General features: G+C 34.3%; 7 protein-coding genes across 14 annotated transcripts; 3 read left to right on the top strand and 4 right to left on the bottom strand.

The window, feature by feature from the left end:
• Positions 1 to 18,066: 18,066 nt before the first annotated feature.
• LOC112023846 (E3 ubiquitin-protein ligase At3g02290) lies at positions 18,067 to 24,130 on the top strand. Of its 2 annotated transcripts, XM_065764402.1 has the most exons (6): positions 18,067 to 18,379; positions 19,065 to 19,446; positions 20,128 to 20,557; positions 21,566 to 21,675; positions 21,989 to 22,064; positions 23,811 to 24,130. In XM_065764402.1, exons 2-5 carry the CDS (start codon positions 19,327 to 19,329, stop codon positions 22,046 to 22,048), a joined length of 720 nt encoding a protein of 239 aa, XP_065620474.1. In that variant the 5' UTR covers positions 18,067 to 18,379; positions 19,065 to 19,326; the 3' UTR covers positions 22,049 to 22,064; positions 23,811 to 24,130. The 2 variants fall into 2 exon arrangements, with proteins under 2 accessions (XP_065620474.1, XP_023912241.1); XM_024056473.2 differs by lacking the exon at positions 21,989 to 22,064 and having other exon boundaries at positions 18,079 to 18,379.
• A 2,758-nt stretch (positions 24,131 to 26,888) lies between these two features.
• On the bottom strand, positions 26,889 to 30,606 carry LOC112023844 (uncharacterized). Its single transcript, XM_024056468.2, has 8 exons — positions 30,473 to 30,606; positions 29,003 to 29,176; positions 28,774 to 28,893; positions 28,613 to 28,656; positions 28,376 to 28,501; positions 27,646 to 27,730; positions 27,244 to 27,300; positions 26,889 to 27,153 (listed from the first exon to the last, which is right to left on the bottom strand). Exons 1-8 carry the CDS (start codon positions 30,548 to 30,550, stop codon positions 27,082 to 27,084), a joined length of 756 nt encoding a protein of 251 aa, XP_023912236.1. The 5' UTR covers positions 30,551 to 30,606; the 3' UTR covers positions 26,889 to 27,081.
• Positions 30,607 to 32,693: 2,087 nt separating this feature from the next.
• LOC112023855 (uncharacterized) lies at positions 32,694 to 41,128 on the top strand. Its single transcript, XM_065764411.1, has 9 exons — positions 32,694 to 32,837; positions 33,118 to 33,417; positions 34,144 to 34,337; positions 34,457 to 34,504; positions 36,176 to 36,248; positions 36,484 to 36,655; positions 38,034 to 38,465; positions 38,547 to 38,738; positions 40,779 to 41,128. Exons 2-9 carry the CDS (start codon positions 33,159 to 33,161, stop codon positions 40,843 to 40,845), a joined length of 1,437 nt encoding a protein of 478 aa, XP_065620483.1. The 5' UTR covers positions 32,694 to 32,837; positions 33,118 to 33,158; the 3' UTR covers positions 40,846 to 41,128.
• A 691-nt stretch (positions 41,129 to 41,819) lies between these two features.
• LOC112023852 (agamous-like MADS-box protein FUL-L) lies at positions 41,820 to 60,960 on the bottom strand. The gene is made up of 8 exons (XM_065764406.1): positions 60,532 to 60,960; positions 46,916 to 46,994; positions 44,097 to 44,161; positions 43,535 to 43,634; positions 43,352 to 43,393; positions 42,859 to 42,900; positions 42,611 to 42,732; positions 41,820 to 42,077 (listed from the first exon to the last, which is right to left on the bottom strand). Exons 1-8 carry the CDS (start codon positions 60,714 to 60,716, stop codon positions 41,981 to 41,983), a joined length of 732 nt encoding a protein of 243 aa, XP_065620478.1. The 5' UTR covers positions 60,717 to 60,960; the 3' UTR covers positions 41,820 to 41,980.
• A 15,092-nt stretch (positions 60,961 to 76,052) lies between these two features.
• Positions 76,053 to 94,546, top strand: LOC112035245 (transcription factor EGL1). Of its 5 annotated transcripts, XM_024068069.2 has the most exons (11): positions 76,053 to 76,318; positions 77,577 to 77,638; positions 78,895 to 78,942; positions 90,720 to 91,038; positions 91,587 to 91,841; positions 91,959 to 92,055; positions 92,190 to 92,204; positions 92,474 to 92,530; positions 92,644 to 93,498; positions 93,584 to 94,027; positions 94,237 to 94,546. In XM_024068069.2, exons 4-11 carry the CDS (start codon positions 90,932 to 90,934, stop codon positions 94,306 to 94,308), a joined length of 1,902 nt encoding a protein of 633 aa, XP_023923837.2. In that variant the 5' UTR covers positions 76,053 to 76,318; positions 77,577 to 77,638; positions 78,895 to 78,942; positions 90,720 to 90,931; the 3' UTR covers positions 94,309 to 94,546. The 5 variants fall into 5 exon arrangements, with proteins under 5 accessions (XP_023923837.2, XP_065620499.1, XP_065620500.1 ...); XM_065764427.1 differs by lacking the exons at positions 76,053 to 76,318; positions 77,577 to 77,638; positions 78,895 to 78,942 and adding an exon at positions 89,569 to 89,775; XM_065764428.1 differs by lacking the exons at positions 76,053 to 76,318; positions 77,577 to 77,638; positions 78,895 to 78,942 and adding an exon at positions 89,781 to 89,888.
• Positions 94,547 to 99,382: 4,836 nt separating this feature from the next.
• LOC112035249 (uncharacterized) lies at positions 99,383 to 104,010 on the bottom strand. Its single transcript, XM_024068075.2, has 6 exons — positions 103,362 to 104,010; positions 101,846 to 102,096; positions 101,265 to 101,640; positions 101,035 to 101,166; positions 100,769 to 100,944; positions 99,383 to 99,818 (listed from the first exon to the last, which is right to left on the bottom strand). The coding sequence occupies exons 1-6, from the start codon at positions 103,905 to 103,907 to the stop codon at positions 99,695 to 99,697; spliced, it is 1,605 nt and encodes a 534-aa protein (XP_023923843.1). The 5' UTR covers positions 103,908 to 104,010; the 3' UTR covers positions 99,383 to 99,694.
• Positions 104,011 to 110,745: 6,735 nt separating this feature from the next.
• On the bottom strand, positions 110,746 to 116,086 carry LOC112035248 (uncharacterized). 3 transcript variants are annotated; one of them, XM_024068073.2, is made up of 8 exons: positions 115,587 to 116,086; positions 115,040 to 115,070; positions 114,608 to 114,854; positions 114,111 to 114,178; positions 112,150 to 113,818; positions 111,949 to 112,070; positions 111,638 to 111,812; positions 110,746 to 111,555 (listed from the first exon to the last, which is right to left on the bottom strand). In XM_024068073.2, the coding sequence occupies exons 3-8, from the start codon at positions 114,789 to 114,791 to the stop codon at positions 110,963 to 110,965; spliced, it is 2,811 nt and encodes a 936-aa protein (XP_023923841.1). In that variant the 5' UTR covers positions 114,792 to 114,854; positions 115,040 to 115,070; positions 115,587 to 116,086; the 3' UTR covers positions 110,746 to 110,962. The 3 variants fall into 3 exon arrangements, with proteins under 3 accessions (XP_023923841.1, XP_065620522.1, XP_065620513.1); XM_065764450.1 differs by lacking the exon at positions 115,040 to 115,070; XM_065764441.1 differs by lacking the exons at positions 115,040 to 115,070; positions 115,587 to 116,086 and having other exon boundaries at positions 114,608 to 115,010.
• Between the last annotated feature and the right edge of the window lie 12,504 nt (positions 116,087 to 128,590).

Consider the following 128,590-nt stretch of genomic DNA (forward strand, 5'->3'; position numbering starts at 1 on the left):
CAAAAACGAAAACACCAACAGAAAAAGTAACACAGTTAAAACATTAACTACCAATATTGGGAAAAGGCCTATGCAATTCAATTTATGGTAATTCATACTAATGCTGCTTATCTTCTTTCTTTTATTGATAAGTTATACACATTATACCCAATGGGTCTTGCAATCAAAATCCTCACCCTCCACCCCATTATTATCAGAGCAGGAAGTGCCAGTTGAGCTATCGCTCATTGGCATCCTCCATCTACTTCAACAAACTCAGCGCACTTTCTCTTTGCTTACAATAAGTGGGTTGTGGAGATTTGAATTCAAATTCTCTACATGGGAGAAACCCAGTAAAGCCACTAAACTACAAGGCTCTTAGCACTCTATCCACTTTCCAACGACCAAGAATGTGTTCAAAAATATTAAGTCAATATAACTATGTAAGTACTAACACAAACTACGCAATGTGTAGAACTACAACCCTACATAATACACTCATTCCATTCCCCAATCTGTTCAACAAGCAAAAAATACATACGGTAAATGACACATTTTATAAAAAGTGAACAAACAAACCTGTAATTGGTGCGCTCATCAAGCATTCTCTTCCGCTCGGCCTCTTCTCTCGAAACCTCCAACATCTTAGCCCTCAAATCTTTTCTCTGTCTCCTCACAATATTCCTCAACCTCTCGACTTCCTTCGCCGCCGCCTCCCTCTCCTGCAAGGCCGCCTCCCTCGCCTCAGCCGCGCCCAATCCCTCATCCACCGCCACCGCCACCGCCTTCTCCTTCCTCCTCCCACCTCCTCTACTCCTACCCTCCTCTTTCCCCAAATTCACCGAACTGCCACCTCCACCACCACCGCCACCGTGAACCGTGATGTTGCGGCGGATATTCTCGACGGTCTTCTCGGACTTGACGCGGGTGAGGAGGAAATTCCAGACGGGAATCATGTTACCGCGGCAAATCTTGCGGAGCGAGTCAATGGAGGGTAACTGTGACTTGTTGCTCGACCCGGTGTACGGACCTAATGGTCTGTAATTCATCTCCTTCTGAAGCCATTCCAGTATGGCCTCCGGTTGCGCCGACGACGACAACGAGCTGGTCGAGCCCTGATGCTGCATTGTTGTTGTGAGTGAATCAACCAAAACCCTAGGGCTTGCTTCGATCGGCGACTAAATCGGCATTAGGGTAAAATTTGAGACAAATCTATCGAAAGAGAAAGCGGAGCTGTTCGCATTTCGTGGAATTCGAGTTAGATCCGATTCAAATTGGTACTACGACTTGTAATTCCCAATTTTGAAAATGCTAATGTATAGTAGTATATAATAGAGAGAGAGTGGCCGGCGAAGGAAAGAAGTGAGTGTGCCTGTGTCTGTGTCTGTGTCTGTGTCCGTGTCTGTGTACTGTTTGTCCTTCAAGGCTGAAGAAGAGATCAGAATCAGATTTTTTTTTAAAAATTGCTAAAAATATATATAATTTAACCGTATGTTATTCCCGCTCTTGTATTTGTATGTACAGACAGACTACAGTCATTGGGGTAATTTTAATTTTATTACTTAAATTTCAAATGTTTTAATTTGGTCCTAATGTTATCTTATCTACTGTCATTTTAATTGGAGACATTCAATCCATAATATCTGTTACTTTGCTCCTAAGGTCATTTGCTTAGGAAATACTTTTATAGACTTTCTATGAAAAAAATAATTTTAATTTATTATTTTAATAATTTTTTATATTTTCTATAAAAAGTTGTATCAAAATATATCTAAATTAGTTCATTAAAAAATATCTTAAGAGCATTGGTTAACCTGACCAAAAAATAAAGATATAAATTAACATAACTTTGTTTTTGGATATCCTCTTAGTATATTGAGATAAACAATTTTACAAGATCAATAATTTATTGCAATCATCAACACAAACACTCCAAAAAAAAAAAGGAAGAAGAAGCATTGGATGACTTGTAAAATTAGTTAAAAGGTAAAAACTAAAAAGAGGTTGTTGAGACTTTGGTTAGAATGACCAGGTTGATGCCACAAATCGATGTATATAGCAGTTGGATCTCATAACATAAATTATGATTTATCTTGATGTAAACCTTATTAAACTAGTATGGAAACTCTTTTTTTTTTTTTTTTTTGGATAAGAACTAGTATGGAAACTTGAGTTAAGAAAATATAGATGTGCGGTTTCAAGAAGGGCTATTTGATGAAGATGGAATTTAGCAAAGAGTATGATAGAGTTGTGGAGGGTGTGGTGCTTAAATATTATTCTGACTTGCGCAAGTCTTCTTGCCCATCAGATTTTGCTGAATTATTGGAAGCCATTGTTCCAAAGGTCTCTACAGATATGAATGAAAGACTTACAGGTGATTTTCAAGGAATAGAGGTTGATAAAGCTCCTAAACAAATGTATCCTCTTAAATCTCCGGGTCCAGACGGTATGCCCCCTTATTCTTCCAACATTTTTGGCCTGCTATTGGGAGTGTGGTTACTAGAACTGTTTTGGATTTCCTTAATCTTGGTACTATTTCACCAAAATTTAATGAAACTCATATTGTTTTAGTACCAAAAAATAAAGATCCAAAGCATATTACTGATTATCGTCCTATTAGTCTTTGTAATGTGATTTATAAATTGGAGACTTAAAAAAGTTTTACCAAAAATTATTAGTACTACCCAAAGCGCTTTTGTGCATGGAAGGTTAATTACTAAAAATGTTTTGGTAGCTTTTGAAACTATGCATCACATCAATTCTAAGAGGGGGAAAATTGGAGAGATGACTTTAAAGCTGGATATGGTTAAGGCATATGATCGAGTGAAGGGGATTTGCTTGGATAAAATTATGGAAAAATTGGGTTTCAATTCTAGGTGGAGGTGTTTGACGATGCAATGTATCTCGTCTATTTCCTAATCTGTACGTATTAATGGTAAACCTAGAGGTAATATTATTCCCTCAAGAGGTTTACAGCGAGGGGACCCTTTGTCTCCTTATCTTTTTTAATATGTGCAGAGGGTCTTTGTGCTTTGATTAAAAAATCTATATAGGAAGTTAAGATGGAAGGGGTGGCTATTTGTCATGGTGCTCCTATTCTTTTACACTTATTTTTTGCAAATGATAATCTTGTTTTTTGTAAGGCTAGCTTGGAGGAGTGTGATTCTTTGCAGCGTGTCTTAAAAGTTTATGAAGATGCTTCTGGCCAACAATTGAATAGGGCTAAAAACTCTTTGTTTTTCTCAACCAATACAGATCAGCAACTTCAAGAAGAAATTAAGACAAGGTTTGGAGCTCAGATTATAAGACAACACGAAAAATACCTTGATCTTCCATCTTTAGTTGGGAGGAATAAAGGAAATATTTTTAAAAATCTGACAGAAAAATTGGCAAAAACATTAGCTAGAGGGAAGTAGAAGTTGCTTTCTAAAGCCAGGAAAGAAATTTTGATCAAGGTAGTTGCTCAAGTTATCCCAACATACACCATGAGTTGCTTCAAAATCCTTGATTCCCTTTGTGATGATCTGACTCGTATGATTATAAATTTTTGGTGGGCACAAAAATAGGATGAAAGAAAGATGGCGTGGTTGAGTTGGGAGAAGTTGTGTGTGCCTAAATCATGTGGTGGGATGGGTTTCAAACTACTTAAGCCTTTTAATCTGGCTCTTTTGGCTAAACAGGGCTGGAGACTTCAAATGGCTAATAATATTCTTGTTTATAGAGTTTTTAAGGCATGTTATTTTAAGGATTGTGATTTTGTTCATGCCTCTTTGGGAAATAGACCTTCATATGTATGGAGAAGTATTTATGCAAGCCAAGAAATTGTTAAAAAATGGATGAGGTGGAATGTTGGCAATGGTCAAAAAATCCGAATATGGGAGGATAAGTGGATTCCTATCTCTCCTTCATTTAAGGTTATCTTCCTTAGAGTTCTTTATCCACAAATCTCTATGGTTAGTGATCTGATTGATGTTGGAGATAAGGGGTGGAATTTTGGTTTACTTAAAGGTATTTTCCTTCCCTCTGAGGCATAAATTATAGAAGGTATTCCACTGAGTACCCGGCTTGTTAAAGATAAACAAATCTGGGCAGAGACTTCAAATGGTTTATTTTCAGTTAGGAGTGCCTATAAAGTTGTTATGGATTTGAGTAAGCCTATTGAATCTGCTTCAAGCTCGAATGGTGATAGCATGAGGCAGTTTTGGAAAAAGCTCTAGAAGATCCAAGTTCCTCATAAGATTCGACTCTTTATTTGGAGGGCAACCCGTGATATTCTCCCAACAAAGGCGAATCTAGTACATAGACATGTTATATTAGAGGGTGGTTGTGAGGAATGTGGTGATAATTTGGAATCCTTGCTGCATCTTTGTTGGGAATGTCCTAAGGCACGTGAAACATGGATGTTATTTCAAAATTTCAATGACTTTGCCTTTGTGCAATTTAGGTGTTTTATGGATTTCCTATGGTTTATCTTGATGAAGGCAGATTGGTTGTGTGAAGATCAGGTTGTTGCAATCACAATTTTATGGGCACTTTGGACAAATAGGAATGAAGTTCAGCATGATGGATTAAGGAAGAATGGGAGGCAACTGATTCTATGGTGTACTCACTACCTGGAGGAGTATTAGGCGGCTATGGAAGTCCCACTGAAGCTTTCTCAAGCAAGGTTTTCAGATCCGGACCGTTCATTGAACTGTAAAAGGAGAGATTCAAGGTTTTTGAGGTCGAACCGAGGTCAAACCGAAGTCGAACAGTGATGACGTCATAATTAATTTAATAATTATTTTAAATATATATAAAAACATTAAATTAAAAAAAAAATAACTAAAATAGTCCAAAACAAATATAGATAGTATTTTTTCTAACATAACTTTCATAATACAAATAAAAATTATTAAATTCTAAAAAAACAATAGTTGTTGAGTTTCTAAATTATTTTTAAGTCATGACAAAGTACACTTTAGTACCCAATAATTTTTATTTTATGAAACCCAATAAAATAATTAAGAGACAAATAAGTTTATTTGCTCATGGCCAAGCACATCTGACTGCCGATCTTTTTTTTTCCCAAGCCCATTTAAATAGTCAATGTTCACCGCTATATGTACTAAAGCATTATACGTGGAGAGCATTATATGTACTAAAGCATATTCAAATACTAAAGGAAGTACTTGACAGCAAGCAAGCACTATGTACTAAAGCATTATACGTGGAGAGCTCTTCTTTTATTCAAATTTAAAAGCTTTCAATATTTCCAATGCCCAGCAACTAGTGTCAGTGTACTGTAGACACGTGGAGAGCTTAGGAAGCTTTCTATATTTCCAATGCTAGGCAGCTAGTGTCAGTCAGAGTAGTCATAACAAATACAAAGAAAGAAAAAGTGAGAAACCAGACCACATACATAACAAAGTTCAACAAAAAAAAAAAAAAAAAGAGAGAGGGAGACGAACAGAGAAGAAGAAGAAAAAAAGAAAGAAGAAGAAGAAGAAGAAGAAGCAGTAGTTGCTTCATGGCGCCACCCCTACTTCGTCGTTGTCTTCTTCTTCGTTTTCTCCTTTTCTGTTTTTTTTTTTTTTTTTTTAAGGTTCAGATTCAAAACCATGAGAAGCGGTCTAATCACGATTCTCAGAACTGTGAGATCCAATCGCGGTTTTTATGAGTCCCTGCTTTTTTCCCATAGAGCGGTTCTTGAGGCTAAAAGAACCATAAAATTGAACAGTTCGAGGTTTTTCCGGTCGGACCGTACGGTCCGGTCTGGGTTTCAAAACCTTGTTTTCAAGTTCATGTTTCAAAATGGGAGCCTCCAACTTTTCCTTTTTATAAGGTTAACGTAGATGGTGTCGTTTTTAAGGAACAAAAAGAAGTTGGAGTGGGAGTTGTAATTCAAGACCATGTTGGAAATTTTATTGCAGGTCTTAGCAAGAAGTTTCGGTGTCCTCTAGGAGCTATTGAAGTTGAGGCAAAGGCCTTTGAATCTGGTTTGGAATTTGCTAAGGATATGGGTATTCAGGACTTTGTTCTAGAAGGAAATTCACTTAATATTGGTCATGCTCTTAGTGGAAATTCTCATACTGCTTCAACAATTACTGCTCTAATTTATGGGATGCAGGTTACTTCTTTTGAGTTTCAGAATGTCTTATTTTCTCATGTTCATAGGAACGGCAATATAACTGCTTACCAGTTAGCTAAACATGCTTTAAGCATCTTGGACTTTTCTGTTTGGATTGAAGAAAGTCCCTGTTTTCTTGTACAAGCTCTTTTCCATAATGTATCTACTTCTTTTAATTATTAATAAAGTTTATGTGTTTTCTATCCAAAAAAAAAATGTCTATTAGTTTTCTCATCCAAAAAAAAATCCATTAGTTTTTTTTCCCCTTGCATATAGTGATAAACATATCTTTTTTGTTTTTTGTTTTTTTTTGTTTTTAATAGGAACGTGTCTTTTTTGTTAATATTTATTAAACTCAATTTCTACCATCCTAAACGGACAGAATTTACAACTTGATTTTTTATTACACTTTCTATTAAGTGACTCGCTATATTATTATTGATTTGTTGCTTTCAAAAATAATAGTAAGTTGTTTGGTTGATAAAAAAATATTTTTACTTACGCTAGTCTAAAACCATGATTTTAAAAATTGGACTAGGGCAGAACCGGATTTGCCTCTAGTTCCCGAATTTTACCAATTTTTTATCGGTTTTGGGTATTTTAATTGACGAACTGGTACTCAGTCTCAACCAATCTAGTCTAGTTTTTAAAACCATGCCTAAAACACATCTCCTATCCTCCAAAGTTGAAAGAGGTTTGTCCCATTTTTTTAAAAAAAAAAAAAAGGTTTGTTGTGGATGACATGAACAGTATGGTCATGCAAGACTTTAAGGCAGATGAAGTAACCAAAGTACTCTAGCTCATATATATATATATATATACATACATATATATATATAGACCTAATAACAGCAACAAAAAGCCTTAGCTCAAAATAAGGATTACATGCTGTTGGAGTATGTGTGTTTCAAACACTTAAACTATGCTTATGTCCCACATTGGTTAGAGATGAGTTTTCATATATGTTTATAAACCATAGCACCACTTAAGTGTTAGCTTGAAAGATAATGGGCTAAGGGTTAGAGTTGGGCTTGGGTTGGGTTTAGGCTTGTCTCTATCTCTCTTATTCCTCGTTCCTTTTCTATTTGTTTTGCTTTTAGCCCATTTTGGTTCTGCCTGTTGGGCATTAAACAAGTAGCCCACTGGGGCATTTAATGTGCTGGCCGTTGGCTTGCACAATGACCGTTGCATGCAGCCTATCAGCCCTCACACTAGTTGGTTTATAAAACCCTCATTTCCCCTCTTTATTCTCTTCAGTTTTTTAGCTACACAGCCACCTCTTCCCTCTATTTTGCTCTGTTTTTTTTTTTTTTTTTGCTCATCTCCACTAAAAATTTCAGCATCAATTTTTAGTTTTAAGGAAAGGCAAATTAAGGTTGTTCTTAGTTCTTCTTACTTAAGTATGTGATCAACTTGAAGAAATCACTATAGTCTAATCTTGGGGGATTATTTGGTCAAGAGAGCCATTCACACAAAGTTCTACTCCAAGTGGCACGAATCAACCTTCAAAGACAACGCATTTTGTGTGATTCTATAGTTTGTAAGATCTTTCTAACTCTATCTATTTATTTTTGTCATTGCTAATTTTTTAGGGATTGTATTGTTGAATCAAACTTGTTCATTTAGCCTTATTTTCCTACAATTTTAAAGGTTGATTAGTGTGTTTTAAAAATGAAGAAAAAAGTTTTTGATTTTCTTAAGGTCATTTCAGAAATTACAAAGCTTGAGGCTTTTGATGAAAATAATTTTAAGCATTGGAAAGAAAGGGTTTTGCCCAATTTGGAACTTACTAAAATTGTCTGGGTTCTTTATGAGCCTAAACCCGAAGATGATCCTAAAAATATAGCAAAGTGGGAAAAAATAAATAACTTATGTGTTCATACTATTAAGTGTGGTTTATCTAACAAGTTGTTTGATAATTATTGTTATTTTACTTGTGCTAAAGATTTATGGAATGAACTTAATGGTCGTTATGGGTATAAGGATGAGGGTGCTAAAAAGTTTGCTACGGCTAAATTTATGTCTTTTCAAATGGTTGAGGAAAAAAGTGTTTCTAGCCAAATTGAAGATTTTCAAAAATTAGTATCCAACCTAGGTAAAGAGGGTGATGTTTTACCCCAGAGGTTTGTGGCTCATGGCCTTGTGTTTAAGTTGCCGAACTCTTGGAAAGAATATAAACACCGGTATAGCCACCATAGAACCAATTTGAATATTCAACAAACTATCGTTGATATTCAAATTGAAGAAGCAAATAGGATATTGGAAAAGGTTTCTAGAGCTAAGAAATTTACTTCCAAGGCTAATGTCATAGAGGGAGGACCCTCTAGACCTCCACAACATAATAAGAAACATGATTTCAAGGGAAAAAAAAATTCATAATAAAAATGGCCCAAATCCTCATATCCAAAAGAAAAAGGGTAATTGTTTTATTTGTGGCAAAGTAGGTCATTATGCGGCAACATGTAGGGCAAGAGGCAACTTCAACAACAATAAGAACAACAACAAAGGCTCTACATCAAATAAGGCAAATGTGGAGAAAACCGAAGAGATTATTGCAGCGGTGGTGTGTGAGGCAAACTTGGTGACAAAAGTGAAGGAATGGGTAGTTGACTCGGCTTGCACAAGACACATTGGTGCATTCAAAGATGAGTTTATTTCCTACACTCCTATAGCAGAAGGCATCGAATGTGTCTATGTTGGGGACAATAGGCCCGTGCCGGTGAGTGGTAAAGGGAAGGTACTCTTAAAGCTAACTTTCGGTAAAACTCTTTTACTCAATAATGTCCTTCATGTACCTCGCTTTCGACACAATCTCATTTCGGTACATTTGCATGGTAATGCTGGTATTAAAGTTTTATTTGATAGTGGCATAGTTACTTTAACTAAGAATGAAGTCTTTGTTTGTAAGGACTATGATGATGAAGGTCTCTTTGTACTTAATGTTGATTAAGTTATTAATGAAAAACGTTCATCTTCTTGTGCTTACTTAGTTGATTCCATTGATGTTTGGCATGGTAGACTTGGACATGTTAATATTGGTTATATAAAGAAAATGAAAGAATGTGGAATTATTAACTCACTAAGTGAAGCTAATATGGATAAATGTGAAATTTGCACTGAAACTAAAATCATCAAAAAACCTTGTAAATCCATAACAAGAGAAACCGAGCTTCTTGGATTGGTACATAGTGACTTGGGTGATTTAAAATACATCATGACTAGAGGTGGTAAAAGATTTTATATGATCTTTGTTGATGACCACTCTAAATTCACTAAACTTTATTTACTAAAAACCAACGATGAAGCTTTGGAAATGTTTATAAAGTATAAAAGTGAAGTTAGGTACCAAAAGAAGGATTAAAAGACTTAGAACCGATAGAGGTGGTGAATATAAGTCTAATCCTTTTAAGGAATTTTGTGAACAAAATGGCATAATACATGAGGTAACTCCACCTTATTCATTGGAATCTAATGGAATAGCCAAAAGAAAAAATAGAACTCTTAAAGAGATGATGAATGCTATGCTTGTTAGTTCTAAGCTATTTTCCAACATGTGGGGGGAGGTCATTCTTTCAGCTTGTCATATTCAAAATAAGGTAACTCATAAGAAAACTGGTAGAACTTCTTATGAACTTTGAAAATGGCGTAAGCCTAGCTTGGAAAACCTCAAAGTGTGGGGGTGCTTGGCTAAGGTCATACTACCCGAGCCTAAAAGGAAAAAGCTTGGTTCTAGAACATGTGATTGTGTGTTTATTGGTTATGCTTACAATAGTTCATGCTATAGATTTATTGTCATCAAAAGTGATATATTAGAATCATACACTATTATTGAATCTGAAAATGCCATATTCTTTGAGCATATGTTTCCTTTGAAAAATAAGGAAGAAGTATTGCATTATTCTATTGAAATTTCTAATGACTTTGTTGATGATGTACAAGAAATAAGAAGGAGCAAGTAAGCTATGAAGGAAAAGGATTACGATAACGATTTCTTTGCCTATGTTGTTGAAGATGAACCTGTAAGTTGCTATGATGCAATTAAATTCGTAGATGCACCTTTTTTATTGGAAGTAATTAATAATGAATTAGAATCTATTATGTCTAATCATACTTGGGAATTAGTTAAACTTTCACCCAAGGTTAAACCTATTAGTTGCAAATAGGTGTTTAAAAGGAAATTAAAACCAGATAATATAATTGATAAGTTTATAACTCGCTTAGTAACCAAGGGCTATAAGCAAAAACATAATGTGGATTATTTTGATACTTATTCTCTGGTTACTAGAATTGCATCTATTAGAATTTTATTTACCATTGCTTCTATTTTCAAACTTGTAGTACATCAAATGGATGTTAAAACTGCTTTTCTAAATGATGATTTAGAAGAAGAAATTTATATAGAGCAACTCGAGAGTTATGTAGTTCTTGGACAAGAACATAAAGTTTGTAAGTTGGTTAAATATTTATATGGTTTAAAACAAGCACCTAAACAATGACATGAAAAATTTGATAATGTTATGCTTACACATGGGTATGCATATATAACAAGTTTATTAATAATGAAGGTGTTATTATATGTTTATATGTTGATGACTTACTTATATTTGGAACTAGCCTTGATGTTGTGCATGATGCTAAACACTTTCTTGCCTCTAATTTTGATATGAAAGATTTGGGTGAGACAAATATAATCTTGGGCTTCAAGATCCTTAGGGATAATGATTACATTACACTATCACAATCTCACTATGTAGAGAAAATTCTTAAAAAGTTTAAACTCTTTGATATGTCACTTATGTCTACTCCTTTTGACTCAAAGGTGCACTTGTTTAAAAATCGTGGTGATAGTATTTCACAAGATAAATATATACAAAGCACTGGTAGTTTGATGTTTTTGACAAATTGTACTCGCGCTGATATTGCATATGTTGTTAGTAGATCGAGTAGATATACTCGTAATCCTAGTATTGAATATTAGGATGCAATATCTAGATTGTTGAGATATTTAAAGGGTAGTTTTGATTATGGTTTGTCATATTGTGGTTATCCTGCTATATTAGAAGGATATTGCGATGCTAATTAGATCTCTGATACAGATGAGGTAAAGTCCACTAGTGGATATGTGTTCACACTAGCTAGAGGGGCTATCTCTTGGAAATCATCCAAGCAGACTTGTATAGTGAGATCCACCATGGAATCAAAGTTAGTAGCCTTAGAAAAGGCTATGTCCGAAGCCGAGTGGCTTAGGAGTTTGTTAATTGATATTCAATTATATACTAATTCTATTGCCTCTATTTGCATGTATTGTGATTGCCAGACTGTCATAGCACGTGCTAAGAACAAAATCTATAATGGGAAAAGTCGACATATTCGATGGAGGCACAATATTGTGAGGCAACTTATTAATATTGGTGTAATGTCATTGGACTTTGTAAGGTCAAAAAGGAATTTGGCCGATCCTTTGACCAAACCACTAGCAAGAAGGCTGGTGAGTGAGACATCGAGGGGGATAGGATTGATACCCAAATTGTGACACTATGGCCAATGCCCAACCTCTATGATGGGTGATTCCACGCAAGGGGTTAAATGGGTAGAGGTCATTTGTGGTCCATATAGGCACTATCAGTTATTATGTATTCTGCTATCTCGGAGGAGATCAGTGATGAGTGCATCCCTATGATGTGAGATAGTGCTAAGTTGCAGATTGTTGGAGGTTGAGCTCTAGCTCTAAATAGATCTATAGTCCCTACCTGTTGGGATGGGGTGTACTACACACACTCTTGATGGATGTCACTTATGTAGGAGTGGAAGTTGTGCCGCTTCCTATGAGACTTTGGTAAGTCTCTAGAGCTTTCATTAAACCCAATGGCGGATGGCCTGTATAAGGCGCCAACCCGCTTATGGAACAACCTTAGTAAAGAAATGTATGTGGGTGGTAGGTTTGATTATCTAATAGCTTGGTTAAAAGAGTCTAACTCTATCATTGTCTACTAGTTCCTACTTATTTACCTTAAGTATGGTTAAAACCTTAGGGTACCATATTGATGCAATCTTTCTTGAGTTTATTGCCTTTCCTAATTTAGTGTTTGTAACATGTGGGGGATTGTTGGAGTATGTGTATTTCAAACACATAAACCATGCTTCTGTCCCAAATTGGTTAGAGATAAGTTTTCATATATGTTTATAGACCATAGCACCACTTAAGTGTTAGCTTGAAAGATAATGGGCTAAGGGTTAGAGTTGGGCTAGGGTTGGATTTAGGTTTGTCTCTATCTCTCTTGTTCCTCATTCCTTTTCTATTTCTTTTCCTTTTAGCCCTTTTGGTTCTACCCGTTGGGCATTAAACAAGCAGTCCGTTGGGGCATTTAATGTGCTGCCCATTGGCTTGCACAATGACCGTTGCATGCAACCCATTAGCCTTCACACTAATTGGTTTATAAAACCCTCATTTCCCCTCTTTATTCTCTTCAGTTTTTCAACTACACCACTGCCTCTTCCCTCTGTTTTGCTCTGTTTTTTTTTTTTTTTTTTTGCTCATCTCCACTCAAAATTTCAGCATCAATTTTTAGTTTTAAGGAAAGGTAAATTAAGGTTGTTCTTAGTTCTTCTTACTTAAGTGTGTGATCAACTTGAAGAAATCATTATACTCTAATCTTGGGGGGTTGTTCGGTCAAGAGAGCCATTCATACTGAGTTCTGCTCCAGGTGGCATGAATCAACCTTTAAAGACAACGCATTTTGCGTGATTCTATAGTTTGTGAGATCTTTCTAACTCCATTTATTTATTTTTATCATTGCTAATTTTTTAGGGTTTGTATTGTTGAATCAAACTTGTTCATTTAGCCTTATTTTCCTACACATGCACTTTTGATGGAAGATGAGGATATTATAATCCTAATGTCTCACATGAATTAAGTGTAAGTTTAATCATATATGTATATAAGTTCTTGGACACCTTCCCTTTGTAAGCCGATTTTAAAGAGTGAGTTATACCGATGGGTTTGTATTAGAGGAGGAAAGACAACTACTTAGGATCGTAATGAACATACAAGGATCAAAACTTAATAAACAAAGAGAATACCACACTCTTTTGAAGCCAAAATATTCGAGCACATACAAGAAAAAATAAGGACAATGCTAGGAATGTTTACAATAAGCAATACTAGAAATACTTAGTAATGTTATCATCGATTGGAAGAGCCAAAAGGCAAGTCTTCACAAAATTAAAGGAGCGAGTTTGGAATAGATTATAGGGATGGAAGGAAAATGTTCTCTCTCAAGTAGCAAGAGAGATCATAATCAAAGTAAGGTCATTGAAGTTTTATTGCGTAAATGAAGGAGGAGTTAATTTTTAGTCAAAAACTACTTGGGTGAAAGTTTCGTTATGAAAATAAGGTTGAGAATAGTTCTTGTTGTGCAGATTCTTCAAGCGGGGCCTCGAGTGCAAAAACGAATGCCACCAAAGTTTCAAAGTGAAAACTGAAAACTATCGAGGAGTTTTAGCCCAAGAGGACTAAAAGTTTTTGGTGTGAAAATAAAGATAATAATGAATTGGTGCAAAGATTCTTTGGGCCAAGCCTTGCATGTGAAAATGAATGATGTCAAAGTTTCGATGCGAAAACAAGCAAGAAGTTACCTTTCGAGCCAAACAACTTTGATGAAACTTTTAGTGCGATAATAAGTCAAGAATAGCTCATGGTGTGTAGACTCTTTGGGTTGGGCCTTGGTGAGAAAATGAATGACGTCGAAGTTTTGTTACAAAAACGAGCGAGTAGTTACCTTTCAACCCAACATGACTCAAGTGAAAGTTTCGATGTGAAAATAAAATCAAAAATAGTTCTTGGTGTGAAATCTTTAAGTTGGGACTCTATAACAAAAATTAAAATTAATGATGTTGAAGTTTCAATGAAAAAACGAGTGAGGAGGTACTTTTTAGGTCAAAATAACTCAAGTTAGCTTCAATTGTGGAAAATAAAAGAAGTTGAAGTTTTGGTGCAAAAGCAAGTGAGGAGTCACTTTTCAAGCCAAAATGACTCAAGTGAAAGTTTTGGTGTGAAAATAAAGTCGTGAATAACTCTTAGTGTGAAGATTCATCAGGATGAGCCTTAATTGCGAAAATGAATGACATCAAAGTTTTAAAGTGAAAATTAGTGAGGAGTTACTTTTCGACCTAAAATGATTCAAGTTAAAGTTTCAATATGAATAAAGTCAAGAATAGTTTTCAATGCAAAAATTCTTCAAGTTAGGCCTTGCATGCAAAAATGAATGACGTCGAAGTTTCAAATTCCCCAGTTGAGATAGAATAAAAAATAAGGACGTAACTTGAGATGATAATTTTCCCTATGGATTTTGAGACAATGACATCTTCCCATTGAGGTCCATATGTGTAACCTCATCTCCTCCATTCTCATATGCCAATCTTCCTCTCTAAGACCATACATATATGATCTCACCTTCTCCAAGCTCATGTAGCAAACTCCCCCGCATGGTTCATGTTGACGCCAAATCTTGGCGCTTACCACTCTTTTAAGAGTTCTTGGCGATGTGTGTATAAAATGGGTGACTTATGTAGACATTTGAATGATGTGTGTGCATTAATGAGTCATTTTGTTTATTTTTCTATTTTTAGGAGTCGATGCCAATTATGAGTTTTTTAAGTATGATTGGTCACCTATGTTTAATTTATTTTATTTCTGAATTAACTAAGGGAATCATAAGGATTCTTAAGCTAAAAAGGGAGAAAAGTGTCTTTTATTAGAATTATGGTTAAGTGATTAAACTCACAATTTCTTAATAGCTTAAACTTTTGGGATAATCGGTAATTTAACATGGTATCAGAGCAGAAAATCTTGAATTCGATCCCTATCTTTAGGGGTGGCAATTCGTGTTCGCGTGTCGGGTTGGTGTCGTGTCGAATCATGAGTATTAGACTATATGGGTCAACCCTAACTTGACATGTTTATTAAACGGGTCAAGATTCCTCAACCCTAAGACAACACATTTATTAAACGGGTCAGTCGTGTGGACCCGTTTATCAGATTTTATCAAAACGAAAATAATAATAATAATTTTAGTATTAAACAAATTGATATGAATTATGAAAACCCAAACAAATAAATATTTTTATATAAAAATTAGAACTAATAAATAACTGCATTACAAATAATAACTTAAAATTAAAGCATATTTCAATATCATATATAATCAATCATAATATGTCAAAGAAAATAAATCACAACAATTAAGAAGTTTATATACCTAGGGTTTGAAGGGTATATTGGTAAAATGTCATTTAATTAAACGGGTCAAATAGGTCAAATGGATTTCATGTGATGGACACTAACCCAACCCATTTATTAAACGGGTTAGTCGTGTCAACCTGGATATGACACGAATTCATTAAGTCTCAACCCATAATCTACTAATTTCGTATCGTCTCGTGTCGGGTTCACGGGTCGTGTCCAATTTTGCCACCCCTACCTGTCTTCTCTCTACCTCTTATTTAAAATGTTAAATTCTCACTTGTTGGGCCCCCACTTATTAGGAGAAGTTTAGGCCTACAAGTGAGGGAGGGTATTAAAATTATGGTTAATTGATTAAACTTACAGTTTCTTAATAGTTTAATCTTTTGAGATAATCGGTAATTTAACACCTTCAACCAAAAATATTAACCTAAAAGTTTTATTACACGTGAATAAGGTGTTAGATACCCTACAATGTCTATCCTAAAATATTTGTCAATAAATTGGAACTTTGCCATCACTTTTTAGTTTTTGTTGGCATGTAGCATTAAGGGTACACTACCATTTTTTTTTTAATGGAGTATCAATTGAAACTGATCGTCAATGAAATCATGTCACTAACATGTCAAAATGAACTCAAATAATTAGCTTTCATAGAATATCAATTCAAACTCATCGTAAATGAAACCATGTCACACCATGTCCAAAGCGATAAAAAAGAAAACCATATTAAAGTCATAGATGCATGTTAATCGCTAAACAAAAACTATATATATTCCTATATTAAATATATATATATATATAACCCCACACACATACGTATATATATATATATATATGCACAATATTCATATACCATTTGTTTTGTAAGATATTTTAATGATTCTTTCTCATTTGAACATGTCATAACATGAAACAAAACCTATAGATACTCGAAGCTAAAAATACCTATGGATACTTTTTTTTTTCTTTGATAGGTCTAAGTATCCTATGAACACTTCTTTATTAGAACCTATATACCAAGTATTGTCTTTTTTAAGTATGCTCTACTTCATATTTAAGTATCCTACGAATAATTTTTTACTAGAACCTATAACTATGAATACTTTTTTTTTTCCTTTGATAGGTCTAATTATGAATTTTTTAAGTATGATTAGTCACCTATGTTTAATTTATTTTATTTCTGAATTAATTAAGGGAATCATAAGGATTATTAAGCTAAAAAGGGAGACACATGCCTTCAACCAAAAATATTAAACTGAAAGTTTTATTATGTGTGAATAAGGTATTAGACACCTTACAATGTCCATCTTAAAATATTTGTCAATAAATTGTAACTTTGCCATCACTCTTTGGTTTTTGTTGGGATGTAGCATTAAGGATATGCTACCATTTTTTTTTAATGGATTATCAATTGAAACTCATAGTCAATGAAATCATGTCACTAATTTTTTTTTTTTTAAATGTCACTAACATGTCAAAATGAACTCAAATAATTTAACTTCCATAGAATATCAATTCAAACTCATTGTAAATGAAACTATGTCACACCATTTTTTTTCCTTTTAGCCCAAAGCGATAAAAAAGAAAACCATATTAAAGTTATAGGCGCATGTTAATAGCTAAACAAAAACTATATATATTCCTGTATATAAAAAAAAAAAAAAAAAAACCACACACACATATATATATGCACAATATTCATATACCATTTGTTTTGTAAGATATTTTAATGATTCTTTCTCATTTTAACATGTCATAACATGAAACAAGACCTATAGATAGTCGAAGCTAAAAATACCTATGTATACTACTTTTCTTTTTCCCTTTGATAGGTCTAAGTATCCTATGAATACTTCTTTATTAGAACCTATACACCTAGTATTGTCTTTTTTAAGCATGCTCTACTTCATATTTAACACTAATATTTTTTTAACAAGTAGACAAAGTAATGAATCCTTAATTAATTGAGCCACTAAAAAAATGGTACAATAATAATGTTCAAATTTATCTATACCCCTCTCTCAAAAAAAAAATTATCTATACCCCAACAATATACAATACTTTCATGTTAAAAAAAAAAAAAAAAAGTTAATTCTAATCATTAATGAATAAAGTTGGATTAGATTCCTCCACCCACCTGCACAGAGAGACAAAAGTGAGAGAGAGAGGGTTGGCTTTAATTGCGCGCTTTCATAGGCTTTTCTTTTTTCCTCAAAAGAAAGAAAAAAAAAAAAAAATATATATATGCACAATATTCATATACCATTTGTTTTGTAAGATATTTTAATGATTCTTTCTCATTTTAACATGTCATAACATGAAACAAGACCTATAGATAGTCGAAGCTAAAAATACCTATGTATACTACTTTTCTTTTTCCCTTTGATAGGTCTAAGTATCCTATGAATACTTCTTTATTAGAACCTATACACCTAGTATTGTCTTTTTTAAGCATGCTCTACTTCATATTTAACACTAATATTTTTTTAACAAGTAGACAAAGTAATGAATCCTTAATTAATTGAGCCACTAAAAAAATGGTACAATAATAATGTTCAAATTTATCTATACCCCTCTCTCAAAAAAAAAATTATCTATACCCCAACAATATACAATACTTTCATGTTAAAAAAAAAAAAAAAAAGTTAATTCTAATCATTAATGAATAAAGTTGGATTAGATTCCTCCACCCACCTGCACAGAGAGACAAAAGTGAGAGAGAGAGGGTTGGCTTTAATTGCGCGCTTTCATAGGCTTTTCTTTTTTCCTCAAAAGAAAGAAAAAAAAAAAAAATCCAGGCACACGCACAAACCCATTTATAGTATTTGATTTCCAAAGCATATGGTAAGTTCAGAAACAATCTAATCTGATCCGACCACCCAAATTTCGGAGTTTCAGGTTTCTCTGTCTTTGACTCCTTGTCCTTGTCTTTCCCACAAAACCCATTAATAATAATAAATAAATAAAACGCGAAAAAAAAAAATTATAATAACACGACTAGAATCTCTCTTTCTTCCTCCCTCTCAAGTCCTCAGCTCTTCCTAAAGGTACTTCTCGGTCTCTCTCTCATCGATTATCTCAAATGGGTCTCTCTTATTTTGTTGATTCTATGTGTTTTCTCTTGGTTGATCGTCCGAAATTGATAGAATCTTTCCTGGGTTTTCAATGCTATTTGAAATTTATTTGTTTTTCTTTTCAATTCTGTGTCTTTTTATGGAATGGATGTGTTTGGCTCAATTATATGTTCCATAATTATGATTTTCATCTTTGTTTGTGGGTGGATTTTTGCTGTTGTTTGATGTGATACTATGACCATTCCTTGCTGCTAAAAGAAAGAACCCTTTTCCTAAATTTGAGGAACTGTAAAAATTTTGACAGGAAAATTAAAATTTTACTTTTTGTTGAATTTTCTGGTAATTGCTTACCAATTTTGACAGTTTTTCCCCTTTTGATTTTTTAAACTTTGTATGGATAATTGGCTTGTAGCATTGCAGCAGTGATTGAGCACCCAAAGATTATTATTATTATTATTTAAAAGATTAAGATGGGGATAACTGGATTATTCTAAGAATTGTGAGCTCTGATTACGTTATTAGAGAGTAGCTTCTGGGTTCTGTAAATGGACATTGCTTATTTTGATTCATCAATTTGCTTTGAGGACACCTTTTTCACCTCCTTTTGATTTCTGTTATTCACATAATTGTTTAACTTAGTTATTTTCGTTTGCTACAGGTGAAGAAATATAGCCATAAGTTAGTAGTATCAAGAAATTTGTGATCTGTAAACAGAAGAGAGAGGGTTTGCGGAGGCTGTGGGACTTCTGCGAGCTGAGCGTCCTCTCTTATTTGTTGTTTCTTATTTATCAAAGTAGATTTATTGCGACAGGAGCTGTTTCTTCTTGAGACATATGCATACCACAATTGATTTCTGTCGATGAGATTGGAGAGTTTCTTTGGAGGGTTTTAAGTGGAAGAAAAAGATTACTGCTGGCAAAATGGGTGCTGTCTGTTGTTGTTTGAATAATGATGACTTAGAAGAGTATGTGAATCCAACTAGTGCTGTATATAGGAACTGTACATGTCTCAGTTGCTTTGTTCAGAACCTTCTTAATGTGGTATGTATCTAACTCCTATTACTCTTTTTTTCGTTTTTTGGGAGAGGGGAGGGGGATCTGTCTTCTTTGTGGGCGATATCTGTTTGAATTACAAATTTTACATTCAATACCTGCAGTTATGATACTGTTACTTAATCCAGCATTTCCCTTCTATTGCTATATTTTACCGTTGGAGTCTTTAAGTTTGTTCTCTTATTATCAAGCCTAAGAATTTTATGTGCAAGCACGTGCATCTTCAATTGTTTTCTTTTTACAAACATTTCTGCATTGTAATATACAGAAGATTATATCCAATTTTGACACTACATGGGGAAAGTGTTGCTTTTACTGCATTAGTCGTAGGTATACTATTTATTGTTTTAAGCCCTGCCCTCTGCTGTGGTTTTGTATTGAAAGCTGATGTATTACTTGCTTATTTCTTTGAAGAACTGTATACAAAGGTTGTTGAAAGAAATGGAAACATGTTAAAATATTATTTTATATTTCTCAGTTTAGGAATGTTCAGCAGCATTTGTTATTCTGAATTTGTAGGACAAGCTTATGTTGATACAAGTTCATTATGAAGCACATATTAGTCTAAAATTATTTATGAAGATATTAATGTTAATGATGAGACCATTACCTTTAGTATGAAAACATATATTTTTCTTTTGACTTTTGGGTTCTTTTCATATTTTGTAGTATACATCACTATTTAGAAGAGGGGAAGTGAATTCCATCCCTTCGTCTATTCAGGGGGCAGCATCTATGACTTCTACAGCATCACTGGACAACTCTCTATCTGGCATGTATCGTTCTCCTCCAAGGCCCTTGCCTTATGATGCTGACCCCAGATATTTCCGCTTGCAGCGGGATGGACTTGTCTCTAGACGTGAGAAGGGATCAAGTCATTCACATGAGGAGACAGAGCCTCTAAGAAGTGATGTTGATACAGATCCGGAATCTTTAAATTCAGGAGACAAATGGAATGAATCTGCTTGTGAAGATGGATCAAAAGAATACCGTTCTAAGTCCTCACTTAAGATCTCATCGGCAAAAACTACTATAACTGGAGTTGGAAACTTTTATACATCATCAGAAGATGAGGATGTCTGTCCTACATGTCTTGAAGGTAAAATTTTTTAATTCTTCTTTTAATATTCACTTTTGCATTTTGGAGAACATATAATTGTAGCAACTTTTCTGTTACTTTCTAATATGTTGGAAGGTAATTAACACAGACATGACTTGACAAGTGCTAGGACTAGATTGGGAATCTAATAAGTATTTTTGTTTATTTTCTTTTGACACCTCTCTGAAGAACTACATTTAAAAAGAACAACTCTACCGCTTAGTTAAAAGGGTCCATTTGATTCCATTCATGAATTAGTCCACTTTGAGTGTGATCCACCAAGCGTTTAACAAGTCTTGTTTTAAGTTTATTTATATATTTGAGCATTTCATTATTCAGTTATCGTGTATTAGAAAAATGTTTAGTTTTCCAAATTTAAGAGTTTGTGATGCATGTAACTGTTTTATCTTAAGAAAGGATGAAGGATGCTGAAAAACTGGATCTTCGTGCTCAAGAATGCCAGAGAGCATTGTTAATATTACAGGCCGAAAAAAAAACCCCAAAAAAGATAACCTTATTGGAAGCTATTAAACTTTTGAAAATCACAGTACAGATCTTAAAAATTTTCTTCTATTTCTAATTTAGAAAATTTTTAACCCTTAAAATTTTTTAGTATTCATGTCCTTCCAAACCTCCTATGAAAGGGCAATAGCAGATTTTCCCCAACAGCCTGATCTATAAGGGTAATTTCTGTGGAAGCTGAAAGCTAAAATGTGGTGAATCAATGGTGAATGTTTCACACAGTTCACTTATATCTCCATATTTCTTGGCCTTTTGCTAAATTGGGCTCAAAGGTGGGAGGCATAGACCTGTTGATTGTGCATTGATCAGAGTGCTATCTTAGTAAGGACAGAGGGCATATAGTCCAATCTGTTAATTCGGAGCCACATTTTGTGGATTTGTGATATGTGTTGCAATTGATACCTTATCTTTGAAAATGTACTTTTATGGAGTACATCTTTTGTTGTGTAAATTCTCACAGCTTTGAAACTTACATTTGATGTGCAGAATATACTACAGAGAACCCCAAGATAATGACCAAATGCTCTCATCATTTTCACCTGGGTTGCATTTATGAGTGGATGGAGAGAAGTGAAAGTTGTCCAGTTTGTGGCAAGGTAACTTTTTTTTTTTTTTTTTTTTTAATAGGTAAAATTTTCTTTTATGCATATTTGTTCATTGTATATACACACACAACACCATATTCGTATATGTTTGTAGGTATGTAATGTATGTATGTATCTATGCATGTGTCTACATGGGGCCACATGTATGTATGTATATTTATTTATTTGTTTGAAAGCAAGGTATGGCATCATCATTATAATTTTAAAGGAACTTGTGATGAAGGTTTGTTTCCCTACCATCCTCAAATTTCCTTAGTTTCTTTTTAGTATGTGCATATTCATTTTTCTTTTCTGATCATGATAGTATTATTCTACTAGTGGAAGAAAGATCATTGCTCCTGATCTGCATCAGATGGAAAATTAGCTCTAGAAGCATATATGTAGGTATCTTGTCACATTAGTTCTCTTTCTTTGTTAGCATAGGATGTAGAATTTTTGTTTACAAGACCCATGCCATTGGCTATATTATTAATATACGCGGGTTTTTTGGATAGACAAGTGTTTTTACCGCTTGCATAAAATTTTTGGCCGCTGATCTCATTCCATCACTTCAAGGCACAATTAAAAATTGTTGTTATCTGATTGAAAAGTCCAAACAAGTCCCTTGAAATATATTTTCAAATACCTGAAAAGGTAATTGACTATTCAGAAAAGGCCATTTATTTAAAGTTTTAATCCATGAAATCATTTTTTCCCCTCTTACTAAGTTAGATCTTCTCTTTAAAAAAAAAACGCATGTTCTTATGAGATCTCAAAATGCATTTATACTGAACAAACACTCTACATGCCCTGTGTACTGAACAAACACTCTACATGCCCTGTGTACTGAACAAACATTCTTCGTGCCCTGTGTGCATATTTTTGAGGACCAAGGTCTGCCATTTGGAAAACCCACTTAGAGATTTGATTTACAACCAATACTAGAAGTGCATTTTTTTTGTCAGTTATTGGTTTAAGAATTCAATGGTTTAAATCCATGATATCACCATCCATTCTTCTTTTGTAAGGGAAAACGATGGGTCCTTGAAATTTGATATTTCTTATTAACTGCGAGGGTAGCACAATCAACTGAGGACTATACCTCATGAAGCAGAGTTCACTACTTTGAATCTTCCCATCCCCCTCTGTTTTGGGCCAAAGCTTACTTATCAGAACCCAATATATATATAAACAGAGTTCGAATAAATATTGGTTTATCAGATGAACAGATATTTTGTAGGTTGTTTGGAAGGAATAGAATATGTGAGGAGCATTTTGTAAATTTATTGGGAAAGGGGTGGAGGATAAGAAAACTTGCAGAACACCTGAGAACCAGAGTATGTGCACGATGTGTTAGGATGCAATAGACAAAATAATTAAGGAATGGGAAGGATGTTAAGTTGCATGCAGGGGAAACTAAGGGAACAACTCCTTAAGATCGCTCTAGGAAAACTCAGTTCTAAACTGAATGGTTTGTAAAATTCACTCAAAGACCCCTTTACGAATGCCTAGAATTTGCTTTTATAGATGCAAAGTTGTGTGGCTCAGGCTAAACTACTTTATGACTACTTGTTGATAATTCTTGGCTAATCTTTAACTAAGTAATTCTTGGCCTGCCAATTACAATTTGTTACAAGAAGGAAGTAATTGTTACAAAAAGAAAGCACAAGCTGTTACAAGAGTGTATGCAATTGCTTTAATGCACTGCATCACAACAGCTAGCATCTTGAGGTATTGCTCTTCGTGTGCAGTGAAGAGATAATCAGTTTGCTGAGCTTTTGCAGCTTAATTGTAGGTGTCCTACGTGTTTTATGTATTTAACAACTGGTTTTTCAAGCAAAGCAATTAAGGTTTCATGCTTAGGTGACCTTACATTTTATTGATATGTGAAGTTTCATCATCATTTTATGAGTAACCCAAGTTGGATTGGGTAGTTCTGCAGAAATGGTGACATTATAGGTGCATCACTCATTCCTGATGATGCTTTGTAAGTTGTAGAAATTGGATGGCTTATTATTGGACCCAAAAAAAAAAAAAAAAAACATGAATTTCTAAAAGTTATATTTCTAAATTTTAGTTAACAAATTATGTTGTTTCCTTAATCTTTACTTATTCTGACTCAGTATTTTCTTGGTTGGCTTCTATAGGTGATGGTATTCGATGAAACAACATAATCTTGATTGAAAGGTTTTCGTTGTAGAGGAAGCCAGCAACATGGAGAGGAGAAAGAAAACCAAAATGTAGTCATTGTGAATATCAGAGGTTAAAGTGTTTGTTATATATAGTAAATATTAAAAATTGTTCCTCATATCGATTGTTGTGAGTACGTGTTCCAAATGTCCTTAATTCCTTCACTGTTTCTAATTGAAACAAGCTTGCAATTTTATTTGAAATACGGCTATGGTTTCTTCTGTATGGCATTATACAGAGTGTCATGAATGGACTGAGGAGAAGCATTTGAAGTCCCTCTAGGTGTAACTGTATAGCTTTGGGTTTTTCTTTTTATATTTTGGTGTTATTATTTGCATTGTTGGCTATACATCTGGTAGATGACGAGTCAAGCTTGAACAGGGCTTTCACTTTGATTATTAAAGAAAGATGCACAAGAGGCAGTCACATTTGTTTGTGCATCAGTGATCAGGGTGTTTGTGTTTGTGTGTGTGTGTGTGTGTGAGAGAGAGAGAGAGAGAGAGAGGGGACTTGAGGTCATAGCACTGATAGCAGGCCACATATATAAAAAGAATATAGGGTATAAATAAAATATTAGACAGTTTTTAAATCTTTTATAATTGAGCCCACTAAATAAATTTTATGGGGTTCAATCATATGGCATGTATTATTTTTCTTGTTTACATCAAATATTAAAATAATTAAGGTTTTTCCTCTTATAATTTACTTAGTTTATTTTAAAATATTAATTTATTCCAATGAAATTGAAATTGATTACTATAGGGCTATTATTTATTATTTTTAAATAATGACTTTCTTACTTTAACGAGTCTAGTTAAACTCTTTATTAGTTACTATAATTAATGTTAGGTTATTAAGTTTATAATTAAATTGTTGAAGATGAATAATATTTTGGACAAAGTTTAGCTACCTTATTCAATATTTTTTTTTATTGAAGGTGAATTTTGACAAATCTATCATTGGATTATATTTTCTTCTTATATTTTCCATGCATGCAAAGTTAAAAAAAAATTAAAGATCAATAGATATGTTATCAATAAATTGTTTAAATTGCAAGTTTTTGTAGTTTAAAATTATGCATAAAATATGAGTTTATAGATCATATAGTGAATAATATTCAATTGACCCAAAATTTGACACATGTATTAATAGTGTAAAGAACTTGCAATTTAACGGTTAGATTTTCAAAATATATTGTAATGTTTATTTTATTAAGATGGTAGCATTAGGCTACAATTAATTTTGTAACTAAATTTTGTTTTAATATTTTTCACAAAAATTATGGATCCATTTCTCTGGAGAAAACCAAGCATTCACAGAGATTATGTAATTTACTTGTAAAGTTTGCCTTGACTTTAAGAAGATTAAAAATAGACATGGATAGGAAATAACCGTAATTTTTTTCATTCATTCTACCCTACCAAACAAGAACAAAATATATTAATCTGCTATTTTCTGTCTCCTTGCTTTTACATCAAACCAAATGCATTAACTTTTAGAGCATTCTCATTCGATCCTCTAAAATCCATTAAAAGCCAAATAAGATGATATTGTTCACAAGATTACAAAAAACGCTATATATTTGGTTCTTTATTATTGTCAAACTTTGCAAAATGATATAATTCTCCTTTAAATTTGAAGCACCGTAGCATTTGTATTTATTACTTTTTCTTTTTTATTCAAACTTTCTCTCCTAAGAAACCTAAAAAAGACTCTTTAGCCTCTTTCTCACTCTTGGCATTGAGGCTGAGTTCCCCATCTTCAAGGTGGTGTTGGCATGGTGATCCTCACGAACACGTTGAAGTAAACCAAATGTGTGGTGGTTCTCATGGTGGTTATCACGAATGTGCTGAAGTAAACTAGTTGCAGCATTGAGGGTTGCTTAGTTGCAGTTTGTGTTTTTAATTGGGTTGGTCTTGTAGACCAATCACTCCTCGAAAGACGACTAAGAATAGACAGAGGAAGGAAGAGGGATTTCAAAAAAAAGATCTCAAGTTCAATTGCCAAATCAAACAATCATTTAAATTCTAAAAACTCAAATAATAGGGGAATTGCGGGAAAAAAGGGTAGAAATCAAGGTCCTATACCTTGTATTAGTTCTATTCGGCCTTTTTTTTATTTATTTTTTTTACATTTACATTTACTTTTTAATATAAATATTGTTTTATCTTTGAGATATTTAGAAGGCAAAATGTTGGGTGTGGGTTGCAGGTTGTTGGCCATGGTTGTTGGGTTGCAGACATGCAGTGGCGCTGGGTTTTGCATTGACAGGTTGTGGTGGCGTTGGGTTGCCAGAGGCAAGATGGTTGGGTAATTTGAGATGTTTTGATCAGGTTTTGTGATAGGTAGCTGTGGTTGAGTGATTTGGGTTGTGTTGATCCTATTTGTGAGAGAAAAAAAAAAAATAATAATAAATGCATTACAAAATATAGAATGAGATGTGGGGTATATTCTTTAAGTGGTACTTTAGAGAAAGTAGCGTTTTTGGTGGTTTATTTAGAAAAATTGAATATAAATATAAGAATATGCGAATGCTCTTTAGTAGTAAAAACACTATTTCTCAAGGAAAAAAAATTTGTCAACTTGGAGGTGTGATTCCATCCAGATTTGAAGAGGTGTGATTCTTATCTTTATATTCCCAGATTAATTTTTGAGCCTGACAGCTCTTCAAATCTCAATTTTTTTTTAAAAAAAAAAAAAAACTCTTTTGAAGTCTACAACCTTTTTCATTTCACAGTCAGCAATGTAAAAATTGTCAACTTGGAGACTTCTCATCATAATTTAAATAGGATTTTACTAATGTGTGCCCTTAGGGCACATAATAGTAAACCAATTTTGGAAAAAATTTATTGAAAATTGAACAAGTTTTGACAACTTTTTTAATTCTCAATAAAACTTTTCTAAAAATAGATTTGTTAATGTGTGCCATAACCAGACCCAAATAGGATTTTCTAAAAATAGATTTGTTAACGTGTGCCCTAAGGGCACACATTAACCAGACCCATTTAAATAATTGAAAATGTTCTTGCAAAGCATTATTAAATGAAGCCAATCTTATTCACACCATTTTACTATAAGATATACATGTCACTGTAACTGTAAACACAAGGCATAATACAGGGACCAATAAGTATCTCAACCACACATATCATAATATTAAAGCAGGCAAAGATATGCTGCCTTCTTATTAACAACTGAAATAGAGGCTTTAATCGGTAAGGTTCTCAATTAGACTACTTGGAAAGCTCTTAGAAAGACCTCTGGGGGTTGGGCACCACTCAATTTCTGGCTTCCATTAATCTGTCAAGAAAAACCAATAGTATGAATGGACCTGCTTGGGAAATTATACCGAAAAATAAAGTTCACAAATTGGGAATTTTTATCACCCACCACAAAATATGGGACGCCTGTAATACTTGCTGAGTACTTCTCAAGCTCCTCATTAACCTTAGCAGACAAAAGGAGTAAGGTTAGTTCTATCAAAAACATCAAAAGAGAACTTGTGGCGTGGTCTATTATGGAGAATACAATTCAAAAATAAAATGATTTTCACAAACATTGAGACAGGTATGCATTTGCAGAATTATAAGTTTTTACTTTCTCAGTAACCAAAAGGAGCACAGAAGAAAAAATTTACATGACACTCCAGTTGATTGCCCACATTACCGAAGAAAAAATATCTAAAACTTAAAAGTTCAACCCCAAAATGCTATAATAAGTCAGATTTTATTTTCTCCTATTATATCATCTTTGGCAACCAATTGCAGCATAAGAATTAGCAAAGAAAAAGACCTCCTTTAACCCATTGTTGGGGTCTCGAAGAAACTCTTCTGCCCCCTCTATCCCAACCTCTTTAGCAGATTCCAGAAGAAATTCCCTGCGAATATTAGTGTTTGTTAAAATCTGAGGTAAGATGTGCAAAGATAATCAACTCTACCCTGATAATAAACAAAATAAGCCTGCTGCACAGGAGGATCTTATATCCTTATTGGGTTACCCTGGCGAGGAACATTTCACGCCAAACAACTCAAGTTAAATAATAGCAAGACTAATGGTGTTTCCCAAGTTGTTTTTTAACTTTCAAATACCGGCCTCTAGACTATCATTGTTCTCATAATGGACTTTATTTCCAGGAGAGAACCAACTGGGGACCAGCAGTTTTAGTTGATTGCCAGTGCCATGTCAAACTAAAGTAGAATGGTCAATAATTGCTGAAATTTTGGTTCTAGAAAGCAATAAATTTTCTACAATTTTATTTTGATGAGTGAGTTGAACATGTGGAGCTAAAGTCAGAATGAGGATCTGTCCAGTTGTTTAGTCTCTGATAACTCATGATCTTTGAAAGAATTTATTTTTATTTTTTGGAGGTGGAGGGGTGCATTCTACATGGTATTCATGTTAAACAAAACATCAATCTATAAGAAAATTAATATTAAGCATTGTTTACAGGAAAATAAAATTTATTCAAACAGCCTAAACATTTAGAAAATATAAAGATCAAACGTTCCATAGCCAAACTTACTGGTCACCAATAAATTTTGCCTGAGTGAAGTAGCCAAGAGAGAGCACCTCCATAAGATTATGTTGCTTATCAAGACCCTGTTGCCCAGCGAAATGCATAAGCCTGTGGCTGTCTAGAGTATTTCCGCTGTGTGCATTTAAGACAATGTTAGTGGAATCTCCAATAGATTAAGGTCGCTTCATAGCTTCCTCACCTATATAAAGTTATCCATATATTTAAAACTGTTTTTATGCTTACGTGAGTCCTGAAAGGTTATATTCCAATCCATGGCCCCTAAAAACCTGAAAATTTGCAAAGCAGTCATAATTATTTATTGCGTACAATGACCAGCCAAATCAAACTTAATGCAAACAAATCAATGATATGTTTATAAGTGATTCAGAGAATTTTTGGAAAACCTCTGACATCCGAGCTTCTATCCTCTCAGTTTGAGATCCAAACTTATTCCTGTAATATTCTTTCTTATTGATGCCTTCTTTTGGGGCAGAAGGATTAAGTTGAAATGGATGCCATCTAATCTGCAAATGTAGTTGATAAAAGATAAGAGTGGGAACACAAACATGCGTGCATGTGCACGCACAAACACAGAGAGAGAGAGAGAGAGAGAGAGAGAGAGAGAGAGCAAACCTCAAAGTCATAGTGATCCTTAGATGCAGCTATAGCTTTGTCAAGATTTTTTTTGCCCACAAAGCACCATGGACACACAGTGTCTGAACTGATATCTATTTTTATAAGCTTTTTCTGAGTGTTGTTTCCTACTGACTCGGACGCAGACATGATGCCCTTGTATCTGCAAGCTTTCTGAAATATATTGATTCAGTTTTGAATGCAGTGAAGTACAGTAGTTTTTCTTCTTCACATGTTATAACTCAAGATAACATTTTCTACCAAAGAATTATTAACTGAACAAATTACAAACACATGTACTCTTGAATCGGAACCCCTGGATCAAAATGAAGCCAGGTGCATAACCCATGACTACTTGAAAAGCTGTATTATTCAAAGCACAAAATTTTTATTCAACACAAATCCTAATTTTAAGCAGTTGAAATATGTCAATAAATCCTGCCCTTCAGTCCAAGCAAGGGCCTTCTTTTCTGTGAGACTCTGCTTGATGTTTACATCTATGTAAATTATTACTACCTCCAGTAGTACTTCTGCCCTAAATTCACTAACTTTTAAGCAACCTGAGAGCTACCTGAAGAACAGGACTTAAAGTCTAGTCATGACAAAGAAGAAGGAAACCGCATGCTATTCAAATGACCACCCAAGGACTCTCCTCCATAATGCCTCATATTCAATTACTAATTTTACAAAGGAGCAGAGAAAACAAAAGGAATCATTTTTATTTATTTATTTATTTTTAAAATTTTATAAAAAGAGCCTTATAGCTCAATTGACACCTCTTAGTATTTTCAACAAAGACGTTTAAGGTTCAAATCCTTCCTTGCCCAATTATTGAATTATAAAAAAAAAAAAATCTTTCATTATCAGAGAGGTACCCTTTTGTCTTACTCATTAATCTAGCCCTATATTTATTTATTTATTTTTAATTTAAAATTTAAAATACCCTTTCTTTGTGAAAATTAAGAATGAAATCTTCCAACAACCCTTATCTAATCTAGCCATTTTAATCAGATTTCGCAACACAGTAAAAGGAAAAGAAAAAGGTCATCAAAATGATCTCATTTTAAGAATTAGCACCAACAAAGACAATTAAAAGCTACCCCACAACATCAATTAGGAGATTTTCTTTCTTTCGATTATTACACATATCAGAAAGAAAGAAATTAGAAAATAAACATGACAAATGGACATGAGTTTGCTACACACAACTATTCCAAGAATTTCACTTCCCATGACACACCCCCCAAAAAAATAATTCATATTTTAAGCATAGAAGATGAAGACTGATTTTTTTTTTCCTTCTTATATGCAGAATTTCAGCCAAAGCATCATATAGTGGCAGAAGAATACTATATAAAGTATTGGAAATTAATTCTCAAAAAAAAAAAAATTTATGGAATAAAAAAAATGAAAAATGAGAAGAATTGAAAAAGTGGGTATTGGAAATGGTAAGGAATAGAGAAATGTTACCTGAAAGAGAAGAGAAGAGAATAGAAGAGAAGGTGAGACTTTGTGGAGGAGATTGGATTTGACACACACCGAACGCATTGCCAGTTCAATAAATACTTTTTGAGGTTTGATCTTCTCAAATGAAAGGGGCGACCGTTTTCATTTTCACACGTCACCTTTTACCAACTACCCCCGTTTAGGGGTTTTTTTTTTTTTTTAATAAATTTTTTAAATTCATTTGTATTTTTTTAAATGTTATTTTTTTTATGAATTTAAAAATGTTATTGGTAATCTGAAAATGATTAATCACATTTTTGCAATGCCCAAAATATTTTTGTAATTATTTAAATAATCGCCTTAAAAAAAAAAAAATACACTTCTAGGAAAGGGTATGATTTTTTTGTGTAGGCAAAGTTGGAAACTTTCAACTTTGCTAAATTACTATTTTTATATACGTATATATGAAGAGGATTAAAAAAGTTAGTTATTATTTTTTTTTTGTCAAAAATATCCCTAAATTAATTAACCAACAACTTAAAAATGAGGTTAAAATAGTAAATTGGACAAAGAAAGTTAGTTATTATTTTTTTACTGTTAAAAATACCTCTACCTAAAACTTAAAAATGAGGTTAAAATAATAAATTGACAAAAATAATAAATTCCTACTTCTACATTGAAATGCATTCCTGTATTTAATAAACTCCTAATTTTACATTGATTTAAATTCCTAATTCTACTCACTGACTCCCTACAAAATATAATCACTATTTTGTTAGTTTTAAAACTCCTCAAATTCACAAAACTCACCCCACGTATTCATATATATATATATGAATATATGTATATATATTTTTTTTACTTCTTGATGATGTAAAGTAATCTTTACCAAAAAAATAGAAGAGCCTTTGAGCAAGCGCTCATGGGTGTGCTCAGAGGCTAGTATTTTTTAAAGTAGTGTTTAGTAAAATTATCACTTGAAACAATATTAATCTTATTTTATCCTATATTTTGTATGCAAAAATATTTATCATATTTTTTATTGGTATGTTACCATATTTATTTTAGTTTAAAAATACAAATGGTACATTCTAAGTTACAATGAAATTCATTTTAATCCTCTAATTTTATTTTTTATTTTCTTTCAATTGAGTTTTCTAAATTTTAAATTTATTCAATTCAGGTTTTTTGTTCAATTCCATTAAAAAATTGTTGTCAAATATAGAATTAATTAATGAAAAATTTTAATATAAAAAATTTATATTAATTTTATACGAGAAAAATATATTTTTAATGACAAATTTTTAATAACAAATATAGAATTAATTAATGAAAAATTTTAATATAAAAAATTTATATTAATTTTATACGAGAAAAATATATTTTTAATGACAAATTTTTAATAAAATTGACAAAATGCTAGAATTGGATAAATTTAAAACTTAGTGAAGTCAAATAAACGAGAATAAAGTTAAATTATTGAAATTCATTTCAGTACTTAAATGGGTGGTGGCAATTTATGTTTGTGTATCGGATTTGTATTGTGTTAAGTCATGAGTATTTGACTATATAGGTCAACCCTAACCCAATATATTTATTAAAAAGATCATGATTCTTCAACTGTAATATAACCCTATTAAACGGGTCAGTATTGTCGACTTATTTATCAGATTTTATCAAAATGAAAAAAATAAAAAACTAATTTTAGTATTACTTAAATTGATATGAATTATGAAAAACCAAACAAATAAATATTTTTAATATAAAATTTAGAACTAACGAGTAACTGCATCACAAATAATCATTTAAAACTAAAACATATCTCAATATCACAAATAATCAATTATAATATGTCAAAAAAAATAAACCACAACAACTAATAGGTTTATATACATAAGATTTGAAGGATATATTGGTAAAATATCATTTAATTAATCGGGTTAAATAGATCAAATGAGTTCTATATGATGGACATTAATTCAACCCGTTTATTAAACGGGTCAGTCGTATCAATCCAAATATAATATGAACCTATTAAATCTTAGTCCATAATCTACTAATTTCATATTTGGATTATTTTTGTCCAATTTTTACAACCCCTACCAACTTAAACGGCAACTTGGATTTTAACCTCTATTTTATTTTTTGGAAAAATCTTACTATATTTATAAGAAAGTGAATTTCGTAAACGTGTCAGACCGGTTATTTCTCTAGAAGATTCTTTAGGCCTTAATCCAAAAAAAAAAAAAAAAAGAAAAAGAAAAAGAAAGAGAAAGATTCTTTACGCCATACTGTGCATTGACCATCGAACCGTGCCTTCAATTCACACAAACTCAAGTTTTTAGTTTTCCAAATTCCGATTTCCAGGAATTCACACACCCAGATTCAGGTACGTGCTGTTTTCACAAATTCATTTTCACCATCGAATTTCTAATTCCCCGGAAAATTTTTTTGTTTTTGTTTTTGCATTCTGTTATCACATGACAACACGTGGCAGCTAAACTCTGTTTGGTCGCCGGAACAGACTTTCCCGTTTCTTAATTCATTTCCTGCAAAATCACAACACCACATTACATTTCTAATTTCAGAAACAATTTATGTTTGTTTGTTTTTTTCTTCCGTGCTTTTTCAAAAATCATTTGATGTGATTGATTTTTAAATATATTCAGGCTCTCTCTAATTTTTGTGTATATAATTTAAAAAAAAAAAAATGGATGAAATATTTGGGGCAAGAAGAGCAACAAGCGAAGCAACAACAAAGAAGAGTGCAATATATGTGTGGGGTTACAATGAGTCCGGACAGACTGGCAGGAAAGGCAAGCAGTGGCAATTGAGGATCCCTAGGCAGCTTCCTCCTCAGCTTTTCGGGTGTCCGGCCGCCACGGGACCCAATTCGCGGTGGTTTGATATTGCTTGTGGTCGTGAGCATACCGCGGCTGTCGCCTCTGATGGGTCGCTTTTCACTTGGGGTATAATCTATTTCTTCATTGCATTGCATACCCTTTTGTGTTTGTTCATTGCTTATCATGATGAGATGATTATAATGTTATGGCTCTTTTTTATTGGGTACAATGTATTTAGCACGTTGCCATTTGAAATAGATCCATTTCAAGCTGTATAGAATGCCCCATTATTTAAAAATTAAACGATGTGGCAATTTATGCACCGTTAGTTTCCGTGAAGCGGGTGAAATGGAGAGGATTTTGTTCCAAGTGGTAGACTAAAGCTAGTTGGAGAAGCTTAAGATGATAGGAAATGGTGAATTTAATCTCGTAGCCATTCTTTTAATGCGTGGATTAGATAGGTAAAATTTCTCTAAGTACAAATTTACATATCACTAGGCTAGGAGGCTATTGGTGGCATTCTGGCCTTTTGATATCTAGCGAATTACGTGGAACAACGTGCTTAACAATTGTGTATTAGTAATAGTTTGGTTGAAGGCCATTTTGTTTGTGGCAACATGTTCTTCTTGGTTATAGTTGGTTTTATTTGTGGTTGTAGCTAAATTTTTTTTATGGGGTAGTAATATTTTTATTTTATTTTTGCAGAAATGGGGTTTTTTGTTTTATTTTTGGTTGTAATATTATTATCACTAAGATAGCATCGTGTCCTTTTACTGCATATATCATCATGTTGTTTACTGATTATACAACATAAGTGGCGAAGAATCTTTATAAATGTATTCCATTGTCTAGGGGCCAATGACTTTGGTCAATTGGGAGATGGAACTGAGGAGCGAAGCAAGCACCCTAGAAAAGTGAAACAATTGCAGACAGAATTTGTGAAATCTGTGTCTTGTGGAGCACACTGTACTGCTTGTATTGCAGAACCTCGTGAAAATGATGGAACCATCTCAACAAGTAGGCTCTGGGTTTGGGGCCAAAATCAGGTAGTATCTGTAATTCTTTTGCATCCTCCACACCACCCCGTTCCCTCCCCCCCCTACTAAATGTTCTTTGGCAGATAATATTTTATAGCATTATTTATTTTGTTCTACTTCTCATACAGGGATCAAATTTTCCTCGCTTATATTGGGGGGCCTTTTCTCCTAACACGGTATTTTATATATTTCTTGTTAAGTTTGATTTTATTATTTATGCGAGTTTTTGTTTTTGTTTTTTTTGGTAGGGGAGGTCCAAATTGTTGACTTTTGGTTGTGGATACTATAAAAAAATATCTACTTAAATTATTTCTCAGGAAAAAGAAAGGACCGTATATGTGAAGCAAATTATAGAGTTCATTAAAAGTAGCTTGAAATAGAAGACAATCCGTCCTCAATTTCTCAATATGGCATTCTGGCCTTTTGATATCTAGCGAATTACGTGGAACAACGTGCTTAACAATTGTGTATTAGTAATAGTTTGGTTGAAGGCCATTTTGTTTGTGGCAACATGTTCTTCTTGGTTATAGTTGGTTTTATTTGTGGTTGTAGCTAAATTTTTTTTATGGGGTAGTAATATTTTTATTTTATTTTTGCAGAAATGGGGTTTTTTGTTTTATTTTTGGTTGTAATATTATTATCACTAAGATAGCATCGTGTCCTTTTACTGCATATATCATCATGTTGTTTACTGATTATACAACATAAGTGGCGAAGAATCTTTATAAATGTATTCCATTGTCTAGGGGCCAATGACTTTGGTCAATTGGGAGATGGAACTGAGGAGCGAAGCAAGCACCCTAGAAAAGTGAAACAATTGCAGACAGAATTTGTGAAATCTGTGTCTTGTGGAGCACATTGTACTGCTTGTATTGCAGAACCTCGTGAAAATGATGGAACCATCTCAACAAGTAGGCTCTGGGTTTGGGGCCAAAATCAGGTAGTATCTGTAATTCTTTTGCATCCTCCACACCACCCCGTTCCCTCCCCCCCCTACTAAATGTTCTTTGGCAGATAATATTTTATAGCTTTATTTATTTTGTTCTACTTCTCATACAGGGATCAAATTTTCCTCGCTTATATTGGGGGGCCTTTTCTCCTAACACGGTATTTTATATATTTTTCTTGTTAAGTTTGATTTTATTATTTATGCGAGTTTTTGTTTTTGTTTTTTTTGGTAGGGGAGGTCCAAATTGTTGACTTTTGGTTGTGGATACTATAAAGAAATATCTACTTAAATTATTTCTCAGGAAAAAGAAAGGACCGTATATGTGAAGCAAATTATAGAGTTCATTAAAAGTAGCTTGAAATAGAAGACAATCCGTCCTCAATTTCTCAATCAAGAGCAATAATTTTTAGCTATTATGGTTGGATGTGTCCTTTTGATATTTATATGGATTAGTTTTGAGGCACCATTGCTTCTTGTCAGTTACAAGAAAAATAGGTATTAAAAAAATATAAAAAAGTTTCCTTCTAAACGTTTACTTTTTTATTTATTTGTTCTTTCCCAGAATCAAGGGAAGGGTTACAGTCATCTATTTCGTAGAATGTATATGCTGGGGATACCTTTCACTTGAACATATATCTAAGAGTCATATTCATGACTTCACATGTTAGGTTTTCCCAATTTTGAAAAATTATATTCACAATTGGCATTACTGAAACTGTTTAGTTCATGAACAGAGGAAGTTTTTATCATGGGTTTTGTTCCATCAAATCTTTTAAATTTGCTGATCATCATTTTAATGGACAATTAAATTGTAATTTCTTGTCAAGTGTCAGCCTCTGTTTACATTTTTCTTGGTTAGTTGTCCCTTAAACCTGATTGTATAGTACATTTATTGCAGATTATCCGTCAAGTGTCCTGTGGGGCAGTGCATGTGGTGGCTTTATCGGAGGATGGCCTGCTACAAGCGTGGGGTAAAGTGTCTTTTAAAATCATGAGTTACCATTGTTTTAATTAAAGTAATTGTAAACTTTGTAATTATTTTAGCACTGGCAGTTCTATGCTTAACTCTTTGTTCTTATGATGTTTATGCTTGTGCATTCTTTTGGTAATAGATGGGTCATACGATATAGGAAAGGAAACTTGTGTTTGTACTCTAGTTTCCTGATACATATTAATCAGAATTTTATCATTGTTCTGAAAAACCAGGCTACAATGAATATGGTCAGCTTGGCAGAGGTGTTACCTGTGAAGGACTACAGGGAGCTCGTGTAATAAATGCTTATGCGAAGTTCCTTGACGAAGCTCCTGAGCTTGTGAAGATTACCCAAGTGTCATGCGGGGAGTACCACACTGCAGCAATATCTGAAATAGGCGAGGTGTAAGTGATCTGTAGGACTTTTTAGGTGGAGATAAGTTCTACATATAAGCATGAAAATTGTGGTTATCCGCATGGCACATGTAAATCAGAAGGTTTGACAAAATCTTCTTATGGGAATCTCACGCGTAGTCAGGAGAACGGATGCCATGGAATTGGGATGCATTTTTGATATGCAAGTCTGCTGTCCTGCTAACTTGGTTATACCATTGAAAGCTTAATTTCATTCCAGCTATATAGCTGTTTCTGCCACTAACTCATAATCATGCTAAAGTACTCTTATGCTTGAATTTTATCCTGAGCTATAGGTGTGCTGCCAAAAATAGAAAGAAAAAAAAATTCTGTAGGGCCAGAGTGGTTTGTATTATAAGGCTAAATTACAAATTACTAATTTTGCCAAAATTCAATTCAGTTTTGTAACTTCTGATTTATTCATGTCAGTCGGTCCAATAATTTTTACTTTTATTCAATGTTGTCCTTTTGTCTAATTTCATCATATTGTGTCAATAGGTGTCCTAAAATGATATCATTTTGGAAATTCATAAATAACAAAAACTGCATCGTTTTGGGACACATTGAAAAATGAATGGAATTTATAGGACTAAAATGAATAAATTAGAAGTTACAAGACTGAATTGAATTTTGGACAAAATTAGAGGTAACACACATGTTATTGCAGTTCTCCTCAATTGTTCTTCTTGATAACCCAAGTTGGCTAAAACTCGCAAGTTGAAAATCTCACCATCTTTGATGAATTGATTTGGTTATTATTACATCACAGAATGCTAGAAAGATAGTAAATATGTGATTTTGTGTGTGCGTGTGTGCATTTGTATATGCGCATCCATTTGTGAGATGCACTAATATCCCTTCTCTGAAATGGGACCATCTTCATAAATATGTGATATAAAAATGAACTCTTAAGACAAACATTAATAATGGATAATAATTACCATAGATAATAAGTGATTCTTTTTGGCTGGGATGCAGACACACGTGTGTGCCTGTGTGCGCACCTATGCTTGCGTGTCCTGATTTGTTTTTCAGTGACCCCTACATTTATTATCGTGATTTTTTTTTTTTTTTTGATTGGTAAGTTACACACACATCCAATGGGTCTTGAATCCACGACCTCACCCTCCACTAGCACTTTTAAGGGGAGGAGGTGCCAGTGAGCTAGGGCTCATTGGCTTATTATCATGAATTTTGCACGTATAAAGTTAAAATTATTGGATTTTCTATTAGATAATGACAAGTTTCTGTTAATAAGATTAGATCTTCAAAGCTCTCTTGTTTTTTTCCTCTTACTTTTTTGGTACAACTGTTAGTGTTTGACTTACATAGAATTCTTGATCATGATAATTTCCTTTTCTCATCACAGCTATACTTGGGGGTTAGGAAATGTGGGTCAACTTGGGCATTGTTCCCTCCAGTCTGGGGATAAGGAGTTATTGCCTAGGAGAGTGGTTGCCCTTGATGGAATATTCATAAAGGATGTTGCTTGTGGTGGTGTACATACATGTGCTGTGACTTTGAAGGGAGCTCTTTATGCTTGGGGTGGTGGTCAAGCAGGGCAGTTAGGCCTTGGCCCCCAAACTGGATTCTTTTCATGCACTCCTAATGATTCCGATACATTTTTCCGCAATTTCCCTGTTTTGGTTGTCCCAAATGGTGTGCAACTTGTTGCATGTGGACATTCCCACACTCTAATTTCCATGAGGGATGGAAGAATCCATGGATGGGGCTACAATAACTATGGTCAGGCAGCTAATGATAAATCTACATATGCTTGGTTTCCATCACCGATTGACTGGTATGGTATAGCTAATATCATGATCAGTAAGGTTTTCACAGTTATATTGCCTCCTATGCTGATGAAAATTCTACATTGCAGGTGTGTTGGGGAAGTGCGAAAATTAGCAGCTGGTGGTGGCCATTCAGCTGTGTTGACTGATGCATGTTCCTTAAAGGAGTTGTGTGAGTTTAGCCTTGCAGATGGTGTGACTCTATCAAATGCTTCTGTGATTGAGGATGTTGCTTCCAGAACAGGATCAGATTCTTTGGCACGTCTTTGTGAAAGATTAAGGTAATCTCTTGTTTATGGCTGATGGATATCTGCATTGATTTCTACATTTGAGTATTTGGAAACTGAAAGGTGCTTGAAGAATAACCAAGGTTATTCTTCACATTATTAATATCTGCTCTCTTTAAACCAAGAGCTCATGCCATGAGTTCCTTTTTCTTGAAGCTTAACCTAGGGGGAATTAATTGTGCTCAAAATTTAGGGTTTCCAAAGGGTTGTTATGAAAAAGTTATTGGATTATACTTTTCCTTGTGCTTCTTAAAATTGTTATGACTTTTGTGTGAAGAATCTTACACACATGCGCCCAGATATACTAGTAATAAAGAAAAAGCTGCAAAAATATACAATAAAATTGCAGGTTAAAATACAAATTATTCCTCTTAACTTTTAGGTTGCTGTCGTTTTGGTTTTTCAAGTATCAATGTTGAAAATTTGACACTTTTTAACTTCTGAATTGTTAATTTGGTCCTTCTGTCATGCTCTGTCAACTTCTCCGCTGTTTAGTTTGTGAAACAATGCATTTTTTCTAATTTTTACAATCTTTGATGCTTTTTTAAATAAGTAAATCGCCCACCAAGATGGCCACATGCCCCACTAAAATGACTTTGTTTTAACGGGTGCCACTAGATGCCACTTATGGAAAAAAGAACTGTCCCCATACCAATGCTTACATCCATATCCATACACCGTTGCCCTCCACAACCGTCACTGGCTCACTGCCTCCCTAAGACTATTCATGGCCCAAATATCTGAAATCTAGTCACCCAAAACAAACACCACAGCAGCTCAATGGCCAAAAAATACCCAAAGCTCATTATCTGAAATGCACAAAATCCAATCCTTTTGGCGCCACCCAAAGTTAGCCAATTTACACCCATGGCCATTGGCCATCCTGACAACTCAGGTGGCACCCAAGCAACATGACAACCATGAATTGAGACAAACAAAACCAAAACACCAAAAATAATCTCTGTACGGCTGATCAGCCTAATGCTAACATGAGCACAAGAAGAGTTTGAAAAGTCAAAGAAAAAAAAATGGGAAAAATTAATATCCACACATTTCAGAGGAGCCATCCCAAAATGAGCTCCTGTTGGGTCCAAGCCTAACCCAACTGCCGAAGCGTAGAATCTTGTTGAAGGTGTTGATGCTGTCATTCCTAGTTTTGAATAAATGCTCATTATTGCTGCTATTTTTAATGTGCAAGAACAAAAACATGGTCTAGCCTTCCTCTTCTTACATCTAATATGAAAGACCCTCTAATTGTTCCTCCTCTAAGCTTGGCCTAGGCCTCACTTGTGATGGAAAATTCCACATCACAATGTCTACATCTTGAATTCTTCCATCATTATTATTATCTATTTTATTTTTTTATAAATTTTCGAAAAATTCAAAAACTTGAAAAATGATGTGTTGAACACTTAACAGTCTGCAGTAAATTGATTTTGACGGAAGGGTTATATTGATATCCTTTCAAAAGTAAAGGGTTTAAATTGTTAATTTTGAAACTTGAGGGACCAAATTGACTTCAAGCTCAAGGAAGGGAATGAAATGTATTTTAGCCAATTTTTATTTGCATTTGTTTCATCCTTTAGCATTATATATCAAAATCATATATTTAAATATAAAACGCACATTTAAATTGCCCAGTAGAGTTCTGTTAAGTAGTTAACTTCAGTGACCTCTCTCTCTCTCTCTCTCTCTCTCTCTCACACACACACACACACACGCACGCACGCACGCACACAATTACCCAAACCCAACCATTTTCCTCTCACATGCATTATTTACATGTGACATTTGCCTAGTTTTTGTGAGTGGATAATGTAGTTATTGCATATTCCATCGCTACCAGTTGTGTGGCCTCAGACTGGGATTATGTGGCAATTTCCTCATTGGTTTGTGTTTGTTTTATTTTTCATGCTTGCCATGCTTAAGTATGATACAGATACCATTGCATGTGTTACAAATAATACATAGAAGAGAAGGGGGTGGTGGGGAGGCGTGATGTAGATGCCATTGCTAACTTCTTTGTTTTCACAGGGAACATATGCTTGATGGCAGTGAAAGTGAACATGTAGCTGATGAGGTCAATGGTATGCAGAACTGAAGAAACAATTGAATTGGCTTAAGATGGCTGATCATTGTTAATTTGTTATAGTCATTTTTTCCTTTTGGTCTCTTTTATTAGACCAATTTGGTTAGGACTTTAAAATCAAGTACTGCTTTATTCAAATGGGTTAGGGGAATCTCATCTTTAATGAACATATAATTCACCCAGTTTGTAATTCTGATACTAATCTGATTAGGAAATTAAGTCAAGAACGATAATAAGATGGTGAAGTTTGTACTGTTGAAACTTTAAGGTTACTGGATTCGAGCAGTTTGTTAAAGAGTTTTTAACTTTAGCCACTTCTTATTCAGCAACCCAAAAAACAAAAAGCCACTTAGTTATCGGTAACTTTGTGCATTTTTTGGGAACTGTAGTGTTGAGCTGCAGTGCAATTAGACATGGGTTTGAATTTCCTTGTTGAATCATGGCTTTTATTAGAGTGGATTCTATACTAAGAGAAAGTATCTCTTGTTAATGCTAGCTGCTCACGACAGGTGGATGACTGAAGGTGGCTTTTCTACTTGGGCCTGTGTAACCATAATAACATCCTACCTTTGAGTTCAATGAGTCATAGCTATCCCAGTTTTGTGGGGGTAACAATGAGCGCTAAGCTGGTATTTCACCCGCGCTTCCCATTGCGGGAGTCAAAATCTAGGATCTAGGGCCACCAAATCACTTGAGTAAGCCTGGTGACCATTGAACCATCCATAGCAGTGAACAGTGAGGTTGATGCACTTTTTGATTAGTGATCTTCTCTATATTACTTACCAAAAAAAGGAGAGATCAGCTCTACTTGAGCTTTTTCATTTGGGGTAACTTTCATATCTGCTCTATTGTTTGTTTGGGATAACTTTTTCATAAATGACCAGCTGTATAGGGCCCGGCCCTTCTAGGACTGTTGGACTCTTCTCTCAATCCATGGCTTCTTTAATGCGCTTGTGCACGCAAGCAAGCCACAGTCACATGCAACGTGAAGTTTAGACCTTATAAAATTATTATTGACGCTAGAAGGTGCAGAGTTGAAGTAGTTCAATTTTCAAAATACAGTCATGTGGTACAGCAATTTTGTGATCATGGAGAACTTTATTGCCATATCCTGCCAAAACCCATTTGGGTGGCTAAGGAGAGCTTTCTATCCATTCACATGGCGAAGCATCCAAGGTGGCATGACTGTAGGCCGAGTCTGAACTCCAGCATCTTCATCTACTGCTCTTTCCTGGAAAGCCCCTCTGCATAATTTATTTTGAAGATTAAAAAAAAAAAAAAAAAACTATATTAGCTCAGGTGTTCTTGAACAATCAGAGAGAGCCACTAGGATGGGACTTCGATGTACTCTTTTTTCTTAGCAGTTTTCATGCATAATCAGAGATTTGACCCATTAAAACTGATGCATCTGGCTATATATGCTACTGCTAATTTTCAACCCAAACCTATAAATCTAATGTCAGTAAGATCACCACTAGTGTCATCAATACCTTGTCAATAGTGTAAGAGGTCGTTGGTTTATGTTAATCAGATGGTAGTATTTCCAGGCATATTTGCCTACACTGTTTCATGTCTAAAGGAGATTGTGAACACTGACCAAGAAACCATCGTCCTGCAGGTCAAGGCTGCTTTTCTCATTAATTGTATTTTCAATGCAGTCTATTTAAACTTGCATATGTCATTCAATTTAACACACATGTTCCTTCTTCCCAACCATGTGCCATTAAGAGAGAGAGAGAGAGAGAGAGAGAGAGAGAGAGAGAGAGAGGGTGTATACCCGATAGTTAGAGAAGGAAGTGGTAGCGTTGATGGCATTGGCTGCTGCGGTAGGGATAGCAGGCCTAAGCTTGGTTGCTCTTGGTGTGCTTTCTCAGGCATGTTCTTCTCATTTTCTTTGAGCTATTTGTCATAGAAATTGTTCGTAAACATCAGATAATTTTTGTAATGACCTAATGGAAAATGGAAGTGACGTACAAGTCCCTACTATGGAATACCATTCTTTGGCCAATATGGAGTAGATTTTACCTTTTTCGCTAGCAAATTGTTTTGCTCCTGCAAGGATTTTTCCTGTCACAAGCCACAATGTTAGTTTACATCTTGAACCGTCACAAGTATATGGTTTTTCAGTATATAGTTTACATCTGGTACAGTCTGAAGCATATGGTTGCCCTTTATATTAGAACTCATTGCCCAAATTTTATTTAGGATGTTAACTGAACATGCAAGCCCTCACATGGTAACCTAGTCTCTAAACCTGTTGGGTGCATCCTTGGGGGCTTAAGAGGGTGCAGTAAAGGTTACCATTTGATGATTAGACAGGCAAATTCTTGCCATATTTTACTTTCTGGACTTTCAAAAGTGCCACTTTCTGGTTTTTCCCAGTATGGAGGTAAAATACCAGTCTTCTTTAATTATCATTTGCTGTCCATGTCTTTTAGAAGTTATTAAGCTGAATAACCTTAGATAAAATTTCACTCTAAAAAGTAAAAACAGGTCAGATATGCATAACCATCTTTACCTTCTTTTGCAGCTCCATAACAGATTCATGCATGAGTTGGTTCTGCACACGTCAAAGTGATTCATATATTAATTTGGATTCATATGATAGTAGAATGTGAAATTCAAATGTGTTTGCTCATGTGCATGTGTGTCTTGAAAAAAATGGCATGAAAACTTAATTAGGAAGCACCAAGTTAATTACCTTTCTTGTTCGTATGCGCTTCAGACCTGCATCAATCTGTTGTTCCAAATTTTGAAGCTCTCTGAAACTCAAGGGATCGAGATCTTCTCCCATGAAGTTCCTACATTAATCAGTGTAAAATACATCTGAGTCTTATCATAATCCTGCTGAAAGTTGGCCAATAATGCCTTCATCCAATCAAGAAGCATGTAGTTACATTAATTTAGCAATGTTTTGTGCCAGGCACTTAATTGTATTTTCAGGATTCAAGCCCAATATCCAATATAAAGGGTATATGTAACCGCCCTCTCACATAGGGGTGAGATTGAGTTCCATGCTTGTGTGAAAGAATGGTTGACATATACCCGATACACAATATAATTTTTTTTCTTCAACTTTTGGTGAATCCTACTTAATAGATGAGCCGTGTGAAAGTCTTGAAAGCAGTTCTCCTTGAACAAAATCTATTGGACAAGATATCATCACTTTTCTGCCTTTTTTTTCCCCTGTACATTCTAATTCTTTAAATTCCCATACAAAGGCATTACCGTTCAAAATGACATGAAAACTCAAGTCACATTACCTGATGTTCCTTTGTAAGACTTCCACTCTAGCGGTAAGCTTAGGGAATTCCATACACCAGCCTCCCTAGACAGCATTTATAAAAAGGTTAAGATTTAACAGTATTCTTTTACATCAAAAGCTTTTAATAAGCATTATACGAATTGGTCATTTTCATTTGGAGGATCACAGAGCCAGCCCACAGGATTCAAAGTGCTTGAGTGCATTTCAGAACCAATACAGAGTGATCCTAGATTTAATTCAATACGCAGAAAATTACTCACTAAAGAAGAAGAAGAAGAAGAAGAAAAAGACCATGCGAAGCTAACACATAATATTTCCGTGATTTCATCATGATGATGGATCAAGGAGTTGAGCATTCCTGATACATCAAATAATAGAATTGAAACCTTATAAATAGGTATTGTTGTAAAGATTTTGGTGGCTTTGGCCTAAAGGGCCTTCCACATGGGGAGAGGAGAAGACTCTTAGAAGATCATAAAGTAGGTCTCTTTAAGAGTAGTTTGAGTGTTTTTCTATTTTTTTTGTGTGATAGTTATTGGGTATTGGGTTTATAAAATTGTGATTTTGTGTGTGTGAAGTTTATGAATTAATTTGTGTTAGATATATTGTTTATGTTTGTGTGAGTATGTGAGTTTGGTTTGTAAGGTTTGGTTGAGAATGGTTGTACAACATATCATTAATAATGGATTTCGGTTGGTGTTGCCCGTGGATGTAAACTTAGAGTTGGCTGAACCACATTAACTATTGTTGTCTTATGTGGATGTTTTATTTTCCTATTCATGTGAATGTGCTCCTATTAGTCTCAAATTGCAACTAAAGGAGTAAGAAGGAAGCAAAAACAAGAGATCAATGTCCTGCTACAGGAAAATGAAATTAAGTTAGAAAAGAATCTAACCTAAGATGATGCACCTTGTCTGTAGTGAATCCCATAGGATTCAAATTGGCTAAAAGCACTGTGGGTATGATTGTTGTGTCTATCTTATAGCTCTTGCAGATGGTTCTCATATTTTTCTATTCTTTATGTGGATGATATACTGATTGTTGTAAAGAGCATGTGTGAGGTTGATGAACTTAAATCTTTGTTATGCAAGGATTTTGATATGAAAGATTTGGATGCTACTAGGAAGATTGTGGGTATGCAGATTCATAGGGATAAGGATGTCAAAAATTATGGGTGATAGGCTTTTTTAAATATACACTACTGTCAGTTTTTTTAAAACCTTCTTCCCTCTATGTGTGTGTTAAAAGTATTTAGTATTCTAAAAAAAAATAAAAAATTATGAGTGTCTAAAAAAAATCTATGTCAAGGTGTTAGAAAAGTTTGGTATAGAGAATGCCAAACCGATAAGTATACCATTGGTGATGACTTTCAGGTTATTGGTTAGTCAACACCAAAATTAGAAGAAGAAATTGAAGATATGTAACAGGTTCCATATGCTAGTATAGTAGGATTTTGGTGTAGCAATGGTTTGTACCATGCTTGATTTGGCTCACATAGTCAGCATGGTTAGCAAGTACAAGACAAACCCAAGAAGAGGGAGCTGGAAAGTAGTCATGTGGTTTTTCAGGTACTTAAGCGTACAACAGATTATGAAATTATGCTTGCAAGGTAACAAGATTGTGCATCAGTTGTGGGATTTGTAGATTCAGAATATGAAGGTGATTTGGATGATAGAAGGTCCATTACAGCGATGTTTTCTCACTAGCAAGTGCACCTATTTGTTGGATATCCATGTTACAACCCTTGATAGTAATGTTTACTACAAAATTTGAATACATTGTATATGGTTGAAGATACTAAACAAGCAATGTGGTTGAAGAGGCTAAGTCAGAGTTTAAAATAGAGCAAGGTAGAGTTTAGATGTATGGTGACAGTTAGAATGCGATTTAGTTGGCAAAGCACCATGCCAGAATACAGCATATTGGTGTGAGGTTTCACAAGAAAAATCAATTGATTGTAATAGAGCTAGGTGAAGTGGCATGGTGCTTGGGAAAAAAAAATTCACGCTTTTGAGAAGGCAACTAATATGTTGTCAAAGTCTGTTCCCATAACCAAGTTCAAGCATTTCTTGGACTTGGTTAGTGCTTCTTTATATCAAAAGGAGAAACTTCCCCACATATTGGTTCAAAGGTGGAGACATAAGAATTTGACAGTTCCTAAATGACTAAATATTTGTCTAAGGTGGAGAGCATTAGAGATGGTGACTTATATTCTAAATGAGAAAGTAACATACTGATGTGTCAAGAATATTGTAGTTGAATTGACACTTTCCAATGTATAAAGTGCTTAGAGGTTTAAAGGGAAAAATAATTTGAGTTGTGGAATTAACAGTATGTTGTGATTATTTTTCCAAAAATAAAAGAAATAAAAGAAAGTAACATTTGTCTTGTAAACTATGCCTTTATGGGAGGAGTGTAAGCTAATGTAGTGGCGTGGAGCGAGCTCTTGAGGCCCACTACAACTTAATAAGTATGTTATGCTTGAGACCAATAATAGGTTAGGGTTTGGGGAGCAAAGTCCTAGGCAATTCAATGAGGATAACTTGGCAATTTTACTAATTCAAATTAGGGTTTTAACTGGGGCAGTATACATACGTTATAAATCCTATTCTTTTTAAAATATTGAAACATTACCAACCCAAGTAAATTCTGTGTGTTGTTTTCTCTCCCTTTTACTTGCATATAGTAGCAATCCTCGATGGGTAGAGATGAAACGATTTAGGTAGTAGGGTGTATCTTTGTAAATATCCATAGAGAGGATGCATGGAACACAAGATAGGTCATGTTTAGGTGACATTTAGCATAATCAGTTGATACCTGTGTTTCAGAATCAGTGGCGACAAGCTGTCGTTCTGCAAATGAATATCTTTCATATCGTTCAAGAATAGTCTCCATGCTGTCACAAAAGGATATGTCTAAGTTTAAACATCATGAAGCCTTTAAGCATGTAGAGTCTGTTAAAATGAACAGAATGCATAAGACTAAATTTAAATAAAGATAAGTAAATTTAATAAAACTGCCACAAGTAGAAAGGTTGAGGTAAGTGTTCTCATAAAAGCATACTAACTCCTCACACCTCTACCTCCACAACAAAGGAAAAAAGGTCTTAAGAAATATAATCCTTGGGAAAGATTGTAACATGAGAAGGAAGCTAAGTGGCATAGAGAAAGATCTAACGTGGACTAACTGACATTTGCTTGTTGAAAGTAGGTATAAATGCTCGAATGGAGTTGTGTTGAGCTAGGATCTGACTCATTTCAATAACAAGAAAGCAGGCATAGTTTGTTTCACCGAACTAGAAGTAGCCTTTATAGCTCAAATTGTATCGATATTGGTGGAGGCCTGAATAAAAGGACTATAAGACCATCAAATAGAAAGCTAGCCAGGTTAGAATAGGCAACCTAATTGAAAGATAATGTTTATTGGTTGCTAGGATTTGCTATTCTATGAATTTGGTTTTATTTTTGGTTTGTTCGGGCAGGATTCATGAATATAATTAGTTGTGTTTCTTGTTGACAACTAAGACAAGGATTAAGATTTCTCTAAAAAAGAAGACAAGGATTAAGATCAGAATAATAAAAGCATGAGGCTAAGAAAATAACTTATTATCATTTAATAATAACTTAAGATGAAATATACAGAGTTGCTTCAGTATTATTATTATTATTATATTCTCTTCTTCTTGACCGCATGACTTGACAACTCGTAGATTAGTTGAGCCTTATTGTTCTTGTTTATCTTATTCTCTTCTAACACATCCTTCTTTTTGAGGCATGTTTTTAGTAATTTTTTGTTACTTTACTGAGATTGCATTTGGATGATTCCAAAATGGATGTTTTGAAGTTTAAGTAAATATATATCTATTAATTTTATTTTTGTCATGAGCTTTATAATTCAATTGGTGCATTCTGATATTTCTAATTGAGGTATCCAAGGTTAAAATCTTCCCTCCCTTTTTGTAACCATGGAATTATAAAAAAAAAAAGGTTTTCATACCATGTAACATTAGGCGTTAAAATTTGGTATATTGTTTTGAGTTTGAATTTTGAAGGTACGGTTGCCCTACACTTTCTTCCTAATTTCTTGTTTGTAACACAGTATTTGCTTATTTTGGAGCCTAAAGAGCCGGCATTTTTCACCCCTTCAACTTGACTAAGCCTAAGTGAAGACAACAAGCCAGCTAGTGCAGGACTATAAAGAACACGTAGAACACAAGGAGAGCCAATATAACCAAGATGCAAGTATCAAAAGAAAAAAAATGATGGAAAGTCCAAACGAGGGCAATTTAAGTAGTGAGGAGCGAAGAGAAAATATGATAAAAAGAAAAAAAAAAAAAAAAAAAAAAAAATAATAAATTCTCAGGAAAATAATAATAATATAATAATAATAACTTTGGCTCCATAGGCTTTAGATTTTTTTAGGATTAAATCTTTACAAACGCTCCCCCACCCCCACTTTCTAATTAATGTTTTTACTAGTGCTGTAATATGGTTAATTCTGTCTCCTGTCTTACTGTTAGGGTTTTTGCCTTAGCTACAGGTTAAAAGGTGTTTTTTTTTTTCATTTATCTTAGTTTGTATGTAATCCATTTAGCTTTTTTCTTTCTTTTTTTACAAATCTATAATACATATATATATATATAAAAAAATTTTAAACTTTACTCCAGATTTGAACTGTTCATTAAATAGTAGAATATATTATTTCATATATAAGCATAAACACAATCATAATAAACATCTAATGCTTGAATATATGATGGTAAATAAAATCATAATCAATATAAAAACCTATTAAAAACTCTACTATAATTATCAAAATTCATATATAAATAAAAGATAAAAGAGAGAAAAATTATACCATTATGTTTAACTTTCTTTTCTCAAAAATAAAAATGTTAAACTTTCCCATATATTACACAATTATCGACTAACATATTCTAGTTGAATGACTACAAACTACTCTTCCGTAAGTAGGCTTTAAATATGCAAAAGTAATTAATAGACCATGATGTGAAGCTCTATTTTCAGCAAGCATATAAACGATTTCATTTGAGTTACAATTAGGACTCGTGGATCAACAAGGTGTGTAATCGGTAATCCTACTCAATCCTCAAGAAGTTCAAATTTTTATTAGATTATGATGTCCATCTTAATCTAGAGTAACAAAAATATTAAGGATCTTAGGGCTTTTGGAATTTTGGATTTTGTTTCAAGGTACAGTGGGAGAAGAGGAACCTTAAAAGATAGACAGACAAGTAGGCAGTGAATTGTTAACTAGCATAAACTATACACATGCATGATGCATCAAACAAAATTACAAATCAATCAAGAAATTGAAAAACCAGTGAACATGTTCACCTATTCAAGAACATTGCACTTGATCCATGTTTAGGTTCCCTGATAACATTATTAGATTCGAACTTGAGTACACAAATTCCATGTGATTCACGCTTTGTTCTTTTTTTTTTTTTTTTTTTTTTTTTTTTTTTTTNCTGTGTTACAATGAATCATAACATGTGTATATATAGTAGACTAAACCCTAGACTAATAGACTTCTAGTACAAGTAGGAGACTTGCCTTGCACACAAAGTATATTAGACTTGGGCCTATGCTAATGGGCTAATAATATCTCTAACACCCCCTCTCAAACTCAAGATGGAAACTTGATGAAATCTTGAGATTTGATAAGGTTGAGAAGATCTCTTGAATGAAGTTTGGCTCTGTTACGGTAGTTTGAGGAAGGCAATGGTCTTGCAGTGTTGATGCGACTTCTAACGATGGCATAACTATACCGGAGAGTTTTGACGGCAGCAGTAGGAAGCCAAAGAAGATGAATGCAGCGAAGAAACACCGAGGAAGACAAAGATTGCTCTTAATATACCGTAAGGACAGAAAACCATGGTCAAAAGAAGGTGGCTCTGATACCATGTTAAATATTAGCATTGATACACCATGTTAATATGCTAGTAATGATCGGAATGCGAAAGTGATTTGTACTACACTATAATATATTATTGATGTAGCCCTTTAGGGTTTCCTCCGTGGATGTAGGCCGTTAGGCTGAACCACGTAACTCTCGTGTGTTATTATGTTCTATACTTTATACTTTCGCTTCCGCATCCATACTAGCATATTCAACATGGTGTATCAATGCTAATATTTAACAGTAGTATTCAAGTATTCAACAATGCCAATCAAATCGGTACTATAATGTTTTACCACATTCCTTTCCTTTGGTGGTAAGGACCAAGCCAATCAAACTGTACTTAAACACACAAAAAAATTGCAACGTAGTTCTCTCCAAAAGTTTTTATTTCATTATTTAAATAGTTTCAGAGATATTGTATCAATAAGGAGTAGTAGCAGAAGGATCAATCATATATTTCCTGACAAGCATAATGAACTTTTTTGGTTGAAGGCTCATAACAAGCAATCATCACAAAGTAAAATTTGTGGTCGTACGGCCCACGACTATGTGGTGACTGTTGCGCCTGGATCTCCAAGTAATTTGTGTGATACTTTAGGTATAGCTTACAATGGAAGGTTCCAAGAAGAGATAAGCTGATATTTGGTAATTGGGGGTGGTTGTAAGGTGTTTATACGTTGTAATCCTAGCTGTTCAAGGAGGTTTTTAGGTGGCCGAGGTGCCCTTAAAGTATCCTGAGTTGGACTATTTCTTCCCAAATATCACGTGACTTTCTCTTGTTCACTCTTGTTTCTCTCTCTAGGAAAAAATGTTCCAACCCTTTCTCCTACGAGCTTCTCCCCTTATATACTCTTTTGTTAATAAATTGGTAGTGATGAGAATATTCCACTTCTGTGTGGGCCCTGCCATTTGCAGGATCTAGGTGGCCCTTTGAGTCTAGTTTATTATTCTAGCATGTCTAATCTCACATCAAGTGGGTGGGTCCCCTTAACTCCGTCATTGTAATGATTTCCTAGTAATTTGAACCTAGCATTGAGGCCTGTGCTTGGATGGCGGACTCCCCCAAGGCACTATTTCTCATCAGCATTATTTCCACTCCTCGGGAAGTAGATGGGGTCTGTTCAGATCCAATTGTTGTAACTTGGTCACTCATGTGATGGCCTAGTCCGGACTTTGTACATGTGGATTGGGCTAAAGGTTAGTGGGCCTTAGCCCGAGTTTGGTTTGAGCCGAACTTTGTCCACCCACAAAATTATACATTTATTTTGATAATTTTCCTTAACTTCTTTTATAAATGGTTAGATTCTAAATATTTAGTCATTAATATTTAGGTTCTAAGTATGTTGAATGTTGGCAAATCAAGAACAACAACTTGTCTAAGATTAGATTTGTCTTTGAAGTGTTTTAGACATTGCTTAAATTGATACAAGTTAAGAATATACAAGTTATAGAAAGAAGAATTTAAAATTTGTCAAGCTCGATCGATTGAACTACGAATTTGCAGAATTTTAAATAAAGCCTAACAACCCGCGAAACAATTAGGTTTGAGTCCAACACTGCTAGGTATAAAAGGAAAACCCAAATATACGTTTTCAAAGTCTTGAGAGTTAAACTTGTGAGATTTTGTACCTTCTAACTCTATCAAGCACCTACCGGAGATCAAATTCATGTTGCTAGTATCAGTGGAGTAAAGTTGTAGCCAAGCCTTCAGCTATCAAGTGTACTGAAGATTAAGACATGAACTGAAAGCTCATGTGAAAGTAGATCCAAATCAAAGAAGTCCGAGGAGTTCAGAGCCCAGTTTGGTAACTATGTTAGATTTACTACGAATTTGTATTCTTGACTGTAAATCTCAATTTGATATAGTGGATTATTCTCTTGGGATAGTTCCTACCAGGTTTTTTTTTATTTTTTTTATTTTTATTTTTTATCTTGACACTAGTTTGTTTCATTGGTTTTCTTGAGTCATCGTGTTATTTACTTTTCCACTATGCATGATATAATTGATTATTTTTTAACCTAAGACTTGCATAATTAACCTAAGTAATTACTTGACTAATCAATTAGGTTAAGCATATTGTGTTTTCCAAGGGTCGAAATTCTTACATAAACTATCAAACAACCACAATCCCCCCCCCCCCCCAAACACCAATATAAGGTTAGGATTGGAAACTTTACCAATAGTAGCTTGGCATCGGGAATCTATATATTTTTTTCATTTCCATTCTGTTCTTATATATTTTCGAACTCTTAGACATAAAGAGAGAGCATTTCTTATAGGGACAAAGAAGGTAGGCTAATTTTCGGTTTTTATATGGACAATGTTTTTTTGGGTGGGGGTAAGCAGGTAGGGGGCTGGTTAGGACATAGCCTTGATACAATATTAGAATTCATATTAGGATTGTGAGAGTGAGACAAAGAAACAGAAGAGAGAGCAAAATAAAAGGAAAGCAAATAGAAATTAGTCTGGTCCGGCTTGATGGCTACGTGTCTTGATCAGTGGTTACACAATCTTGAATTGTGTATTTCAATGAGCCCATTGAATGGTATGCATAGTAGAATTACTTCACTCACACTATAAGTAGGTTCTAATACATTGAATATGAACTAGTTACAATGGGCTTGAACCTTAATATCTCTAACATCACCCCTCAAATTCAAGCTGGAAGCTTGAAGACATTGAGTTTGAATGTGAAATTGTGAAAGAAAGTATGATGATGGAGGATTAGATTGAATACATATAGAATGGACTGCTTATAATGTAGAGTGGAACACATGACACAACCGTTGCAGTTGCAAACGCCAATGATCAGTGATAGATGGAAGCCAAAAGATGATTAGTTCAGCCAAAAGGATAGCTGCATCTAGATCAAATAAGTTTAAATATGCCCTGTGCAAGATAAACGTTGGTGATGGTGGTTGTAAGCAGTGAATGATGGTCAGAGGACAACAACACCAAAGACTGGTGGAGAGTGGCATTGTTTGTGGAAAGATATCGATTGAGGATACCATCGTGGGAAACTAAATATATTAGCTGATCGAAGACAAATTCATGGTGGCACATGTTAGACTTAGTTACCTTTGAAGAACCTGAAAAGGAGGCTGGCCCTGGTATCGTGTTAAAATTGTTGACGTATTCTAATACAATGTTAGAATTTATATTGGATTGTGAGTGAGAATGATTAACACACTGGTAAGAAATAATAATTTTACTAAGTTGAGGAAATCGAAAAAGATTGAAAAGACCAAAAATAACATTGTTAGGTTCTAAAGATTTAGGTGTAAATGTTTAGAATCATATTTTTATTGTGTTGGCAAACTGAGAACAAAATATGTCTAATCTAGGTGTTAAGCAATACTTAAAAGTATTTGTTTCAAGGTTCAAGTCCAGCTGACTGCGGAAAAAAGAAGTGTGGTTCTGAAAAGCTCAATCAATTGAGAATTAGATTCGACCGATTGAAAATCGCAGGAACAGAATTCTGAAGAATTTTTAAAATAGGCCTAAGCCCGCTAAAATGTTTAGGGTTTCATTCTAACTTTTCTACATATAAAAGGGAAACCCTAACTACGTTTTGAAGACTTTTGGAAGACTTGTGTGTTACTCTTTGTGAGATCTGAGAGGTTTTGTACCTTCTAACTACGCAAGAATCTATCGGAACTAGAACTACAATCAAGCGTTAATAGAACATAGTTGCTACATCAAGATCATTATTGAAGGTGATCTGAAACCTTTGAGTGGTATCTCAAAGTTACAAGCAAGGCTGCTTGTGTTGGTGTAAATCCAAGAAGAGAAAGAATTCGTGAATTCGGAGCTTGCACATGGTCGTGTTAATAAGTTATTACATGAGGTAGCAATAGATTTAGAGTTAAATTTGATTGTAAAAACTTCAATTCTCTTATAGTAGATTTACCTTGAAACGGCTAGTTTCATTAGTTTTCCTGGGTCATCATATCGTAATGTTAATTATTTTTCTGCTTTTGTGCATGATATGATATATGCTTGTTCAACCTAGATCTGAATAATAAACCTAATAATCAACTTGGTTAATTAATTAGGTTAAACAATTTGGTTTAAGGGGTCTAAACGAACAAACAAACATTATTAAAGGTAATTTAAAAGGACATGGCAATTAAAAAAGTAACATAGAATATGACTTCAGATAAAATAGAATGGATGAAAAGAATATGTGGCTGACCTTAATTAATCTACTGAGCATTCCTAGCCAACCCCAAATTTTGGGACTAAGGTGCTGTTGTTGTTAGCGAGAGTGAGAAGAGAAAGAAAGAGAAAGAAAAGCATATAAAAATGAACATGGTTTAGGTTGAACACCTAATTCCACATGAAAAGCAATTGAGCCGCACCATCTTTACTGTCTTGATTTGTGTTACAATAAGCCTAATGAAGGGTGTAAATAGTAAACTAAACTCTAGATTAACCCTAAGGTTGTTTACTTGCACTACAAGTAATGTTACTAAAAGTAGGCTATAGTTATTTTAGTTTTACTATAAAGATATCATAGTACAATGAATCTCTTAGGCCTTACTTAGCTTTGTCTATGTGTGGTCAAGGCTCTTAGAGTAATTAACTAGTACTTAGGTATGTGTATTCTTCTTATTCCCAAGGTATGGGATATTTATTAAAATAAATGGTGGAGAATGTCAACCATGGGTTAGCCATGGCTTCTTATGTCACCTTAAAACCGATTGATGGCAATAATTAACTCCCTATGGATTTACACTATACTTCTTTTATAAAATACTAAACATAGTAACAAAAAAAAAAAAAATCATTAATTAATTTTCATTCCATTATCTTAGGTCTATATGTTTTAGTGTTGACAAACTATGTCAAATTATGTTTCAAGTTGTGATATTTGCTGTGTCTTAGAGTGGTAATTAAAAATTAAATTGAAGAAATATAAGTTTCCGTGACCTTGAATCCAATTGGGATACCAAGCTCAATTCCATTTGATAGCAATTTTTGGGTTTTAGATTGACATCAGTTAATTAATCCAATTACCCACATTGATTTTTTAGTCAAATTACATGCAAATCAGATTAAGGCACAACCAAATAACCAAACTAAATTAAGTGTAGCGAAAAATAAGTTTGACACACTCGGAGGCAAAACTCCACTGGGTGAATTTCAGGTCACCACTCCCGAAGAATCCACTAAGGAAAAAAGCATTTACGAACACAAGGAATCTTATCCTATAGGTTTATCCCGAAGTACCTACCTACAGTATAACTTATTGAGCAATACCAATCTCAGCTACATTCCCCAATTGGACATGATCTTGCAGAAGAATTTTCCTTTGCATGAATCTCCCTATCTGTGACAAACTCCATAACAACCTTTTTTATTGTTGTAACTGTAGGATTCTTCAATTCACGCTTGGATGAACCGAAAGTAGCTTGGCACAAAACCCTAGGTGAATAATCATCTCAACAACTCTTGATATATGTGTCTTTCTATTATTATGATGACAACTGTAAAATATTTTTTTTATATGCTCTGGAACCCTATTGTACGAATTTCTAGAAATTCAAGTCATCGTAGGCTGAAAACAGAACTTAACATTCAGTTTTCTTGAAGATCGATTGATTGAGAGGTGTCAAGCTTAGTATCGAGATTCATTAATTCTCGATAGATTGACAGGTATCAAGACCTACTGATGTAGCTTTTCTTGAGTAGTTTCTTTAGCAGTCTTGTGTCTTAAATAATATCACTTGTGTGCCACTTGTTGTACTTCTTGAAACACTGGAGACTAAGACTTAATTACATATAGAGTGCGTTTTGATCTCAGATATGTCAATACATAAAGATATGAGCCTTACAGCAAGCTAAACTCCAACCTCAATAACATCTTGATTGATTGAGCCTTGAACAACAAACTTTTTGTATTCTTGACTCTAAGCACGATTGCAACCTCTATTGATTGAGCTACCTCGCATTTACCTCAATAGGTCTAGACTACGCAAATTAACAAAAATCAATAACATGAAAAAGCCAAACAACTTGTCGATTTCAAGCCTAATTTAAGCCCTACTTGTTGAGATATAAAACAGACATTATAAGTCATTCCTAAGGAGGTTTTTTTAGAGAAGAGAACTCTATGTTTGTGTGGCTAGGATTTTGTAACCTAGTTTTTCTCAAATTTTACCTTATTCAAGTAGATTTGCAGATTAGTTGAAGAAGCTAAAGCCACAATGCCTACCACAAACTTGTTGTTGTGAAGAAAATTTTTGAGAAGTCCTTGAAGTCAATTGGAGGTTTTGGTCATGATCACGGGTGCATCATCTGTGGTGGCAGTCCATACAATTGAAGAATCTGGACGTTTTGGTGCAATGAAATGTTTTCTCTATAAGTTTTCTATGGTCCATAGAGTATGGGGAAAAAAAAAATCCTAAAATGGTAAAATTTATCTTACTGTAGTGGATTTGCTTCATTGGGGAAGGTTTCCCCCGTTGTGGTTTTCCCCTTTAATAGTTTTCCTTGGGTTTTCTACTTCATCAACATATTGCCATCTCCATTTGAATGGACACGTTACTTCACATTCCACACACGCTTTTAATTGTTTGTATTTGTGAATTGCCAATTGGCATAATTGGACTAATTGAACAACCTAGTTAATCCACATAAAGATTAAATAGGGTCTAAAACCCTAACACATTCTTTTATTGTATATTCATTCCCTCATTTTCTAGAATCTTAAAGATAATAAAAGAGAGATCATTTCTTATAGGAAGGGAGGGAGGAGAAAGTAGGCAGATTTTCAGTTTTTATATGAGCAAGGCTATTTTTAGGTGGGATGGATGGGTAAAAGGGGAGGGACAATCCCTTCATTAAAATTGGTAAGTAGTTTTGATACCATATTAAAATATATATTAGGAGAGAGAGAGAGAGAGAGAGAGAGAGGGAAGCATATAGATGTTAACATGGTTTGACTTGATAGCTTATGTCAACAATTTAAAGCCCTTGAGTGGTTACATTATCTTAAATTGCGTTTTACTATGAGTCTATTGAATGGTATATATAATAGACTAAACTCTAAAGTAATCATTAGATTATTTTACTTGCACTACAAGTAATGGTACTTCAAGTAGGATTAGAATTACTTTACTTACACTACAAGTTACAACGGGCTCGGGCCTTAATATCTCTAACACCCCCCTCAAATTCAAGCTAGAAGCTTGAAGATGTATTAAGTTGGAATGTGAAGTTGTGTAGGAAGTAATGACCATGAAGGATCGGATTGAATATAAAATGGATTGGATATAATGTAGAGTGGAATGAGTGAGACAATTAGTGCTGTAGTATACAACAACGGTTAGTGATGGATGGAGGCCAAAAGACACTTTGGGCAAACGATGCTTGCACCTAGATGAAATGATGACTAATATGGCTGAAGGATGGCTTCTATAGTTGGAGTATATATGGCTACACGGGTGGCCTGGGGGACGTTGGCAGAGGAATAATGGCTTAAAGATGGCATATGCAAGATAAACATCGGTGGTTAGCAACAAATGATGGTTTGAGGACAACAACAACAAAGACCAATGGAGAGCGACACTATTTGTGGGAAGACATTGTTTGAGGATATCATTGTGGGATATTGAAGACATTAGCTAAATATATTTTTAAGGTGATGCGCATAATAGAGTTAGTTACCTTTGGGGAACCAAACGTGGAGGCTAGCTGTAATTCCATGTTAAAATTATTGAGGCATAGCTTTGATATTATGTTAGAATTTATATTGGGACTGAGAGTGAGAGCGGGAAAAGAGATACAAAAATTGAAAACACATAAAAATTAATGTGGTTTAGCTTGATATATAACCTACTTTCACAGCTAAATGCCATTAAGTGGCATCATTATTATTGTCTTTAAGTATGTGTTACAATGAGCTTTTTAAAGGATATATATATATATATATATAGTATACTAAACTCTAGATCAACCCTAAGATTGCGTTACAAGTAACGTTACTACTGGCAGGATTATATTCACTTTACCTGTACCATAGGTAGGTCATTGTACATTGAGTCTGGAGTAGTTATAACAGGTTTGGGCCTTGATATCTCTGTTAGCTTCGTCTATATATATTCAAGGCTATTGGAGTAATTAACTAATCCTTAGGTATGTGCAGTCTTCTTATTCCCAATATAGGTGTGTGCAGTTAGCAACCAAGGGGTTAGCTATGGCTTCCAAAGTCACCTTGAACCCAGTTGATGGACCTTGTGGAATTCATACTATAATTACCTAGGTAGCTTCTTTTCCTTCTGTCCATGTACTCTTTGGTTCAACTTCTTTTGAAGGCAAGTATCGTTATTGCATAATTGTGTTAGTGATTAGTGAAAACGCCCACACTCATCCATTTGGGACTTATTTTAAAAGAGTAGAATGAATTCTTTGCCATTACTTTTAAGGATGCAGTATATAGAAACAAATTAATTTTCACAAAAAGTTTATACAAACTCAAGCAGCATAAATTAGTCATACATTTCAAATCTAACCGTGGCTCTTGTTTATTAGGGAAAAACACACAAACCTCCTTGGTGATCTCTCCTAAAAATATAGAACATTCTTTGAGGTTTAAACTATAACACTTAATACTCTTGTTGTATATTATCCCTAAACTGTTAATTAGGTATATACTTTAACTCCTTGAGATTTTTAAGTGTAGCACAAAACCTCTATTATTTTACATAAAACTGTTGCTTTAAATATGAACAATTGTCATCATAAAGCAACTTACCATTTATTTTCAGATCTTTAACCGTTTACACGTAAAACAATATCACAAGAAAATTAATGTTACATTCAAAACTTAAGGGGTTTTATGTTTTATGGAAAATCACATGGCTTTGTTGCTTTTTCCTATACATTAAGTGTCCTTGTCCTATTTATTTAGAAGAACCTTTTTGAATGTTTGAAAAAGAGCCTTTGCTATTATTCTATTTACTTTCCGTACATTTTTAAAAATAATTCGATAGTTATAATGCGTTGAGCCACCTATGTTTTTTCAGTCTTCAATTATATGATCAGTTGGCTTTCTCCTCTTACGTGCTGAAACTCTATAGATCCATTACATCATGATCTAATAAAACGGTGCTAATAGCCCCTCATTCATTACCGATGATAGAGTACAGCAGCAATAAAGGAGACCAATTGTGGCATTATAGATAGCTGAATTGTCTAATCCTGCGCCATCATTAATTTAACTGAAGACATCTACAGTTAAGAACCCTTTATGAGAGCAAATATACCCACTGCAAACTATGCTGCTATGCATCAGCAATTCACCATATATAATCAAGATGAGAAAAAAATCGAAAAATAGCCTAAAAAAGTTTTATAAGTAACACTAAACCTATACCTAGCTTTCATGGTTTGGTTAAAAAATGGTTGTGGGTGGAAGATCTTCGTGGAGATCTTAAATAACGAACTTTTCATTTCCAACCCTTTCCATCATTGAGGAGACCTCCTAGCTCCTTGGTGCACCACCAGCATTGGATATGGCAAATACTAGTTTACAAAATCGAGTGAAAATAACACCACGCCCCATTGACACGTAGCTCAAGGACTCTTGGTGTCTGTATTATATTCATAATTTCTTCCTTGTACTGCATTATTATTAGTATTAAAGATGTCCACTATATCTCTAACCCAATAGATGCAATGTAGTGTCTTAGAGACTGTGACAGTATCTGTACGAAAAGAAAAAGAAAATTGACTAAAAACTTTCTTTGGACTCAACCAACACAAAGTCCCACTTTCAAAAATAGAAACCAAAATCACTAGAACTCTAGAGTTTTGTTTGTTTCTGGTAGCTGCTAGAAGAAATATAGGAAAAAATAATTATACTGCTCACTAAGAAAGATCAAACTTCTGTTTAGTATAGCACAAGGGATAGCACAATGGTTATCAAAACAAAACAAAAGGATAGCACAATGGTTATCAAAAACAAAAAAAACAAAAAAAAAAAAACAAAAGGATAGCACAATGGTTAGAAACCACTTTCCCTTCTTCCTTCCCTTCGAGACTAAACTCATTCTTTTTTTTTTTTTTATAAAGAAAAACCTTCTATTTCGTATAGTCTTATTCAGCAGCCTTACTTGTACTTGGGAAACAAGAGAAAAAAGATACCTTGTGTATGATCTAAGAAAGCTTAACAATTGTCCTAAACAACAGTGTAAGTAAGATACACTAAATATATTGGTGTAATATGAAGGCCATGATTTACCGACACATAAGTGGAAAATTAACTAGCTTCGATTATTTCAGGTATATTATTTGCAAAGCTATCAGTAACAGGGAATAAGGACAACGAAAATAGTGAATACCCAGTTGACCAAATAGATTGAAAAAATAAAAGAAAATTCATTTTTCTGAAAAGAACCCAGACTAATAAAATGCTTCATAACAAACATAATATATATATAAAAAAAAAAGCAGCAACAACAAAAGAAAAATGAAAGATTAAACATAGAATAGAAGTAAGAACCTGGAATCGCTGGAATACTCAAAAAGCTTCCCTTTGGTTGAGAACACAATCAAAGCAACCTCGGCGTCGCAAAGCACCGAGATCTCATGAGCTTTCTTCAGTAACCCACTCCGGCGCTTCGAAAACGTCACTTGCCGGCTGATTTTGTTCTCGATTCGCTTCAGCTGAACCCTACCTCTCCCCATTTCAATTTGTGTACACTTTTTCTTTTTCCCAACCCCCAAAAAAAAAAAAATATTTCCAACCAATGGAAAAAAGAAAGAAAGCAAAAGCAGAAGAATATATTGCAAGAAACCCTAAAGAGAGTTCATTTTAAGGAGAGAAACAAAACGGGCATAACGAAGAAGGGAACTGGGTGTGTATTTAGTGTTTTTAGTGCAATATTTGCAACTTTCTATTTTTGTGTTTGTGGAAGGGATTTTAGTTATATATATTATGAAGCAAAAGGCTTTCTATGTATATATGGGAAAAAAAGAAAAAAAGAAAAAAGAATGAGAACAAAGTCTCACACACAAACACAGAGAGAGAAAGAGAAAGAAATAATAAACAAAGTAGTGAGAGTGAGTAGGAATGGAATTGTGGAAACCAGGGTGGTAGTAAGTAAGCCAGGATAGTATAAGCAATTGTGTTGTCGAGCTCCTATTGGTGGAGAGTGGGACATAGTCGTTACTGTCTCAATTTGAGCCACAGGTTTGAACAGAAGTCCGTACAGAGATCTTGTCAGCTGAGTTTTGCGGGACCAGAAGGGGGCATTCTGTCTTTTGCAAGTTTGAGTCTCTCTCTCTCTCTCCCCCCTCCCCCACCCCCCATTGACCAAATAGATTGAAAAACAAAAAAAAACAAAAATTCATTTTTCTGAAAAGAACCCAGACTAATAAAATGCTTCATAACAAACATAATATATATATAAAAAAAAAAGCAGCAACAACAAAAGAAAAATGAAAGATTAAACATAGAATAGAAGTAAGAACCTGGAATCGCTGGAATACTCAAAAAGCTTCCCTTTGGTTGAGAACACAATCAAAGCAACCTCGGCGTCGCAGAGCACCGAGATCTCATGAGCTTTCTTCAGCAACCCACTCCGGCGCTTCGAAAACGTAACTTGCCGGCTGATTTTGTTCTCGATTCGCTTCAGCTGAACCCTACCTCTCCCCATTTCAATTTGTGTACACTTTTTCTTTTTCACAATCCCCCAAAAAAAAAAAAATTTTCGAACCAATGGAAAAAAGAAAGAAAGCAAAAGCAGAAGAATATATTGCAAGAAACCCTAAAAAGAGTTCATTTTAAGGAGATAAACAAAAAGGGCATAACGAAGAAGGGAACTGGGAGTGTATTTAGTGTTTTTAGTGCAATATTTGCAACTTTCTATTTTTGTGTTTGTGGAAGGGATTTTAGTTATATATATTATGAAGCAAAAGGCTTTCTATGTATATATGGGGAAAAAAAGAAAGAAAGAATGAGAACAAAGTCTCTCACACAAACACAGGGAGAGAAAGAGAAAGAAATAATAAACAAGTAGTGAGAGTGAGTGGGAATGGTATTGTGGAAACCAGGGTGGTAGTAAGGAAACCAGAATAGTATAAGCAATTGTGTTGTCGAGCTCCCATTGGTGGAGAGTGGGACATAGTCGTTACTGTCTCAATTTGAGCCACAGGTTTGAACAGAAGTCCGTACAGAGATCTTGTCAGCTGAGTTTTGCGGGACCAGAAGGGGGCATTCTGTCTTTTGCAATTTTGAGTCTCTCTCTCTCTCTCTCTCTCTCTCTCCCCCCACTTGGCTGACGGCGCTTCTATCTTCTTCTCTTTCACTTTCACTTTCACTTTAACTGTTATAGCAACAACTCAACAAAGCATTCATTATGCAACTGTTTCACATGCGTGTTTTAATTCTCTTTTTCCCCATTTTTCACTGATCTAACTTTACTGTTGACAGATATCAATACAGACATGATGAGTTCCCAAAAAGAAAAAGAAAAAAATATATGTGTCACCATGTGTCACTCTCTCTTGTTCCATCTGGTTGTACTGGATGACAGGATTGAAACTTTACTCAATATATATATATGTACTATGAATAGTTAGTTTTTATTTCTCTTTGTCATTTCTATATGCCATGTACCTAATTTTTTACCAAAAAAAATTAATGTAGTACGTACTGAGAGTTAAGTGTCACCAATAAATCCAAATCATACTTCCGTGTTGATTTATGATTTCATGGTTGAAGATTTTTAATCATACTTCCGTGTTTCATTTATGATTTCATGGTTGAAGATTTTTATTTTATAGATTTGACAGTAGACAAAATGTGAAGTCATTTAAATATTAAATAGGTCTAATTAATATATGTCCGGTATACATTAATAATTTATTTTTAGAAATATTTTTGGAGAATTGAAAAAGTTGTAAAAAAAATTAGTAATTTTTTTTGCTTTTTCATAATATTTTTTTAAAAAAAAAAATAGTTTATCAATATATGCCCTAATGACATACATTATTAAAACTCATATTAAGGTTGTGTTTGGCTCCTATGTAAATCTCTTTCTGAGTGTAAAATATTTTCAAGTAAAAATATTTTCCGATAAGGAAAATACTTTCCAGATGTTTGGTTGCGATCCAGAATATATGACTGAAAACAATTTCTGGTGTTTGTCTTGGACGGAAATTTTTTTCCAATGTTTATTTTCCAATATTTGGTTTGTGCATAATAATTTCAAAAAATATAAACTCATCTCCCCATGAAAAATTTCACCTTCCTGGAGAATGGCAAAGCATCCATTACACAAATGGAAGAGATAAACATTGGAATTACCATTCATAATATTTGGTACATGAGTACATATCTATGTCAAATGTCACATTCACTATTGGAAGTGTAAACCTCCACGGTCTACAAAAATGATACCTACAACAGTAACCTGAACATTACACCTGTACCCACCAAGCTTACCCAGCAACATTGAAGATACATAACTTGGGTCATTGTATCATCCTAGGTCCACATCATACTATATCTTAGTAGTCAAGGTACGTAACTATTATCCCTTGGAGCATAATAGTCCACAAAATATACGTAGCACCATCAGAAGTCCAAGGTTACTAATACATACATAGCCTAGTTGTACTAGCTGATGTTTATAGTTAATACATATTTGTCACATAAATGGTACCATCACAAGGGAAGAGTAAAATGGCACCATCATAAAAAATCCTACCATTACAAGTTAACACCATCCAAAGTCATCAGAGTTGAGTTAAAAAGTAACCATCCATCCAAAACTTTTGAAGCTTAGCATTCTTCGCCAAAAATCCCTAGTTGCCTTCTTGTTTGCACACAGATGATCAAATGCAGTTGCAAACATATCTTCACTATACCCCTTTACCAACATGGCCATTACCTTAGCATAAAGATGAGTGCAATCAACAGGCCCCTGGTTGATAGATTTCAAGGCCACAACAATTTCCTTAACTGCTCAGAGAGATCAGTGAAAACTCTGTCATCACTTAGAGGTGCATGACTTCTCTTGCGGGACTTTGAAATTGTTGATCCTATGGTGGATGATTGTACAACATTCTTCCCCTTATCCACAACACCATCCTTGCCATTATTAGCAACATTCTAAGTGTCATTGACGTTCTCTTGTTTTAAATCAAGATCAACATAAGACTTGGCAAAACTACCTATTTCCATATCCTTCCCTACAACAATTTCCAACTCAACATACATTTCAATCCTTTTGTTCAAGAACTCAGCATATTTGCGATGAGCCTGTAAGAGAAAAGATAAACATATAGATTTCAAAAATTCACTTGTAACCATCATCCCCCTGATATGTTGAACATATGGATTTCAATATTTATTCACATTTAAGGCACTACACATCTCAAGAATAGCAAAAGCAACATACATTCAACATATAGAATTTAATGGCATACCATAACTTCCTCCTGATATGTTCTGGGATCGCATGTAATCATCTTCAAGTTGTCATCCTATACAAATCCACTTTTCTTCTGAAGTTCTTGGATGGTACACCACATAGTCCTCAAAGTCTGGAGCCGGTTCTCAACAAATGAAGGGTAACACTCTACTCCAAATTTCACAGAGATAGTCTTAGCTACATAGCAAAGGAGCCTGCCTTAAAAGTATTGGAGAGCTTATTTCCTTTCATAGCCTCTTCAGCAAGTATGTAAGCATGGTAGTGTACATTGGTGGTAACCATCGAAATTGCTTAGACTCCACATTCTCTTTCGACATTGCTACATATAAACATAACACTTCACAATGAGAGTAACATTTAAAATTGTATACAAATATAAATAACACTAACAAAGAGTTTTTATCTAAAATCAAGCTTCAGAATTGCACAAACAACCAAACAGGTATTGTTAACTACTTAACAATGACGGGCAAGAAATAAACCTATATACAAATATGCATAACAATAACAATGGTTTATCATCTTCAATCAACCTTCAGAGTTGCACAAACAACCAAACCGATATTTGTAATAATTAACACAAACATAAGATAATTGCCGTTACAGCAAATCACAATATAGTCACTTCAATCCACCTACCAAGACCATAGTAAATACTGTCTTTACACAATACATAGTTAACATATTAGAGTACAATATCAACCATAGATTAATACATTACACATTGAAGATTTAGAAAATTCAGTCACACATATACTCCTATTCTCTACTCATTGTATAATTAGTCCATATGGTGTTATGATCCTAGTATCCCACATGGATTAAGTATAAACTTAATCTTGTCTTTATAAGCTCTTGGGCACCCTCCTCTTGCAAGCTGGCTTTCAAGGGTGAGTTCTATCCATGGATTCCTAACACATGGCTTGACATATCTCATCTCTTTTAACATTTCATTCTCTACTTTCTTGAACAGAGTCCCGACGTAAACTCATCGTAGCTTCCATAATATAGTCACTAGGATCAACCCCATAATGTGATTATGAATGACACAACATGCTAAAACTACTTCAAGTCTTCCTATAATACCTTCAGGAATTGTAAATCCCCTTGGCCTAGTGAGTGCATCATTTAACACATGAAAATCATGCGCACTGCCTTCCCATCCAGCCAAGATATATGTGAATTTCAAGTCAAAACTAATGGCAACTAACACATTTTGGGTGGTTCCATCTTTTGACCATGAAACCTTCCTTGTATTTCAGGTGGCACATATGCATGAACATGTGTGCCATCTATTACTCCAACATAGTCCTAGCTAATTTTTAACAGATATCATGCTTTAAAAATTACACAAAATTTTCACAATATACAAAAATTCATTAAGTCCCAATATTTACCTTAAAATATGGGTAAAACCTTTTGCTTTCCCTTATCTCTGGGGGTGTATCTTCACTAGGTAGTCTTATTAGAAATATATATAATTTCAAAACCCATTTTTAAGGACAATCCTAAAATATCTATGAAAAATCTCACATGAGAGAGAACAGTTTGCCATATGAGCTCTCTCTCAGTGAGGATGTTACATAACTTGTGGAAAGCTATAGCCTTCATCCTAATCTGACTTACACAATGCCTTTCACTTCTATGAAGAATATTATGTATGTAATGCTCTCTTTCAGCTGCATGATTAACATTAGGTGTTCTAGCCAATCATCTACGCCTCAGTTTCTTTAACATTACAACCCCTCAATGAGGACAGGTGCAACTGAGAGACAAGAAGTGCTACTTTGATTTTTTTTTCTTCATTTAAAAATATCAAATACTATGGTATAAGAGGTATATAAACAGGCATGCTATTAGAGACATAGTCAATATATAGAATACAACATTTACAATAGCAAAGTAAATCCACAGCCCAAAACACACAATAAACAAACAAAACAATACAACAATACCTGTCAACAAACACAACAACATTGGTCCTACAACCACAATTTGCATTTACCTCCATAATAATTGTTGAACTATCCAAATACACACACACATATTAATATAAACCATTACCATAATTATTACTAATTAGACAACAAAAATATAATGTAACAAGTCCAAACATATATTTTAACAAGTTCAATACAAGAACAATGCTATAATTGGTTTACCAAAAAAAATCACAGTCTACATATACCTCCACAATCATTGTTGTTCAACTATCCAAATACACATACATATATTATATGTACCATTACCATAATTAGTACTAATCAAACGTGAAAAATATATTGTAACAAGTCCAAACGCGCACACGCGTGCACACACACACATATATGTATATATATTACCATCAAAAAGTCCAATACAGGAACAATGCCATAATCCGGTTACCAAAAAATTCAACAACAACTGGTCATAAGAGAAACACATTAATTGGTATAATAATATGAGACAAAAAATTGAGGGATAGTGGATCTAAGGTGGGATTGAGGGATGAGCTTGAGAGACAGAGCGAAAGAGGGAGAGTGAAGTGGCTGGAAAGGTAATGTGTGGGAGAGTGACGATCAGTGATAGATCAGTTAGTGAGAGTGGATTGATGGCGAGGGAGGTTGATGGAGCTTTGAAATTAGGAAGTTTTAGGTGTGGGTCTTGATGGTAGGCACTAGATTGGGTACATGCAGTGTCTGACTTGGCCTTGGTTGGTCAAAGGTTTTGTTTGAGAGGGACGAAGGAGAAGAGCTCGGACAAAATGGAAGAGAAGAAGAGATGATGAAGAGAGAGAAGAGAGGAGGAATAGAGAGGAGGAGGAGGTTACCTTCACTGACAGACGGAGCGTACATAAGGGACGACAATCAGTGTGATGGAGGAAGAAGCTTCTAGTGCTCTCTCTCTCTCTCTCTCTTCGAGTAGCTGTTGTGAGTGAGGCCGGAAACGAAATGAAGGTAAAATGAGTATGTAAAATGATTTATGTGTCTAGGGGTGTTATTTTACGGTTAACTGAAATTTATTTTCAGTTTGACTGTATTTTCATGTATACCTAAACACCCTCAAGTCAAGGGTGTAAAATATTTTTCCAATTTCCTTTACACCTAAAACAAACATAGCCTAAATTAACTTCTTCAAAATTGTACAAAATATACTTTAGTTGTGCATGAGTGGGTGAGATTGAGGGATTTTTTCAATCCAACCCATTTTAGTTGGGTTGAAAAAAACTCTACCTAACCTAACCCATCACAAGGGTTTAACTTAACCCAACCCACGTGGATTGGGTTAGACCCATGGATTGGACAATATTTTGTTATTATTTTATTTTATAAAAAAATTGAGCATTAGAATAACAAATTTATAAAATTATTAATAAAAATAATAGAAGATTTATAATCTTATTTGTGTGTTTTGATGCACTAATCAAACCTGAGCATAGTACCAAATCAACACAAATAACAACAAATTTATAACCTTACACATCTAAGCATAGCACCAAACCATCACAAACGATTAGTGTATATATCAAACCAACACAAATAATATGAGATTTAAATAAATTAGAAAATAGGCTAGGAGTTTAGTTTTTTTATTTTTTTATTAAGGGAGATGGGCAAAAGAGTAAGCAACAAAACCATATAATATATATTTTAAATGTATATTAAATATAGGTGGGTTGGGTTGAGTTAGCCAGATTTGTGAATCTACTAACTTGCACCCAACCCACCAACTTCTAAAAATTGACCCAACCCATCAGATTGGGTTAGTTTTTGTGGATCAATGGATTAGATGCACACTCCTATTTTTAAGTTTGTGATATTTGATGTGAATTATGAAATTAACCTGTTTCAAATAAAGATGATCATAATACTTTAAAATGGCTAGAAATTGTTATTTAAGGAGCTTAACCTCACTATTTGCATAAGTATGCAATTAAGAAATGTTTCATTTTGTCTAAAAACATAACTCTTATATTAGCTTATTAGCAATTAAATTAGGATGAAGGAAGCGGGAGCTTTCAAGATTGGACTTAAGGGTAAAAGCTAGTCCAATCCCAACTTTACCTAAAATTAATTAACAAAATAACAAATTTTATGGCCATATAATAAGAGTATTGGTAGCAGATTACCTAAAATGGGTAAAAGTGTGACTATAGGAAACCAAACACCCAAAACCTTTCACATCAGCTTACCCATACCCATTTAAGCTACAAAGTTACCTATATTTGAGGAATTTAATGTGGTTATTCATTTAAATGAAACAAAGTTTAGAATAGAAAATCTGATGTAGACGAAAAGGAAAAGTGGTTACCTAAAATAGGGAAAGTTACAAATAGGGAGAAAAATAAAGGTAAGCTACTACTATTGCTCTAATGTTACCTTTGCTTTTGAGTAGTGAAGGATGGTGCTCGTCATGGGATAGTCAAATTTTTTATGCCTTGACAGATCCCCAAATTTTCAAAAAATGATTCTGTCATATTCAAGGATAAATGGAGAGAATCAATTTTACGGTTTAAATTTTATTTCTTGTATATAATCATCTAAAATTTTCAAAGAGATATATCACCAAATGCAATTTTAGATTTGGAATACTTATCCTGAATCATTAAATAGAGAAAAATCTACTCATAATTTTCTTGGTTGGTGCAAGAAAGAAATCTTGAAAAGACTAACAAGATTTAGTGATCCTCTAAAATCTAAATGGATTATTAGGAAAAACAAGAAGAAGAGTGGCCAACAAGATGTAGTGAGGAAAGTAAGGTCCAAATCAAGCCTAACATAGAGGTATGAGTTGAATTAAATGTGATTTGATGAAACATGAGAAAGCTATCTACTGTTAGGGCTATTGTTCAAGTTTCAAACAAAATTGACCATTAGAGCATTTGCATCAGTCAATGTAAAAAAAAAAAAGTGCTCAATTTTACACACCTAAGTCCTAAACTCACCCACATCAGTTGAGCTAAAAAATGTGTAAATTTGCAAAGTTGTTATAGTAATTATGTAAATTTACATTGACACTATTTATTTTATATATAATTTTTTATTTTTTATTCTTTACATATCCCGAAAATGAAAGAAGAGAGTGGATTTTGTGGTTGTGTGAAGAAAGAGACAATTTAACAAATCAAGAAAAATTAATATTTTAATGAAATAGAATGTAGAGTTGATAATCTAATGTTGGTGTTTTTGAAAAATGGTTGTCTAAAATACAAAAAAGTAGGCTCCTTTGCTAAAATAAACATGAATTTTTATACAAACTGATATGAATGATCTAATAATCGGAGCCAAGCCATCTACAATTTTACATAGCTCTTGGTTGCTTCCAACGGTTGATGATTCAGGGATCAGCTGTTTTGGCATGTTTAAATTATCGGGTGGTGAGTTTATTGGTTTAGCTTTTAGGATTTTGACAAAAATTGCACTAAACTATTTATAAATATGTAAAAATATTATATATTTTTTATTAAAATATATAAAATATTATTTTATTATTTGCTATGGGTTAATTTTATTTTATTTTTAAGAAAAAAAATTGTTGTGGGTAAACTTGTTTTAATTTGTGGGTTTCAAAACTATGTTTTGATTCGTGGGTTTTGGAACTTTTTGATATATTCCAAATCTACTATATATTAGGTTAGCAAATCTTTAGTCCCATGATTTCAAATAAAACTTCCCCACTCCTTGTTCTTTTCCACGACCAGAAGTCCTAGAGGATATAGCTTATCCCGGAGCAAACTGACTTTTGAAATCTAATGGTTCATTTTGAGAGTTTATAAAGGAATGAGATGTATTTAAGTAATATAAAGGGTCTGTTTGACATGATTAATTTTGTCAGCTTATTTTATTATTCAGCTTATTTTTGTTACTATTTATGAGCTCCATTGCACTTTTTGATACTATTCATGAGTCTCACTATACAATTTCAGTTAATTTTTACCTTTATATACAGTACTTTCAGTAAAAAAATTTTAGTTTTTGCAAAATAAGCGGATCCCATATTTTAGAATAAATGGAAAGTAATTAATTTGATTTGGATGTTTTAAAATAAAAGAATGGAAAATAAGTAATTTTGTTTGGGAGCAACACATAGAGAAATAAATAAAATCATTTTATGACAAAACTACTGTTAGACCCATATTTTAGAATAAATGGTTGGATATATAGGAGTATTTTGAGAGTTTTAGTGAAAATTTCATTAAATCTAATTTCATTCTTGAAGCAAATAAAAATTTGAGGTTTTAAGAGAATAGAAGGAAATTAGTGTTCATTTATACTCATTTCATTCACTCTCATTTAAACTTATAATGGTTTTTTCATTTTCTCCATTAAAACTTTCAAACAAGAGAATGAAAGGAATATTTCAAAATAATTCCTTTCCTTCCATACTTTTCCCTTAGAGAAAGACATTAGGTGTTTACGGTGAGGCTGTGACCATTAATCTTATCAAGCAGAACCTTGCAACTTGTGACATGACCTTCATCTTCCACCCTTGAATTCTGCCTTTAATCCTCTCCACCACTCCTTCAAAGGTTTCATTTTTGGATTTTGTTGGTGTTCATTGGCACTCTTAGGTAGACATTGTGGGTTTAGTGATGGCTCTAGGAATTTTTTTTTCAAGAGGATCATTTAGAAATTTATATTAATTAAAATTTAATGAAAACAACTTTAATATATTGAGTCATAAAAAAAAATGTAAATATATGAAATTTTACAACTTCTATGAGTTTTCATATTTTTAAATCATTACATGATAATTTATTTTCAGTTTTTATTATTTATTGTCAATGTGGTTAGGTGTAACCATTTTATTCTGTTAAGTTTGTATAATATTTATTTATTTTTATGCAGTTGTCATTAGTTTTATAAAAATATCACAAACTAAAATGACAACATGCAACCCATTGACACTATATTATTTATTAACCCACACATTCATATTCATCAATTCATAAATATTACACTAAATGTCTACTTAGCCAATTAAATATTTCAATAATTGCTAACTTTACTATTTTTTTCTTCAATTACGCACTAACATAAATAATACACTAAATATCTAATTGTTATTTAGTTTTAAGTTGTATTGATACATGCATGTTAAAGGAAGTGGGAATGCTGTAGCTGACAAATTGACAAAGCTAGCCAAGTACCCCCATAGTCAGGTTTGGTATGCTGACATACCCTATGATGTGCAACAAATTGTACTGGTGGACAATAGTTTCCATTAAGTTTGAATGAAGTTTTGTCTTATTTCTCAAAAAAAAAAAAAAGTTGTATTGATATATGATTACAGTGTGTAAGATTTCAGCCAATATATGCAAAAATATTTTTAAGTATAGAATAAACTAATAATTTTTTTTTTTTGAAGTCAGGGGGTTCATTTGAATCCCCTGAACAACAAGCGCTGCCGCGGCTGCGTGGGACTGAGATGCGTTATTCAATCATCTTTATCTAACGAGTATTGAAACCTAAATAACAAAGGATATTGATGATGAATAATCATTCCATTTTTTCGAAAGCCCTTTTCAAGTCTAGTTGCCATGAATAATTTCTTTCCCTATCCTTTGTACTCCGAGTGAATGACCTCGTGAACATCGAGTTATTGTCTTTATTTAGCTGACTTAGGACAAAATCTCCCTGCCACAGAGTGCTTGATGATTTTACGAAGAATTAATTCACTTTTGAGGCTATGGTTTTTAGATTAACTTATAGGCCACTTTACAAAGGCCAATTGTTTGAAAGTTAGATACCGTAGAGGCTCCTTGAATCTCTGGATTGATAAGGTTGTTGTTCATGTATACCATGTTCTCTATTCATTTAATGTGTTTGTGCGTGGTTTCTAAGATTACTTGTGTTACATTAATTGAGTTTATGAGATGTTTTCTCAACATTATACATTCAATAACTTTCTCACTTTTGAGGCTATGGTTTTTAGATTACCTTATAGGCCACTTTACAAAGGCCAATTGTTTGAAAGTTGGATACTGTAGAGGCTCCTGGAATCTTTGGATTGATAAGGTTGTTGTTCATATATACCATGTTCTCTACGCATTTAACGTGTTTGTGCGTAATTTCTAAGATTGCTTGTGTTACATTGAGTTTATGAGATGTTTTCTCAATATTTTACATTCAATAACTTTCTAATAGATGTTTTTTTTTTTTTTTTTTTTTTAATAAACCCAACGTTGGGTTACATTATTTATTTATACTCTTCATGATTTTTTATGATTCATTTATTCTAAACTCTTTGGTTTTTGTACTTAATAACTCACTTGGATGAATATTAATGATGTGATCCCACATTTGATTCTAAAATTAAGAAATAAAACTCTTTAAGAATAAATAATTTAGGACACATGACGCAAAATTGGAATTCTAATTTGAAATTCTAATTTGAGTTTCTCTCAGCTTTACCTATTATTATATATATAGATTAAAATGATTTATTTTTTATTTAAAATCTGATATACCATGCATACATATAAACATGTTATATGAGAATAAGATATAATCATTCAAATAATGAAAAAAAAAATCATATGGTAAATTACAATAACTTCCCTCAACGTTCAGTGAAATTTCAAGAACTCCCTTTGGTTTTTAGAAATGATGACAATCCACAATTTTGGATTTTGATTTATATAACAAATAATCCCTATATATAATATTAATCTCTCATCCAAAATTATCTTAAATTAATGCTTATAAACAACAACAATCACAGGTAGCTAAGTGTTATTTCTAAAATAGGAAAGGTTTTTTGAAATTTTATCAATAAGGGATTAGTTTAATTTACATAACATCTAAAAAGATTTTAAAAAATCAAAATTATAATAAAAACATAAAAATGTTGATGTTTAATTAATATAAAGAGTTAGACATGAAACTAAAAGTACCTATTTTGATAATTTCATTATAGATAATAAAAACATAAAAATGTCGATGTTTAATTAATAAAAACAGTGGAACATGAAACTAAAAATACTATTTGTAAGGACACGGTTTGTTTCCTAAGCCCAAACAATTAAAGGATTTAGGCCTAAAGAGCCCAATACAATGAATTTGTAAAGAGTGAGTTAGAAAATTAGGCTCTAATGAGTTGGATAACAATTATAGTGGGTCCAAATGACAAGAAAACAAAGATAAACTGGGTTTAGCCAAAGAAATTTGTCATCGGCACAATCCGAGAAGATTAGTTCTTGTTTATATTTTCTTTGAATTTGATTACAAGTTCAGTTTTTGTTGCTAGAGTGTTTTTCTATCAATTCCCCAATCCCCCTAACAATGGGATTCCTTCTTTATATTGTCATTCTTTACTACATCTCAGCCATCCATGTGTTGATCAAATGGCTAACCCTTATCCTTGTCCCATCAGCACACTCTTGAAGTTTTTAGAGATAGTTGTAAGGCTGAATATCACTGTTCAGGTATTATCTCCAAATTAATGCGGCCAAAGAGTTAGCTACAGAGCATTAAATGCGGTGGCAACAGCTTTCCCTTAGATATTTCTTACTTTCTCGTTGCTTTAACCCTTCTTGATGATTATCCTTACCAGTTGAACTTCAGAACGTTGCTCTTGACGGTAGGCCTACCCTTCTGACCTTTGCTCTGACAAGCTGATGTGTCATTTGTCCTCGAACCTCTTTCCTATACCTTCATGACCAGACCCCCGTCTTCATTCACTAATATGGACTTTCGCGATGACATCTACTTGTCTTCGGGCTATTAGATGTCCTCAGACAGAGCCCACATCCCAATATATACTACTGGGCCTATCACCCCTACAATAGCCCTTCTAAATTCTCCTATGTTGCTCCTTGGGAAACAAGGAGGATTTCGATATCCATCACAATTATCCTACTCTTATCATACGTAACCTTTGTCAGCGCAGGTATCTTTTCAACTACCGAAAGCACGCTCTTGATGCTTCAGCATCTGGGACGTGCCTTCATTAAATTTCTATGGCTCCATGTTCCCCACGTTCTACAGTATGATGCAGATCCAACAGCTGGAGATTTTATGGGAATATGAGCGGGAGTTTTCCAACTTGCCTTTCCTTTTCATATATATGTTGCTTGATGGCCTGACTACTTCACTTTTTGTACTCTCAAATATCAAGAGATAGTTTGAGGAGCCCTTCTCTCTCTCTGTAAGTCTTTTTAGTATTTTCGCTTATTTTCTCTTCTATTTTTCTTTATTTAAAGCCCTTTCTTCCTCGGTTCTTTTAATTTCTCCTCGTTTTCATTCCACCTCCAACCTTTCTCAAGCATGGGTAGATTTGCCTAACTAGTAGACTCCCTAGAAGGTATAGAGAGCTTCAAAGCTCAATATTGAATCCCCCAAGGGGTTTCGATTAGGTACTGTAAACAAGGGGAATGGCATGCCCAGAGGCAGGAGGGAGAAGTTGTAATCCCTATGATTGCTTTTATAGAGGGAATGATGAGCATCCCTATGGGTAGAGTAACTAGAAATTATCTAATAGCCCATATGCTTTCCCCCACCCAGTGCGCTCCTAATGTGTTTAGGATTTTAGGTAGTGTAGATGCCCTCAATGAGAGGATGAACGTAAACCCATCCCACCATGATGTCAACTGGATTTACAATCTCCACAAACTAACGGGGCAGGGGTACTATCTGAAAACCAGAGTCCCTGAGGCCAGGCTTATCTCATGTTTCCTTGAGTCTAATAATGGTATGGACAAGGATTTCTTAATCATCTTAGGGGAATGACATGACGAACTTCACTGCCCAACACGAGAGGGTACACCAGGTAGGGTACTTAGGTTTAGGTTTATTGCTCTAATACTAACCCTTTAATTACTAATGTTTCCGCGTTTATTTGCTTTATTCTTATTTGCAAATTATCCCTTTACTTTACTTGTGCTATTTCCTAATTTACCAAGGGTGATTCATAACATGACAAGTTTTCAGGTTTCAATTTTAGTCCTTCATACAAATCAGGGTACATGATTTCTACACCGCTGCCTTGATCTACCAACAACCTCTTCACTTCATACCCTCCTACCTTGATGGTGACCATTAGGGTATCATCATATGGCTGTAACGTTCCAACTTTGTTTTCATCAGAAAAACCTAATGCTGGTCGAACCTCCATCTTACCCCTCTTTGGCTCAGAGCTAGTGTAACACCCCGACCTAACTTTATAGTTAAACTATGTGTTTGAATAATTAATTATTATTTTAAGCCACTTTCTTTCTATAATTAATAGAAGAGTATTTAATAAATAAATTATGTTATAATGCCATTGAAAAAGAATTGTAAAGATTATAAATAATTGAATGGCTAATTGTACTATAAATATATACTAAGTATGTACAAAATTATATTAAGTGGTTTAAGTTATTAGATACATAGTTGGTGTTTTAATTAGGTATGATGCATGAGATGTTATAGTAGAATTTCCACTTACACATGCAACCAGTTGAAATTCAATACAAGTAATGCCAAAGAATCATGCATCTTGGCACATGTTTTCTTCTTAAACCCCAAAGACCAACACTTGGCCAGCCATGCAATGAACAAGCTCCACTGTCTTTTTCAAAGTAACTAGAACATCCAAGAAGCTCTTTCCCTCTCTATTTCCACGGGTCCAAACAAATCAGAATTTCTCACCTCACTTTGCTCTCTTTTCTCTTAAGGAAAGAGCTAAAAGCTCTCTTGAGTCTCTTTTCTCAAACCCACAGGTCCACACATCAAAAGAAAAATAAAGCTCCATCTCATTTCCTCTTCATACTCTCTCAAAGAAGAAGCTCTCTACCTCTCATACTTTCGGGTTCAGCCACTAGGAAAGGGAAATCCATTCATGCAAGAGTGATTCTACTTCTGTTTCCCCTCAAGAACCAGAAACTTGGTAAGGGTTTTAGCTACTCTCATCTTAGAATCCATGATTTCTTTAAGGAATTTTTAGTAATGGTATTTGTGGGTTGTAAAATTAGGAAATCATGAATCTGTAAGTCTATATGTATATGCTGTTTTAAGAAGTTTCGAAACTGTGATGATGGTTTATTGAAGGTAGATTAGGGTTTTTACTAATCCATGATTGCATGTGATTAAGGAAGAAAGAAAAATTTAGGGTGAGTACATTTGATGTTACTGCTGGGATTTTTGTTATATTTAATTTTGCAATAAATGGTTAAATGACAGTATTTAAGTGTTTTCTAACATGTCTAATGAGTGTATAAAAATCCCCATATGATAATAAGGCAATTTGCAATCATTTTATAATTTACAAGAAACTGTTGCAAAGCTGTCACTATGACAGATTCTGTGTTTATACATGATAAATTATGTATTAAATTGTATACAGTGGATTTGGATTCTAGGGATATTTTTTATGAAATCTAAGACAAATATGGTTATAATGGAAGTGGTCTCACAACATTTGGATTAATATAAGAATAATGGTTTAATTTCTAAGTTGCATGAAATTCTGTTAGGATATATTTGAGCATGTTGTCTTGTATGATTTTTAATAAATCATGGTTTTATACTTTGACTCTGAAATTTATATGATATTTACTAGACATCCAAAGGAGTGCTCTGTAAAATTTCACGAGGATTGGATGTGCTTAGATAGCCCATTGGTATTTTATAAATGAGGCATATGCAGCTAAAACGAGCAGTAAATAGTAAACGATGACACTAAATTTAAGGATTTAATTCTAAAGTTAGGATTGATGTTTTGAGATATAATTAATATGCTTATCAATTGGTATGCCTGGATCATAGATAAATTTTGTATAACTTGGTTCAAAGTCTAGTACTCTAAAAGAAGGGTTCTAAACCATTCAATTGTTGTTTTTATGAAGTTGTTTTATTCATGCTGTATGTTGTCTTGTGTAAGTTTATGCATGCACCATTGCTTCCAATCTCAAATACATTCTTAATTGATTTTAAAGTTGTTTGACATGATCTAAATATAAACATTAAAATAATGGTTTCTTTATGATTTGGTACATCATGTTGTTTGATGAATGTATCTTGTGTTTGGGGAACCTCGTGGAGGTGAGATTAGGATTTCCTTGATTTTAAGATATATGTTTTGAGATGAATGTGTAAGTTTATGATAAGGAATAATTGATAGTAATAAGTTTTGATATTTGGTTTAGGTGTTACCAGTACCCAAGTCTAAGCTCCTTCGACTGTAGGCTTTCGGTTCCTCAACTTTCAGGTAAGAGATAAGTTATATTAGCATTTGGTAAGTCTTAAGGTTATTTTGAAGTGTATTATACATTAAAAGGTTTTTTATTAGAGATATGACATATAATCATGTTTCAGACAAAGATATGTTTGTGAGTTCTCGAAATCTTATGTATATGATTTAAGCATATTGATGCTATTACTAATTTCACGAACATCATGTTTAAAGAAAATAATGGAAATGTTTTTATTATGAAATGTTATGCAAACTATGAATTTTAGTATGATGTGTAAGTATGAAATGTTTTCGGATTATGTCCTCTGATGATCTGAACTCAGCCAATAGGGGTTTAATTACCGGCTTTCCATGGAAAATGTTATCTGATTAGCCATTAAAAGTGGGACTGGCTCTACTGTACCCGCCCTTGTTGGTTACAGCCAACTTGTGGAGGATGTCAACCGACCCCCATGGTTGAAGATATGTATTATGATATGATCTTGGGAATCCCTAGCATTGTGGGGAATGCTGGATGCCTAGTACAGTGGTGCTAGAAGCCTCCCAAATAAGTACAGACTTATTAGATATGGACTAATAAATATGTTATGAATAGTTATATTATTTTATTGATCATGAGAAAATGATGTTGTGTAAATGCATTATGAAAAGTTAAAAACTCTCATGAAAATAAGTTTTTGATGAAAAGAAAAGTTGTTCGTTAAAGATAAAAGTTTCTGAAGTTCTGTTGTACTTTAAAGATAAAGAATCTGATTAAAAGGTTTTGGTGTTCCATAAAGATAAAACTTCTGATGAAAGTACAAGTTTATGTTAAAAAGTTATTAGATATCTGTTCTTTATGAAACGTTAAGTTTTATGACTATGAAAATTATAATATTTTACGAAAAGAAGTTTATGAAGAAAAGTTTTGTTATTCTTTAAAATGTTTATAGTTTAAGACAATGTTACCAATTATCTGATTTAAGTTAAAATGATTATTTTGTAATGAGAATATATATATATATATATATATCTGTGTATGTATGTATGTATATGATTTTAAATAATCAATATCATATTTGGTGACTTTGTAAGAAATGAAAGAAGTTCAATTCAAAAGGTTTTGGTAATATTATTCTGATAAGAAAAACAAGAATAATTATTTTCTTATGAAGAGCGTATAAATTATTATTATGAATAGTATAAAATACTATGTATGAAAAGATGTTTTTCTATCTGAATATTTATAAAATGAAATGACATGACATACAAGGATATTTTAATCATCTCAGGGGAATGACATGACGGACTTCACTGCCTAACACGAGAGGGTACACCAGGTGGGGTACTTAAATTTAGGTTTATTGCTCTAATACTAACCCTTTCATTACTAATGTTTCTGCATTTGTTCCTTTATTCTTATTTGCAAATTATCCCTTTACTTTACCTGTTTTATTTCCTAACAATGTTGGTTGCACTTCTTTACGTATTCTTGTACTTCCTTCTGCATATTTGGCCATCAATATCCTTGAATGAGGGCTCTGTGAGACAAGGATCTGCCTCCTGTATGACTTCTACAAATCCCTTCATGTAACTCTTTTAGGAGTGGCTGTACTGCCTCAAGGTGTATGGACAACAAATATGGTCCAGAAAAGGAGAGCTTATACAACTTTTGATATTTGGACAACCAAAATTGAGGAGCCTTTCTTCGCACTTTGTCAGCCTCAGCCCTCCCCTCGAGCAAGATATCCATCTTAAGGAATAGCACAATAGAATCCATCCAACTAGGGCCCATCCTAATCTGATGAATCTAGATCTTCTCCCTTTTCATCTCAATAGGTTTGCATAAGTCTTCAACAAGGATAATCCAAGGTAAGCTCTGTGCCAAGGAGGTTACGAGAGTGGCAAGAGAATTAGCATGCGTATTCTTGCTCTTAGGGATTTGCACTAAGGTGAAAGACTCGAATCCTGATTGCAAGCGCCTAACCTGATTCAAATACTCTTACATTCTCACATCCTCGGCCTTTAACTCTCCCTTCACCTGGCGTACAACCAATCTTGAATCTGAAAATACCTCCATAATTTTTCCTCCCATTTTCTAAACCATAGTCATCCCTAACAACAGAGCCTTATACTTAGCGTCATTATTGGTGGCCGAGAAACCCAATCTTAAGGATTTTTCAATAATGATCTTATCAGGAGATATTACAACTAACCCCACTTCAGACCCCCTTTGATTTGCTACACCATCTATGAATACCCTCCAGGATAAAGGCTCTCACAAGGAGACCGTGCCAACTAATTTTTCATCCATGTTCTGCTTTTCTCCTTCCTCTTCCAACATGGATTCAGCAAACTTGGCCACCAAATCTGCGAGAACTTAGCCCTTCATAAAGGTGCGAGGCATATACTTGATATAAAAAACTCTTAGAATTGTGCCTCACTTAATAATCCTTCCTGTGTAATCAACTCTCCAAAGTAGTGATCAAAGCAGAAGTTGGGTTAATACCAAAACTGTGTGAGCTTGGAAGTAGTGAGGGAGCTTACATGTAGCATGCACCACTGCCAAAATGGCTTTCTCCAGTGGTAGGTAACAAACCTCAGCCTCATGCAGTGACTTGCTCACATAATAAATGGATCTTTGCACCCTATTATCAACTCGTATCAGTACTAAACTTACCGCATGGTAGGCCACAGCAACATAAGCAAGCAGGACTTCCTTTTTCTCAGGCCGGCACATAATAGGTGGCCGAGAAAGGTATTCGTTTAGCTGTTGGAAGGTCAGGGCACACTCCTCAGTCAACTCAAATCTCTCTCACTTATGTAACAATTGAAAGAATGGTTGACACCTATCTGCTGACTGGGAGATGAATTGGTTTAGAGTAGCAGTCATCTCTGTTAACTTCTGGACCTCCTTGAGATTCCGAGGAGGTTGCAAATTGTTAATTGCTTTAATCTGATTAAGGTTGACTTCAATTATACGATGAGTGACCATGTAGCCTAGAAATTTACTCAAGCCAACGCCAAAAGAATACTTTGAAGCATTGAGGTGCAACCTATGCCTTCTTAATATTTCAAAAATATTCCTGAGGTCGTCTACGTACTCAGACACCACTTTACTTTTCACCACCATATCATCTATATAAAGCTCTATACTTTTGCCAGTTGTGGCTCGAACATCCTGGTCATCATTCTCTGATAGACCCTGCATTCTCCAATCCAAAAGGCATCACCTTGTAGTGTTAATTTCCAGTAGGAGCAACAAAAATTGTTTTCTCTTGATCATCTAAAGCCAATTGCATTTGATAGTACCCTTGAAAAGCATCCAAAAAGCTCATTCAAGGACGGCCTACAGTTGCATTCATTAATTAATCTATCCAAGGCATAGGGAAGGGGTCCTTTGGGCAAGTTTTATTTAAATCTGTGAAGTTTACGCATACTTGCCACTTCTTTTTCTTCTTCACCACCACTTTATTGGCTAACCACTTGGGGTAAAACACTTATTTAATAACTCCAACCCGTTTAAGCTTAACCACATCCTCCTTGACGACATCAGAATTATCCTTAGATGAGCATTAGGGTGGTTGCTTTTTGGGGATGACAGATGGATTGACATTCAAATGATGATAGATGAAATTTGGGTCTACCCTAAGAGTTTCATAAGTATCCCACGCAAATACATCAATATTTTCCCTAAGAAAGACTATCAACTCTTCCTTATCTTGAGGAGGCAGCTGGACTCCGACTTGGAAAAATTTCTCCTTATCATTGCCAACAATAACTATTTCTAATTCCTCACACTCTATCCCTTCTCTCACCGTACCCCTGGGTAGCATTGGCATCGTTGATTGCTATAAGTCCTGTTCAGCAAGAGCCGAGGACTCACCTCTAGCCTGATGTCTAATTGCAGCTACCAAGCATTGCCTAGCCATAAACTGGCTCCCAACTAGCTCCTCAACTCCATCCCCTAATGGCTACTTCACTTTTAAGTGTAGGGTAAAGGAAACAGCCCTAGGGCATGAAGCTAGGGTCTTGCTACAATGGCAGTGTAGGGAGAATAAGCATCCACTACAATGAAGTCCACCAAGGGTGATTCATAACATGACAAGTCTTCAAGTTTCAATCTTAGTCCTTCATAAAAATCAGGGTACATGATCTCTACACCTCTGCCCTGATCTACCAACAACCTCTTCGCATCATACCCTCCTATCTTGAGGGTGACCACTAGGGTATCGTCATGTGGCTGCAAGGTTCCAACTTTGTCTTCATCAGAAAAACTCAATGTTGGTCGAACCTCCATCCTACCCCTCTTTGGCTTAAGGCTGGTGTAACACCCTAACCCAACTTTATAGTTAAACTACGTGTTTGAATGGTTAATTATTATTTTAAGCCACTTTCTTCTTATAATTAATAGAAGAGTATTTAATAAATATATTATGTTATAATGCCATTGAATAAGAATTGTAAAGATTATAAATAATTGAATGGCTAATTGTATTATAAATATATACTAAGTACGTACAAAATTATATTAAGTGGTTTAAGTTATTAGATATATAGTTGGTGTTTTAATTAGGTATGATGCATGAGATGTTATAGTAGAATTTCCACTTACACATGCAACCAATTGAAATTCAATACAAGTAATGCCAAAGAATCATGCATCTTGGCACATGTTTTCTTCTTAAACCCCAAAGACCAACACTTGGCCGGCCATGCAATGAACAAGCTCCACCGTCTTTTTCAAAGTAACTAGAACATCTAAGAAGTTCTCTCCCTCTCTATTCCCACGGGTCCAAACAAATCAGAATTTCTCACCTCACTTTGCTCTCTTTTCTCTTAAGGAAAGAGCTAGAAGCTCTCTTGAGTCTCTTTTCTCAAACCCACAAGTCCTCACATCAAAAGAAAAATAAAACTCCATCTCATTTCTTCTTCATACTCTCTTAAAGAAATTAGAAGACTCAAATACTCTCTCAAGCTCTCTACCTCTCATACTTTCGGGTTCAGCTACTAGGAAAGGTAAATCCTTTCATGCAAGAGTGATTCTACTTCTATTTCCCCTCAAGAACCAGAAACTTGGTAAGGGTTTTAGCTACTCTCATCTTAGAATCCATGATTTCTTCAAGGAATTTTTAGTAATGGTATTTGTGGGTTGTAAAATTAGGAAATCATGAATCTGTAGGTCTATATGTATATGCTGTTTTAAGAAGTTTTGAAACTATAATGATGGTTTGTTGAATATAGATTAGTTTATTTACTAATTAATGATTACATGTGATTAAGGAAGAAAGAAAAAGTTAGGATGAGTATATTTGATGTTACTGCTGGGATTTTTGTTGTATTTAATTTTGCTATAAATAGTTAAATGACAATATCTAACTGTTTTCTAACATGTCTAATGAGTGTATAAAAATCCCCATATGAAAATAAGGCAATTTGCAATCATTTTATAATTTACAAGAAAATGTTGCAAAGTTGTCACTGTGACAGGTTCTGTATTTACGCATGATAAATTATGTATTAAATTGTATACAATGAATTTGGATTCTAAGGATATTTCCTATGAAATATAAGACAAATATGGTTATAATGGAAGTGGTCTCACAGCATTTGGATTAATATAAGAATAATGGTTTAATTTCTAAGTTGAATGAAATTCTGTTAAGATATATTTGAGCATGTTGTCTTGTATGATTTTTAATAAATCATGATTTTATATTTTGACTCTGAAATTTGTATGATATTTACTAGACATCCAGAGGAGTGGCTCTATAAAATTTCATGAGGATTGGATGTCTTTAGATAGTCCATTTGTATTTTACAGATGAGGCATATGTAGCTGAAACAAGCAGTAAATAGTAAATGATGACTCTGAATTTGAGGATTTAATTCTAAAGTTAGGATGAATGTTTTGAGCTATAATTTAATATGCTTATCAATTGGTATGTTTGGATCATAGATAAATTTTTTATAACTTGGTTCAAGGTTTAGTACTCTAAAGGAGGGGTTCTAAACCATTCAACCGTTGTTTTTATGAAGTTGTTTTGCTCACGCTGTATGTTGCCTTGTGTAAGTTTATGTATGCACCATTGCTTCCAATCTCAAATACATTCTGAATTGATTTTAAAGCTGTTTGACATGATCTGAATATGAATATTAAAATAATGGTTTCTCTATGATTTGGTCCATCATGTTATTTGATGAATGTATCTTGTGTTTGGGGAACCTCGTTGAGGTGGGATTAGAATTTCCTTGATTTTAAGATATAGGTTTTGAGATAAATGTGTAAGTTTATGATAAGGAATAATTGATAGTAATAAGTTTGATATTTAGTTTAGGTGTTACCAGTACCCAAGTCTAAGCTCCTTCGACTGTAGGCTTTCGATTCTTCTCCTTTCAAGTAAGGGATAAGTTATATGAGCATTTGGTAAGTCTTAAGGTTATTTTAAAGTGTATTATACATTAACAGATTTTTTATTAGAGATATGATATATAATTATGTTTCAGACAAAGATATGTTCGTGAGTTCTCGAAACCTTATGTATATGATTTAAGCAAATTGATGCTATTATTAATTTCACGAACAATGAAAATGCTTTTATTATGAAATGCTATGTGAACAATGAAATTCATTATGATGTATAAGTATGAAATATTTTCGGGTTATGTCCTCTGATGATCTGAACTCAGCTAGTAAGGGTTTAATTACTGGCTTTCCATGGAAAATGTTATCTGATTGGCCATTAAAAGTGGGACTGGCTCTACTGTACCCGCCCTTGTTGGTTACGGCCAACTTGTGGAGGATGCCAACTGACCTCCATGGTTGAAGATATGTATTATGATATGATCCCAAGAATCCCTAGCATTGTGGGGAATACTGAATGCCTAGCACAGTGGTGCTAGAAGCCTCCCAAATAAGTACAAACTTATCAAATATGGATTAACCAATATGTTATGAATAACTATATTATTTTATTGATCATAAGAAAATGATGTTGTCTAAATGCATTATGAAAAGTTAAAAGTTCTCATGAAAATAAGTTTCTGATGAAAATAAAAGTTTTTCGTTAAAGATAAAAGTTTCTGAAGTTCTGTTGTGCTTTAAAAATAAAGAATCTGATGAAAAGGTTTTGGTATTCCATAAAGATAAAGTTTCTGATGAAAGTACAAGATTATGTTAAAAAGTTATTAGATATCTGTTCTTTATGAAACGTTAAGTTTTATGATTATGAAAGTTACGAGAAGAAGTTTATGAAGAAAAGTTTTGTTATTCTTTAAAATGTTTCTAGTTTAAGACAAAGTTACCAATTATCTAATTTAAGTTAAAATGATTATTTTGTAATGAGAATATATATATATATATGCATGTATGTATGTATGTATATGATTTTAAATAATCAATATCATATTTGGCGACTTTGTAAGAAATGAAAGAAGTTCAATCCAAAAAGTTTTGGTAATATTATTCTGATAAGAAAAATGAGAACAATTATTTTCCTATGAAGAGCGTATAAGTTATTATTATGAATAGTTTAAAATACTGTGCATGAAAAGATGTTTTTCTATCTGAATATTTATAAAATGAAATGATTTGATTTAGGTGCATTCTTATTAAATTCTTGTGTATCTTACCCTTACTGAGCTGTGTAGCTCACCCTTGCCACTCTTTCAGTTAGCAGGTTTTATTCTAGAGCAGAGAGAGCCTTAGTCGAGTTTAGGAAGGAGTTGATTTTAGTATTAAAAGCATAAATCCCAAATTATCATTTTGACGTTTAGCTTTATAGTTATTGTTTATTTTAGGATCTAATGAAAGTTGTGTACCTTAAAGTATTAAGAGATATATTATATGAAATTTAGAATTTGAATAACTGGTGGATTGTATTATCCCTTGAAGTACAATGTAGATGCTCGGAATATCAAGTGAAAAGTTATATTAAGAAGTAAAGAAACAAGAATGAAAGGAAAGAGGGAAGTTTTGCTAAAAATTTAGTTGGTTCTTGTTAATATCAGGTTTAAGCTTGATATTAGCATGCCGGTCGTGGTCACAAATCCAGATATCGAGTTTGGGACGTGACAGCTGGAGTCTTAAGTGGGAGGTTAAACCACAAACATCACTCTGAAGGGATGAAAGCCGGTCCTTCCTGGAGCAATGAGCATAACATTAATTATACCTGAAGGTGGCTTTGAAGAAGTATCTCTCCAAGATCCCGATCCTGCCTGGCCCCCTTGCCCATTTGGTTGAAATAGAAATTGCTTTAACTTTCCATCTCTAATCAGCTGTTCAAGATGACTCCACAAAGTTCTGCAATCTTCTGTGGTATGTCCTCACTCTTGGCGGTATTGGCAATGAAGGCTTTGGTTACGCTTCATAGGGTCTCCTCCCATCTTATTTGGCTATTTAAAGTATAGCTCATTCTTAATTTTTACAAAACTTGATACACTGGTTCTCGGAACACTGTGCCAACTACCTGCATAGCAGTAGACCCAGATTACCTAGCAAAGTCTCTTCGAGGCTGATTATTGTTGTATCTGTAAGACCTAAAATCTCTTCTATCTTGAGGGATAACCTTAGTCTTCCCTTTCCCTTATTGTTGGTCCTCCTCTACTTGTTTGTACTCATCAATATGGTCCATGAGCTGACGTACACTTCTAACAGGCTTCCTTGTCAAGGATTTTCTCAAATCATTCTCGACAAGTAGGCCGACCTTAAAAGTCCTTATAGCCACGTCATCGAAATTCCCATTAATCTCATTGAACATCTTTCAGTATTTGTCAAAGTATGTTTTCAGGGTCTTCCCCTCTCGCATGGTCATGGACAACAAAAAGTCTAAAGGCCGAGGAACTCTACTGCAAGTAACAAAAGAAGATCCAAATGCCCGAGTGAGTTCCTTAAAGGAACTAATAGCACCTGCTCCCAGGCCATCAAACCATCTCATTGCCACAGGTCTTAAACTGGATGGGAACACCTTGCACATCAAGACCTCATTCTTGGAGTGAACAGTCATTTTTTGGTGAAGTGGCTTACATGCTCTACAGGTCTGTTTGACCATTGTACATGGTAAATGTTGGCTAAGTAAACCGTCGAGGAAGTTTTCCTCTTTGAATTCTACGTGTGAAAGGTGATTTGAAAATTTGGTTTAACACCCTACTCATAGCATCGTTCCCCAAGCCTTTGTGAGACGGGCTCTTATTCCTGCACTTATGATGGTAGTCCTCATCACACAAGAAAGACTTACTGCGGGGGAGTCCTTGACCTGGGCTTGTAACTGCCATCCCTATCATTATCAGAAAAAAAAAAAAAAAACAGAATTGGAATGAGTCCTTCTCTGTCGTTCACGGCGCAACCTTCTTCGCAAATGATCAATCTTCAATTGCATGTTTCTAGTATTCTCTTCATGAGGAATGTGACTCCCATTTCCAGAGTGGCTTCTACTAGTGTGGGTGGTATGCACACTAACCTCCCGGTCCCTTCTTTGTTCAAGATTGAGAAAATGATTTTGACATTGGGACCTCATAGACTCCTCCCGGTTTGGCCTGAATCCCACCATGGCTAACCATTTATCCCACTAAAACTCAAGTAATTCCCATAGACGGCGCTAATTTTAAGGACACAGTTTGGTTCCTAAGCCCAAATAGTCAAAGGATCTAGGCCCAAAAAGCCCAATACAATGAATTTGTAAAGAGTGGGTTAGAAAACTAGGCTCCAATGAGTTAGACAACAATTATAGTAGGTCTAGATGAGAAGAAAACAACGATAAGCTGGGTTTAACCAATGAAAATCGTTCTCAGCACAATTCGAGGAGATTAGTTCTTGTTTATATTTCCTTTGAATTTGATTACAAGTCTAGTTCTTGTTTCTACATTGTTTTTCTATCAATTCCCCGATCCCTTTAACAATGGGATTTTCCGTCTTTATATTTCCCTTCTTTGCTCCATCTCAGCCATCCACGTGTTGATCAGATGGCTAACCTTTATCCTTGTCCCATCAGCACCCTCTTGAAGTTTTTAGAGATAGTTGTAAGGCTGAATATCACTGTTCAGGTATCACATCCACATTAAAGCAGCCAGAGAGTTAGCTAGAAAGTATTACATGCGGCGGCAGCAACTTTCCCTTAGATATTTCTTACTTTCTCATTGCCTTAACCCTTCCTGGTGATTATCCTTACCAGTTGAACTACCCAAAACGCTACTCTTGATAGCAAGCCCGCCCTTCTAGCCTATGCTCTGACAAGCTAAGGTGTCATTTTTCCTCGGACCTCTTTCCTAAACCCACATGACCAGACTCCTGTCTTCATTCACTAATATGGACTTCCGTGATGACATCTACCTATCTTCGGACTATTAGATGTCCTTGGACAGGACCTACGGCCCAATATATACTATTGGGCCTATCACCCCTACACTATTTTTAATCATTTCATTATCATATCCAATGGTGCTTTCACTTCTAATATTCATGGTGGATCTCATTATGAATTTAATGAGTAGACTCCATCATGAATGTGAGAGGAAGAAGCACCATTCTCCATGCTCGAGGAGTAACTAAAGGTCTGTTTAGATACCGCTTATTTGCTGAAAACACTGTAGCAAAATAATTTTTAAATGCGTGAATAGTGTTGTGGAACCCAAAAATGCATGGGTATGTGCATTTTGCTGAGTTTGGTGGTCCCATGAACAATGTTGTGGGACCCCAAAAAAAGCCAAACGAAGCTGAGAACCACTTTTAGCGCTATCCAAACTCACACTAAGAATTACTTTCCAATGACATGCACACCTTAACAAAATAAAATTTGTATTTTTGATAAATGTATTGAAGATTTATAAAGTGCTCTCCATACACTCATAGACTTACTTAGATACACATATGTTGTGCCCGAACACAACACACACATTCTATATATATACACACACACACACACTCAACATTCTTTAATTGAATGCAAATTTTAACAAATCAACCATTGGATTGTATTATCTTCGTACATTCTTCAAGCTTGCAAAATTTCAAGATGATTAAATATTAATAGTCATATTATCAATTAATTGTTTAAATTCAAATTTTTGTAGTTTAAAATAATGCATAAAATATGAGTATATGGTTTGAATAGTAAATAACAATTGATTGACATGAATATTAGTATGCATGCTAAAGAAATATAGAACATGTAATCCAACAGTGGGATTTTTAAAATATGAATTCAATAATAAGTTATTGAATGGTGTAATATTACTTAAATTTATATCATGTATAACTTGAATCCAATCCCATAAATAAATAAATATATATATATATATTTAAGATGGATTTGAACAATAAAATGCTACAACAAAAATTTTAATGTTTAACCCATAAAAAGGTAACATATCAGTCATTATTTTTAATGTGTTAGGAATTTTTTATAACATAAATAATTCATGTTATTACACTTTTGCCCCTACCCTTACAGGAAGAGTATATTTCACCTCTTTTTTTAATTATGAAAAAGTGCGAAAAAAAAAAAACATTATTTTTCATTTTAGATTATTTTAGTCTTAGTCGACCGCAATCAAGCTTAGCCGAGCCGGCAAATCACTTTCAATGTAATGTATATTATTCAATGTAATGCTAATTATTATTATTATATATTTTTTGGTTGAAAAAAATTCACTAGCTTCCAACATAATTGGTTCCCTTTCAAATTACAAGAGGAATCCTAGCATGGGCAACACAATTGGCTTGTTAAGAAAATAAAAACAAGAGAAAAAGTCCAGGCAAGGAAAGAACAGACAAGAACTCTGATAAGGGGAGCAGTCAGCGAATAAGGGGAATTAGTTGTGCTTTTGATTTGGATAGAACACAATTAATAACACCATAAATATCAACTGCCCTGTTGTGTTGGCTGTTGCTTTAGCATTTTCCTTTATATTAACACATTCTGATTCTGAGGTACATATTTTCTTCTACCACACCGACAATTACCAACTGAGGAGGAGTGCAAGAAGCAAAAACTGGAAGTGGAAATAAGAAAATTACTTCAATGTTTTCATAATCAACATAATAACTATTCTTGTTTTTTTCTTTATTATTTCTTACCACATCCCACCATTAAAGCATATAGGACGACCTTTGTCTCACTGTAATATATTCATGTGTATCTCACTCTCTCTCTCTCTCTCTCTCTCTCTCTTCCCATGTAAGTTGGATCAAAACAATATTAAGAATCTTTGTGATGCTGTTCCTTCCTGAAATATATTTATTTATTTTTATTATCTTTTTGGGGTAGCTCTAAAACCCATGAAGGAAAATGTGAGTAAAGAAGTTCCACATGTTTCTGCACGTATAATAATTTTTTTTGTTTTTTTTTTTTTGTTTACCCTTTTAAACCAATATTTTTGTTTTTTTTTTTTTTTCTTAAAGCTACTTTACTATTTCTATCTATGTTTCTGCACGTATAATAATTTTTTTTGTTTTTTTTTTTTTGTTTACCCTTTTAAACCAATATTTTTGTTTTTTTTTTTTTTTCTTAAAGCTACTTTACTATTTCTATCTGTTTCCCATTAAAGACTGGGTTTTTGGAGCTTGGTCTGTGATGCTTGTGGTGAAAAACAAACCACACTACTTCACATAAAGTGGTCTTGGAGGACTTGGTGTAGGACCAAGTGTTTTTATTTGATGGGGTCGGTGAAATCTAGATCTTTTTAATTGGTTCTTAACTTGGTTATTGTGTGCGTTAGCTCTAAAGCAAAGTGAAAATACAGTGTTAATGTGAAGTTGTTCTCCACCTCTTGCTACCATTAAAGGCACTGTCTTGGTTTTGGTTATCTGACCATGGCTTACAGCTTTTAGAGAAGACCCAAGTACCCTTCCCCGTCTACAATATTGGAACTAAGATACTATTTCTCCTTTATCATTGTTTTTCTCTTTTCATTAAAGTGAGTGTTCTCTGATTCTGTACCAAATAAGAGAGTAATTACTACTGGTCCAGTGATAGCGGTTTGTCTCTAAGCCACTTCATTGCACTTCTATTGATAGAAACACAATATCAGCTGTGTGTGTGTGTGTTTTTTTTGGTGAATTTTTTAGCCTTCTCTAGCTAGACGACGATGGTTTAGAGTTATGGTTAATTTGTTGGTGCAGAAACCAGGGGACACCAAGAATCTGAGCTGAACACGTGAGTTTTGTTGTTACTCAAGAAAATATTCCACAACCAAAGAAACTAGATTTGGTTCTGGAGTTGGTGGATGAAGAATCAGGAACTGTATCAAGAACCCATTTACATCTTTATCAGGTTCATTAGAGGGGTACTTGACTTTTGAGCTTCAGAGTTATATGTTGGAACTGGTCTCCAAATGGAGGAAAGAGTGCCAGCAAACTTAAAGAGACAACTTGCTCTAGCTGTGAGAAGCATTCAGTGGAGCTACGCAATCTTCTGGTCCATTTCAGCTAGACAACCAGGGTACTATACATCTTCTTTTTTATCTTTTCTTTTTTCCTTTTTTCCCTTGAGCTTTAATAATTATTTTAGACTTAAGGCTCATTTTCTGCTTAGAAAGAAGTCTATCTTAGCAGAGAATTCTGTTGATCTCTCTCTTCTTCTTTTTTTGTTAGTTTTTCAGTTCAAATATTTTTCTTGAAATCTGTATAATTTGGCATAATGTGGATACTGTGCTGATGACATGGGTGAAATTTAATATGCTTTGTTAATTTAAGCAATTGTAATTAAGATTCATTCTTTGGGTTACAATTTAGCATAAGTTAGATTATGATCTCTTTCTGTAACATTTTGTATGCAATTTCGTTGTCAAGAAGTAAATTTCATGTGATATGTCAACTGTACAAGTTTCAATCTCTTAGATATTCTGCTTTTGTGCTTATTAAGTCCTTGGATAATTACTTTTCGCCTTGTCTGAAAGGGGAAGTGCTTGACCAAAGGCACTAATAGTTTTCTGGAAAATGCACCCTCTCATTGTTACAGTTCTTAACATGCTGTTGTTAATATAATAGGGTCTTGAAGTGGGGTGATGGATACTACAACGGAGATATTAAGACAAGAAAAACAATTCAAACCATGGAACTTAATTCTGACCAACTGGGTTTACAGAGGAGTGAGCAATTGAGAGAACTTTATGAGTCCCTCTCAGCTGGTGAAGCCAGTCCACAAGCTAGAAGGCCTTCAGTGGCATTATCCCCTGAAGATCTCAGTGATACAGAGTGGTATTACTTGGTTTGCATGTCATTTATGTTCGACATTGGACAAGGGTAATTCTTTTTCCCTTAGAATCACTTTGCACCGCAGATAACTATGTTGTATTCTGTCTATCTAGATCTAGTCATTAAGCCTTTACTATTATCAACTCTTGCTTCAAATGTTCTTAGGTTGCCTGGAAGAACATTAGCAAAAGGTCAATCAATATGGCTATGCAATGCCCATTTTGCAGATAGTAAGGTTTTCAGTCGCTCTCTGCTGGCAAAGGTAGAGGTTGCTGTTGCCTGTTGGGACTAATTTATTTCTAATATAGCATGCTCCAAATTGCTAAAGAAACTGAACATTTTTTTTTTTGTTTGGTTTTAATTCCATGATGGACTTGTAACGACTGTCTCCATCAGAGTGCATCTATTCAGGTACTAATGAGGTTTCCTCTGCCCTAAGTTATATGCCTTTATATTAACTTTGTTACTCTAAACTCTAGAAGTAAAATAATGTTCAAAAAATTCTTCCTAGTGTTAAAGAGGAAGATCATAAGAACTCTTTTGGAACTCAAAGATAAATTTTTATCAATGCTTGCTAACTGAAGAGCTTATTACTCATACTAAGTTATATGCCTTTAAATTGACTTTCTAACTGAAGAGCTATATATATTACTCATACTATCTTCTGATTTGACTTTCAGACTGTAGTATGCTTTCCATTTTTGGGAGGTGTGATTGAATTGGGCGTGACTGAGCTGGTAACATTTTGTCTCACATTCCCACTTTGACGTAATAATATTTTAGAAATTTTCTGTTTTGTACATTACATACTGATAGAAGTCCTTCTTCCTCTTTGTGATTTTTTTTGAAGGTTCTGGAGGACCCTGGTTTCATTCAGCACATTAAAACTTCTTTCTTGGAGACTCCATATCCCATAGTTTCCAAGAAATTTGTGGCTGCAGGAAACACAAGGAATGACAGGAATGTTGCTTGTGCTGTATTTGATCAGGATATTCTAGACAACAAATTAATTCATCTAGGATGTGAAGAATTAGATATTATTTCCCCCAATAACAGTTCAAACGGGTTTGAAACCAATCTACCAGCAGAGAATTCATTTATGATTGAAGGGAAGAATGGGGGAACTTCTCAAGTACAAAGCTGGCAGTTCATGGATGATGAGTTTAGTAATTGTGTCCATCATTCCATGAATTCTAGTGACTGTATATCTCAAACTTTTGTAGATCATGAAAAGGCTGTCTCTGCTCCTAAGGGTGAACTGCTGAACAACCATAGTTTGCAAGACCTTCAAGAGTGCAATCACAAAAAAATGAACTCACTGGATCTTCTAAGCGATGATGTGCACTATCAGAGTGTTCTTTCATCCCTTTTGAAGACTTCAGACCAGTTGATACTTGGACCACAATTTCGAAATTGCCATCAGGAAACCAGTTTTGTCAGTTGGAATAAAGGAGGTTTAGCACATTGCCAGAACCCAGTAGGTGGAACCCCGCAAAAACTATTGAAGAAGGCTTTGTTTGAAGTTCCTCGGATGTATGTTGGTGACTTGCCTCAATCTCCAGAAGATAATGGCTACAAAGATGGAGCTTGGAGACCAGAGGCAGATGAGATTGGCATGAACCATGCATTAGCTGAGAGGAGGCAAAGAGAAAAATTAAATGAAAGATTTTTAATTCTAAGATCAATGGTCCCTTCAATTCTCAAGGTAGTTGAAACTTAAAATTCCATCCCTGGTACTTGGCAGTTACAATAATTACTAATTGGCATGTTCTTCTATCTTGTTTATGCAGGATGACAAAGTAACTATACTAGATACTGCAATAGAATATCTGAAAGAGCTTGAGAGAAGGGTTGGAGATTTGGAATCTTGCAAGGAGTTGACAGAGGTAGAAGCAAAAACAAAATTGAAACCCCAAGATACTGTAGAGAGAACATCTGATAACTATGGCAACAACAAAAGTAATAACAGCAAGAAGCCACCCATAAACAAGAGGAAGGCTTGTGACATTGATCAAATGGAGACTGAGATAAATTATGCTGTATCAAATGATGGGTTAACTGATAATGTGATTGTCAGCATAACCAATAAGACGGTTCTAATTGAGATGAGATGTCCAGGGAGGGAGGGAGTGCTGCTAGAGATCATGGATGCAGTAAGCAAACTCCAATTAGATTGTCACTCGGTTCAATCATCCACCATTGAAGGGATTATTTCATTAACCATTAAATCAAGGGTATGAATTAAGATTCCATAAAATTTCAGTTTGTTTTGTTCTTGAAAGGAATAAACCTATTTTACCATATAGTTTTCTTAACTATGACCATTTCTAATGAGCCTATTTTCTAGTATGACACTGAACTCTTCCGATGTTTAAATACAACTTTTATGGTTAGGTGCTATTAACAATTGACTCTTTAACCAATGTATATTTGTTTTGTGCAGTTCAAGGGATCAGCTGTTGCATCGGCAGGGACGATCAAACAAGCTCTTCAGAGATTCACTTTGAGGTGTTAAAGCTTGTTTTCTCCCTAGAAACTTAGGGCCGTCTTAGAATTCTCTTCAATTGTTGTATAATATGTATTGTCGAAAGGTTATTTGCTGTCACAATCAAATCATAACTTCTAGGGATATTTCTGCAGGTAGAGAATAAACAGAAATAAACTTTCTAATATATAGTTTTTTTCATTAGTCTGTACTTAACAAAACTTGACCAACAATCTTAAATTTATGATAAGAGTAATCCATTCCCAAAGAGGTGTGTTCTTCTTTAAAGTGACATTAGCCTGAGTCAAAGCTAGAAGGAAACAAACCCAAGTAGGCAAGATGTTAAACAAATACCCAAACTGACAAGGGGTTAGAATCATAATGATATATATTTTGAGCATACATAGATTTTGCACATTCAACTTTAATGGTCTATTTGGATTGAGGGAGAAAGAGAGAGAGTAGAGGGGGGTAGAGTAGAGTTGGTTCAAAATTAGCTTATTTTCAGTCCACTCTACTCCCTTTCACTCCACTCCACTCAACCCTCCTTCTCCCTCAATCCAAACAGGCCTTAATAAAGTACTTGGACAAAGCTCTCTCTTAGCCATTTCAAAATCCCCCTAGCAAGTAGCAATCAATGCCTGCATTCTTTAAGTGTATAATCTATATAAAATAATTATAAATGCATACAAATGTTTAGGACAAAAGCTCAACTATACGAAGAGCATCGCACATGGTGAAACGTATATATTATCATGAGAGATACCCCACCAAAAGATCTAATAGACAAAATGGGGTTGGCAGCGTGATTTGCACATGGTTACTATGCAAAGAGATAAGACATTAAAAACTTGGTTGGTAACAGTGTATAGGAGACACAAAAGAAAAAGAAAGAAACATATAATCTACAAAAGGTGTAAAGGTTGTTTTGTTGAAGCCCTCAGCATGGAAAGTTGGGAACCGATACTTTATGATTTGTATAGAAATTTGAGATGTCCTCATTAGTCATTACCATGCCCGTTTAAAATTTCAGTATTTATATAAAAAATTGGGAATCTGCATGTGCTTAAATAGTGAAATCGATAATGATAATCCCAAAACTAAGCAGAATATATAACTAGAAGTTGCTATGATTTGAAAAGGAAAAAAGAAAAAGAAAAAAGAACTCATTTTATAACTTCAAGGTTGCTTTAATCCCCCTTCAAGTATATTTAACTAGGACAAGATTAGCAACGTATACTACTGATTTCACTTTACCCGGAAAGTGAAAGTGGTCTCACTTGAAGCAAAGTAACAACTCATTTGGATAGTCAAAAAGGAATGAAATTTCAAAATAACCGATTAAATATAGTATAAATGAAGTATTTTGTGAGTAGTGTGATATTAAACCTTGGTCCTCACTCTCCTGAGTGTGTGTGTTAGTCTAAGTCTTTCTCAAAAAAAAAAAAATGAAGTATTTTGTCTCTAACCTTTACATCTGATGTTAATTTGATTTCTGACTTTTCAATTATGTTAAATTTGGTCCCTAACCTTTCGATGTTACATCAAAATTTCAAAATAACTTATTAAATATTAGATGGAAAATGCTTAACATATATAATAGCCCAAATAAAAAATTATGTTTCTGTCACATCAATTGACACTTGTACTGCCATGTCATATTACATTAAAATTAAATTTAAAAAAAAAAAGTGCTTAGAGATCAAATTATATGCACATTGTTATAGCTTAGGGATTTGGATCAATCAATTCTATCTCTATTTTACAATTAATTAAATATAATATTATGTGAAATTATTTTGTGCACTTAGTGTCCATTTAGAACAGTTTATTTAGTTGAAATTGAAAACTTTTTACTGAAAGTGTAGAAAAAATGTTAAAAAAATAAGTTAAATAGTACATTGAAACCTATGAATAGTATCAAAAAATGCAGTGAAACCCATAAATAATAAAATATAAGCTAAAAGTGGAGAAGAGCTGAAAAATTTAGCTCGTCCCAAATGCACACTTAGTGTGAGTTTGGATAGCGGCAGACCCAGCATTTTGCGCGTCTATGTTTTTTTAGCTGGGTCCCGTGCACTGTTCAACAAATGTTAAGTTAAAATTGGATCTCACAACACTATTTACACATTTAAAAATCATTTTATTACAGTGTTTTCAGTTTTTAGCAATAAGCACAATCCAAACAGACCCTTAGTCTATTCATATCTATTCATTTCACGCAAAGGTGGATCATATTTGAGAATTCATTTATGTGAGAGTGAAGCATGATACATCAGACGTACAAATGATTTCTTCACACAAATGACTCAATGGGGATAGTATTTCCCTTTAGAATCCCTTACGTCCCTCATATTAAACTCATACTATTTCCTTCCTAAATAAGAATTAGTGTAACTTTGCTACACGGATTGGAACTTAGGCGAGCCAATCTTAATTCTTAACTGTCCAAATTCAACAAATTCAAAATTTTGTTTTTGGTGGAGCTTGTGAGCCACATTGTATAAGTTTAATTTTAGATTAACAACAATCCATCTAAGTTTTTATTTACTTCAATGAGGATAACACAAAATGTCTCCTAAACATTTGTTTATTTCTCTATTATGAAATAGATGCAATTAATTATGGTTTTCTGAACCCTAGATTGTTTTATTCCATTGGTTGATGCATGGGCATTTTTCTCATTCTCAAAAGCAGGATTAATCATAGGCCTGCTAAGTGCTTATTACAATTACAAGCAAAGCCATAAAGGTGAAATTATTTTTTCGGTGACATAGAGATTAGAGATAGAGCATCCTTTATCTTAATCACAAGGTCATACCCGTGTTAAAAGGGGCACTTAATTATAACCCATCAAAGTTTTTAAAAAGATGTGGAAAAGACCATTGAGAATATCAATGAATTTTTTACCTTTTCTTTTCCTATTTTTGGGGAAAAAAAATTGATTTTCAAAGCAACCAAAGATGTGAAGAGGAGGGGGAAAAAATTTTAAAAATAATAATAATAATAAAAAGAGCAAAAGTCCAACATTAGAGACTAGACCACTAAAGGGAGGTTTTTTGTTCTTCTTTGTGGTCTCAAAGGCAAATTCTTCTTGCCAGTCTTCTTTTTTCAAAGTTGAATTGATTGTCTTTTCACATGGATGGCCCGGAAATGAAGCCTTTTTGTTTTCTTGTAAATCATGAATTTGTCTGATTCTCAAAAAAAAAAAAAAAAAATTCATGAATTTGTCTCCATTACCTCTAATTTTTCATTCTAATCTCTATATTCATTAGAGTTAAGTGGCAATCACAATAACAATCTTTATGCTATGTTTGGTTAGAGGAAAAAGAAGAGAGGATAAGAAAAAAGTATAAGGGAAGATAAATGAAAAAAAAAATGTATTTGGATGTAAAGGAGGAGAAATAGAATGTATTTTACACTTTTATCCTTTTATAATTTATAAAGAAATAAGGATATAAATATAATTTTACATAAAAAGTCAAAAAATTTTGAAGGTATAAGGGTAATTTTATAGATTCAAATGGAAAGTTAAAAATAAAAAATTGGTGGGACTCAGAGAAATATTCTCTTCACGTTTTATTTTTTCCCTCTCTTCTCTTCTTACCAAACAAATGACAATGAGTCATCTCTCTTCCCTTCTCTCTCTTTCCCTCAAACCAAATATAATCTTATGAATCATTGTAAATTTTAAAGTCTTACCAAAATTTTTAATCTGCCTAACGGATACAGCTGATACATTTAATTTGGAAAAAGTTCATTTGCCCAATGATAAGCAAGATCCTCAAATTGGGGCCCCAATTAAGGTCCTTTCATACCATGATTTTGTGTTTTCTTCCAACAAAATGATGTAAGTTGCAATTTGTTTCTACAAAGCAGGCGTGAAAATGAGGAGGAAAACATGATCTCCAAAGCTCCTTAGTCAAAGCAATTATTCTAATGAAGTAGAGACAAGAAAACAATTGTAAAAGAAGGGATCCACTAAATAACACACAACACACATAACACGACCGCCCACTCTTATAAACAAGAATTCATGGGTGATCATTCACACTTTTAGCCCCACAACGTTCATGTCCTAATTGGAAATCAAAACAACCTTAACATATATTTTATTTTTTGCTGAACATGTTGAACATAATTTCTCTCACTAAGAAATGTCATTTCTTACAACACAACCAGGTGTGAAATTCCAACAATTTCAATTGTTTTATATAGTTAAATCAGCAAAAAGCCAAGACATTTAATATACATGCTACATAGTAAGGCTGGGTTGCACTAGAATTTCAGCCTTAATGCAAGTAAAAGATTGGTAAATTTTCTGAGTTATACTACTCTCACAACTTCATCTGGGGCCAAGATCACCTTCTTATTATTAACGAACGAAACAAAGCCAGAGAGAGATGGCCTACAAAGTGCTTCAGAATAACTTAGTGCTCAGATGATCTCAATTGCCATTGCTCTGCGCATACATCGGAAGTCAAATGTCAATAGTCAACTATTAGATAACTCTCACATGGGTTGATCATTTGGAGACCACCCTAACTCATCGTCATGGATAATTGCTCTACTACTCAAGTCAGTGTGCTGTGCACTTTAAGCCCTTTCAGACTCTCCTTTTATTGCATTCTTCAGTGGCCAATAACTGACCATCCTCAAATACAAATGATGACAATTATAGACTACTGCTATACAACTCAGAAAAGTTTAAGTTAATAACAATTAACCAAGTCCATGACTCATTGATATAACTTCCATATTTCTCTTTTATAATTCCATCACTTTGCCTCGATATTCTATACAGAAATCTGGAATCTGTACGTTATTATATGCCAAAATGCGACAGCCTGTTCGTTTGACTGTTGGCGTTGAGTGTTGAGTTTATATAAAAAGAAATAGATGGTAAATATTTGTAACAGATTATGTTGTTAGATGGTAAATATTTATATATATATATATATAAGGCATGAAAATTACCAAGTTAATAATTTCTAACGGTTGTCCAAATCTAACACATTTTGCGTATGATTATAAGCTATATAATAATCAACATGCTGGTGAAACCACAGCCATAAAGGGGAGACCTACTTTATCTTACACGTGCTTATTGGGAACTTGAGAAGCACTATTCCACATTCAGTAACAGAGAAATGAAGGTGGCCACGGGTACACAGCTCAGCCCTTGCCAACAGAGTTCTTAAAGTTATATATCACAACTTTAGAAAAAATATCAAATAGAACCGCGCCTACGTTGTGTATAAAACCAAAATTTGCGCTCACATATGCAAATTAAGCACAAGAATGACATACTTCTAAAAGCCAACAAGATTTCAAAAACCAACAGTGACTGCCAAAATGTAGAACCATCACTTATAATCATTAAGTTCCACAAAAATATTAAGCATTTGACATGGCATCATTCCCACTCAATTGTTGATGGAGGCTTTGATGTAATGTCTTGAACAACTCTGTTTACCCCCCGAACACTGTTGCAGATCTTTCGCGACACATCATCAAGGAACTTGTGCTCAAAATAGTACCTGGAAATTCAAATTTTCAAAGGCGGGAGGGAAAAAAGAATGTAAAATACAAAGAGGGGAGCACTTAAAATTGCACAGATGAAAAAAAGATGACAACCTTATATTAATTTTCTGGGAAGATTGCACAGCAACAGTGAATACAATAGTGTAAATATTTTCTTAGAAAGTGAGCATGCAAGAATATTCTTAAATTCAACATAAGGTACTTAATTGTCCACTACCATGGATGATGGTATACATTATGGCAAGAATGGAGCATAGAAGGGTAAGATAGTCGTGGGAAGAGATGGGTAGGCTACATAAGATGAGGTGACACATCTAATGTCCGTTCATCACTTGCACCATCTCACTCTCACTTGTTGCAAATTGCAATTATCAGTCTTGAGGCAGAAGGCAAAAAATACACACACACACACACACACACACACACACCAGACCTCAGTTTCACGTTTCTAGAATATATGCCAATGTACATATATGAATACAAATCTAACAACAGTCAAGCTGCTCAATCTTGAGCTGTCTAAATGGTCGAAGACCAGACCAAAGTCTTCATATTCTGCTAGCATTTCCAACCTATGGATTAGAAAAAAATAACAAAACCTGAGGAAAAATAGCAACCTACAATTACAATGGAAACTCCATGTATAAGCCATATATGTATATGTAAGAAATTCTCAAAAGCTTAAGTGCTTGACAGAAATGGGGCCACTCTTGGCCACTCTCAAAAGCTTAAGCTTTTTCATAATTTACAAACCTCTAGGGTACTTTCCTACACACATGCATAACTAAAGGGAGGTAGCCATGAATCCTAGAATATTCATCTATCCAGCAATTGACATGAAAATATTTCCATGCAGCCACATTCCCAATTTATACAGAAAGGGTTGCTAGAAGGTATAAAAAAAATGCATAGCAGCAGAACATAAAAAGAACAAAAAAAGGTTTACCAATCCGCTGTCATTCCATCTTGACTGGTAACAGCTCTCAGAGCTACAACATGAGAATGTGTTCTTTGATCACCTTGAACTCCAACTGATCTTACTGGCAAAAAGACAGCAAAAGCTTGCCATATTGAATCATAAAGCCCAGCATCCTTGATTGATTGAATGAAAATCTCATCGACCTGGAGAGGAGGGACATTCATAAGAGATGAATATCGAAAGGTAAACCAAGATAGCCAATAAGTCCATGAATGGATAAAAACCATATATACCTGGCGGAGGATATCTAAGGCATTGCCTTGAGTTACATCACCTAACACTCGTACCGCAAGGCCAGGCCCAGGGAATGGATGGCGCTTTAAAAATGGCTCAGGAACATTCAAAATCCTTCCTAGTTGGCGGACCTTTAAACATTAAAAAGCAACAACCAAATAACATCAGATTATGACAAAAATCATACAGATAAGTACATACAAGCAACTTGGAAGGCTGAAATGGACACCTCATCCTTAAATAGAAGTTTAAGTGGTTCAATGAGCTTCAATTTCATGTCCTTAGGAAGACCTCCAACATTATGGTGGCTCTTGATCGTATGGGAGTGGGATCTTCCAGATCCAGGTGGTGGGCAAGATTCAATTACATCCGGATACAAAGTCCCCTGGACCAAGTAAGACGGCCTTTTTCCTAGTTTTTGCTCCAACTCTTGGGCAAAGTCATCAAATATGGAAATAAACTCCTTCCCAATAATTTTCCTTTTCATTTCAGGATCTACCACACCTTTCAGCTTGCTAAGAAATTGATCCGTCGCATCAACACAAGTAACAGGTAAATGAAGATCACTTTCAAATGTTTCCATCACACGTTCTCTCTCCTTATACCTATAGGAAACAGAAACCATAGTCTTAAAAAAAATAAAAATAAACCTTGTGACAAAGAGACACAAGAGATATAATAAGGTCTATAACTTATACATAAATGTTTGACAAGTAGTATTGTGTCCTCTATTATATAAATCTTCGAAAAGACAAGTATGGAACTATTTATCTTTTTGGTACTATAGGAAAAAGCTGCTTGCTCTGTTACCTCAATAAACCATTGTCAACAAAAATACAATGAAGCCTATCTCCAATTGCCTTATGGACAAGAGTAGCGGCAACGGTGGAATCCACACCACCTGATAAGGCACATATTACATGATCTTCAGGCCCCACTGTGTCTTTGATCACTTTTATTTCTTCATCCATAACATTTTCCATCTTCCATCCAGCATCGATTCCACAAACCTCAAACAGAAAGTACCGCAGTGTCTCCATTCCTTCAGGTGAATGTGTCACCTAAACAAGATTCAATAATCTCACTTTCTGATACGAACTAGAATTATGCCAGTACAATGCATGAGTTAATTAAAATTTAGATATAAAATAAAGAAAAGATCACAAATATTAGTGAAACCCATCATTTAGATAATTAGGTAAAATAAAGTAAGATCACAGATATTAGTGAAACCCATCATTTAAATAATTAGGTAGAATAAAGAAAGATCACAAACATTAGTGAAATCCATCATTTAAATAATTAATAAACAATGAACTTAAATTATATGACAGAAGCTTATCATGTGAGATCGATTTTTTTTTTTAATCAAAACTAAAAATTATGGTAGATGAATAAAATAATAAGAATAATTTCTTTTAAAAATTTTCAGACTTCAAATGATGGAATTTTAATCAAAATATTAATTCAAACTTAATAGAGATTCATCAAGAGTAGAATTCACTCTATACTTTTGATGTATTTATAATATCATAAGGACTCTTTTATTATACACGTAGCAAAAGAGGAGGGTAACCACTTGTCATAACCACGATTTTTAAGATCCACCTTATATATATATATATATAAAATGCCAGAAATTGTGAGGAATTCTCCACATTGTAGCTCATCAGTAACAAACGTTATTTAACATATGACAGACACAAAACCAATTTTCAATACATCCAGCAATTATCCTGCCAAAGTTCCTTTACTTTCATCAAGTTTTAGTTGGTTGATAACAAGCAGAAAAGGTGGAAAATATTTTTTTGTCCTCACATCCATCAAGCTTTCTTACCTAAAGCAAATCATGCCAGCAGCATAGCTCAATTTTCAACCCAATTAAATTATATTATGGCAAGCCTTCCACTAAGAGATTTACCCAAACACTATAAAATCCAAAATCCGTTCTACCACATTAAACCATGAAAGCTAGAGAAACCTACAACTCCATCCATTCCAACTAAAGTACTTACCATACATCTAAAACCCCAAAATATCTTCTTCTTTTTTTCTTTTTCTTTTTTAAGATATGATAAAAATTTCAATCTATAGTGTCCACTCCATAATAATTGCTCTTTATCATCGTTGCCAAGAAAACAATTGGTTTGTGGTGTAGGCGAGGGTTCAAACCCCATATTTCTTATTCAATGACTAGAGACTTTACTAATTGGGTTAACTCGAAAAGATCCCCACGACATCAAACATACTTCACAGAAATGACAATATGCTTTTCTTAATCCATTCAAAATTAAAAATTAGCCAATACAAACAAACCAAATTATACCTCCGGATGGTACTGGAGGCCATAAAACCTCTTAACCCGGTTCTCAACCGCAGCCACCGAGCCCTGCTGGCTCCGCGCAACGACTTCGAAGCCATGAGGCAACCTAGCCACCTCATCCCCATGGCTCATCCACACGAGCTGCCTATCCCCAACCCGCTTCGACCCGTAAAGCGCGGCGCTCTTCTCCACCGCAATCTCCATCCTCCCGTACTCTTGCTTCTCTCCGACCCTGACCTCGCCGCCCAGCCTCTGAACAATGAGCTGCAGCCCGTAGCAAATCCCCAAAACCACGACGCCGTTGGCCTCCGCCCATTCGGGGAACTCAGGCGGAAACGAAGGGGAATCGGGGGTGTGGACGGAGTGGGGTCCGCCGGAGAGGATGACGACGCGTGGGTTGAGAGAGGCGATGGCTTCGAGCGAGGAAGTGCCGGAAATGCAGAGGGAGAAGATGGAAAGGGATCGGATTCTGCGCGTGATGAGATGGGTGTATTGGGATCCGAAGTCTAGGATCAAAACCAGGTCGGATTTCACTGCATTGGCATCCATTGGGTGGCTAGGGTTTTAGAGGTAGGGTTATGGTTTAACCGTTTAAGGAATAGAGGCAATGAGAATATATTTAAAGGGATATTTTTATTTTAGCGGTGGTGCTTTGGCGGGAAGTGGGGCTAACAGATTCGATACTATCAGCCGATTTTGCTTTTTCTTATTTCTGCCAAATATGTCGAATAGCATATTTTAAGGAAAAAAAAAAAAAAAAAAAAAGGCACCGTGGCAAAAATTATTTAGTTATGTAAAATATTTTTAAAACTTGAATTTGACAAATATGAATTTCAATTCAAACTCGAGTTTTCAAGTAATATGAGCTTTTTTACTTGTGAGTTGTTTGGAATTCGAATTTCAAAAATATATTACATAATTAAATAACTTTGTCGTAATGTATTTTTGCTAAAATTGTGCTATTTGGAAAAATTTAGCTTCTTATTTGAATTTACTACTGATATCACATTTTTACCTATTATTACAAACTCGAATTTCAAAATTTAGATTTTACTCCCGATAATTCTATTCTGTTTGCATTAGCAATCCCTCAATTTATATTTGTCATTAAGTACCATATAAATTTTCCACTGAAGTGTTCAATTTGTCAAATAAAATGATGCTACATATTTATGTAGCCTAAAAAAATTTAAATAATTAACAATGAAATGGAATAATAAAAATGACATGGCTATTACATCAACTAAATACGTGTTACATATTTATGTGGCACTTTACAAAAAATATGAATGGAAAAACTGCTAACACAAACATAATAAAACTTATGAAGTTAAAATCAAATTTAAAAATTTTAGATTGTAAAATTTAAAAATATAATTTACGATTTAGCCAAATTATGATTTGTTGTTCGGTGGCACAATTTATGCTGTCAAGTGTCAAGGACTTTGACTCATAAAGGATCCTTTTAAACTTTTCCTTGGGAATGAGAATATGCTGGGGGATTTTTATTTGATTCGTTTTGCATACTTGCCAAATTGGAGGTAGGTTGTACCTTTTACTTTTTTTTAATGGCTTTTTCTAACTTTTAAAGTTGGTTTCCAGGAACCATCCATTTATAAACACAAAAAATTTCACATTTGACGAATATGACAAATTATTACTATTAATAAGGAAAAAATAATGTAAATGTTGATAAAAATTTGTAAAAGCTTATTTATTTAACTATCGTGAAAATTTGTATGAAGATAGCATCCCTCGCTGTAGGAATGAAAATAGTTGAGGTGATGGAATTAGCTGCTTTTGAATTTGAAATTGATGGACCGTATCCAAAATGGGTGACTCTGCCACTGATTTAAGGTGGTTGTCGTATCAAAGATTTTTCTAACAATATGTGTTGTAACATAATTATTCAAACGACAAATTTGAATTGAAAATTGATATTAAAATCATAATCACACATCAAAGTGACGTTGCACTAAGAGTAACTATGAAATTTATTGTGACTATAGCATTGTTGTTTCTCTAATATCAATAAACAAAATTGTTTATTTATTTATTATGTATTTCTATTATTTAGAAGAAAGATATAGCTATTTATTTCTTTAGGTTAAACAAGATAATGTCAATAAACAAGTTAATTAGTGAGAATTTTTTTTTAATGGAAAATTTGAATGCATTAAAACAGGATCAAACAATTATTATTATTTTTCATATTATTTATCAATCTTTGACAGGAGCTTGTGAATTATAGATCGGTTTTGAGATGATATATGAGAAGATAAATTTAATGTGAAAATGCAATATTTGAATTTTTTTTTTTATATAATTTATTTATGGGAAAGGGAATATGTGAATGGTGGGGGATTTGATAGATTTGCCTACTTGCCAAAAGGGAATTTTTTTTTTTTTTTTTTTTTTTTTTTCTTGCCAAAAGGAATTAAAAGTTATACCTTTTGCATTTTGAATAAGTTTGTATAGCTGGGGTTCTGCTTTTCTAGCAGCATATTATATCTATTAAAAAAAAAAAAAACTATGAAAAATGAATGGGGAAAGTTTTGGTACAGGGCCCACCAAAATCAACTCAAAAGCCCAAAATCAGTTGTAGCAGAAAAATTGTGTCCCTATACCCATATAAAAATAAAAATAAAATAATTGTGTCCCTATAGTTTTCTCTTTGAAATTTTCAGAAATATAACCAGAAATCATATATTAACATATCCTTATATTTTATCAGCAGATTTTTTCAGTACATTATCATGACTAAAAAGGCATGAAACCCAGCCGGGCCAGCCCAGCTAGCCCTCTCTAAAATGTACTCTACAATTCCCAGCCCCTGCAAAATAAACATAATGTACCCATTGATTATCACATCACACACATTATGTACCGTATCGTAACAATAAGGTTTGTCAACATACATTCTAAGAGCATAAACATAGGATTAACAAATAAATCTGTCATTACTAACAACTTGAATCTGATTGATATAGGCAGACTTTCCCATGATCTTGTTGTGGAAAATGGTCATTCCCCATTGCAAGGCTCTCTTCTGTTATTGGGCTGTAAAGTGTAAACCTTCCCTCCCCATGACATAATATGAAAGAGGCACCCTCAGACAAATTTGTGAAAATTGACTTTGGCTAGTAACCTACATGTTTATAATGAAATATGAACAACCAATTCCCCATAGCAACATCCTAAGACAAAAATTACAATATATGATCCGAAAATATTTAAAAATAGTCATTCAAATGTTCTGCAACATATATGAGTAAAAAGAATGGGCAATTTTTTTCTCCTGGTGTAAATTGATTAGCATGTCATTTTGAGGACCATTGTAAGTAGATGGTTGAAGAGTGAGGCCAAGGGTAATGTCAGAGGTATGTATAAATCCTGGGCAAATAACATTGAAGCGGCCAGTCTTTTGGTAACCATCTGTCTCTGAGTTTTTACAAAGACATCGAAAGGGACAACAACAATGGTAAGAACACATACTAGCAAAAGAATTATTGTAAGACATACAGATCAACATGGAAAGTAACCCAAAAGAAGTCAGGAAATACTTAGTTAAAAACTTACATACAGTAGGTATATCGCCTGCTGTTCTGCTTATCTTTAACCTGCAAAAGTGTAAAAGCAACTAAAGATGATAAGCATTAAGATATTAATATCGTGACATAAAATTTAAAGCAAAAGGAATGAAGAGTTGTGTCTTAAATGCACCTAGGTTTATACATGGATTACAAGGTAGTTTATAAAAATGGAGAGATTGTCAAGGATTCTCAGGAATATCATAGGATTGTAACTCAAATTTTGATTTTAAACCAAGCAGTTACTCAGAAAGAGGGGGAAAAAGTATGCAGTGGTTATTTATTCCTCATCCAGCCTGTATACTGTTGATTTGCTTTTTAGGACCATTCATAATTTTCATGCTAGCTATGCTAAATTGATCAGCTGTTTTTGTATATGAGTGATGCAAACTAATTTAAGCAATGAAAGAAATAGAGAAATCAAGTCATCAATGACTTTGAAATTTTGGTGGGGACAAGAAGTAGATCACAAGAAAATCCATTGGCTTAAGTGGAGTAGGCTTTGTCAACCAAAAAGCTCAAGGTGGATTGGGCTTTCATGAATTGAGAAAGTTCAATAAAGAACTTCTTGGCAAGCAAGTACGGCGACTTTTACATAACCATGAATCATTGCTCTACAGAGTTTTTAAGGCAAAATTCTTTCCTAATGGGATTATCATGAATGCTAGGGATAAGTAAAGGGGATCTTTTGCATGGAAGAGCATTCTCCAAGCCCATAGAGTTATTAATCATGGTGTGGTTTGGCAGGTGGCTAATGGAAGACTAATAAAGCCATGGAATCACAGCTGGCTGCCCAAGAAGTCCTATCAGTGTTTAATCTCGTCTAGAAATCCTTCTATGGAGGATATAACAAAATTCTCTTAAACCATCCGCACATAAGTTTCAAGGACCTACCAGCCAAGGCAATGGAATTTTTACAGGAATTTTAACAAGCTCATGGCAACCCAAGACCAATACCATCCATACAACACAGTGTCAAATGGCAACCACCAGCTGTAGTCACCAACAAAGAAAATTTTGATGGAGCAATTTGTAAGGAGGAGCGGCGGGCTGGTTTAGGAGTGGTTGAAAATTTTGATGGAAGAATTTGTAGGGAGGAGCAGCGGGCTGGTTTAGGAGTGGTTATTTGGAACTGTAAGGGTGAAGTATTGGTGGCACTGAGTCAAAAAGTCCCTTCTCCACACGATGGAATGTCCCTTTTCCACACAGTGTTGAAGCAGTTGAAATTCCAAGAGCCTTGTAGTTCAATTAGTTGGCACCTACTGATGTTTCTAACAAAGATATCTATGGTTCAAATCCTCCACCCCTAACTATTGAATTATAAAAAAAATTGTTGAAGCAGTTGAAACTTTAGCTGCAGGATGATCCCTGAGATTAGTGAAAGAACCATTGAAGGAGACTCTGCGATGGTAGTTTGTGCTATTCAATCATCTTTACTGAACTGGACTGCCTATGGACTTATCATTGCAAATCACAAGCTCTTGCCAACACCGAGTTCGTGTCTTTTTTCTCATGTAAAACACCAGGAAAATGTTGTGGCTCATGCTTTGGCTAAGAAAGCTCTAGATGCTCATGACTTAACTATCTAGATGGGTGAATTACCACCAGATTTGTGGTGCGTTTGGATACCGCTTATTTTGCTAAAAATATTATAGATAAAGGTAAAAGTTAATTGAAATAGTACAGTAAGGTCCATAAATAATGCCAAAAAGTGCAGTGATGCTCATGAATAATAGCAAAAATAAGCTGAATAGTAAAATAATTTTAATTTTTAATCCTAACCCAAACGCACACTTGATCTCTATTTCTCTTCAAGACTTTAATCAATAAAATCAGCTTACCTTTCATCTTAATTAAAAAAAAAAAAAAAAAAATCTATGTAAAATGAATTTATATGGTTATTTTTCTAAAATTTAAATTAGAAATAATAGATTTGGAATATGACATTCTTGATTAAGTTTAGTTGTTTTAACAACAATTGAAACAAAAACAGCTAAAGCTAAAAAGAAAATATAATAACACATGCAATCAAGAATATAAAAAATAATTTTATACATAATTTAATCAAAATAATTAAATATTTGTGAATTAACTCAAGTAATACATTTATATCCTTTTCTTTTTATAAATTTTTTTTAAAAAAAAGTTACAACAAGAAAAGGGAGATTCAATCCCTAGTTCTCCTCATGAGGAAGACTAGGCAATGTCACTAAGCTACAAGGCTCTTGGCATGTACATATATATATATATATATATTTTTGCTAAAAGGCATGTTCATATTCTTAATTATACAAATCTTAATAATTTATATTTCTTTTCTTTTTAATAATATGCAATGTAATTGAAATTAGTTCCTAAATATTAGAAAACATAATAAGTATTGTAGAATTTGCCACAAAGATAATTTCTTATAAAATATTTCAAAATGAACTCATAGTGCATTCGCACATTGTGCAGAACATTGGCTAGTGAATAACAATTAACAAGAAAATTTGACGCAAGTACAAAAGAAATAGCTGCTCCAAAGAATTAAAATAAAGATGGCACAAATTATTTAAAAAAAAACCTATCCTTACCTGGAAAGTCTTGATTGCAGGTTTATTTATTAGTTTGAGCTGTCTATCCAGCTCCATATCTTCTTCCTTAGATAATCTTCCCCATCCTTGGACTGCATCTGAATCTAAAAGCAAAGCAAATTTAACTAGCAGTGGAAAGATTGTGTTCTTGAAATATTTAGCAGCCACTGCCCTGAATCCAGCATCCATTTTTCCTTATTTTACAAAACTCAGCTAGTATTTGATAAGTATACAACCTACCAAAATAACCTACGAAAATAATTAATACTGTCCACAGTAATATATTATGTTTTCATTTTTATTTTTCTAAAGAAGCAAATTAAATTCATAGAAAAGAAAATGGCACATAGCTAGTATACGATAAGTATGCAAGAGAAACCCTTTTAAAAAAGTATACAAGAGAAATCAAAAAACAAATTCAGCTTCTAAAGCTTGAACTTTCCAAAAGAGACCTCAAAAAGGAAAGAAAGAAAATAAAACAACTAGACTTGACATCCAAGTGAACAAATAAGAGCATGAGACCATGCACTAGATGTTTCACTTTAAATTTTCCACATAAAGCAGTCCACCTACTCCTTGCTATGACCTATATTGGCTTGCAGGAAAGTCTCTGAGCAGAATTTGAAATAAAAATGCTACCAAGTAATGAAACATCATGTTTAGAAAAAAAAAATCAAAATACAAATCAATTTGAATTATTACAAAGGATTAATCCCGGGGCATAAAAATCAAATATTAAAATAATGGACAGTTGATATTTTGAATGCTTAACTTAACTTAAAGTAGCATATGCCATCAAGACTAACTTACTTACTGTACAGCTACACAGCACCTCTATCAAGAATTACCAGGAAACGTACTATTGCTATACAACTAATACACAGCAAAAGAAGCCCCTACGCATTTCTGCATTACACCTATTGCATGTATGAATGAAAAGTAAATATGTGGCAGATTTAGCATATCTACCGCAACTTCAATGATGAATTGTGAAAGCAAAATAAAGAATTGAAAGGAGATTGTTAGGAGTCCATAAAGAAAATACCATAATCACTTATAAGCAACCTCACTCAAAAGCTTAGAACACTTTTTTTTAACAATTAATGCATAAGTTTCTTTCCATGCAAACAACAGTAAATTAAGATTTAAAAACCGATCATATCATAGCAGTGTTTAGAACAAGTCAGAAGTTAGAACTTCTATGATTAGCATTAAAAAAAATGGAAAAATTTTACATACTAGTATATTGATGAAAAGTATTACACCTCGTAACAATGCTTTTAGAATAAAAGGAAACGGTTGATGAAATCCCATCAGAACCCTATAATTGATAGATTTTGGAGATTGAGTGTAAACTATACAGTATACACAAAGCTTGAGCATGGTCTCACCAAGCTGCGTAATCTCACTGATGTAATATGGACAAATATATGATGCTTCAAAGAACCAATTCAAATACAATTTCCACTAGTAATTCTTCTAAAACACCTTCTGCCGTTTCAATAGCAATATCTTCATTTTCATTTCGGGTATCCAACCATGTTCTAGACCTTGTGAGGTCTTGCTCAAAAATCTGCTTCAATGACTGCAGTGGTGATTGTGAGAGAAGATACCAATCAACACGTTTTATCACCTCATGAATAATAGTTTTGCCTACTGGAAGTGGTCCAATTATTGGTTTGATACACGACACCCAAGGGGAGCATCCAGAATTATACTGACAAATCTCTGCTAGGACTTCATTTATAAAGTCAAATAGGAGCATCCAATCACCACAAAATTGACTATCTGGCATCTTCAATTTGTCAAATAAGGATCGATCAAGCAGTTGATCTGATGAATGGCACTTCATTGACAATTCATCCCAATTCAAGCCAGAAGTTCCAAACAGTGCACTTATGTACTCAGAGAAGGATACATGCCCATCCTTAGCAGTATTTATATTGATTTTGGGGCCCAAAAGGGGACCATCTAGTGTAGCAGAATAGTGGTCTTCAGCATTAACTAGTAGTGCTTCAATGGGCAACTGAGCTGCAGAAGTTTAACTCAGTTATCTCAGATGCAGAATTAAGGAAGTAGAGAACTAATAACAATTCTTGATATGAAAGCCTACCAGGTTGACTTATGTTGCTTTCTATGAAATTCTGCTCAAGAACAGATACTGGACTAGGCTGCTCCACTTGATCTTTCAGGTTTTCAGAATCTTCCACTCTCTGCAGGCTTGAAGGACTAGACAAAGAAAATTCTCCTGGTACAAATTTTGATGGTTGATTCTCAGAAGGTGAATGCTGAAAAAGGCCAAAGTTAATTAAGCACATTAATGAGGACTGAGAAGTGTAAAACAAAAGGCAACAAACTATAGGTGACAGATAGAAGCACTAGTAAGAAATTTAATGAGAAAGAAAATTACTAAGAGCAAATTACCTCTCTTAGGGACTCCAAAGATCCAATTTTCTCACAATCATTGGCTCCGTCAGTGCTTTGATTTGGGCCAGCCTGGTGTGTGCTTAGTGATTCAAAAGGCATCTCCAAAGCATTAGTTTCACCTGGTTATGAAGTATCATTAGCAGGTAAGAAGAGAGAATATATGACCAAATTCAAGGTAAAAAGTTAGCAGTATCATACCTGTAGGGCTCAAATCATCTTTAATTTTCATGCCAGAAAAATTATTCTCTGAGATATTAGGCTTTGCGTCAAAAATTTGCAATGGATCACTGGGCTTCTCAGTATCAGCAAATGATAGAGGTTCTATGTTTTGCTTTAATGAACTTAAGCATCTTTTGTTCTTTTCTTTTTGAAACTTGTACTTGTTCTCGTAGAGCATTTGATGATTGCTATAGGGGAAAAAGCTCATATGTCTAGTAGCAAAACTGAGCTCCCAGTCCCTTCCAGGATTGAGTGTAGGCAGAAGACCATGCTCAGGGAAAGATGACATCCTCCCACAGGCTTTTGGCACCTGCTTTCTTAAAAGATCCACATCCTCATTTCCATTGTTTAACATCCCAGAGAGATGTTTCCACTCCATGGCAGATATGTCAGATTCATGTCGCATTGGATGGCCAACAATTGAAAAGTTTGAGTTTCTACAACCACTTCCACTGGTTGCAGCAGTTTCATGTCCACTACATTCAGAGTCTTTAGCCTTTCCTATCTTGTTTGTTGTCTTGACACTAAGAGAAGATTTCACCTTATGGCCAATATCAAGGTCAGTACTTGGTGAATTACTTCCATTTATCTCTACACTTATCCCCCTATCACCTGCATCTGAGCCCTGGCAATCATAGGGATATTTTTCTAATTTACCATTGCTTGACATCCAGTGCTGCTCTTTTCTGTTAACACCCATAGCATCTTTCAACTTCCTCTTTATATGATCAAAGGAAAAAGGTGTAGGCCTATCACTCTGTTCTTTAACCCTCAAGTAATAAGAAGATTGCAAAGAAGAGTAGGGGGGGCTGAGTCTGTCTGAAGAATTTTGCAAGCTTCTTAGGTCAGGCTTTAAGACTACTATTCTGTCTGAAGATTGAGGATCACCATTGCCTTTAGAAAGGTATCGATCAGAAGATTCCAACCTTTTGGGACAGGTAGGCTGTTCATGTTGTCTTGCAACACTTGTCTGGTATTCTGACAATTTGGCTCCAGAGAAAGATTTAGTCTGCTGTCCTTTTGCCTGAGAATTCCTTAAGTCTTGGATATGTTTTACTAACAGGGAATTTGGGTCTTGCAGAAGTTCTATGAATAATTCCTTATTTGAATTTAAAATCTCCAATGCACCCAACAATTGTTTAGACTGGTGGCCCACCCCATTTCTGCTGAGACATTTTCCATCAGCAAACTTCTGATTTCCAGTTTCCTCTGCCTCATTCATCTGCACTAGCTGGAGATTAATCTCCTTCAGTTGGTCATGCTCCACACAATTGATATTTTTACAACCACAAGATCTTCTATTTCTGGGGTGCACTTCTTTGAAGAAAACCTTTTTTGATGCTGATGGGTTATGCTTGTTTAAAGATCTATCCGCAACATTCTGATGTGATGGTTGATAAGGCTCATTATTCTCTGCATCTTTCCAACCATGAACAGGCATTTGACATTGCCCGTGACAACTTTTGCTTGCCTTTCCATGGTTTATTGTTAATTCATCAACAAGTTTGGGATTAGATTGTGAATGGTTCACTTTATCAGAGGCAATTTTCTTACTTGAATGCTGCTCGGAGGGTATCTCTTCTTCCATAAGTCTCTTTAAACTTGCCTTATCAGTATTAATAGTCTGAGTTTCGCTGTCTTTACTATCCTGGATAAATTAAAAGTTGCTAATCAGCATCTATACTTTCTTGCACTCAATCATAAGAAAATCTGATTTTACAAAATCAAAATGTAAGAATGAGGAAAAAACAGGACTAGTAAGTTTATTTTAACGGAAGCCTAATTAAATACTCACTCCAATGTTCTTTAATAAATAAAAAGTAACAATATCGAAATTTTCTTAACTCTTTACTTCTTGTTGCCTTGAGAAAATTGGAACAAATGGTTAAACAGAAATATTTGAAAGGTTTGATAAAAAATAGTAGGTTGCTGGAACTTACATCAACGGCTTGGCACTTCTCATTAAATTTGGTCTGCGAGTCAAGCTTGCTCCTTAAATTCACATTGCCTGCAGATAAATATTAAAATTTGATGATTTCGAAAGGAAATGTAACACCAAAACGATAGAGTAATTAAAAGATACACAGAAAATTCAACGAATACTTCTCCTATACCTTTCAGCATTTTTTTTTTCTATCACTAACAGTATGTTGCAAAATGACCAATTAAAAAGAGAAATGTCCTCCAGTAATTATTCCATCTATTCCTCAATACTGGAAAATATTAATACAGTTCTTCCTGATTATTGAACGCAGTATGTGAGTGAATAGAAAACAATTCATATATGCTTGCTTGGGTTGTTATGAAGAAGTTAGATATGATATGCTACTTGTAGGAAAAAACAACAGTTATATAATTTTCACATGATGCCCCATGGTAAAACACAAAAACTTATGCATCAAATTATTCTTGTACAATTTGATGAAAGAATTCTTACCAATTGGATGACGGCTCAAATGCCTCCTATTTGATAGCAGCTTCCTCTTGGAATGACCTTGGCGAAATTCAAAGAGTCTATATAAACCCCATTTATACATGCATCCTGAATGATTTTTTTCACATACCACTGGCACAGGGCTCTTCGGTGATTTCCTTGCCATATGATTGGGAGTGAATGACATGCTTAGCTGTGATGCGTTCTTTCGTCCAATTACATACCAAAGTGTTATGATGGCATCAAATCTCTAGAATGAAAAGCAATAATGAGAAACTAGAAGATCACCTAAAGAGCATACCAATTGTCTCTATAAAATAGTTTATCCAAAATAGATAGGCACAAAGAGGTATGCGAGCTCTTGAACAAACACACACAAACTCTTGTATGTATATCTAATTCTTTAACAACAAAAAAAATATAAAGGAGACTTACAATGTGATAATATTAAAGAATAGGTTGGCCCCTGCAAACGACAAACATTTCTGTTGAGCAAATTTTGAAAGTGGTACCAAACATATGAAAACAAGGGAGGCTAGTGGACATGATATTCAAAATCTTAAATTGTAAGCTACTTCAATACCCAATAAGATTTCTTAAACTTGTAAATTACAAGAAACCCAAAAAACAAAAACAAAGACAAAACAAAACAAAAAACAACAATAACTAATAAATGTGTTTGCCTGTCTCTTATCCTAACACATCCTGATTTCTTTTTTATTGAAGTGAACCTAAAGTTTCCAAAAAAGAAAAAAGAAAAAAATTAGAATATCTTTCTATGAAATATTCCAACCTTAAAATTAAACATCTTGAACAATTTCTCTGGTTTTTAACAAAATTTTAGTGTTTCGTCATTTGTGTAAGCCATGCCAAGTATCCCAGGTATCACTGTCATTATATTATACCCAAAAGTAAAAAAGATACAAGCTTCAGTGCTGTGAAAACAAGACCACTAGAGTGAGAGAGAGTGTGAGTAAGTTACCTCGTGTAATAAAAAACCTCTATTTTGATTTTTGAGGTTGAGCAAAGGTTAATGCTTGGGACTGAAAACACAGAAAATGAAGAAAAATAAAGTGGCCCTTTTAGTCAGAGAAAAAATCCCAAGAGTTTAATCTTCTGTACGTCCATAATCGTCAGGAACCAAGTGACAAAAGCAGAGTATATAAAACGCTCAACCAAGAAAGAACAAGAATATGAAGAGGCCTAGGAGTTAAAAATGGAAGAGAAATAGAGAGAGAGAGAGAGAGAGAGAAAGCAAGAAAAGAAAAGAAAGAGAAGCTCAACAAATGAAAAACAGAGAGAGAGAGAGAGAGAGAGAGAATAAGAGTGTGATGTGATAAGGAGTTATTGTGACATTGACCAGTGAATTACAAAGCAATGACAACTATTGGAAAGCTTTCAACACAAAGGAAAGTGAAAGTCTCTTTGATTTCTCATTTCTCTCTCTCTCACACTCACTCACAGACACACACAGACTCTCTCTCTCTCTCTCTCTTTTACAGCAATTCCTACCTTCCTTTCCTGCGTGTTCAAGTCCAACTCTTATCATCTGTGTTCGTTTTGGTGTTTGACAGTTGGAACCGTGTCGTTTAGTTGCTTACACTTTTTTTTGATAAAAGAAACATTATAGGCCTATGTCCATTTTGTTTTCATTTCACTAATGTCGTTTTTAAGTGTGATATAAGATTTTTCCTTTTCTAGGATTTTGCAGAAACGTTGTCGTCTTAGGTAATCCAAATTCCAAAATGGGTCAGAATGAATTAACACCTTAAAGCCTGGATCGTTTTGAAAATAACATTTGTCCTTACACTAGAGTTTTGACAAACTTCAAATTTTTCCTTTTTGAATTTTCAATGTGAGTTAAAAGCCAAAAAAAATATAGGTGTAGTGGTAATTTATGACCCTGCTGGTTTCTAGGGTGTCAATTGGACCCATGTTTGAACCTAATAATTAATGCTCAATTCAAAAATGGGCCATTGACAATGCTAGTCACCGTCACAATTTTGGGTAATAAATTCATTCACAATTCTGTGTTTATGGGACAATGATGATTTCTCATCATTTTTCATAAGATGGATGGTATTGTTTTCAGGTTAAGTTGTAACCAAAATTAATGATGAATTAATGACTTCTAGTACCATATACAAATATTGGGCTGTTTCAGTGGGGAAATCCAAGGATATATAGTTAAGGAAAATAATTTGGTTCAGCCAGAACTGATGGCTCTAATGAATACAAGAATGATGATGACCTCTTATAGAACGAGTCATTTGATAGGTGAGAACAATTAACACGATTAGTTTGAAAATGTTAGTTTGAAAATTTTGAAAATCATAAATCCATGCCTTTTATGTGTTATAATAGTTACATAATTTTCTTTCAATCACAATCTTGCAGTTTAGGGTTTAAAGTTTTGGAAAATCGGCCATCTGCAAATACGAAAAAATATAACTAATAAAATTTTTTTTTTTCTTGGGACCAGAGAGGTCAGGCCTTCTTAGGTCCATATTTGTGCACACATTTAGCATGATGATCACTCTACAATAATCAATAACAACTTATCACTTAAAATTTGTTGTGAATATATTATGAAAATGTTAACATTTCTTGTTATTAAAATTAATGGTATCATGGTAAAAAGTTTGTTGTATCATGTTGGGAAATGAAGCAATTTGTAAACAGTAGATGTAAAAGCTGAACTGGGCTCTTTTTGGTATCTAGACTCGACTGCTCCCCTTCCCTCTACCTCAATCTTTTTGCAGGTCTCTTGGTTTTGGTAGTTCTTTCCTTCAATAAAGAGGCATTATACAGAAATAAATCAAACAGTGCATCTAAATTCTACAGTAATTGTTACGGAAATTCCACTTGCTTTTGTGCGAGCACCGAATTAACAAAATATGCGATGATGAACTGTGATTTTAATTGGGAAACTTCTCTTAAAACTCCATCATATGAAGTCATGAATAAATATATATACATATGATTCATATAAGAACTTCATTTCTGCTTGAATAAAAATTTTCTAGCATTTTTTTTTCTCTAAACTCCAAGTACTTTCTATATGAGGAGGAGCCAAAGGTATTAAGGCTCTTATCTATTCTGTCTATTAATGCACGCTGGTACTTAGTACATTACTGGTCTTCAATTTGTGGCTTGGATGAGACCATGTAAGAGAATTGAGGTTGTGAATGGTATTGTATTGTATGTCGCTATTTGTCAACAAAAATTTATCAATATGAAGATTACGTTGATGATGGACATGGACAGTCGCAAAACACAGTACTCACACAGCGCATATTGGTACAAATTGAAAACTACGTAACAGAGGAACAGGAATATTTATCGACATGTTCTATTAGGATGGACTTTAAATGAAATATTTATTTCTCCTTTTCAGTGGAGGCTTATTTATTTGCATTGGAACATATTTAGTGTGCGTTTGAATTAGGATTAAAAATGAAAATTATTTTACTATTCAGCTTATTTTTGCTTTTATTTATGGTCTTACTGCACTTTATTACGCTATTCATGAGTTTTAACTAATTTTTACATTTATCTACAGTACTTTCAACAATATTTTTTTAGTTTCAACAAAATAAACGGTATTCAAACACACCCTTAGTATTCATAAGTCCTTCCGCCAAATAGACTAATGATTTGATAGTTTTAGATCAAATTTGTGTGCGTGTGGATAGTTGGGGTGGAGAGTTGAATTATGGATATCTCGTTTGAAACATTATAAGATGCCGACAAGTTTCTGTTAGATCAATTTAATTAAAAAAACTAGATTGTTTAAGCATATAATCCAGTCAAACTTACTCAAATCCAGTGGGTTCTTTATGCCTTGTTCAACCCAAATTGATTCTTTAAAACAATTCAAGTTTTTTAATGTACTCCAAATCATTTACCTATATAATCTTAAGAGTGTTTATATATATATATATATAGTTTGTTAATTTTGTCTTTTGAAAAAAAGAAAAATGTCGTGTGAAGGAAAGAACTCAATGAATACATTAAAACATCTTCCATGATTAATTTGCAAATATTTTCATAATTTTATCTCTTAGTTTGTGAATATATATGTATTTTTTGTCTTCGTAATATTCTGCTTTAACTGGATTATTCTTACTTCCATTTGTATTTACTTTTGTTGAGGTACAAAATAATTAAATAGCCACAAAATAGGCCCAAAAAGAAAAGAGGTGAAAAAAAGACCTTGGGCCCATTTCACAAAAAAAGAGAAAGGATGGGCTCTCACAATAAAAGAAGGGAAGGGGAAAAGAAAGAAAAAGAAGGGAGCCCAGAAGACTTGATTCAGAGGTCCACAAAGAAAAGGGCCCAAGAAAAACAGATAAAGCAAACAGCAACCAAGCCCAGAAGGGAGACTTGGGTCGGGACGCCCAGAAGCAATACCAGAGCCAGAGGATCCCCGGACGCATGAGGAGAAGTTGAAGCAGACTTGATGAGAAAAAAAGACAAAAGGCACGCTGGGAGACTCTCATTCAAAGAAAGACAAAAAAAGATAAAAATGCAGGAGATTTGGTCCCAACCATTTGAAGAAAAAAGACAAAGAAAGTACAACTGGGAAAGCTGGGAAAGCTGGAGCAAGAAAAGCCAAACACCTCAGGTCAACCAAGGGGAAATCCGGAAATGGGAAGCTTGCTGGGAAACTTTCATCCTGTCGCAGCAAAAAGAGAAGAGCTATAAGAAAAAAGGAAACGACATGTCCCTGGGACAACCAGGCGCTGAACCAACTTCAAAGGGCAAAAAGGAAAATTGGTAGTACCCCCAGGAGCCCGCCACTGTGCTATAAAAAGGGGGAAAGGAAGAGATAGAATTCAATTTTTTGGAGAAGCATAGACCATTCATTAAGACACTGAGAGTTATTTTTCTAAAAGTCCCGAAAGATATAAGAAATACTCTGTAAAACAAAAGGGAAAACAGAGGAACTTGTTTTCCCGGGATCCCCGAAACAGCCACTACATTACACGCTCGGATTCAACGGATTCAAACTTTGCAAGTCTTTGAAGCTTGAATGGCTATCAAAGTCTGTAATTTTTGAACTCACTTGAACCTTGCACCATGTTGTAGTGAGCTTTGTAATCACAGTTTTAAAAGAGAACAAAAAAACTAATAAAACATACCTCATCAGTCGGAGGATCCCTAACATGTTCTTCGCATTTTATTTCACTTATTATGCATTTCCTTTACTGCTAAATGTTGTTCAATACAAATACTCTTTTTTAGTTTGTTTGTAATTGTAGGAAGCTTGTTTCTGTGCACAAATCTATTCCTAAATCAGCCTGTTAGCTGCGGGGAATTGATCCCAGTCCACCAAGTACCCCTCACACGGCCCAGGATCCTCGGGCCATAGTGCTAAAAAAAAAGCACTCTCACAACTTTCAACAAAATTAGCCTCCCTAAAAGTGTGGTTAGCAAACTACTTATCAAAATAATTATTCTTACTTCCATTTGTATTTTACTTTCTAGAAAATGTTTTTTTTTTTTAGAGAGTTTAAACCTATGTTGTCAATTCTTAATAACTCTTTTTTATTAGACCAAAAAATCAATCAGTTTTTAACGTAGGCGGGAATTAAATCTTAAATTTCTTATACAACCATACAAAATTTTACCAGTTCAGCTATCTGTAAACCCATTACTTTCTACAAAATTAACCTCCCTAAAAGTGTGGCGTGCAAACTACTCATCAAAATAATTCAATACTGACAAAGTTCCATCTATATTATAATATACTGAAGAGCGCAATGACGAGCGGAAGTAAATTTTTGTAGCAGAAAAATCATGTCGAAAGATTCTCCTCCACATATCACATGGTCGAACCCCATTACCGTTGCTTTTTTGCTTCAAGTTTGGCTTATACTTTTGGATGGTTTTGGTCTTGAATCATCTTGGTACAAGCAAAAGATAAGTGTCTTTTTTTTTTTTTTGGGGGGGTGATTTTTGTCCACTGCTACTATGCAAAACTCTATCCTCACTAATGGCTGCCTCAAAACTCACTTTGACAAAAGGGGGGTGGGAGGGTCTTAGCTAGGAACTACTTTTTGTTGTTCCTAAGAACAATAATTAACAAATAAATAATCTTCAAAATATCAATTAAATAATCACATATCGCATAAATTATAAGTTACCATAAAATTAGAGAACAATTGAGAAATGTTACTTTAATGATGCTTCAAAGTAGTCTCATAACATTAGAAGCAAATTACCGTCAGTTCATATATATTTTTAGATGGCAGGGTTGAGAAGTGGACCAAGTCATTGTCTTGATATGATACACGCGTCTATGGGGTTTTCGGTGTAGTAGTCTAAACATTTGCGTGCCGCCTCCAGGATACAACAATCCAGCCACCTTCATTGATTATCCGTACAAGCCTATACTGCTTGTAGGATATGAAGTTCTCAATAGTACTTTCTTTACCCATAAATATAGCATAGTAGGGATATATATTTTCCACTAAGGGTCCGTTTGTTTTGGTGGTAAATGATTTCAGGAAATCATTTACCACTTGACCCCAGTGTTTGGAAGCCAAGGAAAATTTTAATTTCCGGAAAATATGCTTAAGTTTGACCAAATTTACTCCTTTGACCCGGAAATGGTTTTACGCTCTCATTTTCACTTCAAACCATTTCCGGGTCACGCACAAAAGAGAGAGAGCCAAAGAAATTGAGAGAGCCAGAGAAACTTGAAGAAGTCATCCTCCACGCTGAGACCATCCGAGAAAGAAGAGACCAGAGCTCCACGCCGAGACCACGCCGAGAGAGGAGAGACCACGCCAAGAGAAGAGACCACACCCCGTTCCACATCCTGATCCACGTCGTTCCACCACTGCCACTCATAAACGCCGTTCCACCACCACCACTCATAAACGCGTAGTTTGATCCATATCCCGATCCGATAACCCACAGCAACCCATCGCCTCCGACGAACCTAGAGCAACCCATCGCCTTCGACCTACAGCAACCCATGAACCTCGATCTCGTCGCTGACCCAGACCCATCGCTCCCTCTTCCTCGATCTCTCAGTTTTTTTTTTTTTTTTTTTTTTTTTTTTTTTTTTTTTTTTTTTTTTTTTTTTTTTTTTTTTTTTTTTTTTTTTATTTTTTTTTAATGAAAATAAGAGAAGGAGTCACTTAAAATTGTTTGATCATGATGAATAAGTATGAAAATATATATGGAAAAAATAAACGAATGTCATAAGGGCATTGATTTAGGAAATGTTTTCATAAATTTTTTATGGGAAAAAAGAAAAACTAAATTTTTGATAACTTTTTAAATGTATTTCTTATGAAAATTGTATCAAAACTTTCATAAAATGACTAATTAACAAACACTGTAAGACCACCTTTAATTGAACCCAATATATATATATATTCAAAATTCAAAGTATAGGTCCACATGAATAAAATGGATTATCCCAAATTGTTGCTGTTAAAGACAAGTCCAAACCCGGCATGTGAACATTCAGGTTATATAACACGTACACCTTAAACCCTTAGCTCAAAAACCTAATAATAGTGACAAGATACTTGAAGAAGGACTAAGCAAGGGACTCGGCCCACCCGAAACCCCGACTAACCCAACCCGACCCAACAGGTTTTGTGCGGGTCTGAGAATATTCAGGTCGGGTTTCGGGTGTTAATTTCGAGTTTAGGTTGGTGTTGGGTCAACGTCAGGTCATATAAATATGTTACTTCTAAACTCGAATTTTTTTTTTTTAAACCCTACTCTTTGTTGTTCTCTCTCCGCCTCCCTCAGATACTCTCCCAAGTCTCAATCTCACAAAACATCACAGTGGACTCTTTGTTGTTCTATCTCTACGTGTGTAAGTCATCTTTCTCTTTGTTAATTTAGTTGGGCTTTTAATACTTTCAAATTTTGGATTTTATTCTATGTGAATATCCTGTTTGGGTTTGATTTTCTTGCATTTTGTGATGTGGGTTTGGCTTGAATCGTACTCATAGGTAGCAAAACTAGTTTTTTTAAGGACCCATTTCCATTTTTTTTAGGTTTTTAACCAAAGAGCTGTGCTCCTTTACCCTTTTAACCAATGAAACCACTCAAAAATTGCTCAACCAAGATTTGCTTTCTTTTTCAATTCTTTTGGGTTCTTGGTTTTGTTTTGGTTAGTGGGTTTTTGTTTGTTTTACTGATTCTGGGTTTGGAGGGTTGTGGTTTGTGTGTGTTAATTTTTGTTCACATTGCTCTATTTTTAGTTGGTTCTTAGGTTTATGGGTTTGTTTCGATTAATGGGTTTTTGTTGTTTTACTGATTTTGGGCTTCGAGGTAGTGGTTTAATTATTATGTGTTAATTATGGTTCACATTGCTCTGTTTTTATTTGCTTTCAAATTTCTTCATCAAGTCCAGGTAAAGACAAGGGTCTTGATTAGATTTTTGGGCTTGCTTTGGTTGAAAGGGTTTTTCTTGGTTCACATTGGCTTTTAACTTGTGTATAGACTATTGTGTTTATTTTCTTTGGTTTAGTGTTCTTTGTTATGTGCTTGATGTTATGTGCTGATGTTGGTTTGTTGTTTTTACTGAGGTTTTATTCATGGGAACTACTAAACTAAGGTCAATTTGCTATGTTTTTAACTTGTCCATAGACTATTGTGTTTATTTTCTTTGGTTTAGTGTTCTTTGTTGTGTGCTTGATGTTATGTGCTGACATTGGTTTGTTATCGGTTGCATTGTGTACACTCAACTTTGAATATAATTCAGTTCATGTATTTGTTTAAACATATTTTATCAGAATTGTTTGGTTGGTGGCCTTAAATCATTTGTGAGCACAAGTTGAACAGGCCATATGCCATTTTTTCTTGTATTTTTAGTTCTTTTTCTGCCCCCGCTCTATACTTATGGATCAAAATTTTTCTCATTTAGTATGCCTTTGGTATATACATGAAATAATTGTTCCTTTGTGTTTGAGGAATTTATATTAGCAAGAAAAGCACTTGATGGATTTTTCTCATTTAGTTTTAATTTTGTGGTAGCTGCTCTGCTTGTGATCTTTGGATATTAGTTGAAATTAATTTTTTGAATTCAATTAATAGTTTTGATGTGAGAGGAATCCCTTTAAACATTGTATGCTTTGAAATTGCAGACTACCTTTGCTTGTGGAATGCATGTCTAGCAAATTGCCCTAGTCCTTTTGTTTTCTTTAATGATGCAAGGTATAGTTTCAATGTGGTTTTGCATTGGAAACTATGTTTTAAGTGTGGAAATATATGCATGCTATTTGGATGTCTAAGATGCTTCTATTCAATTTTTTATTTTTTTGGTATTGGATGTCTAAGTTGAGAAAGTATTTCAAGACAATACATTCACAACTAAGGATTCAATACCTTTTTGTATTGTTCACACTTTTATTTATAGACAACATTTACCTCATCTATTAAAGGTTGATAGTTCCTGTCATGTTAATTGTCATATTAATTATCATGTCTTTTTATGCATGTTAGAGAAACCTCTACCTATAATGTTTCTGTGAACTAATATTAGTTCCAAAATGTGATTCCAGAAGTGTTTTTAAGTTGGATATACTTGGCTGGGAGATCCTAGGCATTGCATTCTCTATTGCCCTTGCTATAGCTGCTAATCCCATTACTTCTCTGATTGATACAACATTCATTGATCATATTAGCATGTTTCATGTAAAATATTCTATCTATCTTTGGAGTATATAGCTTCTTTATTGTCTTTTTTTTTTTTTCATTATTATATCTGCATGGTGATAAAAAGTTGTACAACATTTGACAACTTAAGTCTCATTTTTTAGTAGTTTCTTTAATAGTTTTGTGAATGCATTGTTTAATGATTGATTTGTTTTGTATGGTACTAGGTCATGGATTCAATGGAGCCTACACAACTTGATGTTGCTACTGCAAGATCAACTATGAGACCTCCTTGTCCACCGTAGGTGATATCTTCTTCTAATCTTAATAAGAAAAATCACCATCAACAGCTTAGGACCACTTTGAGAAGTTTATAGAGGAGAAAGGTAGAGCTAAAGCAAGATGTATATATTTTAGCAAGGAGTATATGACTGATAGCAAAATTTATGGGACATCTAATTTAAAAAATCATACACCCATTTGTCCTAAATATTTTTTTAATGAATTGCATGATGGACAAGACCCGTTGTCCAAGGATATAGAGGAGGGAAATCTAGTGCCTAGGACTTTAACAAATGTTGTGGGTAGAAAAGTTATTGCTGAGATGATAATATTAGATGAGCTTCCATTTAGGTTTGTAGAGAATCAAGGATTTAGAAGGTTTTGTAATGTTTTCCAACCTAATTTTAATATCCCATCTTGCTTCACAATAGCTAAAGATGTGAGTCTGATTTATTTTTAAGAGAATGATAAATTGAGAAATGCCTTGAGAGGCCATAGGCTTTGCCTTACCACTAACACATGGACTTCAATACAAAATTTTAATTACATGTGCCTTACTTGTCATTTTATAGACGATGATTGGAAGTTACATAAAAGAATTTTGAATTTTTGTATTGTTGATAACCATAAGGGGAAAACCATTGGCAAAATGGTTGAATTTTGTTTGGAAGAGTGGAATACTGAGGGGATTTTCACATTGACAGTGGATAATGCTTCCTCAAATGACGTAGCCATTAGTTACTTAAAAGAAGCTATTAATATGTGGAAAGCTACTGTTTTGGGGAATGAATTTGTTCACGTAAGGTATTGTGCTGACATCTTGAATCTTATTGTGACCATGGCTTAAAACATTATAATAAGTCAATTGATAGGGTGTGCCATGCAATTAGATATGCGAAAACTTTTCCAAATAAGTTACAAACCTAGGATGCATGGACGCAACAAAATGGCCGTCGCACCCGCGTCCAACGCGGCCCGACATAATGACGCGCGAGGGATGTCGCTACCTGCGTGTCGAACCGCGTCCAAATTTTTTTTTGTTACCGAATTCGTGCCGACTCATGATTTGGCTCTGATGTGTGCCGATTCACGCTGAATCGAATCGTATCGACCAAATATCGATGTGTTTCGGCTGGAAAACGGAAATCAACCAATGAGAAAAAAAAAAAAAAAAAAAAAAAAAAACAAACAAACTTAAAACTGAAAATACTAGTGTTGTCGTTCTGCTCAGTTTTTTTTTTTTTTTTTATATATATATATAAGTTTTTTTTTTTTTTGAAAAGGATTGTTAAATGCGTTTGGTCAGAGAAGCTTTACTTTGTTTTTTGTGCCTCTCACGGAGCCACATCTCCCTTTTTTTTTTTTTTTGTACATTGAGCCACTGAACCACTAAGCCTTTGGTACGTGAGCCACTAAGCCTTTGGTCAGAGAGGCTTTATTTTGTACATTATTATTATTATATGAGTTTTCTATTATTATTATATAAAAAAGCATGCTTAGCAATATATAAAATATATAAATAAAAATATTTTTAATAATTTTTTAATTGCCGCACCTGCACCCAATTTTTTCAAAAATTTCCGAGTCCCGCACTTGCACCCGAATCTGAAAACACACCAGTATTTCATAGTTACAAACTTTCAAGAGGTGTGTGGAGAAAGTGAAAATAGAGTCAAATGCTATTCTATGTTTGGATGTGGCCACTAGATGGAATTGCACCTACAAAATGTTGGAAAATGCTGAAAAGTTTGAACATGCATTCAAGCGGATGGAATATGAAAATCTTGATTATATTCTACACTTTCGGGATGAGGACTATGATAGGAGATCTCTAAATGAGGATGATTGGGAGACTTGTAGAAAATTTGTTAAGTTTTTTAAACTTTTTTATAATGCTACAAAGAGGTTTTCAGGTTCCTTGTATGTGACATCAAATGCTTTCTTTGGTGAAATATATATGATTAAAAGAAAAATATATCTATTTTCTAGTAGTGAGGACCATTTTTTGTACTCAATGGCAAAAATAATGAAAGAGAAACTTGATAAGTGTAGGGACTTAATTTGGATTTGACCCTGAGTATGAATGGGTTTTCAGCCCAACAAGCCCAAACAATAAATTTTTAGAGCATGGGTACAAGAACTAGTGCTGTTTGACAGGAAAGGTTATACTCATCAAGTAACAAGGGATATTTTAGGTTCATTCCTTGAGAAAAACTCTCCTCGGCTTTCTTTCAGTCCGTCTCTCTTTTCTTCTTTCTTTCTTTTTTTTTATCCAGAGTCCCCCTTTCAATTTCATTCGTTTCTATATTATATACTCCGTTCTCCCCTCTGTTTCCATTGTACACGTGTAGTTCTTATCGTGGGAGCTCCTTTCTGTCCCATCCAGCACCTACCGGAACGTTCTGCTTAGTGGTCATAAAGCTGCTTAGTCACTGTTCAGGTATCACCTCCACATTAATGCGGCCAGAGGGTTAGCTGGAAAGCATTTAATGTGGAGGTGATGGCCTTGGAAGATATTTGATACCTTCCCCAACTCCCCCTTAGGTCTATACCCAATTTCCAGTTCAGATACAACTTAGCGGAGTCTCCTCAATAAAACGAAAGTTACATTCACCTCGGACTTTGGCGTCCTCGGACGTACGTTATGCCGCTGTATACAATATCCACTTCTTTCTCCTATATTATCCATTTAATGATAATAAAACTTTTTTAGGCTATCCTCAGATAATTAAGCGTCCTCGGATTGGGCCGTTGGGCCCCGAGCCCACTTCTGAGGATTACTATATCTTTTTAACCAACAGGCCCCACAATAGCCCCTCAAAATCTCGTTTTTTGCTACCTCGGGAAAAAGGGAGATTTTGATATCCAGCCTTCATTTATTTCGTAGGTTTCCCCCGCTTTCAGAATGTCTTTTTGTTTGCCCAAGGCACGCTCCTGACGTTTCGGCGTCATGAGCACGCCATTATTAAATGATAACTGCTCTGTTGTCCCACACGTTCAACGACCTGATGCAAATCTAACGGTGGGGGATCTTTTGCATTTATGGGCGGGGTTTTTCCCGCTCCCACTTTCTGTGCCCTTATAAAGTGCCTTTCAAATCAAATCTTTCTTCAGTTACAAATTACTCCCTCTCAGCACGTATTCATTGAATCTTCTGTATCAGTTTTTCTCTGCTACTGTTAAAAAATGGGTAGATTTAAGTATCTAGTTGATTCCGAGGAACAAATAGAATCATTTAGGGCTAAGTATAAGATTCCCTCAACAGTGGGTATGAGATACGCTTCCCCCCAAATTTGGTTGCACGATAGAGAAACGGGGGAGGTAGTCATCCCTATGGTAGCTTTTGTCGAGGGAGGGATGACTATCCCAATGGGTAGTCTGACGAGAAATTACCTTAGGTTCTTTAGGTTATCTCCCACGTAGTGCGCCTCGAATATGTTCAGGGTGCTTGGGAGCATAGAGGCTTTAAACGCCTTATACAATTTAGGTTTGACCCATCACGATGTGAACTGGGTATATAATCTCAATCATTTGAATGATCAGGGATATTACCTTAAGTCTAGGTACCCTGCAGTAAGATTGATCCAGTGCCTCCCTACCTCAAACAAGGGTTTTAAAGACGATTTCCTTATTTTCTCCGGAGAGTGGCATGATGGTTTGCCTTGCCCGACTGAAGAGGGACAACCAGGTGGGGTTCCTAGGATGTATGTCCCTGATAATTCATATTAATTTTTTAATTGAAGCAGTTTTTATTTCTAATGGAAATTTCCTTTTATGTTTTAATTACTTTGCAGACAAGCGCGCCACTAGACGCAATATCAGGCTGATCAACAGGGAGAGCCTAGATAGAATTCTGCGGTCCGAGGTGTATGTGAATCCCTCCGACGGCCAATTAAGAGCAGCACACTTAATACTCAAGTACAAACCTGCGTCCACAGCCTTTCAAGCTCCTCAGTACGTGATAAAGGCAAAAGATCCTCGGCTCCACCGTATCAGTGTAGCCTTTGAGGGATTCATTGTTCCTGAGGGCACCCCTATTCCTGAAGGTGAGCCCTTTACTGAACCATCACCTGA

This window comes from Quercus suber, unplaced genomic scaffold, assembly GCF_002906115.3.
Source record: "Quercus suber isolate HL8 unplaced genomic scaffold, Cork oak 2.0 scaffold_22, whole genome shotgun sequence".
In the NCBI taxonomy this organism is placed as follows: Eukaryota; Viridiplantae; Streptophyta; class Magnoliopsida; order Fagales; family Fagaceae; genus Quercus; species Quercus suber.

Coding starts and splice junctions, on each gene's coding strand:
- LOC112023846 (XM_065764402.1), top strand. CDS start 19,327: ATGGGTGCTGTCTGTTGTTGTTTGAATAATGATGACTTAGAAGAGTAT. Junction 19,447..20,127: donor TTCAGAACCTTCTTAATGTG/GTATGTATCTAA, acceptor CATATTTTGTAG/TATACATCACTATTTAGAAG. Junction 21,676..21,988: donor GTTGTCCAGTTTGTGGCAAG/GTAACTTTTTTT, acceptor TGATCATGATAG/TATTATTCTACTAGTGGAAG.
- LOC112023844 (XM_024056468.2), bottom strand. CDS start 30,550: ATGCGTTCGGTGTGTGTCAAATCCAATCTCCTCCACAAAGTCTCACCT. Junction 27,731..28,375: donor GCAAAATTTATTGGTGACCA/GTAAGTTTGGCT, acceptor TAATATTCGCAG/GGAATTTCTTCTGGAATCTG. Junction 27,154..27,243: donor CAGGCGTCCCATATTTTGTG/GTGGGTGATAAA, acceptor TTTTCTTGACAG/ATTAATGGAAGCCAGAAATT.
- LOC112023855 (XM_065764411.1), top strand. CDS start 33,159: ATGGATGAAATATTTGGGGCAAGAAGAGCAACAAGCGAAGCAACAACA. Junction 34,338..34,456: donor GGGTTTGGGGCCAAAATCAG/GTAGTATCTGTA, acceptor CTTCTCATACAG/GGATCAAATTTTCCTCGCTT. Junction 34,505..36,175: donor GGGCCTTTTCTCCTAACACG/GTATTTTATATA, acceptor CATTTATTGCAG/ATTATCCGTCAAGTGTCCTG.
- LOC112023852 (XM_065764406.1), bottom strand. CDS start 60,716: ATGGGGAGAGGTAGGGTTCAGCTGAAGCGAATCGAGAACAAAATCAGC. Junction 44,162..46,915: donor CCACTGATTCTGAAACACAG/GTATCAACTGAT, acceptor AATGCTGTCTAG/GGAGGCTGGTGTATGGAATT. Junction 43,394..43,534: donor AGCGCATACGAACAAGAAAG/GTAATTAACTTG, acceptor TGACGTGTGCAG/AACCAACTCATGCATGAATC.
- LOC112035245 (XM_024068069.2), top strand. CDS start 90,932: ATGGAGGAAAGAGTGCCAGCAAACTTAAAGAGACAACTTGCTCTAGCT. Junction 91,039..91,586: donor ATTTCAGCTAGACAACCAGG/GTACTATACATC, acceptor TTAATATAATAG/GGTCTTGAAGTGGGGTGATG. Junction 92,531..92,643: donor AATTGGGCGTGACTGAGCTG/GTAACATTTTGT, acceptor TTTTTTTTGAAG/GTTCTGGAGGACCCTGGTTT.
- LOC112035249 (XM_024068075.2), bottom strand. CDS start 103,907: ATGGATGCCAATGCAGTGAAATCCGACCTGGTTTTGATCCTAGACTTC. Junction 102,097..103,361: donor GCCTCCAGTACCATCCGGAG/GTATAATTTGGT, acceptor AATCTTGTTTAG/GTGACACATTCACCTGAAGG. Junction 101,641..101,845: donor GTTGACAATGGTTTATTGAG/GTAACAGAGCAA, acceptor TGTTTCCTATAG/GTATAAGGAGAGAGAACGTG.
- LOC112035248 (XM_065764450.1), bottom strand. CDS start 114,791: ATGTCATTCACTCCCAATCATATGGCAAGGAAATCACCGAAGAGCCCT. Junction 114,179..114,607: donor TTTGAGCCGTCATCCAATTG/GTAAGAATTCTT, acceptor ATTTATCTGCAG/GCAATGTGAATTTAAGGAGC. Junction 112,071..112,149: donor AGATGATTTGAGCCCTACAG/GTATGATACTGC, acceptor CTTCATAACCAG/GTGAAACTAATGCTTTGGAG.